Raw genomic sequence first — 129,433 nt, 5'->3', positions numbered from 1 at the left:
AAATTAAACTTTAAGATGGTGGGGTCATTTGGTGATAAGTTAAGTCAGCTTTTGTTTCTTTCTTCTAAGGATTGATAGACACACCAATCAGTAGAGAAAGGCAAATTCGAATCTACCTTCCTAAAGTAAACCTAAGATATGCTTTTACATTTAATATTATAAATAATTCTGACATATTAAAAATTAAATTTAAATTTAATTCGACTTATAATTTATAAAATAAGATTTTTTTATTTATATAATATAAAATAATATTATTTTTTATTGATATGAATATTCAGCACTCTACACTGCTTTGGAAAAAATTAAAATAGGGACTATGGAAATTGAACTCAAGTCATAACTAGTGAAAAGAAATTAGTCCAGGAAATTTGCAAGATCTGTCACAAATGTAAAATACAGTTCAAGATAACGTATCCGAACAAATTATTCAAAAAAGTGCATAAAAACAAAGAAAAAATATATATATTTGTGTCCCTATTGGAGAATTTGGACGGTGGCCCTGCTCTTGTACTCTCACCAAAATGCATCAAATAGAAAAGGATATTAGAAAACCATTTAAAGGCAAGAAAAATAACCCAAACTCAAAATGTAGATAAAAATAACCTTATATCAAGTATTTTACCAATAAAATTTTAACCACAGAATCAAACTATTGTGTATATGCCTCCAACTAGAAGGAGTAAATTATTGATCTCAGTCAAATAATAATGTGATTGGTAGGCCAAAAGTTACATTATCTTTTAATCAATAACTTAAACGTGATTCTTAATCAATTTATCACAAATTAGTTATAATTATAAATTTTATACAAATTAATTTTTAGAATTAATGTGTTCTTGAACGGGATTTGAAACCAAAAGAACGATTCAGACTACTCATCTATCTCTTCGATCGGTATTTCTATTTCTCTTAAAGCAATCTCCTTACGCTCCTTCTTTCAATCTGTCTCTCGGTCTCCAGACTCGGATGGTAACCGCAAAAGTCATTTCGATGCTCAAGTTATAATTGAGTCTTCGTTATTCTTAGCACTATTTAATGATGTACATTGTTCTTCGGTTTTGTGTATATTTATATGGTTATTATGAGTCTTTTCTTATTGAACCAGATTATGAAGTTGGGTCATGTTTAAAAGTGTATTACCTAACTCTTGATTGTTAATTAGTCTCATTGATCTGCTTAAGCATAATGGTCTTTATGATATCGATTGGTGTAGTGGCTGAGTTTCAAGACATCATCTCAATCGTACGAACCCTACCAATACATAATGTATAATTTAAAATTTAAAATAATATCAATTATACGGAAGTGTAGTTTAAAACTTAAAAATGTAAATATTTTATTATTGTTGTCGTCACATGATGCCATTTTGAAAAAATGGTTTATACAACAATTTTTTATTAAAACATTTTTTAAGTTAAATTGATTAAAGATGCGTTTAAATTTTAAATAATTTGTGAAAAAATAAACTTTTTTTAAAATTGACGTGTCAAATTCTGACTTGTCAGAACTATGTATAAGAAATAACTCCTAAACTGTGTAGCTATAATTCATGATAACTATGGGTTATAAATAGATATGGTTTAAATATTATTGCTATTCACTTTTAATTTATATTTATATTGTATAATATTTATTCATCTTATATCCACCCCATTTAATACTAGTTAAAAAATGCAATACTCAAGCCCACGTTAAACCACACAAGTTTATTAATGCAAGCAATGTTAAAAAAATAATTGTTATTATAATAAACTATTAGAAGAGACACAATTAGAACCTACTATCATTATTTTTTAAGTTTAATAATTCCACGTTTATCTCAACCAATCTATGTTGAATATTGATGGAGAATATTAGAAGAGTATTTTGTGTCATTTTCATCTCAACTCTAATGTTTTGATGGAAACTTCTATAATATAATTAATTTCACATGCAAAATAATTTGTAATAGAATACAACAAAATATATTATGATTAATTAAACACTATATATGACTAACTATTGAATCCATGTAATATCACACTTCAAGAATTTTATAAATTACTCGTGTGGTCAATAGAAAAAATAATTGTGACCACCGTTTCCATCATTATTATTATTATTTTTTGCTTAAAACTTTTCTTCATGGTTTTCATGTATAAAGGATTAAGCCGGTGTGGTTATTGCGTGCTATTGCATAAATACTTTATTCTACAATTATATGAGAAAAATAACTTTGTGATGACTTTAATTAATTTTATATAAAATTTTTAATATAAATATTTTTTTGAGAAGAAATCGTGAATTTATAAATATACCTAGAAGAAATTCATTAAATAGTAATTAAAATAAAAAATAAAAAATAATTAATCAATATATTAGTTAAATTAGATATTATTTTAGAGATTAAAAATTATTTGTATTTAAAGTGGTTTCTATTATTAATAAAAATTTATAAAATGGTTTCTAAAAGATTAATTTAGAATCTAAAATATTAGTAGCCAAAATCCTGGTAGTTAATGGTTAGATACCAATTTAAAAATATTTTTATAAATTTTTATTAATAATAGAAATTATTTTAGATACTAATAATTTTGTAGGCTTTAAGATGGTATCTAATTTAGTCCAATAATAACTAATTATCTTGGTATGTAAAATTAGTTACAAATTGATGATTTTTTCATATCAAATAAATTAAGAGGAAAAAAATAAAATAAAAAATACTTCAAGAGTTCTTACAAAAAAATTCTTGTTCTTTTATGAAAATTAAATCATTTTAATATTTAAAAATATTATTAAGTAGTAAACTTTAAGCTTAACTAAATTTTAAAAGATCAGTTTATAAGGTGATGTTTATATTCACTTATATATTATAAAATGTTCTTATTGATATGGTATCTCCAACACATATCCTCACACCGAGATATCAACTTGTGCATGAGACTGTATTATGACTGGTTTGATAGCAGGTGACTCGATAATGTCAACAAACTCTCAATATAATAAATTCTAAATGATTCTAATATCATATTAAGTAGTTAACTTTAAACCTAATTCAAAAACCTGACTTATAAGAAAATATTTGCACTAATTAATATAGTATTAAATGTAAGATGTATTTAATATTTATCATAAAAATAAAAATAAAGTAGTAAAAGGACGTGGATGAGTACTTAAAAGCTATTATATTTAAATTATTGTGGCTTGTTGAACATTTGTTGATGGAAACCTAACTTGTACTTTTCACACCATTACCCACTAACACTCATTATATTGATTTCTTCCAATGACTGAGACTTGTGTGGACAAATGACAATGCACAATTTTATTTTATTTTTGCTAACACTAATATATTAAATAAGGGTCACATGCATATTATTGATTATGAACCATATTATTGATATTGAGAAAATAACGTCATTTTGAATTATAATAAATTGTATTCTTTTTACAAAGGCAAAGGCATGAAACTAATTGTTTTTTATTTAAAAACAATGATCATTGCACATCTAGTTAGGAACACGTAAACTTACTTGTTTGTCTCCATCAAAATACACTAACTGTTATATTATATTGTTCATTATTTTCGTGTATATATATATATATGTATATATGATTAAGAAGCTCAATAATTACTTTTTTTATCTTGATTTTTCATTTTCAATAATCAATTTTTTTGGACAAAATAAAGCAGTAAACATCTTTGTCTTTAATCATAATATCATTAATTAGAAAATGATTTGTTTGTTCTAACAAAATGGCATTATCATCAAAATATTAAAAGCTGACCTGGTGAAAAGAACATCTAATTAATTATCCTCTTTCAGAGCTTCAAACATGTGAACAAAAGAATTCCTCATCAACAAAATATCTACCAATCGTTCTCATTTTTTTATTTATTTATAGCCAGGCATTTTTTATAGAATAGAATCTAATTCAAGTAAGTTATGATTATTATAATTGGTAAAAAATTTAAAAATTTAACACATGTATAAGATTTGAATACAAAATTAAACATATATTTTAAATTAACTAAGAGAGATTGAGGAAGGAAAAATAAATCAATTGAATTTTTTGTTTGATTTTATAAACTGTAGTTCAAACTATTATAAATTTTAAAAGTTAAATTAATATGATTGTTCAGTTTATATATATATTATTTTTTTTACAATTTAAATGTGAATTTATTAATTCCCATGGAAGAATATAGGCACCAAGGTAGCAGTGATGTCATTTTATATGCTTAAGAAAACACCACGTTGGCATATCAGAAAAAATAAAAGGCAAATTCATGTTACCTATTTGGTCATGTTTTTATGGTCCACACTTAATTGTTCCCTCTAGTGGATGGACCCCACACACGTGAACACAACACCAATATTGCACCAAAATTTAACAACAAAACCAAATAATTTACGTTGTTTATATGTTGGAGAAAAACATCACTGCCTTACAAAATACATGGAAACCTCTAAGATTAGGGTTTATTTTTTAAGTTCAAATATTGAGTTTTTGGTTCAAAAAATATTGAGTTTTTGAAGCTTATACATGTTACTGGCTTCTGGAAAATAATGTGCACGGACAAGGGATCAAGACGAAACCAGAGAACACTGGCAAAGGGTAGAGAAAAGATAAGCTCAGATTTTAATCAAAATATTTTTCTATCAAATTGAGTGTGTAATACATTAGAAGGGTACATGATAAATACATCATTAAGATATAATTGAACTTGGCCCATATAAAATATAAAAGGCTGAAGATAACACCCTCCTAAAGTTAGTGGGTGAATGTTCTGCACACCAAGTTTGCTAAGAAGTTTATGAAAAACTTCACTATGAAGCGGTTTTGTGAGAAGATTTGCAGGATGGCTTTTGGTGCTTATATGAAGCAAGTGAAATAAACCTTGTTTTGCAACTTCTCCCTCATCACATGATAGTCAATATCTAGGTGTTTTGTCCTCTCATGAAAATTGCTATTATGTGCAATGCACCTCGCATATTGATTATCTCAGTAGAAGCTCGTTGTTTTGTTGGTGTTGATATCTAGGTCTTTAAGCAAATATTTAAGCCATTGAATTTCACATCTAGACGCTAGCGCTCGATATTGTGCTTCGAAGGAAGACACTGATATAATGCTCTGCTTCTTCGTTTTCAATTATACAAGAGATTCTCCAAGAAAGATGCAGTATCCCGTAGTTGACTATTGAGTAGAAACACAAGAGGCCCAATCAGAATCACTAAATGTTTGTATCTTTGGGATAGAATATACCTTGTGTTGGAGAAGATTTCACATATATTATAATTCTCTAAGCAGCTTGATGATGTAGCTTTATTGGTGCTTGAATGAATTGGTTGAGGAAATGCACAGAGAAACCGATGTCTGGTCGAATGTTCACCAAATACAACAACCTTTCGATAATTCTTCAATATGCAGTAATGTCTTGCACAGAGGAGTTCTGTTCGAAGAGCTTTTCATTCTTTTTAACCATAGGTGTTGTTGCTGGCTTAACATTTAACATACTTGCATCTGCCAAAATATCAAGTGCATATTTCCTTTGACATATATCGATACCTTTCTTAGTCCTCGTTACTTCTAATCCTAAGAAGAACTTAAGATTACAAAAATCCTTGATTTCAAAAGAAGCATTTAGAGAACTTTTCACTTTATTGATCTCATTCATACGATTTCTAGCAATAAGAATATCATTAACATATATGAACAGAGCCATAAAGGAGGTTTCAATTTTTTTTATAAACATTGAACTATCAACTTTTGAATGAACAAAATTAATGGTAAGAAGAAAGGAAGTGAGTTTATCGTACCACTGTTTACTAGCTTATTTCAAGCCATATAAAGACTTGGTTAGCCGACAAACCTGATGAGATTTCTCAATGATGACTCCAAAAGGTAATTCTATATATACTTCTTCTTTTAGATCACTGTGTAAGAAGGCATTTTTTACATACAATTGTTCTAGATGCCAATCCATGATAGATGAAAGAGCTAAAATACTTCTTATGGTAGTAAGTCTAGCTACAGGTGAGTATGTTTCCATATAATCAGTACCTTCATGTTGCGTATATCCTTTTGCTACAAACCTTGCCTTGTATCTCTTGATGTCTCCATTAGCTCTTCGTTTGATTTTATATACCCACTTGCAAGCGATGGGCATTTTATTAGGAGGAAGATCCATTATTTCTTAGGTCTTGTTGACTTCTAGAGCCTTAATTCCCATCTCCATAACTTTCATCCATTCAGGGAATTCTTTAGCTTCTTCATAGCATCGTGACTCAGTTTGTGTTGAAATAGATAAAGTATACTTTAGTTACCTTTCTAACAGTTTTTTTATAAGAAATAACAGAATTGGCTAAAGTACCTTGTTATTGAGAGTCTCATTGCATGATGATGCCATGATTTAATGATGGTAATCTTCTAAATATGCATGTTTTTTTCTTTCTCCCATAGATTGTCTCAAAATCTCATGTTCAGCTTGTTCTTGGCTTTGTCTCTATTCTTCTTGTTCTACTAAGTTCTATTCGATTGCAATTTGCTCAAGAACATCACAGTTATACCTCATTGGATCATTGCTATCTCGTTCAATGATCTGCTCATCCTTTTCTTTTAAATCATAAAAGTAAGTCTCATAAAAAAAATCAAATTTCTGGATATAAAGGTTTCTCTAGAATGCACATTCATGACAATATAACCTTTTGTTCCTTATTTGTAACCGAGAAAGATGCACTTCCATGCTCTAGGATCAAGTTTACTTCTGTTTTTTTTAAGTTGAAACAAAACACAAACAACCCAAACACTTTAATATCAGAAAGATTAGGCATACAATTATGTAGAAGCAACGAGTAACATTAAGAACATGTTGGTGTTTTCTTTCAACAGTAGACTTTTGTTGCAGTGTTTCATTACATGAAGGTTGATGCATTATCGCATGCTTGTCATAGAAATCCTTCCAGCAAAATTCTTTTCCGTTATCAGTATAGTTTTAATATCTTTATTAAATTAATTTTTAGCATAAATGACAAAGTGTTGCACGTGTTCTCTAGTTTTACTTTTATTTTTCATTAGCTGTATCCACATATATCTGCTAAAATCATCTACTATAGTTAAGAAGTATCTATTGTGTATGGAGGAAACACCTAGAGGACCCCATATGACCATGTGCACAAGATAAAGAACACATTGACTATCAATTTCGCTAAAAGGAAAAGGAAGCTTACGTTGTTTTGCAAGATGACAAGGAGTACAAAAAATTATATCATTAACATGTATGCTAGCATGATTCTTGGCTAAATTTTCTAAAACTTTAATCAATGGGTGGCCCATTCTGCAATGCCAAACGTCCAAGTTTTCAACAGCTTTAAAAGTATTATCATTATGAAAGAAAAGACAAGACTATCTTCCTTATTTGCACATAGTTAATAAAGACCATTCTTGATCTCAGCTCAACCAATCATCTTTAAGGTAGTATTTTCCTGTATCTGACAAGCATTTTGAGAGAAAACAAGTTGACATCTTAAAGAATTTGTCAGTCGTTGAATAAAGATAATGTTTAACATAAATTCTGGTATATATAGAACGTTATATAAAATTATATTTTTAGCCAAGATAACAGTTTCAACACATGCAACAATAACATTTCGATTATTTGGAAGCCCAACTTTTACAGGTTTAATTTTGTAATAGCTTATGAAAGAAGAGAGGAAGCAAGCTACGTGATTTGTAGCTCTAGTGTCAAGAATCCAAGAGTGCATACCTTTCTTACTTGTATTGTTATTGATAGCAAACGAATCTCCCTTATTTATCACCTTATCTTTGTTATTTGAATCTTGAATCATGTTTATTAGTTGTTGAAGTTGCTCAGGTCCAAATTTTTTAAAAATATGCTCATTGAGAGTTTCATTGTGTGTTGATTTTTCCATCTCAGTCACCAAGTCTCCTTCCTTCTTAAGAGCATTTGTAGTGTATAGGGGGTGGTCATGGATTGGATTTTTCAAAATCCAATCTAGATCCAATTCAAATCCAAATAAATGGTTTGGATTTAAAATCCATATCCATTTTAACTAAATCAAATTTATTTGGATATTTTGAAAATCCATTTAAAGTGAATTCAATCTAGATTAAATCCACTTTCTTAATTAGATTAAATCCACTTTGTCAAATACATTAAATCCATTTTGATATGGACACAAACTAACTTGGCTCGGGACCGAACAATTCGACATCAGTCCGGGCCCGTACGACTCAACATCGGTACAGGCTCGTACAACTTAACATCGTCCTGGGCCCGTCAACTCGAAATCAGCCCGGGCCCGTACGACTCGACATCGGCCCGGGCCCGTACGACTCGACCTCGGCCCGGGCCCGTACGACTCGACATCGGCCCCTGCCCGTACGACTCGACCTCAGCCCGGGCCCGTACGACTCGACATCGGTCCGGGCCCGTACGACTCGACATCGACCCGGGCCCGTACGACTCGACATCGACCCGGGCCCGTACGACTCGACATCGATCAGGGCCCGTACGACTCGACATCGGCCCTGACCCGTACGACTCGACATCGGCTCGGGCCCGTACGACTCGACATCGGTCTGGGCCCGTACGACTCGACATCGGCTCAGGCCCCTACGACTCGACTTCAGCTCGGGGCCCGTAAGACTCGACATCGGCCCGGGCCCGTACGACTCGACATCGGCCCGGGCGCGTACGACTCGACATCGGCCCGGGCCCGTACGACTCGACATCGGCCCGGGCCCGCTCGGCTTAACATCAGTCTGGGTCCGTGACAACGACCTGAGCCCGCTGGACTCGACAACGACCCAACCCCACTTAACTCGAGATCATCGGCCCGGGCCCGTACGACTCGACATCGGCCCGGGCCCGCTCGGCTTAACATCAGTCTGGGTCCGTGACAACGGCCTGAGCCCGCTGGACTCGACAACGACCCAACCCCACTTGACTCGAGATCAGCCTGGGCCCACTCGGCTCAATATCGGCCTTGGCTCGCTCAGCTCGAAATCGGCCTCGGCCCGAACGACTCGACATCGGTTCGGGCCTGCTCTGCTCGACATCAGCATGAATTGTCTTGGCTCAACTTGGATTGTGCCAAGTCAAAACCCCACCAAAAATACAATTTGGATAATCCAAAAATGTATCCAATCCATATCGAATCCATATCCAATTAAATGGATTGGATTTAAAATCCAAAAATATGGATTTGGATTTAAGATAAATCCATTTAAATGGATTAAAACTAATATGGATTTGGATCATTATGGATTGGATTTTGTAATTTGGATTTTTTGCCCACCCTTAGTAGTGTAATTCATTTTCTGCTTCATCCAAGGTGGAAACCTGTGTTTTAAATAACATTCGTCAGCAATGTGATTTATCTTGTGGCAGTAAGAGCATTGCTTTCCATAATTTTTTCCTCTTCCTCTTCCATAACTACACCAACCTTGACTGATGTTGTTGGTCTTGTTGTTGATTCTTTGATTAGCACTGTTGATCATTATCTTTGTATCCATCCCCATGCCTTCATTCAAGTGTCTTTCTTGTTGAAGAACCAAAGAGAAGACATGGTCGATTCCTGATAGAGGTTTTGTCAAAAGAATTTGTGTTTTAACAACATTATACATTTCTCCCAATCCTTTCAAGAAGTACATTACCCGTTCAGAGTCCCTGTAGCTGGATATGGTTTACATCATGTTACAATTGCACTTTTCTTTACAAATACAAGTAGGCAAAGGCCACAACGCGTCAAGTTCTTCCCACAGCGTCTTAGAGTCAGTATAATATTCCGTAATGCTTCTCCCCCCTTGTTTAATAGAATTTACTTCTTGTAGAAGATCTGGAACACGAAAGTGGTTGCTTTTTGAAAATCTTTCTTTGAGATCGTCCCATAGCTCTCTTGCATTGTCTATATACACTGTGTTTTATGCGATTTCCATCGTGATGCTTCGTGTGATCCAAGAGATGACCATGACGTTGCATCTCTCCCACGCTTCATATTGGTTGTCACTACGTAATGGCTCTGGTAGATCTCCATTGACAAACTTGAATTTAATCTTCGAGAGCAAAGCCCTCTTCACCACTCTGCTCAAGGAGAGGTAATTTAAACCATCCAATTGTGGCGTGACCAAAACCGTCCCTGAGTTTTCTCCCAAATGTAGATAATACGCGCTAGCTGGATTTTGTTGTTCATTCTTGGAAGAACTTTTTTGGGTTTCAACCATGGAAATAGATGCAAGAAAAAAGAAGAGAAAAAGAAAAGAAAGATAAGCAAGGAAAGGGAAACAAAATTGTTGGCAGCGGAGAGTAGAGCGGGTATAACTCGCTCTGATACCACCTTTAGTTTTTGAAGCTTATACATGTTACTGGCTTGTGGAAAATGATGTGCGGTATCAAGGGATGAAGACAGAAACAGAGAACGGTAACAAAGGTCAAAGAGAAGATAAACTCATATTTTAATCAAAATATATTTCTATCAAATTAAGTGTGTAATATATTAGAAAGAGTACATGATAAATACACCATGAAGATCCAATAGGGCTTGACCCATACAAAATAACATATAAAACATGTGAAGACAATGTAAGAAAAAAATTATGCATAAATGTTTTTGTTTCAGAAATTTGTAAATGATATTCCAAATTTGTAAGAGACACCTCTTATTTATATAATATAAGATATAACAACACTTTCTAGACATTCACTATATATAATGTTGTGAATGTGCATATTAGAATCAATAAGTTTTCATTAAATAAAAGAAATATCTTAAATACTTTTATCAATTAAAGGAAACTTAAAAATAAATATGTACTTACAAAAAGGTTGGAAAGTTTTGGGTCCTCCCTTTATAAACTATATGAAGTGACGCTGATTCCAATTAAAAATATCGTGTGATCTTTGGTCGGTGTAGGTAGTGTACCTGCAAAAGGTGCTTTGATATCTAAGTTAGTATTCGGTTTAAGATATTTGAGTGTAATAAATATTGTTTAATGCATACAATTATCTTGATTAGTGTGTCTATTTATAGGATTGTGATGAACCTCTGACATTGGGCCGAGATTAAGGTAGATTTTCATATTAACCTTTGGATTCTAGGTGAGTTTCCATACAACAATTAAGTTAATCTTTAGGTTAAGAAATACATTTCAAGACCATGTCTAAGGAGTAATCGGTTAACAAGTTTGATCGAAACCCTCCCAAAATCGTCCAGAACAGAAAATAAATGAAAAAGATAAATAAACACATTCTACATAATTAAAGAAAATTAATTTAAATTCCTTTTTATTAAACACACTTAGATAATAAGTTCCTAAGTAAATTAAAGATGAAAAATTATTGAAAAAGAAAAAGAGTGCCAGTAGTTTTCGATAAAAGAAAGAACCAAACTTAAATGATTTTATCAATTAAAATAAAATTTAAATATGCTAAAATTGTAAATTTAAATATAATAGATGAAAAGCGTAAATAGGCATATTTTAAAGGATAACTGTCTCTCTCTTTTTTGTCTTTGTAATCTTTTTTTCAATTTTTTTCTTTAATCTTTGTAATTTTAAATCGGTGAATTCATTTCACCAACTTATAAAATATGTAAATTTAATTAATTTTTATACATAAATTTGATATTTAGGAGTGGTTTTTACACTGACAAAGTTGACAGGAGAATTAAACTCATATAATATTAGTCACAATTTTTTACTTTCAAGAAATTTAATAAAAGATTCATATTTTTTTAAAGTTTGAAAACTAATTAATAAATTTTTAAAATACAGGAACTAAAACCAGATAAAAGAACATGAAGTAAAAAACATATTCAATAACTTGATACGTAGGTGATGGTATGTTATGGGTGAATTGGTCCTTTACATGGCTGATTACTTATGGATCAAGTTTAGGAAAATAATTGTTCTACAGAATTATTCTGCATCTTCAACTGTTTATAGAGACAGATTAAGAAAACATTATTTAACTTAATCATTCTTATATTTAACTAGTTAAGGTGTATCCAATGTCTTGCGCATATATTAATTAATTAATCTCAATTATTAGGGTTATATTATTCATATTTTTTTTCGCATCCAAAACATAAAGCAAAACAAAACAACAAAAGAAACTAGACCACAATGAGTCACTTTCACTGTACGAGATTTAATTTCTAACCCACCAACTTAGAAAATTAAGACTCTAAAAAAACTATTTAAATAGTTTTCAATCATCTTTGTATTTTCATAGTTAGAAATGATAAAGTTTAGAGGTAAACATGTTTTTTATTTTTATTCAAAATTTAAAATACATCGTTTTTTATTGTGCAATTTGATATCTCAATTAGGTTGATAAGTCAAATAACAATAATCATCTCATCTCATAAAAATTATTATTAAAAAAATACAAAAAATATGAAATAATAGACTAAAACTTATATATTAACAAAAATATATATAAATAAATAAATAACTCTAAAAATAGACTATATAAAAATTTATTATATCAATAAAATAATCTCAAAATAATACTTTACAAATAAATAAATATGTTTACATGTCACTTGAAATACTAAAAATTTGTACAATTCAAAACTAAACCGACGACAAAATAAACCTGCTTTAAAAAAAACTAAACACCGAATTTTAAATTTTAAAAGAATAAAAAACATATTTTATTCCAATTAGATCCGTGATTAATTTATCATAATCTTTATTTGACTTTAAGAGAATCGAGAACTGTGCTGAATAGTAAAAAGAGTGCGAGACAGAAAAGGATGAAGGAATGTTTATTAGAATAATAACACGTAAATATAGTAAAAAAATATTAATCATTTATTAAAATTAAAATTATAAAAGTTAATTAATGGATATATTTTGAAGTGAATATAAGGTAGTGAGTTTATTGGGTCCCTTAATATGGTTAGTATAAATAACAATGTATTTAGTTGAGTAATTAAATAATTATTAAACATTTAAAAATCAAAACTATTTTAAGTATGAGAAAATTCGTGCGTATACTCTAATCTTTGTATGTCATACTGAAAGATTGATATTACGCATGTAAGAACAAATATAATTTAAATATTCAGAATATCATTTTTCTATAAACACTATATATAACTAAAATCTTAATTAGGTTTGACAATTAAAATCAAACTCATCGGTATTATCATGTATTAAAATTCCATTACAGATATACGTATTTTAAAAAAATCATTACATATTTTGCAAGTTTAATACGATTTAAAATACTAACTAATAAACATTTTAGTTATACAAGGTAACACTCCAAATACTAATATACTATCTATAATATATACATATATACTATTTTAAGATTTTTTTCATAAGAACTTACACACATTACTATAAATTTAATCAAAATATATAATATAAAATATCATTATATTGTATAATAAATTAAAAGGATAATAAATTTTATAAAATACAATTTAAATAAGAATTTCTAAATTGTTCAATGATAATACATTTTTTTACTGTTGTAAAATTATATTATAATGATTGATATATGATTATTTTTATTCTAAGTTTAGCTTGTCCACTTTTATTTACATTTCTATATGAGATTTGTTTTTTTTAAATGCACTTTAAACCTAATTCAACAGGTGCAACACAAACACTTACTAGGATAGACTCGAAATGACTTGATATCATATTAAGAAGTGGACTTTAAGCCTAACTCAACTCTATAAAACCAACTCATGCTCGACGTGAAATCTTTTCCAAACTTTTGGAATACAATAATATTTTAATCAATTAACTCGATTCTATTAGGGAAACTAATACAATCTTAATTAAATGGTTTGTGTAAAATAATATTTTATTTGATTGGACCACTACATCATTACTTCAGTGGGACCATTGCTGATTAAAAAGATGTGCATGCATAACTAAAAACAAAAACAATGTTCCTACATTTTTCTTCAACCATTATCTGTTTCTTCATGAAAGGGAATTTCATTTTGAATTGTTTTTATAATATTATTATTAAAACCAATTTTTTATACTTTGAGAATATTCTTTTTCCCAAGCATATTCTCTACCTCCTGACAATAAACAAAAACAATTCAATTTTCAAATATTTGTAACTCCTATGGCACAAATTCAGTACCTCCATAGATTCTTGTATAAACTAGGTTAATAACTAATTAACACAGTTAGCTTGTATTAATTAATTGAATATTTTATATTTTGTTTTTTTTAATAAATTATATATTTTTTTGTTAGTTCTTGATTTACTAGTTTATTTTCCTTACTTTTTCTCCCTGACTTTAGTGTCTATATTTTTTAATAAATTAGGAAAAAATATACATTGGCATCTATAGTATATTTACTATTTTTAATTAGTTGTTTATAAAATAAAAATCATTAAATTAAATGATAATCAGTAATATTCATTCACATTCAAATTTCTGCATTGAGGTGTGCAAATTAATTTGAACATGCCTTGAAAATTTTACTATTCAAGTTTTGTGTATTGATTTGTCAACATGCTCTCACAATTTTTTTTTTTCTATACTCCTTTTACATTATACTATGTCTTCCACTTTTTTTCTTACTTAAAAATTAAATAAGTGAGCATTTTGATTCGTGGATGTGTAAATTACTGAGCATTTAATCATTGCAAAAACAATCAATTATACTTAATTTTCAAATTAAAAAAATAATATTGCAATTTTTATTATATAACTTAATGATAGATTAGTGATAAGGCCCAAACATAGCACTTCATATAAGGCCCATAGTGCTGATAAAAAAACGGTGTTTCTTCCTACCCTATCAATATTCTTCATGCAACCATAATTTTCAAAAAGATTGATTTTACCTTTTTTTCAATGATTTTCGGATTATTCTTTTTGGAAGTTTTGTCCTTAACATACTTTCTAGAATTCATGAAATATATTATGAAAAAATATATCCATACGCTAATATAGGCCATACATGTTCTAAATATCCAAAATCCTTTTAAGAAAAATTCACACTCCAAAGTAGCAGAAAATGAATTTAATCTAGGCAGTTTCTTCCTGCACCCCACTCACAATGTTGTACAAAGATAAAATCATCCATATATAAAAACCGTACATTTATTTTTTTTCATTTTGGAATACAAAATCCAGTAAATTTTCAGATTGACGCTTCTGGTAAAATTTTGGATTGACACGTCCGGTAACTTTTCAGATTGGTACTTCCGGTAGTACATGAATAACAGTGTTAATCTAAAATTAAAAAAAATGTAGAACATCTATAATTAAAAAACCATTCCAAATCCCTAAATCCGTAATTCAAAATGTGCATTCCAGATTCAGAAATGCATAATTGAAAAAATCATTCGAAATCCACCAATCCGTAATAGAAATTAGGCTTCCAGATTCAGCAATCTGAAAATCAACAATTTATGCAAACTTTACTTCGAAATACCCCTTCCAAAAAACTATATAATTAACTTTTAGATTGATAAATTCGTAGCACACTTCCAGACCCCGATTTCAAAATAAAAGGTGAAAGTCAATTTCAGAATTTATAATATTACGGGGATCCAGGAAGAAAAATGTACTGTGTAAGAAAGAGCTGCCTTTAATCTAATAGATCAGAAAAGTATGCAAAGCAGTCAGACAGATGAAAAAATATATGGCCTAAATTAAATTAGGTAAGTTTTTGCCTGGTTTATTTAGGGTGAGGCCTAAGTGAATTTATGTAAGACCTTTTCATTTTATAAAATAATAATTATATTTAAAATAAAATAAAAGTATGAAAAAAATAATTCATTTAAAAATTATATATACACACACATTATATTTAAATTTAAATTAGTTTTATTATATTATTTAAATTAAAAAATATATTATTGTGTTCCAAAGCGTTGTTATTGACGTATTTGAAGGGTAGGTGCTTGTTGGCCTTTATTTTTTCTAAGAGGAAATTAACTTGAATTTTTCTATGAGGAAATTAATGGATTGGTCAAGAACAGATAAGTGTTGTTGATTAGGTAAAACAAATATAGCCAGCAATATATTATATATTATTTTCCTTTTTAAACCCTTTTCTAATACTACAACTACATTTATTTCTTATATCCATCTTCTTTTATCATTAAATTGTCATTTATAGAAACTTTAACAATAGTATAATATTTTTTGTCCTCTTAAGATTAATGATATATAAAGTGTGCAATTGATTTCTGCATCCAATAAATTTATACCTGCACTAAATTACTGACAGATCAAAATATCTCAAAATGTATTATGAATTTAAGTTTCTAGAATAATTTTTGAATTTGAATTTTTAGAACATTGTTCTAAAATTCCCTTTATGAAAAATGTCTGTGTATTTTGTTTTTTAATTTTTTTAAATATATATTTTTTATTCTGGAATTGCTTTTTCAGAATAAAATTTTGGTTTTTCAATATTAAATTTCTTTTTCCCATGCACAAATTTTATTTCAGATTTTTTTTCCAAAATATATTTTTTAATTTCAAATTTTCAATTCTGAAATAAGGAGTATTTTTGAAGTTGAGTGGGTATATGTCTAAATCATTGGAAACAATTTCCTATAACGTGTGAATCTAAAAGAATTAATGGACCGTGTTTTTAAATTTAGTCCTTTCAAATTATTCAAATTTTTTTCTCTTGGCTTTATAGCAGGAAGATTATTTGCTTTTTAGTCCCTACCAAATATTTTTCAAAGATACTAAGTTAAAATTAAAATATTATCAAATTTAACAAGGGTTTTTTGTCTTTTGCAAAGTCATGTGTAAGTACTAAAAGCAAATATTTTTTCAGTAGTTAAATATTTGTCACAGGATATTTAAATGTCACTTTTTTCTTTAATTTTCAAAAGTATGTTATTTTTTTTTTAGTTTTATAAGTATGCTATTTTTTTTTATTGTAGTTCTTTAAATCTATACAACTGTATATTTTTTTAATCTCTACAAAATACTATTATTTTAATTTTAATTCTTTTAAGTATTTCACTTTTATTTTTTAGTTTTTCACGACGCTGTATAATAATGTGTCGAGATATCAGTTATTTGTTTATTTTTATAAAATTATACAGGACAATGCTATGATAATATTATGATTGTTATACTTAATTGGAGAAAATTAACGATAATAAAATATTTTTGAGACCAATAAAAAAGTTAATAAAACCAAAAGTAAGAATATCTTTAGTTTAAAAAGACACAAATTTTTATTGAAGTAAAAAATATTTAACATTTATATATATAGTTTCACATTTGAATTTTGATCTATATCTCGAATAGTGCGAATAATATAATTATTTAAAATAAATTTGACTTGATCAGAAACAAAATTAACTATCTACCAATAGTATTCCTTCACTCTTATTATATAATTACGTCTCTCTCAGATCATGCTTGGTTCTAGATAAATTTTAAACTTTTTAAAATAATTTTTTTAAAAATATGCAATTTTCATAGTAATGTTTTACATGATAACTTTCACTTAAAAAAAACTATACTAGTAGTGACTCTAGCATAAAAATAATACCTTCTTTACTCTCCAACTGTGTATGAAAAAGTCCAAAATCAATTATAGTAAAGAGAAGCACTCTCATCTAATTTTGTTTAAGTTCTTATTTTTAACTTAACGAAAAAGTTAATTTTTTCATGTATTTTTCTCTCTCTTAGGACTAATATTAATGAAGTTTGTTTACATAATTTAATGTTTATTTTCAATTTGTAGACTAGTTCAACCTAGCAAACACTTTCTTTTTCAATTCTTAAATGAGAAACCTAAAAGGGTTGGTTTGGCACATTTATCGTTTTGTATAAGCTTCTATTCAGATAGAGTTGAAGTCAAAGTATGACAGAGTCTTCAAAGCTACCCTTTTTACCATTTTCAACATCTTTAGGTTATCACATTAGGCATTACATAAACTGTTCATGCATTTTTTGTCTTCTTTTTCCCCTTGGTGTTGATGATTAAGAACAATTCTTTTTCAAATATTAAAATCTATTTAAGGAATTGGTTCTTCTTCATAGATTCTTTTTAGTATGTTTTCTAAACACATTTTTAATGCATAAGATTATCAGTGAATTGTGTTCATAATTTATTTTGAATATAAGTTATGAAAGTTGTAAAAATTGTTTCTTCATTGAATGAACAACGTACAGAGACAAAAAGTTACTGCTATGAAAATGCATGCAATCTTGAAATTCACCAACTTGCACGTTCGTTCTTTTTGTTAGAATAAAATGCTTTGAATATGCAACTAGTTAATATGGCTTTATGACACTTTGAAACTGGAAAAACTACATGTGAAATCCTTCATCCATGTTAGATGGCACATGATCATCACATGTTATGGTCACCAAAAGACACAGTACAATAACGAATTGAGACATATTTGATCAATAAACAAAATCACGACTAGAAAGCACACACATACACATATTATATATATATATATATATATATATATATATATATATATATATATATATATATATATATATATATATATATATATATATATATATATATATATATATATATATATATACACACACACGCACACATGTCTGTGCAGAAACAGAGAAATATGGATGAAACACTACATGATAAGGTTTATTTAGATGATTTGAAATGGTTATCAAACAAAATATAAAAAATGAAAGTCACAGAATATGAAAAAATAGGCAAAAACATACTAGTTTTTGTTTTAACAGAATAAAATAACCTGGTACTATAGGCAAAAGTTGAATATACAGTGTGTTGGTAAGACAAGAAGTAAAGCCTTTGAAGTTTTCAGCAATAATAATAACAGTGCTTTGGCAGGTCAGGTCGTTGGGAAGATGGTAATTAAATAGAGTCCCTACAATCAATCTTGTCATGTTCTTTTCAACAATTTTTTATTCAGAAACTATAAAATTGTAAGCAGAGATTTATCAAACTATAAATTATTAAACTATGTTGCTCTGAAATGTAACATAGAAGACATTTAAGGTGTGTAGAGATTAAGACTATACCATTATTGCTCTGAAATGTAACAGTTGACATCCTTTTTTCAACTTTGATGTCACCTTGGCAATTTAGATTTTTAAGGAAGCTGTCGTCTGCATGAACATAAGAGTCAAATGTTGGCTTTAATTATTAAAAAACAGGTGAGGTGTAGAGCCTGTTTTCGCGTGCTTAGCCCTTACCACACTTCAATCTTTGAAGAGTCAAAATGAGCAAACAAGTTATGTTTACATCGGTTCAACGATTAACATATTTCCTCTCATTGACTACGCTGTTTCCTCAGGTACCCTTTGCTTCCACTTCTTTATCTAAGCCCATACAGTGCACATTTTCTTCTTACTTCTTCTTGCCCCCCACCCAACTTGGAGATCTTTTCATTCACACCCTGTTCACCTTTGGTGTTGTTGTTCTCTCCTCAGAAACAAAAGGAACAAAAACTTTCAACATGGGAAACTGCTGCAGAAAACCAGTGGCTCATGTGTCTTCCACGAGTTTCTTTGGTAGGTTTTAATTTGGTTGTTTTAATCGTTTGTATATGTGTTTGCCCTCACTTTTCTTTATTACAAAATATAAATAAGCCTTGAGTTATTTTTCTTCAGCTTTGATGTTATCATCACTTGGCACTAGTCGTGTCACTAGGATGATGCATGATGATGCTTTGAATTTTAATATTTGTTTGTCATGGTGGATGGTTCCATTTTTGTGTCTTCGGTTTCCACGGTGAGGAGAAGAAGGCCATGGTTTCCAAAGGGTGAGTTAAAACAATAGTTCATAGGCCGTAACCTGGAAGATTATAGGATCTAGCTATTTTTGAATTAACCTTCTTTTGTTCTCTTGTTTTTTAGTGTTCTCAAATCCTTGGTTTCCTAGAATTGGATGGAATTTTTGTATTTCTGTTAACTAAAATATAAGCCTCCAGATTGTGTTGGTATTGGTATGAAAATGATGGAGAGTATGAGGCTTTCCATGTGTATATTCTAATATGGCTTTGTCTTTCATTGATATAAAATATTTCTTGAATTTGACTATTATACTGAAATGAATCCTCTCTCTTTGGCACCTCATAACTAGTAATCAACTTCTAGCTGTAACTCATAATAGTGCAATCTTCTGGACAAGATTATAGAAGTTACTCTAGTGGCTGATTATAACTTGCATTTCATCTACTCTCAGGAAGCTCAAAGTCTCGAAGTAAGACAAAACAGAACTCAAATTCTACTAAAGGAAAAGCTCCTTTAAGAGCTTCAGCATCAAATGTTGACAAACCCATCTCCAACAACCTTAAGTCCTTCACCTTCAATGAACTAAAAGAGGCGACTAAGAACTTCAGGCAAGAAAACTTAATTGGAGAAGGAGGGTTTGGGTTTGTGTACAAGGGATGGATAGATAAGAACACTTATGCTCCCACAAGACCAGGGACTGGAATTGTAGTGGCAATCAAGAAACTTAAACCAGAAAGTTTTCAAGGTCACAGAGAATGGTTGGTATGTCCAAGTCCTACACAAACTCTTAAACTGGTTTATAACTGCTTGGTGTTGCTAGGCCTTGACTGATTTTCTGCCCATTATGTTTGCAGGCAGAAGTCAATTATCTAAGCCAGCTTCACCATGAAAATCTGGTGAAACTTATTGGTTACTGCTCAGATGGTAAAAACAGGCTTCTAGTTTATGAGTTTATGCATAAAGGAAGTTTGGAAAATCATTTATTCAGAAGTAAGTACTACATTTACTCTTCAACATATTTAGTCTCAAATGATCCATCCGTAACAATGTACAAAGAAGGGGTAGCAAATAGGCAAGACTCAGCTTTGATGGTAGTCCAGAACCTAGCCTGTTCTAGTTTGAGTTTATGCTGAAAGCAAGTTTGGAAAATCATTTATTCAGAAGTAGTACATTCACTCCTTAATATATTATTTAGTCTTCATTAATCCGTTGAGTACTGACCTGCAAAGGGGTTAGAAAGAGATTAGGCCTCAAAACCTACTTACATGACCTGTTTTATAGAAGGCCTGTAAGTCTTGATAGGCCTTCTGTTGGTTATTATTTTTAATATTAGTATATTGTTGCATGTATATATCCTATATTATTTATATAATGCAATAATATAATATCATATCATACATATATATAACCAGACCAACCGATCAAGTCTAATAGACATTTTTTGAAGTCTTAAGAAACTTAGTCTTTCTACATAAACAAGTTTTTTAAAAAGTCTAAACCTTGATTTTTAATAAACAGTTCAGCTCTAAGGCCCGAATAAAACTTCTGAACTATTTAGTATTTACACCCTTATGTTATGTGCAACATTTTGTTTTTGAACTGAACCATAATTTTCTCTTGATTCATAATACCTTAAATTTTGTTTTCTATTTCTGCAGAAGGTGTTCAGCCTATTCCCTGGACTATCCGGATAAACATTGCAGTTGCTGTTGCAAGAGGATTAACATTTTTACATACCCTAGATGCAAATGTTATTTATCGTGATTTAAAGGCAGCCAACATCCTACTTGATTCGGTATTTAACACTGAAAGTCTGGCTTATGAATTTGTGAAGAAAACAACACCTGTTGTTTGCATGTAAGTCTCCATTCTGAAAGAGTAGCACTGTGATATATGCAGGATTTCAACCCAAAGCTTTCGGATTTTGGCTTGGCAAGAGATGGTCCTACAGGAGACAACACCCATGTTTCTACCAGAGTTATTGGATCTCATGGTTATGCTGCACCAGAGTATGTAGCTACAGGTAAATTTGCCTTTCCATTTTTCTATACCCTTTTCTCAAAAGTGCTAGGTTCTTGGCTTTTGGATGTTGAGATTGACAATACCAAAATGAAAAAAGAAAAAAAAAACAAGGACATAATTGAGACACAAAAAGATGCAATAGTACACTGTTATATTATACTATCAAGGAACACTTGAGACTTTCTTTTATTAAAAAAGTGATACCAATTTGAATGCATACTATACCAGTTTACTACACTAATGTGTGTTGGTACTTGGTACAAGAAAGAGACCAAGTACCTAGCCTAGGTAATTTGTCTGTCACTTCTTCCTACACGATCACAGCTCAAAATGAAGAAGCAAATTTGGCTAAAATAGATGCCATTACACATAATAAAAAAATAAGGCAAAACAGTTTATAATATTTCTTAAAAACTCTAGAGAGCCTTTATTAGTGTTCCATTTACTGTGATGTTATTATGTTCATGATTTGTAAAGTTGATGAGCCTATCTTCTGCTAATTATAATAAGTTGGCCTTCTGACTAAACAAACAGGTCATTTGACCCCAAGCAGTGATGTATACAGCTTTGGAGTTGTGTTGTTAGAGTTACTAACAGGAAGGCGTGTAGTTGAAGATGAGAGAAGTGGATTTTCAGAAGAAACACTGGTGGATTGGGCAAGGCCATTCCTGAGTGATATCAGAAGAATTTTGAGAATCATGGACACAAGGTTAGGTGGTCAATACTCCAAGAAAGGAGCACAAGCAGCAGCAACACTTGCACTGCAATGTCTAAATACAGATCCCAAATGCAGACCAACTATGGTAAATGTTCTAGCTGCATTGGAAGCACTAAATTCCTCAAATTCATTCCCAAGGACCCCAAAATCTGGAACAGAGAATCATACACCAAAGCATTCTAGTCATTCCCAAAAATCAGCTACAAATAATAACAGACTATGATCTGTCTTTCTCTGTATGTGTTAATAATGCTTCTGCATCCCAAAAAATGTTTTGTTCTTTCAAATTTTGGTGGTAATTGTGTGTTTAAATAGAATTTGTTAGAAACACTATGAGAAAAAAATGTATAAAGGAAAAAAATTAATATAAAATGTTTTTTACAACTTTGTTTATGCATAAGTTAGTTTTATTTTGTGAAAAAATTATTATTATTATTTAATTTCCCATAAATTCATCCCAACATGTTTATTGGAAAGCATTACCAAGCTTAAGCAGCCATATAATGATCATAAAATTGTTTCAGAAAAAAAATTGAAGAGTTTAAAAGGGTATACAGTTAGAAAAAACAAAAGTTGGAACCTTTGCTCGGTTTTGTATATTCCTTAACTTTATCTATGTAGAAACGCATAATCTCTTTAAAAGTCTTGGCAAAACATTTTGTTAAAGTAAATAACATATCTCAAAATTAAAAGAATGATTTCTTAATTCACGTATTCTTTTAGATTTATTAGTCTCCTAATTTTAAAAAGAATTGAAGTGACCAGAAAAACTCTATAATCGCATAGTTTACATGCAATAAGTTTGATAGTATGTAAGCTGCCTTTTTGAATTTTGAGTCTTTATTTCTTATGTAGTTTAGTGACACTTCATACTTTTTTTAAATACTAAAAATATCTTTTATTTTATTGATGTTTTTCATTTTGGAACGAGTGATCTAGAAAAACTCTAGAGTTTATAATCTAGAATAGGTTTCTTTAAAAAAAACATATTTAAAATTATGAAATCCTGAAAGTATTTTCATATTATAGAATTTGAAAGGTATTTATGGATTTGAAAATACCTTTCCAAATCCAAAAGGTGTAAATAGAAAAAAAAAACATTTTCAGATTATAAAATTCAGAATGTTAAAAAAAAAAGCTATGGAGGTGCAGGAAGAAACTTCCTAATTAATGTCCTTAGGATAGTGGTTAATGAGTAAAAAAATTCTATAAATAAATATTAGAGATGTATTGAAAATCATATTACAGTGTTTGAAACATATCATACTATTTTTCCCCCTTGAATAAGTAATATCTATCATTTACCTTGAATAAATGTGAAAAAAAGTATTATATCAACAGTGTAATATGATTTTTATGCTTGAAAGAATCTCTAATTTGATTTAGACACTGCAATATCTATCATTGTTGATATAATCAATTATATATAATGAGTTTTACGCTTAGATATGTTATTTAAAAATGATTTTACGCTTATAGTAACGAAGAGAAAAGAAATACTTTTTGAATTTCTTTGTATTAGTTTGTTCCGCATTGGAAATAATCAACTAATGCAAGGTTAATATAAAAGACAAAATTTAGTATATGGATGCTTTATAAGTAACAACAATAACTTTAGGTTGGAGCAATAGTTGATACACTACGCTTATATTATAGAAAGCAAAACGTGTGACACTGTGAATTCCAACTATCCATGATTAAAAATAAGATAAAACATGTCTTAATCGATAGTTTCAGTTAAACCAAAGGTTTCTTTATTGTTTATGAAACAAAGCAAAATACAACGTTTGAACTTAGTGCATTCTCGAGTGGGTGGGTGGGTGGAGTGAACTAAGTGTATTATAATTATTTGAAAAAAAAATCAATTATAATTGGTTCACTTTTATAAGTGAGTTTTGAAAAAAAAATCAATTGTTCTAATGTTTTAAATTCACTCAGACATGAAATGGTATATAAGTTATAAAGCAGAATGTACTATGCCGAGTAACATTGATACTGGATTAGAATTATATCAGAGGTGTAAATCTCTATTACAATGCTGCAATTCAAGAAAATAAAATAAAATAATGGCAACAATTAGAAAGTAGAAAATAGCTCTCCTTACAAGATGAACAATAGAAAACAAATGACAGAAATTAGAGAATTAATTTCTTACCACACTCATCATATGATCCTCTCTCTCCCTTCGCCACCTGTCATTTTTCTGTAATTTTCTCTCTACTTCAGCCACATCCACATGTTTCACTCTTCCCCACTTCTGCCTCCTTTGAAATTTGTTTATTTCTTCTTCCACAATCTCTCGTAATTCATTAATTTCAGTTCACTACCCTACCACTGCCATAACCATCCATATTGAGCCTATTTATTTGTTACTACATATTGTGCCTGTCATAGTAGAGTATAAAACTAACGAAAAAAAGTTGTACAAGGAAGTATCCTGAAAATAATATCAGTAAGCAGCTGTTTGTATTGTAACACATTTTGAAGTATGCTGCTATTATCCATACATAATGCACAGGATTCAATGAGTATAGAGAAAAGAAAAGTACAAAATCGGAGGTTCACTCTTCTTTTGTGGTGCCTTATGATTAGGAGCACCAAACATTACCGAAGGTGCATGCATGCATCACAAAGGTTTCCAGGTACTTCAAGTAATGAGAATAGTATATCTCAATAGTATACAAACCATAGAGGTCAGATCTCATATCTTCTTCTAAATAACTTGATCCATTAATAGTCCGATCTTTCTCAAATTTATCAGGGTATAGCCAAATCATAGTGCTAATACTGATCATCGTAAGAAAGTATATTTACTGCTGCCAACCATACTGTTGTTGATTGCGGTTTCCACCCATCATGTTTGAGCCACGACCAGCTGCTGAACCCCCATATGGACCACCTTGTTGGGGATAATTCGGAGCTCCAACTCCATAGCCGCTGCCACCACCACCACCACCACCACGAGGACCACCACCAGGCATGCTATTGGACCCATAAGGTGCCCCCCGCCCTTGAGGAGGATAAGGTCCAGTACCATAACCACCACCACCTTGACCTCCTCGATTTGGGTGATTGTATCCTCCACCTTGGTTCCCATTGGGAGGATATCTTCCTGGTCCACCAGATGGACCTCGAGGCTTCCCATAATGATGAGTAGGTCCTGCAGCAACTGGGGGTTGAGAGCCATGAATTTGTTGATTTGATCCTGACCGCATTTGGGAATGTTGTCCAGGCTGCTGAATGGGGGGAAGACGAGTGTGCTGCTGTGGGTGCTGCATTTTCTGACGCTTAGCCATTTCTTCATTTTGCCGTTGTTGTTGGCGCTTTTTCTTTGTCTGAAACTCATGTGATGACTCGTACTTGGGTAAACTAAGCCATACAGAGGAGTAGGAAATTAGAAAGTATCGACCAGAAAACGATTAGTCGAGTAGAAACAATAAAGCAAAAAGGAAAAGGAAGGGAGTGAAATGAGAAAGATATTTATTCCTATTAAGATGACAGTTTCACGGAAAAGTAGCATTCTGAAAATAAATAAGTAAATAAAGTACATGGAAGGTCTTACCTCTTGGGGTCACATGGTAATGGATCTGTCCAGAAATACTCAGCATCAAGTGCATCTTTCGCAGTAATTCTCTGTAGAAATCAAATTGACAAACAAATTTTAGGATACGGATCACAACGAACAAAATTCATTGTCATAAAATCACGTAAACAGGTGGCAAAAATTATTTTGCTTACATCTTACGATAAATTTTCAGATTACGCCAAGAAAAACACATCTTCATATTCATAAATTACAGCACATAGATAATTAATTTACAAAATTCGTCTCAACTAGCAAGCACTATGCCATCAATGCTTTTTTGTTTTTCACAAAGGAAAAAAGGATGTATAGCGCTTTTCTCTAAAGGTTATTGAGATTTTTGTCAACGTACATGATATAATATAATAACAAAACAGCAATTGTAGATACAGTTAACCATGTCAAAATAAAATAGATTTAGTGAATAAGACTGGAAAAAACAGGTATTTGAACCCCTTAAGATAGAAATTCAAGATCAGTTAACAGTTAATACCTGTGATGGATCAAGTGTCAACATCTTCTCCAACAACTCCAGAGCATGATGATCAAAACTGTAAGTCATAGGGAAACAAGCTATTTAGATATAAAAAATCCTAGAAAATGAAACACGTGTTTGCATTTCTGGTGGATAAAAAAGCCTGTATACTTTCTGATACTTACTGCCGGAAAACTTCCCTCAAACGTCTTTTCATTGGCCTTGTTGGCATAAATTTATTATAATAAGGTATCTTAGAAACCCCAGGCCAGTTGATTTCAGTTGGTGCTCCACACAGCTCATATATTTTATTTAATTGTTCTGGCTACAATGGTTACAAACAAAGCCAGCATTACATTTATGCTGTAAAAGTATATAGAGAGTAATATCATGTATCTTAAAAGAAAGATCAGGAGTGAATGTAATGACTACATTTCCAAAAAGTATTGAGCAGGCTAGTTCCAGTAATGTACCTAAACATCATCATTAGCATTCATCTTTTCTTGACGATCAAAATATAAATTACGTTTAAAATAAAAATTTAAACTCTAGTCCTAACACTTGTCCATTTTAGTTTCTGCGCGGAAAACTCTACATTTTGGTCCCTACTTGAAAAATGTTTACAAATGAATCCTGATACATTAAATTTGTAATCTGTACTAGATACATTATTTCTTTTAATTCTTATACAAAAAATACACTTTGTTTTGGTACCTATAAGAGAAAAAAAAAATCTAAGTATTGATATCTACACCCGACAGAGACCATTTTATGTTGTTGTCCCCCAAAAAGCAAATGTCTAACACTTGTATTAACTTTAGCAAACTGCAGAGACCAATTAATGTATGGAATGTGGAACAAAATGTTGAGTTTTTACATACAGGGACTGTGTCACACAGGTGAGGACAAAATTTTTAATTTAACCTATAATTAACTTACAGAGAAATGCTTATAAAAGAAATAAATCAGTGTCTATTTTAATAAAAACAGAAAGGTGGTTATGCTCGTGGCAAGTGTTAAGACAATGAATATGATGAGCTAGAATGTAAAGAATCTCTTCTTGATGCCATTTATGCATAAGCTTGTTGATTAATAACATACAAGTCAAACCATAACTAGTCCGTTGTACTCAATATCAAATCAACAAATCATCAATTTAGCTCTAATTTCTCTCAACTATCATACATAGAATATTACTAACCTCATCTTTTCCAGGAAAGATAGGCTTCCCCTGAAGAAGCTCAGCAAAAATGCACCCAACTGACCACATATCAACAGCAGGCCCATACTTTGTTGTCCCGAGCAGCAACTCAGGTGGTCTACATATATAACAAAAATATTCAATATGTGCATTGGCCAATCTCACAACTCATGACAAACAATGACAGTAATTACCTGTACCATAATGTAATGACACGATTTGTAAGATTAGCATTTTGGTCATTAGAAAATGATCGTGCCAGTCCAAAATCTGCAAGCTTAAGATTTCCCTCATTGTCTATAAGAAGATTGGAGCCTGCAACAGAACAAAATACATAAAATAAGAATAATAGATTCTATATTCTAATCTAAAACAAAACCTTCTCAATATAACAGACCTTTGATATCACGATGAAGTACTTGATTTACATGACAATAGTGAAGCCCCGTCAAAAGTTGTCTCATGTAACACTTAAGAAAGTAAGGGAAACACAATTCAGACAACAATAAAACAAAAAGCTATTAATATATGAAATAAAACTCGGTATTAACAGTAATACCTTTATTTGGGGAACTGTAAATCTCATCCCAGGTCGGTCAGCAAGACCTGTTAAATCGTGGTCCATGTATTCAAAGACCATATAGATGCCACCTTTATATTTGTTACCATCTGCAATCCCCAAAACAAGTATGAAAAGCAAACAAACTAGGTTTAGTATGCTAACCCCAAAGAAAATTGATGGAAATATTCACACCACTGGAATTATAACGCATATTGTGTGCTACTGTCCAGAAGTTGCACTAATAAAACAAGAATGAATAACTTGCCTGGCCTCCCCTGTTCATCTTTCTCAGGACCTGAAAGAAAAAAACATAAATTTTATGCATATAAATAAAACAAATTTTTAAATTCATTTTGATTCAATAACAAAGCTAATTTAGATCTCGAAAAGGGGTACCTGGAGAAGTCACAATTTCTTTCAGCTTGATCACATTTTCATGATGTAGTTTCTTAAGAATTTTGATTTCTCGTATAGCAGTTATAGGAAACTGCAAAGGAAAAATTAACAATACAGTTCAGGGGAAATATTGTAGCAACAGAATGTGACTGTAACTTCTGATTTAGGTCCACTGAATAGAATGTACAATTGAAAAAAGTTGTAAAAACAGAGGAGACAAATACAAATAAAATACACTTGCACCCTTAATGTGATAAATTATGAATTTTTTTAATCAAAGATATACCCCCTCTCTCTCATTGTCCATACGTATTTTCTTCAGAGCAACAATTTCACCAGTTTTGATCTCTTTAGCCATGTAAACCTGACTGCAAGCATAAATATATGAAGGTATAGATCAGTTCACTTCAGAATGCATCAGAAATGAGGCGGATGACATTGATATGAACAAAGCTAGAACTAGATAACGTTTTATGTGGGATGAAGTTGGAAGCTAAAACCAATGTGGCAAAAAGCACTACTTCAGAAGCAGAAAAGAGGGCAGGGAACATAAGACAAGAAATTGCACAAGCGTAACAGCCAACTAAACCATAGACAACAGATCGAGGTTTTATCAAAAACTTCTGAAACCGTGATCGTAGTCACAGCATCAAGGTTCTTGGGCCCTTGCAACCACATTGCAACTGCAATGCGCCCCCATCAGCCACATTTTTAATTTCCCACAACATCAAGGATTGCCAACAAAACTGTAACGGTGATCACAATTTTAAACCATGGAACCAATAAATAAACTTAAAAAAAAAACAGGATATATAACAATTAAACCTTAAAGCACAAAAAAATAAATAACTATAACGATTTCTTCACTCTAAAATCTTCTGATTGATAAGAGCTACGCGCTCAGGTTCAAGACCTCTAAAGTTTAAAGGTTTAAGTTGCTTTCAATTTCAGCCCAGCTCAACAGAATCTATCGGATTATTCGAATACAGTGTTGCATAGTAAACACGCATTGTTATAATTGAGAACATACATTTTCAACTTCCATGTTCAAACAGACAACCCAAAAAAATGTAAAGCTTAAGCAGTACACAAATTGAAACAAACCCATATGTGCCTTCGCCAATTTGCTCCAATTTCTCGAAGCAATCAACACTTCTAGATCCACAAGTGGGCGATTCATTCACGTTCAATTGCCCTGGAGCTGCAATAGCCATTGCTCCCTAATCTTCCGAGTTCCAAATTCGAATCCAACAGCGAATCGAACGAATCAGGGTTACGCTTAGGGTTTCTCGCGCGCAAAAATTTCCTGAAAATATCCCACAAATCAAATAATAAAGCCTTTAAACAGAAAATTCTTATTTAAGAGTTGTGAAGATAAAACAAATATTCAAAAGAATGTGATATCTGTAATTTTGATTTTATTTTTCTACTCTATTTTTCATTTAATAACAAAATCAAACACTATATATTAGTATGACTTTACTAATTACTATTAGTTTGATTATAGCATATATACATTTTTAGACTAGCAAAAAATATAATTGTAATATTTAATACATGTATTTTTTTTATGTATTTTAGTCTTTTTTTTATATCAATATCAATATATTAATAATATGCACACTGAGATTCGATAAGAAAAACATATCAATACAATTTTATTACCCATTATACATATTCATCAAATTTTAAAAATAGTATAACATTTGATTGTAAATTTTTTATTTATTTATAAATTAATCTATGTCTTTTAATTATAATGGAATATATATATATATATATATGCATATGTATTATTTTATATCAATAGTATAATATTTGATTAGAAAAAAATATTTTAGGATTAATTATACGTATTTATTAAATTATTATAAATAGTATGTAATTTAATTATAAAAATTATCCTTTAGAAACTAATTTATGTTCATTTAATAAAGTAGCATACATTAATTTCTAGTCAAATAGCATTGATATGCATTTAAATAAGTAGGATGAGATTTTTTTTATATAAAAAAATAGGATAGAAGACATTTTAGGATGGTAAATAATATACATTAATTTTTTGTTTTTTAAATTTTAAAATATTCTCTAAACTAGTTAATATTATAATTTAAAAAATCTACTTGTTTCAATTTTTAGTTATTTTAAAAAATATATATTTTACGACGGTAAAGAAGCATAAATTAAGTTATATTCATTAATTTCTAAAGAATAATTCCTATACTGGTTAACATTATTTTATTAAAGTAATGAAATTTGATTAGAAAGGTAAAAATGAGAACAAAAATATCTTTAGCTGCAATTTCCCCAAGTCACTTCCTTTTGAAACTTAATCATTCTTAAACGAACTTCTGAAAATTTGTTTCAATTTTTTTCCAAAATAAGATATTATTTTAAATATTTTGTCAATAGTTATTTCTTTTAAAAGAAGATATATTATGATTGTTGACGAACATAAATTAATTTCTAGTTTTTATTTTCAAAAATATAATCCCTAAATTATTCTGTTATTTTATTAAAGCAAGGAAAATCTTTTGAAAAAAATAAAATAACAACATGATGTTTAAATGTTTAAAGTAATAAAATTAAATGACATGAATGTTGAAAAATATTATAATTTTTTTGAAAGAGGATAATATATCATTATTTTACCATTTAATTGCATTTTACCATTTATTTAAAAAAGAATTTAATGATAAAAATATTAAAATCAAAGGCTTATGCTTTTCTTGATATTTCATAAATGAAATTAATACCAAAATATCAATCTTTCATATAAAAATTTAACATCAAACTTTTAAGTTTCTATCGTTTTTCTTGTTATTACGGTGGACACCAAGATCATAAAAAAGTTGTTTTTGTCTTTTATTATCTATTATTAACAGATTCAAAGTTCTTGGTCTCGATTAAGGATGAGTTTCATACAAAAGATATTTTGACATTAAAGTTAGAATCAAAATACATATATTGACATGATACTAGTGAATCTATTTATAGGAACAAATTTTAAGTTAAATTTTAAATTAATATTATATTAATACTTTTTCATGATTAATTCTCATATTAGTATGATATTATTATATATGAATTCTTATAATTTTTCTCTTAATTTATTTTTGGATGTCGAAATGTATTTATTCAACTATTTAGTTACCTAGATGGATGAGATATCGTTAACGTGTAGTACATATTTAAATTTGATGCAGCACATTAAAAAAATACTTTTGATTGATACTAATAATCAAATTAATAATTATATTTTATCTTTAATTTCAATTATTTCATTAACAAAATTTTAATATCAAAACTAAATATATTTTTTTAGTTGTTAAAAACTTAATTTTATTATTTTTAAATGGTTTAGGATAAAATATGAAATATTTGAGATTAGATTCCGCTAATAAGTATAAAACAATTGATAATCAAACATTTAAATAACTTATAAGTAAATTTCTTAAACTTGATGAGAATATTTGGTCTTTGTAATCATAAGATCAAATTAAAGATTGAAATATTGATAATGCTGTTAAGAAATTTAGATCAATTTCAATTTACTACAAATGTTACTGTGCTAAATTATTCATATGTTTTTTTATATACAATTTTGAACATAAAATTAACATTACGATATGCTCTTATTTGTAAGGAGCAAGTATTTTTTTTAAAGCAATTGAAAAAGTGAATTTTTTTAATACTACTCAAATTTTGGATGTTATTTCCCTTTTTTGAGAAATAATATCTCAAATATTTTTTCCATCTATTAGTCCATATACTTTAATTATCAAAATATTTTATTGAATGATATCATGCAATTAAAATTTTAATTGAACTTCATTTTACTTATCATTTTATGATTAAGTTTAAATAAATTTTTCAAATATAAATATATATTATTTTTAGTGCACCAAAATTACAAAATAGAAAAAAAGAAACTTATAAACCCCTAAATATACTCAAATCACTTAATAACAACATAATGGAGGATTACTATTTGTAATAATTTAATTGTTGATAAATAATTGTGACATGGTTGGATTTTAATGGTAAAAGTAGTTGTGAGACAATCTAATTTGTTCTTAATAGATCTCATTCTAATAATGGAGTAGCACCTAAAGCTACTCTTATATGCCTACATTTAAACAAATTGTAGAAGAGAATGACTTCATTTGGTCTAACATGCATTATATTAAGAATTCTTGGATTAATATAAGATACACACTTTTATTTTTTATCATCTATATTAAAGTTTTAGTTACACATTTTTCATCTTCTTCTCCATTTCTCAAAGTTATTTTTCTATTGATTTGACCACCTTCTTCATCACTACCACAAATTTCATCATCACCCACCAACCCACTACAAACTTTTCTTTTATCAATTATAAGTTCATGTATGATACACAAAGCAATGTCCACTTGAAGGGACAATGAATAAAATTATGTCAATGTACTATATACTACCTCTATATAAACGTTTTTTAAACTACCAATTGTATCCTTTTTATATTTATATTATGAAAGTTTATTATTTTGAATAAATTTGCTAATTATATATATATATATATATATATTAAAACAATTTGAGAGTTAATATAAAAACATACTAATCATAATTACCTTAATTAATATAATTATGCATTTTTATTTATTAAGAATGAAACTTCATATAATAATGCATTAAGAATTTTATAAATTATACTTTTAATTACAAAAATTATCGATCTTGGTGCCTGACAGCCTCTCCATTTTTATCCCTAAATAAAAAATCATGTTTGGCAAAGAAGATATCAGTAACGAGTTCGATAGAAACCTCGTACAAGGTTTAGTGCCGAGCAAATTCAATAATTGGCAAAGGCTATTTACACGCTCAACAATAACGATAAAAGTGACATGTTTGTTAGCTCTATGCTTGCCCATAACTCCTCTTCTAATTCTGCTTTTACGAAACCATGGATTTTGGATAGAGGAGCAACCGATCACATTGCATCTAATTCACAATTTTTCACACACACTTCATCATCATTTATTCCAAATGTTAATCTGCCCACATGCTCAACTGCGCTCATCTCATCTACGGGCACAATTAAATTTAATGACAAAATCACTCTCAAAGATGTTCTTTGTGTTCCTTCTTTTAATTTAAATCTTATGTCCGTTAGTAAGATAATCAGTTCACTAAATTGTTGTGTCATTTTTACTCCACATGGTTGCGTTTTGTAGGACTTGACTACGGATCCAGGCTTATACTACATGTCCCCTCTCCCAAACCAAGCCCACACATCTCAAATATCGATGGACCCTGATTTATGACACAAACGCCTCGGACATCCTTATCCGGCGTGTCTACAACTTGTATCTTTCTTACTACCTATTCCTATCAGTAAAAATCTCTTTCCCATTCATAATAATTGTAGTATTTGTCCCAAAGCTAAACAAACAAGGCTACCCTTTCCTTTAAGCACAATAAAATCTCATTCTTCATTTAATCTATTGCATTGTGACATTTGGGGTCCTCATAAAACCCCAACTCATTTTGGAAAACATTTTTTTCTCACTATAGTTGATGACTATACTAGATGTACTTAGCTATTTCTTATGAATCACAAATCTGAAACCCAGCATCTCTTAGAGTCATTCATTACATTTGCACAAAATCAATTTCAGGCATCTATTAAAACCATCCGCGTTGACAATGGACTGGAATTTATTTTAATGTATGATTTTTTTCTCAAAAAAGTATTGAATGTCAACGCACTTGCGTCTACACTCCTCAACAAAATGGAGTAGTAGAACGCAAACATAGACACGTTTTAAACACAACACGAGCCCTCCTATTTCAGTCCAATTTACCATTATAATTTTGGGGAAAATGTGTTTTAACCGTCACATATATCATTAATCGCTTGTCATCACCTTTACTAAAAATAAATCACCTCTTGAACTACTATATAATCAACCACCTTCACTTTCTCACCTGAAAACTTTTGGTTGTCTCTGTTACGCAACTGTTTTTTCACCTAAGCAGAAATTTGATTCGTGCGCCCGAAAATGCATCTTCATTGGTTATCCTCACAGTAAAAAAAACATACAAATTATTTGATATAGATGCAGACACTTTTCCTCACCTTCATTACAAGGTATTTTGCCCACTATTGACATTGACTTACCCACTCCTGTCCAACATTCACTCGATCAACCTTCTTCTCTTACTCATCACAATGCACCTGAACCTCCATCAAACCAACCTTCTTCTCCTAGTCGTCACAATACACCTGAACCTCCATCAAACCAACCCTCTTCTCCTACTTGTCACAATGCACCTGAACCTCCATCAAACCAACCTTATTCTCCTACTCGTCATAATACACCTGGACCCCAGTAGACCAACCTTCTTCTCCCATGCCAATAAGTCTAGCACCCATTACCAAACCTTCTCCAACCAACCTTACTGTTCGACGATCTAGTCACACATCACCCCACCTTCCTGGCTTCAAGACTACGTAACGGGATCCCAAGTCAATCATTTGATCACTGCCAAAGACCGACCGAATGGAACCAGATATCCTATGCATCATTTTCTTTCTAATTCACGATTTTCTTCTACACATAGTGCATATCTTGCTAACATAACAGCCACCAAAGAACCTCACACTTATGTTCAAGCTATCCTTGATCCAAATTGGAAAAAAGCAATGGACGAAGAGCTTTCCACCTTGCAGCTAAATCAAACGTGGACCTTGACATCGTTACCCGCTGGGCAGAAACCCATTGGATGCAAATGAGTCTATAAAATAAAGTATAACTCAGATGGTAGCGTCGACAGATATAAGGCGCGCCTTGTCGCAAAGGGTACACTCAGATTGAAGGTGTCAACTATTCTTAAACTTTTTCACCAACAACAAAATTAACAACTTTGAGGTGTCTCCTCACCATTGCAGCAACCAACAATTGGTTTACTCACCAACTAGATGTGCAAAATGCCTTCTTACATGGCACATTGCATGAAATTATTTACATGGACTTGCCACCCGGGCATCATCGACAGGGGAGAACATTGTATGTCGACTCAAACAATCCCTTTATGGTCTCAAACAAGCATCTCGGACATGGTTTTCAACATTTTCTCATGTGATTAAATCTGTAGGATTTCAACAGTCCAAGACAGATTACTCTCTATTCACAAGACAGAATAACTCATTATTTACTGTCCTTTTGATTTATGTGGATGATATTCTTTTGACAGGAAATGATTTGACAGAAATTCAGTGTGTTAAAGATTGTCTATTACAACAATTTCGCATTAAAGATCTTGGAGACCTAAAATATTTTATAGGGATTGAATTTTCCTGTTCCAAAGCTGGTATTTACATGTCCCAAATAAAATATGCGCTTGATATTTTGCAGGATACGAGACTCACAGGTGCTCGTCCAGACAAATTTATTTCCAATAGAACAACACCTAAAACTCACACCAGACGATGGAGAGTTATTAAAGGATCCAATCAAATACAGACGACTCGTGGGACGACTGATATACCTCACGGTTACTCGGACTGACATTACATTTTCAGTTTGGACCTTAAGTCAATATATACAGGATCCACGAAAATCTCATTGGGATGTCGCAATTCGAGTCCTAAAGTACATCAAAGGATCACCAAGACAAGGATTGCTATTGCCATTCGAAAAAATCTGACATTGACAGCTTATTGCGACTCAGACTAGGGAGGTTGTCAGACAACTCGTAGATCAATATCTGGGTATTGCATTTTTCTTGGTTCTTCTATTATCTCATCAAAAAAATAGACAAACGTATCAAGATCATTAGCATACCGCGCGATGACCAATACTTGTTTGGAGATAGTTTGGTTGCGATATCTGTTGCAGGATTTAAAGGTGCCATGCAACTTGCCAGCTCAACTTTTCTGTGACAATCAAGCGACATTACATATAGCAGCAAACCCAGTATTTCATGAACTCACAAAACACATTGAGATAGACTGCCACATGGGATAATCAGTCCTTCATATGTACCGACATAGTATCATCTCACAGATATTTTTACGAAGGCACTGGGCAAGGAACGTTTTTTGACGCTACGACACAAGTTGGGGTTCATGATCTTCAGCTACCAACTTGAAGGGAGTATTAAGGAAATAATAATTATCAAATTATATGAAATATTGTACGATATTGTACCCAATTATATGCAATTAATTTAATAATGATAGAATCTCATGAATAGTATCCTACCTAATTAGATTGTAATTTTGGGAGAGAAACTCCCTATATATTTTCTATACATGAAGTGATGTAACATACACATAAGAGAATAAGAAACATCTCTTCTTCTTACCATTTTTTATTATTTTCTTATATAAAATAATTATAGTATTATATAATATAAAAATATATACAACATTTAATCAAAACATACTAATAATTATTTAATTAGTATAATTATTATTTGTAAACTAAAATAAACGGTGACATCTCAACTTAAAAGAATAAACATGATTGTTTTTTTTTTTTTTGGAAATGAGTTGGAACCGTTTGATATGGATTGGGAAAAGCTTTGAGGAAGTTGAGCTTTGGCCAAGTTGAATTCTCTTTAGAATGACTGTTGAGGTTTGTCAATGAAACACTTAGTGGAAGTTCATCGGTAGAAGATTCTTAGTTAGTAAGTAAGTACAAGAAATTGAGTACTCCTAGGAGAGTCAAACTATATTTATAAGCATTTAGGCTTAGGTAAATATCCAAATATAAGTCGTTACTAGGTTTCAGATGATTCAGTTTGTTGTAATGAAATTAGTTTTTGTTATTCCAAGTTTAGGATTTACCAGTGGTTTTATTCACGATTCTTGAAAGTTGGTAGTCGTATCTTCGAATATCTTGGAGTAGGGTGGTACATAAGTCCCCTAACCTCAGAATCTACGAATGAGATGCAAGTGACTCAATGTGATAGGTGAATGAGCTTTAATATTCATTGAGCTTGATTTAAGTGAAAACTTTCAAGGTTTCATTTTCACAACCTTAAAGGTTAAAACTTTGCAACCTTAACCAGGACCGAGGTTTTCCTTTTAACTGAGGTGTACGACATATTAACAAGTATTAATGGTAGGGTTGTTCCCCATGCATGTTTATGAGGGATTTTTGTTCATAAGATCAATTATTGCATTTTACGAAATATTATGTCACTTGGACCACTATAGTTTCACTTTTTCATGCCATGTGGTCCTAGGACGTGACATTTGAGTGTCTTTATGTTTTGTGTGGAATATGAAACATTTGAAATGCTTAATATGTTTAATATTTGGTTGTACTTGCCTTCATTGCTTCATCTTCCCCTTGTTGTGTTGCCTTCTTTAGACCTTTCCTCCATTTCGTAGTCATCTATATTTCTATTTGCGTCACCTTTTAGGTACATTTTCAATGGCTTCTTCTTCTTCGTTTTCTGATACTTCTAACAAAAATAGACCTTTAGTTAGTAAAAAATTTGCTCTCACAAGGGATGAATCGTCTATGACTCGTACTAACTCTTTCTCACTGGAGGTAAATACTGAATAAGAGATTATTTCTCTTCCATCCTCCAGTCGACGATCCCCATTATGTCGTCGGTCACCATGGTTATAGTCAAACCCTCGAGAGTGGGCAAAAGAAAGCTTCCTCTCAAGGTTCTGAGCCAAATGTGCCCAAAAAGAAAATGAAGGAAAATTTTTCTCAAAAGCTTTTCAAAACCTAGTTAGCTTCACCTAAATAGTTGATTTTTCCTCAAAGCTTTTCAAAAAAATTTCCTATCTCCAAATTGTTCCGACCATAAATATATTCATGTACTTTTATCAGTTGTAACACGATTTAGAGGTCAGTTGGGTATCTTTGACTAGTGTTAATCTTTTATCTATTTACATTTCCTCCTTTAAAAGCTTTAAAAGCTTTAAAAGCGAATTCTTTTAGTTGAAGTATTTCTCTGACAATCCTAGCAAGAGACTATTCTTTTACCTCGAGAACAATAGGCTAGTGATATCCGACATGTCCACCAGGCTCCATGTCGAGAACAAAACCTCATTCTACTTCGTTTATCAACAATTGGTTGATTGTGTTTGCCCACCCTGGTGAATTGAGTGCGTTAAGAGCCAAGTTAGACTTTTATCGCGAGCTCATCAAAAAAAGGTTTGTTTTCTTCGAACTTGACTTTGAGGTAAAAGTCCACTTCCTCTTCCATGGAGAAATTTGGGAGTACTTCTTTGATATTATGACATTGTTAAGTTGAGTCATGTTCTTCATGCAACTCTAATACTTGGTCTGTCTAAGTGGTATTGTCGATCAAAGGAGCTTTGATCAAATATGGGATTACTTTTGAACTTTGAGCATAACACTCAATGGTTTCCCTAAGGTCGACTTTTACTGTAATGATTGTACCACCCTCGATAGGGAATTTCATAGCTATATCTGGCGTAGAAATAATGACTATGAGTTGATTGATTGTTCGACAACCAATAAGGGCATTCTAAGAGGTGTCAACTTCAAGTAAAATATATCAAACTGTCAACGTTCGATATGTTTTGCTTGTACCAAACGTCGTGAACAAGTTGAATCCTCTTTAAAATGGTTGACGAGCTTTGTTGATGAAACACCGAGTGGAGTTCCACTTGCAGAAGATTCTTCAACGCTTAAGTTGGTAAAAGCTAGAGAAATAATTTAAATATATTTAGTAACTAAGTAAAAAAGATTGAGTAATTATTTCCTCAATAATCAAGTTATATTTATAGATCTTAAATATATGTTGTTACAAGGACTAGTGTTTTGTAATGAAATCAGTTTTCATGTTATTTCGAGTTGTAGTAATTTTATCCGAATTTTTGAAAGACGATTACAATAACTCAAACTATCTTATACGAAGATATACTATAGATGATTATCAAAGTTGTTAATATAACTATGATGTATAAAAAAACAATACATAACAATAAAATTGGATTTCAAAAACTTATAAGAATAACCATATTAACGCAATGTTAATTATGCATATAATTAATATAACTTTTAATTATACATTTCACGAATTAAAGTTGTGATTAACATCAATTTTATCTACGTGGTTATTACTAGAAAACCTAAAAGTGTATTTAAGTTTGGGGAGGTAAAGACATTATGAATATTTTTAAGGACATATTTAGTTTTTAGTATTCTTGAAATTTTAAAGAGATGCAAAACACATTTTATCCTATTGTTTATAACAAAGTTATAATAAATAAATAAAATTATTATAAAAGTTAATCTTTGTACATAATAAATTATTATAAATGAAAAATGAAATAAAAATTCTGATAATATTTAATTACAAAGTCTAAAATTGCTTCATTAAAAAAAGTTTCTCTCTGGAGTGAAAATAATTCAAGATATAAAATTTTCAATAGTATTACAAAACTCAAATACGATAAAGTACTTTTGAACCCCTTTTCCGACAAACACTTGTGTTGAGAGGAGGTTTGGTTCTCAAGATTTTCCATTTAGAAAAACAATATTTTGATATTTTTTTTACCTCCCATTTTTGTACGATGATTTGTTTTAATCTAAGCCCCACCAATATTGATGATACTCACTCAAAATGTGGTGTTTAGTGAAGATAATTGACTTTGACTCTTGAAACTGAATTCCCATTTGTTTTAAGGTGATTATATATACCACTAATCTAATTTGCATAGAAAGATAATGGAAGAAAAGCCATCATTGTTGTCTCTATTGATGAGTTTAAAGTAAAACATAATTGAAAAAGTTGAAAGACTAAAATAATGGTGATGTAGTTTCTTGAGGCACTATGAATTGAGTGCAATCCTATAAAGTCACATGGGCCAGTGGAAGAAAGAAGATAATGTAGATAAATGTTCAATATTTTATTTCATTGCCATTATAAAGTCATTTCACTTTCTTGCCTACAAAAACTAAGGTATTTCCCTCACTTGTGGTGATAATGTTGCCACAAAATATATTTTAATTTAATCACTATTGTATAATCCATCACCTTCGGTCAACCACTTTTCTCTTCTCAATTCATCTAGAATAATATAGCTTATTGTTAGGTTTATTTTAACATCAATGAATCAATTATTATATATCTTATATGTTACATGTTTCAAATTAAGAAAATAAGTTGTATTTAAATTGTATTTAATCTTGATTTCAAGAAATACAAAAAGGGTAGCAAAACAGGTCAGTACAACCTATTTTAACCCAATTTATAACTGGTCTGTCAAAAGCGAAGTTAGACAGATCAGGTCAATATGGGTTGGTCGGTTCAAAAGGTTGACTTACTCCACCTAAATGATGATAAATTAATGGGTCGTGTCTGTACATATACTCACTTTGTCATCTTTAAATATAAGATTCTTGAGTATACTTAAATAAATCTACTAACCGAGGTATAAAAATAATCATGAATATAAATATAATGTTTTGACTTTAAGTTTATTAAGATAACATCGTTACATATAAGTCAATTGTTGTATCTCATATACTATTCATTTTAAAACTTAGAACTTTATTACAGTTTTATCTTTAAAAGTTGTTTAAAAAAATTAAAAGAAAATGTATATTTTGATCTCTTAAATAATAATTAAAAGAATATTAAATATATAATGACTCTTTTATAAAAGCTATCATTTTATTTGTTGATCATTCTCGAATAATAAACAATTTTAAAAAATCAAGGCAAATGAAAGTGGATTGATGAGAAGATATTAACGAGGGTTCATTTCGTATTGTTGGTAATTTCTGTTGCCACGAAAACTATAGTTGAATACTCTTTTAGATAAGGCACAGAGAAATAACTCAAAGTTAGGAAATCAATATTTTAAAGAACATTTAATTTAAGAATACCTTTCATAATTATTTTGTGGGTTAAAATTTGTAGCTTCCATTCACTTGCAAAAAAGATGAGACGTGAATTGTTTATGACATTATTCTCGAATTGTCATTTTTATTTGTTGTGACAGCTTGTTTTATTAGCACCCTAAAAACTTTTGAATTCTAGTGTTTAACTTTTGAGAATAATATTTTAGTGCAATCTTCTTTCTCTCGTAAATGATTATAATGTTCATCATAGTTGTTTTGATTCTTATCCAAAAACAGTTAGCTTTTGTGTTAATCCCCTATAATTGAGTCATTCAAAACATTCAATCATGATTCACAAAGAACATACCTTGTTTAACAATTTGTATGATCACCATTTTTTTTCAAAATCTCACATTATCTTAGATAATGATATTTTTTAGTTATAAGTTTGTTTTTTAATTTGGAATTAACTAACTTTTGGGATTGTTGATTGGATCAATTCCATCCACTAAAATTTCATGGCTAATTGTTATGATTAAAAATTCAACCCATGTATTGGTTTGACATTGCAAATGGAATTCCTATATACAAATATCTGGTTCAAAGGAATTATACATGGAATGCAAAAAAAAAAAGGAAAATCCCTTTGTTTGAGTTAAAAGATTTTAAGACATTGGAACATTTTCAAGAATTTTGATCCAATAATTTATTTCTTACCATACAACATAGCATCAAAATTTAAGCATTTATCATGTTTTTCTTTGATTAAAATGTGTGGTAATTTCCAAAAAAAAATCGCATTAATAATCAAGTTACTTATCGAGTTAAAACTTCAATTTTAATTAAAAAAAATTGGCAACACATAGAAAAGGTGTCATCTCAAAGTTTTATCCAAAACCATGGATGATGGAACACACATAAACGAGACCCACAAAAATGAAATAGGAAATTTTGTAAGAATAAAAAAAAAACAAAAATAGAAACTGGTGCTTATCCAAGGAACCAGTGCTATGACATGGCAATATCCTTACTTGCTCCCCAATGCGATAAACTTGCTGCTAAAAGCACTTCCTTCTTCAGTTGTTCTTCCGTGACCAACTTCTAAATTTTTAACTTATTCCTAAAGCAGTAAAAATGACGTTGCATTATAAACAAGAACGAAAAATTGCAACTCGTTGGATTTGCTTCATCGTAAAAGATATGCATTGCATGCATGCATCTAAATATTTCTCTTTATATTTATATATCATGAATTATAAATAAGTTTAACCTTCACTTGAGGACTCAAACTCCATGTTTTTAAATATTTTTAAGATGGTATATGAGTATATTCTAGCAAAGTTTAATAAATTTACATTACTATTTGTAAGAAATTATGTAAATTAATTTGTATAAAATGATTTATATGACATAAAGTTTAGACTTTAAACTCGAATATAATTTAATAATAATAATAGAATTAAAGATTTGTCATGAGAATATATACCTGATGATACTTCATGAAAATCCATATCTGGTGGAGATTGGGAATTAAGAGCAATAGGGTTTTGTCTCTGCAAATCAACGTTGTCGCATGATTAGTCATCAAAAAAGTGTGTAACAATAACGTAATTGCGAAGAGATAGATTGAGACAAAGGAGATAAAGTAACTGTTCAAGTAGGATCACTCTCAAGTAGGATCACTCATGGATTAATGTAAGTGTTTATTCCTTCTTGATTGTATGAATATGTGTGAGAATCATGATGTGATAAGATCTGAATGTGAACATGAATGTTTGCGTTTATAATCATGTTTTAATTTACAATTAAATCAACTATAAATATCTAAATTACATTAGAGTCTATAGATTTATAGTTTATAAGTAGGTGCAAACCTCATCTTATAAATCAATTCTACAAGATTGAGTTAATTTCATAATAGATTCACACACGAGATAACTATGTAGTTTAGAGATATTACTTCAACTAAACCCTAAAAATAAAACCAATTTAAAAAAATTCTTACATTTCAAATTCATGTATCAAGCCAAAGAAATACACTGTTAACTAAAGGATAATTGAGAGAGTAAAAGGAATTGAGTTTTTATTAAAACCTTGAAGAAAAAAAGATTCTCCTTTGTAAAAGAAAAACTTTCTTCTTTGGGAATTAGAAACTCGAAATGCAGTAATAGTGGGAGGTTTAGGTGAATGTGGAGTGTGGTCCTGTTAGGCAATGAGGGTTGGTCCATGATGAAGGAGTTGAAGGAAATTAAGTCAATGGAATAAGCTAAGAGGAATGAAAGTGAGAGAGGGAGTAATTAACATCACTACAAATAAATGGAAGGTTGGTGGCAGTGTCAACTTTAGCTGGACTGCGTTTTTAGTATAATCATGTACTACCCTTATGGCTGTGATGAGTTGACTTGTTGTAGATGGTCGTGGATCATGCAAGTCCACATTTTTTTACAAATCCAACTATTGATTCAACAAATAAAGTATGAGGAAATAAGAATGAACAGCTTGATTAGATGTTCATGATTTAGTTTTTGCACAGTACTTATCGTATCTTGGACTAAATACCTCTTGTTTGCAGTAGTCAAACTCTCATGACTCACACAGCATTACTTCAAATGAGTCAAGTTTCAAACACTAGATAACTAAGAAGGCATGATAATTATTTTGCTTAATCATAATCCAAATCCAATTGCTAATTGATCTGTGATGAAGGTTAATCAAGTGTGCAAATTTATCTTCACAGTGGTTTTTCCAGGAGTTGATGAGTCTTCTTTAGTGGAGGTATAGTACTGATTGACATACCCCCCCACATGGGTCTGCATCACATTTTGGCACCGGTATATTGACTCTTGATTTGTGGGGAACCCAAAAACTTTGCATTATTCTGATCAATTGCTGTTCTAATCCTTGTACAAAGATGAGCCATGGATGGTTAAGATTCTCTGCTGAGGTTTCTAACCCAATGATTGATACCACCCTACCAGTTCTGTCCAAAGCTTCATGTGTGTGTTAGTGTTAGGGACCCTTCATATTGTAGACAAATGAACTGTAAAGTGTAAAAGCTATACCCTAAAAATTCCTTCTTTGTATTTTGGTAAAACCTGTAATGTGTAACTGGTGCATGCACAAGGACAACTAAGCAAAAAGTAAACCCAAAGTTTGATGGTAAAAAGACTCTTCAAGAGACTTTTTGTAAATTAGGCAGCTTTGTCTGCAAGTTGGGCAAAAGACCCCACCTTTGATTAATGGGAGATAAATGGTACTTAATATGGTATTTTTTTTGGATAAACTTTTTCAAATAAACATTTTGGATGAATTGGGTGTTTTAAGTATTTTTGAGAAATGAAATGAATGAATAAATTGTTTGAATAGACATTTTTTTTCTGTGTATATATAGAGAGAGCAGAGAATTTGAAGTTCTCACTGCAGGTTTAGGAGATAAAATTATCTACCAATCATTTCACAGCAATGGCACTTTTATGATAGACACAAGCACTAGGTAACAGCACCACCTAAATACCATTATTAAAAGTCTTGTACAAGAGTTGGGCCTTCCAACTACTCTTTGTTTTTCTCTGCAGGGTTCATAGTCCCCAATATTCTGTCTTACTCCAACCATTTCAGAACTATATATATACATATACAATACTAAATCTGTGCACTAGGTAGCTCAAGTAAACAGCAGAAAACAGAAGATGTGGCGTCTTCTAGCTGCAGTGAGAAGAAACTTTCAGAACACAAGAAAGAGTTCCAAGGTGGCAGATGAGAGCATGTTTGAAGCAGGAAACGGTGTTGAGCTATTTGGAGATGACAGGGGCAGAAGGCAACATGGTTGGGGGCTTGTGTGCAGCATTCTTCAAGCCCCCATATCAATACTCTCATGTGTTTCTCACCCTCAGGTTAATGGCTCTGATGGGGTTTGGGTAACTGGGGAATTCTCACAGGTCTCTGAAATGAACCATCTCATGGTAAGTGACAGCATGAGATATGCAATTTTGATGTAGTAAATATTGTGAATACCAATTGTTGCTCCTGCTTTCCAAGGACAACATCACACACCTCCCTCCCTCTTCTGTCATCATTTTTCTTTTCTCTTTTCTGTTCACAGTTTGGATCATATATGTAACACACTAGGTGATTTAATGGACCAGCCAGAGTTATTATGACCTACTTTTTGGTGTTGATCAATGTTTTATTTGTGTTTCACCATTTTCCCATTGCTAATAAACAGATGTACATATATGGCTCTGTAAACAGTTGATACCTTTTCTCCATTTTTATTTTTCTGTCTCTCTTAATTAGAGCACACATATGCTTAAAATAAGAACAAGAAACATATTTTGTCAGCATAGAACATAGGACTAGGTTCATGTCCTGCAAAGAAACAGAAACTATTGAAATACAGTTGATGCCTTTTTCCTTTTGGTCATGACCAAATGTTGATGTAAAAAAAAGCACAAAAGACAGTTTGTATAGTTAATTTGGTCACTGTTCTTTGTTGTTAAAGCAAAGCTCCTAAGATCTAAGCAGCAGTTTACATACATATGCTGGTATTATAATTTTAGCATTTGATTTGATGAAGATAATTATGAAAAGTGGAACTGTGAGAGTTTTGTCTGGTACAATGATGTCAGGTTGAGGATAAGTCTCAAGGGATGCCTTAAAGAAAAAGAATATAAAAAGCAAAATTTCTTAGTTTTCACTTTGATTAACTAGTTTCACTGTTTTTTTGGTGCCATTCACCATTTTAATTACGAATAAGCAGAAGTTAAAGATCCTCTCTGACATTTAGACTTAGCTTTAATCTGATTCCAATGGCTTATTCTTACACATAATGTATTGTACTTTAGCAAACCTATTTGTTCCCAAACTATTTTCTCTTCTGCCAAATTCTACACAATTCTCTGAACAGTATTAAAACTACTTTCTAATATTCTTGTTAATTAATTAAAATTTATTAAAGATGAAAAATATGAATGGGATTTATTGAATAAGGAGTGAAACTATATAATTTTATGATTACAGCAAATTTCAAGCAATAATAGAAATTTTTTCTTTCTTTAATTTCCACCAACAAAGCATATCTCTTCCAAAAAAATAAAACAAAAAAAGAAATATTAGGGCACATTTTTTAACATATTCATTTTCAAAGTATTTTTTTTATTATTGTTTCAAATTAATTGAAAATCACATTGTTTTTAGAGCTCGTCTCATATTTAATTAGTCTTACTTTTAATGGGATAACTTATAATTGCAATAATATATTACACAAAAAAATTATCATTTTGTTTAAGTGATGGTGATAGTGAGGCGGTGCAAGAAGCAACATATAGAATAATAATAATATGATATAGAATAATAATAATAATAATAATTCATAGAAAGACACGTTTAAAATTTAATTTTTTATTGACAATAAATTATTTAAATATATTTGAGAATCTAAACTAATGTTCGACGTTGATACAAAAAATCAACAAAAAAAAATCTAGAAGAGAACATTAACCAAACCTTACACGATACCTCTTATCATGAAAAAAATATTCAAAGTGTTATTATTAAAATTTATAAAATAATTAAATTATATTTAAATTAATTATTAATATTTTATATTATAAATTAGTTTCTAAAATATTAATAAAAACTAACTTAAAATACAAAATAATTATATCTTTTTAAATATTAATTTAGAAACTATTTTATAAAATTATTTTAATAATAAAACCTATTTTAGAATCCAATAATTTTTTAGTATCTAATTTAGTCAAATAATAACTAATTATTTTATGTTTTAATAATTATTTTAATTTTTAAAATTAAATTTTATTTAATAATTCTTTTTAGTGTATACCATACCCAAAAACAACATAAAATCAAAAGATCACTTCCAAAATCATATAACTAACCTAACATTGAGATTGAGACTATTATCATAACAAAAGATACACCTACTCCATCCAACTTTAAACATTTAAGTCTTTCACTATTTATCAGGTGATGAACTGGTGTAACACCAATACCAGCAGAAAACTAAAAACTAAAATTAGTGTTCTTCTAATTTTTTCGAGGTGCCCTGCTAGATAAATTTAATATTAAAACTTCTCATGCTAAAGAAACTAATCGTTAATTGTATAACTATACACTAAATTTGAAAACAAGTTTTCTTAAATCTATTTTTTACCATATATTTTTATTATATGATAAAAAAATTTATTTTCCTTGTCATGTTATATGTGTATGTGACATTTTTCATTCTCATTTAAAAAACGTGTGATCTACTCATTTCTCCACTATTGAAACTACCTAAGTTCAAACTAGGTGTACCTTTATTTTCAATAGTGCAAGATTGCACTTTTTACTGAATTTTCAAGAAACAAAAATTCTTAGTGTACAATGTATTTTTGTAATTGTCCACATGCGACTCACTAATTAATGCAAGACAATGAAAATCCATGTTGTTGATTTAGTTACTTGAATAGACATTACTAAACAAATATGTAGGATACTTTAGTTTAATCACTAATATTAAGTTTAAAATTCTAAATATATTAATCGTGTTGTCTTGATCATACTTAACCAGTGAAGACTACATTTGCTTTATAAAAAATGGGGGTAGGATTCAAGTTTCTTAACCATGTAATTTTAGGGTTTTATTGAAATTTTTCCTTATGAAACTATTTTTGTTTGAAAAATATATATTCTTATCATCAATATCTTAGAAAGTAACCGCATGTTATATATTAAGAAGTGCATTTTAAACTCAATTTAATCTTATAAAACTAACTTATAGAGTAAAGTTTGTCGTCATTTATATCATATGAATTGTTCTTATGTCTAGTCGGTCAGATGGCCTGATAAATCAAACAAATTATCACTAAGCTAGGCTCTAAATATATCTTATACCATATTAGGAAATGAACTTTAAGTCTAACTCAATCTTATAAGACTGTCTTATAAGGTGAGGTTTACATCCACTTATATAATATGAATTAGTTGTTGGTCCAATGACACGATGAGCCAGACAAACTATCACTGGGATAGACTCTAAATGACTCTTATATCATATTAGGATATAGACTTTAAACCTAACTCAATCTTGTAAAATGATCTTGTAAAATGGACTTATAAGGTAGGTTTGTACCCACTTATATAATATGAAGTTTTTTTTTTTTTAGTTGATATGAGATCTTCAACATGTTTATTATTAAACAATTGACTTTTTTTAAATATAATTAAGGTTAAAATACATATTAAAAAAAGAATGCATAAAAGAAGTCTTACATTGAATTGAACATTGATAGATTATCCTATAATGCAAGCTAAGGCACATTTGCAAAGGTCTCCCACGTTTTTGAATAGTTATGAAAAGCACTATGATTTGTTGACACACATATCTACATAGTCACATTGTTGATCTCCACTTTGTTGGTAATGAGTGGTAATGACTACTATGAAGTGATGAAGGACTTTGATTTTACATATTCACCATTAATAGTAGAAGCTTTGCTGGACTTGGTTTTGTGGTCTTTACTCTTTCCTCTCATGAGTTATTCAAATTAAAATTTGTATTTGTGGCATATGTTCATCATAGCAAAAGAAGAAGAAGATGTATTACCCAAACAATTTTGGCCACTTATATTTTCCATCAATACTTGTTAATAGTTTGGCCAATAATGAGGTTAGAGAAAAATGAAGCAATAGAGAAAAAGAGGAAGATGAGATGGGTTGGTAATTTTCTTGTTTACATTAAGTGCCACACAATGAAAAATAGTCAACCATTATGGTTTTTTTCCTTCTCATCTTTTGTCTTAATTTTAATTTCATGTCAAACTGCATTTTGGAATTATATATCTATGTCGCACTATATTATATATTTTATACTATTAACAATTAAAACTAGTTACTTGTGATTTTAAAATAGTTACTAAAGAAAGTTATTAATTTTTTTTAAGGGTTAAATATATTTTTCCGTGAAATTGATTTTCGTTTTTAATTTGAAATTTATACTGATTATTTGCAATAATTTGAAATAAATTATTGTCCGATTAACGATTAACATAAAATTGATTTTTTTTTTCTAATTTAAACAGTCCATTAACGTAAAATTTATTTTTGTTTTTAATTTAAACTTTGTACTTTCTGATTATTTGTAATAATTTAAAATAAATTATTGTTAATTATAGGACAAATAAATTTTTAATATGGATTCAATTTAATAATTTATTTACTACAAATATTAGAAAGGTTGAAAAAACATATCTAACATTTAAAAAATAAATATAAATAGAATTTAATTTAATTTTGAAACGTAATTAAATTTACACTGATAAATTTCATATATTTTGTTTACCTTTTAAATTAAGAAAGAAAAGTCATTTTATTGTCACGGTTTATAGTACTCTTTACCGTGGTTAACTTTTTTATATGATTTTTTCTTATGAAAGCATTGAGTTATTTTATATTTTTCATTTTAAAAAAATAGTTTTTTTATTTATATTTTAGAGAACTAAATCCTTAATTTTATTTTTCCTATTTATTTTAAGATTTTAATATCAACATTTTAAAATAATCTACAATTTTAATCAAATCCTTAATTTTATATATGATTTTTTTTTTATTTTAATCCAATTGAACTCTATATCTACTATATGTATTTACGGTACCGTTGATAAATAATTTAAATAATTCAAATATAAATAAATATATTAAAAAATGTAAATTAGACTAAAAATTACACATTTTTTAGAAAGTGACTACTAAAATCCAGAAAAAAATTGAGACTATAATCTCAGATAAAAAAAATTAAATAAAAACTAGACCTATAAATTAGATATTTCTCCTTTTTCTTTCTCTCGGTTGCATAAAAAACACAAATAATATATAAATATACCAAAGTAAAATAAAAAATAAAAAATTATGTTTTCTATTTCCTTCTTCATCCATTCATCTAGAAATTATGAGGAATAAATATAAATCTAAATAAAAATAAATAAATTTATTGATGTACTTAGTTGGTACTTACTGATTATCTGTAATAACTGAGTACCGACCTTAATTGGTTTAATTTTTTAAATTTTCAAATGATTGAAATTCTTATAAAGTCCATTGGTTAACATAAACCTTATTTGTTTTTATTTCTGTTCCATGTGTCATGCATATAATAAGAAGTTTCACTATGACTGAGTGAAAAATTAATGGTTATGTTATCTCACATAGAAGGCTATTTTTCTTTTAAGAATATTATAGAGTTATATAAATTTTTAAATTTAATTTTGCTTATGATATTTTTATAACTAAATTGAAATTATTATTTTAATTCATGTATTTAAAATAAATAAATAAAGTATGCAGAATTTAAAATTATTATTAACCTCTTAGTGGTTAGTTTTTACTTATATATTTTAAATTTATAAATTCAAACTGAATGAATCTTGACATAACTTATTTACGATAATATATTTAAATTATTTATTTTTTATCATGATAAAAATATACATAACACAATTAAATTATAATAAAATAAACTAAGTTAGATACTAATATATGTAAATTATAATATTAAATAACTAAAACTGAGTCATTTTTTAAAATTTATGATTTTTTTATATGTTTTTAAAATTTTAAAAACCAGAATTTATAATTACTCAATATCAATATAACACTTAAATATGATTTTTAAATATATAACTTTTTATTCTACTCTTTCATAAATACGCTATTTTTTGTTTTTCTTTATAAATGTTACTTTTTTATTGTTTACGCATTTTGTAAAAAACAAATCATTTAAGTTCAGCTAATAACATTTTTTGTCTTTATAAATATATCACCTTTTTATTTTAATAAAAAGTGACATTATATACTAACATTAGAGTTTTCCATTTTGCACGATAGAATTAACAAAGAGAATTTGACAACAAAATTAAAAGAAAAAACAAGGATGAAACCAAACAAAAAACAAATAGAAATCAAGTCATATTATCAAGATAAAAGAGAATGTAAAATATAGAATAGTTTAATATATTTATTGCACATAAAAAAATAAAGTTAAAATCAAATTTCAGTAACTTTATCTTTGGTAAAGTCTTGAAACTGATTAGAAAAAAAAAATTAAAATATTTTAAGTGAAAAACTAAGTTATTGTTTGATCTCAATTTGATGGCAAAATTACACAATCACAGTTCAAACCAGTACATTTTGGTAGATTTGGATTAGTACATTTCCGTACCAATATACATTTCCAAGATTCTGTATTGATCTCATACAATTTTGAAATCTATCTCTCTGAAATTTAAAATTTAATCAATCTGTTTGGAGTATTCTCAGATTTTGTGGCATACGTCATGATCTGTGTTCTACAGTTTGAGAGTAGTTAACCTGTGATTCTGATTCTTGGGAGGGTCTTGTACAATTTCCTGTAATAAGATACCTAGTGGTACCTGTCAGCTTTCTTCATATTCACAAGATCCAAACATCTCAATTAATACCTCTAATCTATGATGCATAGACATTCCAAACCAGGAATTGTTGCCAAAAGGAAGTTATAAAAAATGCAACTCTTTAGACCCTTATGGTACAACTAGAATTTAAATTTGATGCGCTTTCCAGGTTAAGCCATGCTTCACTGCTAGTTTCATCCTCTCCACTCTGACACTTACTCGAAAAAAGATCGTTCTTTTACTTAATCACAGCTTGAGTTCTTCGGACCTCTCCTCACGTAATGGCCTAATGGCTTTCTTAACCACATCAGTTCTTTGATTGTCTTCTTCCTCTCTTTTTTGCATAGCCTTTTTCCTCTCCTTTGTTTCTTTCTACAAGACCAGTTTTCCATTTCAGCTTTCCACTAGATTCTGCCAGCTAAGACAAGAGCTTACACCGGGACGAAGTACCATTGCTATGCAAATCCAATCAATACCTCACCAATGACATACAATTTTTCAACCTAACTTGTGAATGGAGGGATCATTAATGGGGCTAGAAAACGTTTGACTAGAAGTCAAATAATGCATCGTGTGTATATCATGCTTCAAAAATAATAGAAACCCGAGCTATCCTAACTATTACTAGGTTGAAACTAGAAAGCATATAAATAATTAAAAAAAGTCTGGGATAAACAAATCTGGTATCTTAATTTTGAAGAATCTGACATAATATATAACAGAACATGAGACTATGGATGATGGCACGGAAGGTACAAAAAAGGTACAAAAAAACATAACGTCAAGTGCAAGTTTTGAACAAGGAGTCAAGCACAATGCGAGTTAAAAAATCAAAGCAAAAGGCACCAATTGATATTTTTTCAGAAGAAAATAATAGTACAAAAAAAATATTGGCAAAAGAAACCACAACAAATAATACCTTTTACAAGAAAGAATGCGTAGGAGATAGCTCACAGGGCAAATTGGTAGGTAGATGTATGTAGCAAATTCAATCTCTTCAAATCCCGATAGCTGTACTGTTTGTTGCAATGACTAATTCCCAAGGTCAATATGGTACCGGCATGAAACCCACAGGCCCTCATGGAAATCAGTAATTAGTGATAATAACCACAACTACTTTATTGAGACTCAGAATTAGCAAAATTTGTGTCCTGAATCAAGAATTATGATTTTATTTTTCAATGTGTGGTGATAAACTAGCGGTAAAAGAGGGTAAGAATCAACAGTCTAACTTCATCAATAAAGTATGGAGAATAAGATGATGTATTAAAGCTATGTAAAATATCATAGCCAATGTCAATCCAAGTGTGATAAATAATACAAGGTGGAAACATATTTTATTTTCCAATGCTTCCACAAGAAAAAAGGGGGAGGGGAATAAAAGATACAAGGATTGTTTAAGAATAACAATTTAACAGAAAAACTAAAACCAATGTAGCTCATTTTCCAATAAATGGTTAAAAATCATAATATCCTTACCAAAATTGGGTAAACCATGTTACATCTTCAACACATTGATTGGACACTGACCAATTGTCCTTAAATGAATATCTATTGCTTTCTATGATCAAATCCATAAAATCCTTTTCGGAGCATTTCTTCAAGCCATTGCTTAGCCTCATCTTTCCTCCCATGGTTTGAGAAACCACGTACCATGATATCATATGTCCAATCATCAGGTTTATAACCCTTTTGACATATCCGAGCAAACAACAAACGAGCTTTGTCCATATCACTCTTGGATAATTCTTTCAGCAACAGATTGTAGGTGAAAATATCAGGTGGAAAGCACTTCTCTATTAATTGTTCCAAGTCCGAAATATAATGGCTCACTCTGAGACAACCGGAAAATGCACCAATCACCAAGCTAAGTGCTGAATTACCAGAAAATCCCCCCTCTTCCACTCCTTTTAAATGAACACATGTATTGTAGAGTTGTGGTGAAATCAAAGAATGATAAAGAAGTACGTTGCCAATAAAAGAACTTACTGGGCGTCCCATTTTCTCATATGCGTTAACAATATGGATTGCTTCATGATATCTTCGCAATGAGCAAAGCTTCTGCACAAGAAGCTCAAAGCATTCAAGACCTGGATACAATCCAACTCTGAACATGGTGAAAAAGAATTCAAGTGACATGTCTATCCTATTGGACTTGCAAAGACCAGAAACCAAGGTAGTATATAACGCCTTGCGTGCCAAACCCTGGTTGCGGACAACATTAAAAAAATTCAGAGCATCAGCAATTCTCCCACTGAACAAATAACCTCGCAACACAAAAATACGAGAAAGCAAATTGGGCTCAACACCACTTCTTTGCATCAATTCAAATACTTCCCTGCCCAACTCAGGCTTCTGAGCATGTCCAGCTCCATCGATGAAAAAGTTATAAGTGAGACATGAATGTTCACAACGAGTGAGCATCTCAAGTAAATTGTAAAAGCGCCCTCTTGAATTATCCATTTCAAGTAAGCAGCAAATTACACTTCTACATAATGGATTGGTCAGCTTATTTCCCTTCATTTTCATTTCAACAAGAAGCCGAGCAGCAATATCTCCCCTACCCGACTTAACAAAACCCTTAATCATAGTAACATACGAAGCCCTGGCAGCAACAGTCTGAAGTTCCCCATGTACCAAATAGCCATCTTCCACTCTCCCAGCCTGGCACAGAGCAGATATGAACTGGTTATACACTGAGGCAGGAGGCACAATATTCCGCCCCACAGAAAGATGTATCAACTCTTTCATCTCATCAATCTTGCACTCCCTACACAATGCACTTGCAAGCGTGTAAAATGTCCGCCCATCAGGAAAATAACTCTGGTCAACCAAGCTTCTGACAACGTTATACGCCTCCACAACACCCCCATCCCAGCACAAAGTAAGTATCAAATACTTGCAAGCCAAGTGATTGAGAGACAAACCAAACTCAGACCGTGAATTGTACAACTCCCGCGCAACATCAGCCATCCCCACTTTGCAAAAAAAGCACAAAACAGCATTCATGGTAAAAACATCAGGGGGAACGCAACTCTCATTCATATCCACCAACAAATCATAAACCTGGCGTAGCCGATTCTGCCGCAAAAGCCTATAAATCAATATATTATACCTAACAGTGGACGGAGAATACCCTTCAGAACCCTTCTTCTGAGAGAAAAACTCCAATGCCTCATCCACCCTACCACCTTTAACAAGACCTTTTACCCAAGCCCCATAAGCATGATCCAATGGAACCAACCCCGAGCTCCCAAATTGCTGAACCAACTCAACCGCACGCTCAAACCTAAAACTCTCACACAAAGCATCAACCAAAAAACTCACTTCAGGCCCTTTTAACCCCTCCCCACGACACATCAAACCGTTGAGAAAACCCTCAGCCTCCTCCAATCTTCTCTCTTTGCACAAATGCTTAACAACAATGATATTGGTGGTGTGACTCTCGAAACCCCTGGCACGAATTTGCCTCAAAATGATGTCAAAAGCGTTGAAGTAGTTTTTCTCAACGAGGGAGTCTAAAAGGACGTGATAAGCGAAGGAGTCGAGGTCCAAGCCGATGAAGCGCATTCTGGCGTACGCGCGGAGCGCATTTTGGGGCTTCCCGGCGATCGCGTAGCCGACGACGAGGATGTCGTGGAAACGGACGTGGTGGAGGAAGATGCGGCGGCGGAAGTCCTCGAGGAACTCGAGGACGAGGGGTTTGTGGTCGGCGCGTACGAGGATATGGAAGATGGAGACGAAGGTGGCGCGCGTGTGGTGGAAGTTTGGTTGGCGGCCGGCCCAGTCGAAGAACTTGAGGCAAGGGAGGATGGCGCGGTGGGCGGCGGTGTAGCTGAGGACGCGGAGGACGAGGCACTCGGAGAGCGGTAGGGACAACGCGGAGAGCGCGGCCGATAAGTCGTCGTCGGTCCCGGAGGCGGTGAGGATTTGGTAGATGCGGTTGACGAAGGGGTCCAGCTGGAACTTCCGCGTCGCGAACCACGTCTTGAAGGAGGATGCAACGTCGTTTTGCGTTAGCAGAGAGGAGTTTGAGGTTGATGGCGTTGATGGAGAAGGTGATGATGCGAGAGAAGCGCATGCAGTATGGAAAGTGCAAGGATTGATAATGGAGGAGACGAAGGATTTGGATCTGAGACGGTGTTTGGTTACATGTTTGATTGGTAGCATCGTGGACATGGATCAATGGAGTTTGATTCTTCTTCTTCTTCTCTCAGGATTCCATTGCACTCCAAGTGTTTGTGTATATGTCTCTGTGACACTCCCCTAACACAAAAAACCTCCACTTCCTAGTTCTGGGTTTAGTGGGGGTTTCACCTTCTCTCAGTAAACAAAATTAACTCACCAAACTTTTAGAATTTCCTCACTCTTCTTTTCACTCACTCCACATTCCAATATTGGTTTCGAATTTGAACAGTCCCTAATATTGGCGGAACAAATTAGTCCTAAGGAGATTAAATCTGTTGACTTTAGCAAATATTATTAAGTAAAAAAAAATCATATGCAAGATGTTAATATTTTTGTTATTAATTAACCACCCATTATGAATTATTTTTATCTTATACAATATATTTTTTTACGGTTAAATATGCTTTTGATAAAAAAAAAATCAAGCCCATAAATTTTAAAACAATGAGACTAAGATTAAGTAGAAGCTCATAACACCTTTGATCTTATGTTGTTATTATCTTTTGAAATTATTAATTTATTATAATAATGAACTTATATTGTAATTTTAGTCTAATTTATTTCATATTTAAAGTAATACAATGAAAACTAATTTAATTTTTTCAAGTTATAATTATATTTGTTTTATAAATAAAGTGTTATTATTATCATGGATTCTTTTATGACTACTTAACTAAGAAATTTTGGTTGATAATGCTCATAAAGTATGCACAAGTACATAGCTTAATTTTTTAAATATGAAAGAATAAAGTTGTATTTATAGAAAAGAAAAAGATTGTTTAAATTTATTCATTTTTTTTCGTTCATATTATACATCCACTATGCTGTGTTGGCAGGAACATCTCAAATCGAAACCCATTTCCATTTCTCTCGTTTTTGGACTTCACCTGGTAAAATTCGCATACCCTACTTTTTCATTTCCAAATTTTTGTATTTTTTTTCTTCAATATGTTCGTATTCCTTTCTGGGTTTTGTAGCTCAGTCATGTTTATCCTCATCTGGGTTGTACCCATCAGAGGTTTCGTTCCCTTATCCCTTCTTCGCAATCTTTGATCAAATAACTGTTATCTTGAATTTTGCAAGGCATGAATTGAGGGATAGGAACAACTACGAATAAGTTTTTTGCCTTGTTAGCATAAAAGTTTAAATTTTGTAAATTTAAGCGGGCCTGGGTCTGTTAACATCGATTTTTCACCAATAGGTGGCATTTGTTTTCCCTGTAATTAGGATAATTTTCATTAGGGTTTCAGTGTTTGGTAATGGATGATGCTCCATTTTGGTGAGTTAATAAGAGTAATGGAAACATTCAGTATATTATATTGGAAGAGGCGGCATGCTTAAATGTCACAGTGCTCAGAGGCAATTGTCCTAATCTTGTTCATGAATTACTGATCAGGGATCACTGTGTTTGTTGGAAGTCCACAGTAAGTAGGTACCCTCGTTTGTTTCAGATTTCATTGGTGAAAGTGGAGTGAGTAGGCACTGGAATTTTGCTGGCATTGATGGGTTTTGGGACACTGAGTTTATCTACGGTTGTCCGATTTGAGGCCACGAATTTCAATGGTTTGCCCCCATCTCGGTCGTCCAAGCCGCTGCCTCATCTATCACTCACAAAGCCATGTTGGGTTGTGAGAACAGAGTCGAATGTTCAGAGGAAAAGGAGGAAGAAGCCGGATCCGCATTGTGTGGTATGTGAGGGGAGTGGAAGAGTTGATTGCCACCAGTGTTGTGGAAGGGGGAGGACAAACCAGACTCATTTGGAAATGCTCCCGAAAGGTGAATGGCCAGTATGGTGTAGGACTTGTGGTGGAAGCGGTCTTGGTTACTGCTCCCGCTGCCTTGGGACTGGAGAGTACAGGTATATCATGGGCTTCCAGGTCATGTATCAGGGCGATAATCAATCCCAAGAAAACAAGTCTTAGCCTTTTTTTTTGTCTCGGTTGATGGTATTAGAGAATGTCTAGGTGCAGCAGCTTTACTTGTAATTGCTGAATGACTAGTTTCAATCACAGTATGAAAAAACTTAATATATAGATTGTTCCAAGTCTCACATCCCAGTGCAATTTGATCTTGACTTGCAGGTTTGTCTGTTGTAACCTGAGTAGGTAATAATATCATTTAAAGTATTTTCTTCTTGCTTCTAAGTTTCAGGAGAGCTTTCAAGGATGTCTCTAACCTTAGTCCACATTTAATGCTACTGTTACTTCTCCTATCCTACTTTTTATTTGTGTACTATCGAGTAACTAAAAATGGATTTAATATGCATCTTCAAAATTTAGGATGTTCCTACCATTTAATTCAACCTACTAAGGTAACCAGTGTACTACTGTGTTTGGTGGAGATATTGACCTGCCAGGCAAGTTAAGAACTTGTCAATTTTCGCTATTTCTTCAAATTTTGTTGAGAGAAGTTTCTGTCCTCTATTAAATACGTTTCTTTGATTTTGGTTATTATAGAATTGAAGCTTCTTTCATCTTAACTTTGGCATGTTTTTATGGTTCCCCTGAGAGTTGTCTGGGTTTTGAAATAATAGAAGTATTTTTTTTGACAAAGTCACATCTTAATTTTTTTCTTTCACAAGGTTGTTGTCATACTAGATCTGCAGACTGCATCTTCAGTAGAAATATACTGATGCATATCATCTATCTTCTGTGAGCTTATTGCATTTGGTAGTGATAAGTTCATGAACCCTTTTGGAAATTCAATTTTGGTCAGATTGAATTTCCCAAAAGGTTTATCTCTTACGAATATGGTTTGTTTTCAAAATATCTAATAATGAAATATTTTTAGATTCTTTTACAAGATTGAATGCATAAACCTGGTTTATTGCTCTGGGCATTTGTAGTAATCAGACAATTGTGGTCAGCGCTGGAATCATATGATTAGCAATGCAAATAAATGAAGGACACAACAAATCTTGCTCTGCAGACTCATTTTCACAGTGGAGTCAATGGCAGTTGCTTGATTCTCTTCTACCTACTGGTGGATTTGCTCATTCGCTTGGCCTTGAAGCAGCCGTTCAGACCCACTTAGTTTCTGATTCCAATGATCTTAAGACATATGTTATCCATATATTGGAGAATACAGGAAGCTTACTGCTTCCTTTTGTGTACTCAGCTTCCATGTTGCCTAATTTGGAAAACTGGCATAAGCTTGACAAAATATTGGATGCTACCCTAACCAATGAAGTGGGTCGGAAGGCATCAATCTCGCAAGGATCCGCACTAATGAGGGTGGCTTCATCTGTGTTTTCTGAGGCACCCTCCCTCAAAACCATGAGAGATGCTTCTTTGGGTTTAGGTACCGTGTCTTTTCATCATGCTCCTGTCTTTGGACTTGTATGCGGAGCACTGGGATTTGATAGTGCTAGTTCTCAGAGAGCTTACATGTTCATCACAATTAGAGATGTGATATCTGCTGCCACCCGACTAAATTTGATAGGACCCCTTGGTGCAGCACTGTTGCAGCATCAGGTTGCTTCTATTGCGGAAGTAATATTAGAAAAATGGATGAATCGTGCGGCTGAAGAAGCATGCCAAACAATGCCTCTGCTAGATACTGTGCAGGGTTGCCATGGTTACTTGTTTTCAAGACTGTTTTCATCTTAGAAGACAAATTGTGAATATTGCATTTCATATTTTGATGAAGTATGTATGTATCAGTTATGTCATGTGCTTAAGGTTTCCTGTTTTTTCTAACTTCAGTGTTACCCTCGCCTCACTTTGCTGCGGATTATGTGATATCTCTTTATGAACTATTTGTCAGTTAATAGTTATCATGTATGCGTGACGCAAGGGTGCATTCTTTTTGCTTCATTACTTAGAGCATTCAGCAAGAAAACATGTGGCCATGTTACAATTATCTAATTAACAAATCCTGATCCTATATGAGAGATCTTATGTGACTTGAATAAACTATTTTACAAATAATTTTAGGAATATTGAGTTGAGTTTGGGAGATCTTATGTGACTTTAATAAACTATTTTGCAAATAAGTTTAGGAACCATCGAGTTGAGTTTGTGCACGAGAGATTCAAACCTATATTTTGGAGAAGTAAGTTTTTCACACCTTGGATGGTGAACTGTTGGAAAATTTGTCTTATGTTTCCATGACTCCTTCATCTGGATATTTTTCTTATGCTTCCATCACTTCTAACTTACTTTTATTTTTCTATTTAGCATTATTTTATTTTTATTTTTTTATCTAGCATCATTTTAAAAGTAAAAAAATAAAATAAAATTAATTTTAAATGTATTAAAAAAATATTTTTAATATTTAAAATAAAAAATGAGTTTTTACAAAATAAAAATAAAAATAAAAAAGTAATAGATTAAAAATGTTTAGTTTAATTTTTTTTAAGAATGAAGAAAAAAAAATTAAATCCTACAAGAACATCAAAATTGAACCTATAAACATAAATTAATATATATATTTATTATTATTGATGATGTAATCATGTTAATTTAAAGTAAAAAGTGCAGAATATAATTATAAAAAAAGTCAAAATCAATTAATATTAATTAGTAGTGAACACATAGATAATATTGAAGTGTCTACCCTAAATACAAAATCCTAAAAAAAAATTAATGCAAATGTTAGTTACACTTGATGCTTAAAAATGAGAAGAAAAAAATGTAAAAATAAATAAATATAAATAATAAAAACAACAACAATAAAAATAAAAACAGAAACATAAATAAATAAAAAATAACAGAAAAAATAATAATAACTAAACACAGAAAAGATATAAAATAAAAACAAAACAAAATAAGATAAAGATAAAAAATATAAAAAAAATAAAAACAAATCTAAACAAGATGATAAGAGATAAAAGGCAATAATAAAATTTTCATGTTTTGTTTTTTTTAAATAAAAGCTTTCATGTTAGGTATCACTATGTCACTTAAGATCTCAGCTAGGCTGACACCTCAAGTAACAACAATCATTTACCATTTTCATGTTTTGCTTATATGCTTTATATCTATAAAAATTTAAGTGTGAGTTTGAGTTTTAAATTAAGTAGAAATAAAAATATTCAACTACTTATTTGAAAAAGACTTACAATTTTATTAGTACCAAGTACCTCAAATGAATCTCACTTTTAAACAAACAAGTATTATGATGAATGAACACGAAAAAAATTGATTGTTTTCATTTAAAAAATTAAATGTTTTTTTATGAAAAAATTGATGATTAAAACAGGACACTATAATTTCTCCGCCTAATATATTTTCTAACTTCCTCACTTAATATACATTTTTTAAAACTTACATTTTTTTTAACATTGTATTATTTAAACTAAAACTGTGGATAAAAAAGAGTTAGATCCTCCTTTAAAGAACTTGAAGAATATAACAGATCTTAACAACCAATAATTTGAATATTCTCTTGCCAAAATTTTATAATAAATCTTTACAGTTTTTTAGTAAACTAACTAACCTAACCCACAAGTCCATTAGGTAGTTTTTATTTTAAAGATATATTAAACCACGAAACATAATGATATATCATTATTTATTTTAAAATATTAAAAAATTCAATTATTTAGTTTCATATTTTTCATTAAATTTTTTGAAAAAGATATAAAAGTTTTTATACATTATGTTACAACCATTTCAAAATATAACTAGTTTAAAGTTTAAAATTTAATTTTTTTCTCTATTATACTTAAACTTAATTATCATATTCACTTATTATTATATTATATTATTATAGATAACAGTTATATTACGAATCTTGAAGTGATATTACTCCTTTAAATACAACATCTACCAGTTCTCCACACAATAGAAGTTCTCCACACAGTTCTGAAAGAGTGAAAACGAATCTACAAAGATGATCTTCATTATTCTTATTATGATGGCAGCAACTTTGCCCTTCTTCCTCAGAGGTACGTAATTAATGGTTATATTTCTTTCTTGACTTCATTTATTCTTTCTTGATTTATAACTATGTCTGTTATATACATGTTCCTGTTGAAACTGTTCATAAGATATCTATGTGATTAGTATAAAGAATAAAGACTTAATATTATGTTAGTTCTTTTTGTTGTTGCATGTAAACATGAGTCTGATTCAAAGTTTCATCATGCACCGCCATGCAAATGTAGTTCTTGAAGGTTGCTATGATTTCTTTAAAAAGCTGTGAGTTCTGGAATGTACTGAACAGGTTTCTGTTACTGTCTAAGACTGTAGGATTTCAAACAGTATTCAAAAACCAGTGTGAGTGATGAACTACTTGATGAGAATACATTGCAGAACTAGTGTGCAGTGTGCATGCACACACAAGAGAGATGATTAAGAAGAAAAGTGTTTTTTCAAACCAAATCTCTTAAATTTTTCTTAAAATGCATTAGGGTTTATCTTGGTTAATTTTTTTTAATCTAAAAGTTGATATTGATTAGACTATAGTTTCATATATATGTTTATGATGTAAACAAATTACTACTGAATTATTACTATAAATTAACTGCTAAACACTTAAATAAGTTACTGTTTTATTATAATATGATATTTTGTTTTTAAAAGTGGTTGTAGACTGATTAATTTTATAAGCAAACTTTATTCTATTGCGCACTATATATATTAGTATATATGTATGTTTGAGTTTAATTTGTATTTTTTTTTCCACTCACAATCCATTGTGATACATTTTTATTATGAAAATAGTCTCTCACTAGTTGTCAATGGTACCTAATTGTTGAAATATATATATATATATATATATATTTATTTTTTTTGTTTTTTTTTTTGTTTTTTTTTGTTTTTTCATTTATTTATTTTATTTCTAAAGAATATTAATTATTATTATAATAAAATTGAAATAATATGAAGAATTACGAGTTCAATAATAGCTCAAAATATTAATTGTAATATTATTGAAATAGTTTTTTTTATAATATTTTGACTTTATTATGATAGTTATTATAAATATGAATATTATAAGATAAAAAAGTAAAAGGTTTTCTAATATCCTAACACATTAGGTCAAGTATTAGCCGAATAATAGTGATTTGAGGAAGAATTGATACGTTGAGAACTCTCATCATATTATAATTGAAAAGAAAAATATTTTTTTAAATGAATTAATTTTAAAATTACATCAGTCAAATTATAATTATAAAATAATGTTTTCCAATTTGTAATTTTCAAAATAACATTTTCTAAATATTTATATGAAAAAAAAGTTTATTTCACACTAGTTTTTTTTCTTTCATTTACCATTTTACAACCCTTTTAATAATAAAATATTCTATTTTCTTAATAAAAATTAATATAAGCAAAATTTTATAATAATAATACCATGTATCAAATAATAATAGCATGTACCATATCATTGTTAATTTATATCTTACAATTTATTACTGACTAAGTTTTATATCTCTACTTTATAGTTACTCTGTCGTTATCAGGTGAGGATAGAAGTAGTGATGAAAATAATCTAAAGAAGGGGCCATGGACAGCAGCAGAAGATGATATATTGGCAGCATATGTGAGGAGACATGGATCAGGAAATTGGAACGTAGTGCATAAAAACACTGGACTAGCTCGTTGTGGGAAAAGTTGTCGTTTAAGGTGGACAAATCATCTAAGACCAGATTTGAAAAGGGGTGCATTCACCGATGAAGAACAACGCAAAGTCGTTGAGTTACATGCTTTGATGGGAAATAAATGGGCTAAAATGGCACAGGAGGTCTCAATTTCTTCTTCTTTTACTTCTCACATTTTCTATCAAAACAACTATATACACTTATTTTCAACAGTACTTACCCTTTCATGTGTTGGTTTAGTTGCCTGGACGAACCGACAATGAAATAAAGAACTTTTGGAACACTAGACTCAAGAAAAGGAAGCGAATTGGCTTAGGAATCTACCCAGATAACATAAAACCTGTGTTTAATGCTCACTGTGTCAATGACTCGGAAGTAGGCGCATCATCTTGTGTACCACAAGAGGTCTTCAACAATTTCAACACTCCAAATCAACCACTCTCTGTACCACCAATTTCTGAGGTACCTGCAGACATGCAACTGCCTGAGGTACCCGAAGAGATGATGCAACTCGAGGTACCCGAAGAGATGATGCAACTCGAGGTACCTCAAGAGATGATTCAATTGTCTAGGGTACCTGAGGAGATGATGCAAATGTCCGAGGTACCTGAGGAGATTCTACTTCAAGAGTAGTAAGTTGTAATATTTTTTTACTAGAATTGCAATCTCTTTGTTACCTTCTTGCATTAGACTCACTCCTTCATCTCAAAATAACATAGTTTTAATAATTGATCAATAAATGCAGTGATGAGTTCTTGGAGGATTTCGTGAATGGTGGTAACTATGAATATTCAGGTGACCCTTCTTCGATATCAGAGCTGCCTCCATTGCCATCATCACTTGATGCTTTACAATTTGATGAGCCAATGGTAGTAGTGAGGCAGGTTCCTGAGGCTGTGACTAACCAACACTATATACCACAATCTCCACGCAGCAATGGATATTTGGAGTCCATATTTTATCCACCAAAGGTTTCTCAAGAACCAGAGAATTACTCCAACATGCAAGGGGACTTAAATGCGGGAAATAGAGAAAATCCTTCTGAGCAAATAAAGCATGAAAATGAAGATATTTCAAGTGACTTTATTTGGGTAGAGGAAAATGGTAGTGATGCAATGAAGGATACTTTATACAGCATTATCCATCCTTTTTTCCAAAGTTAAAAATTAGACTTCTTTTACAAATTTTATTTTATATACTTTATATATATGTTATTCTTCTTTTACTTATATATCATGGCCTTCTACGTCATGTATCAGGGCGATAATCAATCCCAAGAAAACAAGTCTTAGCCCTTTTTACTTGTAATTGCTGAATGACAGGTTTCAATCACAGGATGAACTACTTATTAGAAAAAGACTTACAATTTTATTAGTATCAAATACCTCAAATGAATCTCACTTTCAAACAAACAACTGTTATATATGATGAACGAATGAACATGAAAAAATTGATTGTTTTCACTTAAAAAAATTAATATTTTTTTTATGAAAAATTTGATGATTAAAACAGGACACTAATTTCTCCATCTAATATATTTTCTAACTTCCTCACTTAATATACATTTTTTTTTAAATATATTTTAAACATATTTTTATTTTAATCATTGTATTATTCAAACTAAAAAATTGTGTATACACAACGAGTTAGATCCCTCCTTTAAAGAATTTGAATAATATAACAGATCTTAACCACCAATAATTTGAATATTCTCTCGAGAAAATTTTATCAATAAATCAATCTTTATAGTTTTTTTTAGTAAACTAACTAACCCAAAACTCCACATATTTAGTTAGTTTTTATTTTAAATATATATTAAATCACGAAACATAATAATATATCATTATTTATTTTAAAATATTAAAAAAAAAAATTAGTTTTATATTTTTCATTAAATTTTTTGAAAAAGATATAGAAGTTTCTTGCTACACCATTTCAAATCTCCTTAAACTAGATATTTTTCTTATGTTCCATGACTTTTAACTTCTTTTTTTATTGATTTAAATGTAGCTATACGACTCAATCTTTCGTATAGTATTACTTATACTTTTATTTTTTTATCTATCACTTTTTTTACCTTTTTATTTTTATTTTTCTATCTAACACCATTTTAAAAGTAAAAAAAAATAAAAATAAATAAATTTAATTTTGAATGCATTAAAAAAATATTTTTAATGTTTAAAATAGTTATTAATGAAAAAAGAAATGATTTTTTCAAAATAAAAATGTTTAGTTTAATTTTGTTTTAAGAATGAAGAAAATAAAAAATTAAACCCTATAACAACATAAAAGTTGAATCTATAAACATAAATTAGTATTTATTTTTATTACTATATTGATGATGTAATCATGTTAATTTCAAGTGAAACATATAGGATATAATTATAAAAAAACAAAGTCAATTAGTATTAATTAGTAGTAGACACACAGATAATATTAATAATTTTAATTTTGAATGCATTAAAAAAATATTTTTAATGTTTAAAATAGTTATTAATGAAAAAAGAAATGATTTTTTACAAAATAAAAAAATAATAATAAATTAAAAATGTTTAGTTTGATTTTGTTTTAAGAATGAAGAAAATAAAAAATTAAACCCTCCAACAACATAAAAGTTGAATCTATAAACATAAATTAGTATTTATTTTTATTATTATTGATGATGTATCATGTTAATTTCAAGTAAAACATATAGAATATAATTATAAAAAAACAAAGTCAATTAGTATTAATTAGTAGTGGACACACAAATAATATTGAAGTATCTACCCTGAACTAATGCAAATGTTACACTTAATGCTTAAAAATAAGAAAATAAATGTAAAATAAATAAATATAGAAAATAAAAACAACAGCAATAAAAATAAAAATAAAAACAGAAAAGATATAAGATAAAAACCAAACAAAATAAAATAAAGATAAAAAATTAAAAAAAAAAAAAAAACCAATTTAAACAAGATAAAAATAAAAGATAAAGATAAGATAAGAGATAATATATATTACAAATTTAGAAGTGATATTACTCCTTTAAATACAACATCTACGAGTTCTCCACACAATAGAAGTTCTCCACATAATAGATTGAAAGAGTGAAAACGAATCTATAAAGACGATCTTCATTATTGCAATTATAATGGCAGCGACATTGCCCTTCTTCCTCAGAGGTACGTAATTAATGGTTAGGTTTTCTTCCTTAACTTCATTTATTCTTTCTTCATTTATAGGAACTAAGTCAGTTTATATACAAATTCCTATTGAAACTGATCATAAAATAAGATTTATGTGATTACTATTAAGAATAATAAAGACTTAATATTATGCTAGTTCTTTCTGTTCTTACGTGTAAACATAAAAGTCACATCATGCACCACCATGCAAATGCAGTTCTTGAAGGTTGCTATGATATCTTTAAAAAGCTGTGAGTTCTGGAATGTAAATGTTGATATTGATTAGACTATAGTTTCATATATCTTGAAAATAAAATATAATGTTGTATTTGGAGATACAAATTACTACTGCATTGTTACTATAAATGAATCAGTTGTTAAACACTTAAATAATCTATTATTTTATTATAATATAATATTTTATTTTAAAAAGTTATTGTAGACTGATTATATTTATGAACAAACTTTATTCTATTACATATTATATATATTACTATATATGTATGTTTGAGTTCCTTATATTATTTTTGGTATCGAACTTCAAAACTATTTTACAATGTTTTAATTTGTATTGCTTTTTTTCACTCACAATCCATTGTGATACACTTTTATCATGGAAATAATCTCTCACTAGTTGCCAATGGTACCTAATTGTTGAAATATATTTTTTCTTTGTTTTTTTGTTCTTTTTTAATTTATTTATTACTAATACTATTAATTATTATTATAATAATAAAAGTGGAATAATATGAAGAATTACGAATTCAATAATAGCTCAAAAATTAATTATAATATTATTAAAATAGTTTTTTTATAGCATTCTCATTTTATTATAATAGTATTATTATAGATGTGAATATTATAAAATAAAAAAGTAAAAGCCTTTTCTAATATCCTAACACAGGTCAAGGATTAGCCTAATAATAGTGATTCGAGGGATTATATGTTGAGAACTCTCCATCCTTAATATTTTTTTGAAATGAATAATTTTGAAATTGCACCGATTAAATTACAATTCTAAAGTGATATTTTTTAAGTGTACTTGTAAAAAATAACATTTACCAATTATTTATATGAAAAAAGGTTTCTCAGACACTAGTTTTTTTTTCTCGTTTCCATTTTACAACCCTTTTAATAATAAAATATTATATTTTCTTAATAAAAATTAATATAAACAAAATTTTAAAATAATAATACCATGTATCATTGTTTATTTATATCTTACCATGTAGTATTGACTAAGTTTTATATCCCTACTTTATAACTATTATGTCCTCATTCTCAGGTGAGGATAAAAGTAGTGATAAAAATAATCTAAAGAAGGGGCCATGGACAACAGCAGAAGATGATATATTGGCAGCATATGTCAGAAGACATGGATCGGGAAATTGGAACGTAGTGCAGAAAAATACTGGACTAGCTCGTTGTGGGAAAAGTTGTCGTTTAAGGTGGACAAATCATCTAAGACCAGACTTGAAAACAGGTGCATTCAGCAACGAAGAACAACGCAAAGTGATTGAGTTACATGCTTTGATGGGAAATAAATGGGCTAAAATGGCACAGGAGGTCTCAATATCTTCTTCTCTTACTTCTCATTTTTTGGCATAACAACTGCATGCACTTATTTTCATCAATACTTACTTTTTCGTGTGTTGGTTTAGTTGCCTGGACGAACAGATAATGAAATAAAGAACTTTTGGAACACTAGACTCAAAAAAAGGAAACGAAATGGCTTAGGAATCTACCCAGATGATATAAAACATGTGTTTAATGCTCACAACTCAGAAACTACTCTACCTACTTACACTCACTATGTCAATGACTCGGGAGTAGGCTCATCATCATGTGTACCACGTGAGGTGTTCAACAATTTCAGCACTCCAAATCAACCACTCCTTGTACCACCAATTTCTGAGGTACCTGTAGACATGCAACTGTTTGAGGTACCTAAAGAGATGATGCAACTAGAGGTACCTGAGGAGATGATGCAATTGTTCCATATACCTAAGGAGTTCCTACTTCAAGAGTAGTAAGTTGTAATATTTTCTTACTAGAATTGCAATCTCTTACCTCTATATTGACAACTTGCTTCACCATACAATCTTTAATTGATGATATAAAAAAATGATATTTTTGTCATTTCATACAAAACTTGAAATTTTAGAAAAAGAAAGAGAGTTGTATATCGTAGCAAGATTGTCAATGTATCATTTTTCTGGTTACCTTCTTGCATCAGATTCACTCCTTCGTCTCAAAATAACATAGTTCTTATAACTGATCAATAAATGCAGTGTTGAGTTCTTGGAAGATTTCATGAATGGTGGTAACTATGAATGTTCAGGTGGCCCTTCTTCGATATCATCAAAGATGCCTCCATTGCCATCATCATGTGATGCATTACAATTTGATGAGCCAATGGTAGTAGTGAGGCAGGTTCATGAGGTTGGGACTAACCAACATTATAGGCCACGTTCTCCACGCAGCAATGGATATTTGGAGTCCATATTTTATCCACCAAACGTTTCTCAAGAACCAAAGAATTACTCGAATATGCAAGGGGAGTTAAATGCCCAAAATAGAGAAAAAATTTCTTAGCAAAGAAAACATGAAAATGAAGATATTTGAAGTGATTTTATTTGGGTGGAAAAAAATGGTAGTGATCCAATCAAGGATACTTTATACAGCATTATCCATCCTTTTTTCCCACGTTAAAAATTAGTCTTCTTTAACAAATTTTATTTTATATACTTATATATCTATTCTTCTTTTACATATTTTATACTACAAAAAGCCACCTTTTATGTAAATTTTATAGATTTTATTTTCTTTTGTATGATTATATATTTTTCTACGTATTTTATATTAGTTTAGTTTAAATATATGTTCTTATTATTTTGTTTCAAGTTGTTTAATTCTTTTATTTTATTTTTGTTTATCATCACTTCATGTAGGCAATATTATTCGAACTAAGCATCAACATTTTTATTTTTATTTCTCTTATAGAAATATAGAATAGTTATATTTGATTAATTTATTTTAAATAGTTAGTTTTTACAGTGATTAATATTGAGTTGTAATATTGCACTAGTTAATAGTTAATTTGTTTGAGTGTTTTTTTCTGCACCCATCAAAGTTCTTCATGCACCCATCAATATATGAAAAGACGATTTTACTCTTTTTTTTAAAATAACTTTCAGAATATCAGTTTTGGAATCTTATTGGACATTCCCTTCCATAATTTATAAATATATTCTAAAAAATATATTTTGGCGAAGAAGTAAATTTTTCACACCTTGGATAGTGAACAATTGAAAAAAATTTCTTATGTTTCCATAACTTCCTTTTTTGTTAGTTTAAATGTAGTTATACTACACTTTCTTGTTTTGTTTATATGCTTTGATATTTATTAAAAATTTAAGTGTGAGTTTGGGTTTTAAATTGGGTAGAAATAAAAGGTTTAATGATTTATTAGAAAAGAAAACTTACAATTTTATTAGTACCAAATATCTCTAAATCTCACTTTCAAACAAATAAGTATTATGATGAACGAATGAACATGAAATTTTTTTTTGTTTTCACTTTAATGAAAAATTTGATGATTAAAACAGGACACTAATTTCTCCCCCTAATATATTTTCTAACTTCCTCACTTAATATACATTTTTTAAAATAATTTTTAAACTTATATTTTTAAAAAAATATTGTATTATATAAACTAAAAATGTGATACACAACGAGTTAGATCCTCCTTTAAAGAAATTGAATAATATAACATATCTTAACAACCAATAATTTGAATATTCTGTTGAGAAAAATTTATCAATAAATCTTTACAGTTTTTTAGTAAACTAACTAACCTACAATTCCATACATTTAGGTAGTTTTATTTTAAAAATATATTAAATCACGAAACATAATGATATCATTATTTATTTTAAAATATTAAAAAAATCAATAATTTAGTTTTATATTTTTCATTAATTTTTTGGAAAAAAATATAAAAGTTTCTATACATTATATGTTACACCATTTCAAATATAACTATTTTAAAATTTTAAATTTTAAATCTTTCTGTATTATTATACTTAAACTTCATTATCATATTAACTTATTATTTTATTATAATACTGATATTGAAAATATCTATAGATATAAACAGTTATTCTCGCTATTATAATATTGATTGATAACAAATACATTTCAAATTTAGAAGTCTTTTAAATGTAACATCTACCACCAGTTCTTCCCACAATAAATCTGAAGAGTAAAAACGAATCTATAAAGATGATTTGCATTATTGTTATTGTGATGGCAGTAACCTTGCCCTCCTTCTTCAGAGGTACGTAATTAATGGTTAGGTTTTCTTTCTTAACTTCATTTATTCTTTCTTCATTTATAACTAGGTCAGTTCTATACACATGTTCCTGTTGAAACTGTTTATAAGATATCTATGTGATTAGTGTATAAAGAATAAAGACTTAATATTATGTTAGTTCTTTTTGTTGTTACATGTAAACATGAGTCTGATTCAAAGTTTCATCATGCACCACCATGCAAATGTAGTAGTTCTTGAAGGTTGCTATGATATCTTTAAGAAGCTGTGAGTTTTGGAATGTACTGAACAGGTTTTGTTATTGTTCAAGACTGTAGAATTTCAAACAGTATTCAAAAACCAGTGTGAGTGATCATATAGGTTGAACTACTTTATGAGAATACATTGTAGAACTAGTGTGCAGTGTGCATGCACACACAAGAGAGGATTAATGAGAAAATCAGTTTTTTTTCACATCAAATATCTTATTTTTTTCTAAGATTGCATTAGTGTTTATCTGGGTTAGTTTTCTTAATCTAACAGTTGATAAAAAAAATCGTGGAAAAAATATTGTTTTAATATAACGATTATTAACAAATTTTAATAATACGTCATCCGACTAACCACCACAATTATTTTTCAAAATGTCGTCACAATTCATTATTTCCAATTATTTTTGAAAATATTTTTATAATTGAAATCAGTTTATTTTCAATTATTTATGAAAACTTTTTCTAAAACTTTTTTTTTTCACCCAAAACTTTTAAAAAATTCCAAAACTTATTGATTAGACTATAGTTTCATATATTTTGTAAATAAAATATAATGTTGCATTTGGAGATACAAATTAGTACTTATTGTGTATTATTACTATAAATCAATTATATGTTATTTAAATAAATTATTATTTTATTATAATATTTTATTTTAAAAAAAATTGGTTGTAGAAGGATTAATTTTATAAACAAACTTTATTCTATTGCGTACTATTTTTGAGTTTCTTTTGTCTCCTTATATTATTTTTGGTATCGAACTTCAAAACTATTTTACAATGTTTTGATTTGTATTATTTTTTTTTTACACTCACAATCCATTGTGATACATTTTTATTATGAAGTTGTCAATGGTAACTAATTGTTGAATTATATTTTTTCTTTATTTTTTTCATTTATTTATTTATTACTAATAGTATTAATTAATATTATAATAAAATTAGAATAATATGAAGAATTACGAATTCAATAATAGCCCAAAATATTAATTATAATATTATTGAAATAGTATTTTTTTAATATTTTAATTGTTATAATAGTATTAATATAGATATGAATAATATAAAATAAAAAAGTAAAAGTTTTTTCTAATATCCTAATTAGGTCAAGTTTTAGCCTCATATTAGTGATTCAAGGGAGGATTGATGTTGAGAACTCCCATCATGTTATAATTAGAAAAAAAAATAGAACAAATAATTTTAAAATTGTAGTGATCAAATCATAATTATGATGTGTTTTTATGTTTAGTTCTCAAATTAATATTTTTCTAATCATTTATAAAAAAAAATATTTGACACTAGTTTTTTATATAAATTAATTATGATACATGGTATTATTATTTTATTTTAAAATTTTGTTTATATTAATTTTTATTAAGAAAATATAATATTTTATTATTAAAATGGTTGTAAAATGAAAACAAAAAATTAACGTATTACTGACTAAGTTTTATTTCTCTATTTTATAGTTACTTTGTCCTCGTTATCAGGTGAGGATAAAAGTAATGATGAAAATAATCTAAAGAAAGGGCCATGGACAGCAGCAGAAGATGATATATTGGCAGCATATGTGAGAAGACATGGAACAGGAAATTGGAACGTAGTGCAGAAAAACACTGGACTAGCTCGTTGTGGGAAAAGCTGTCGTTTCAGGTGGACAAATTATCTAAGACCAGATTTGAGAAGAGGTGCATTCAGCAATGAAGAACAATGCAAAGTGATTGAGTTACATGCTTTGATGGGAAATAAATGGGCTAAAATGGCACAGGAGGTCTCAATATCTTCTTCTTTTACTTCTCATTTTTTCTATCAAAACAACTAGATCATGCACTTATTTTCATCAATACTTTTTTTTCCTTGTGTTGGTTTAGTTGCCTGGACGAACAGATAATGAAATAAAGAACTTTTGGAACAATAGACTCAAGAAAATGAAACGAGTTGGCTCTGGAATCTACCCAGATGACATAAAACATGTGTTTAATGCTCACAACTCAGAAACTAATCTACTTACTTACACTCATTGTGCCAATGACTCGGGAGTAGGCACATCATCTTGTGTACCACGTGAGGTCTTCAACAATTTCAACACTCCAAATCAACCACTCTTTGTACCACCAATTTCTGAGGTACCTATAGACATGCAACTCTCTGAGGTACCTGGAGAGATGATGCAACTCGAGGTACCTCAAGAGATGATGCAACTGTCTGAGGTACCTGAGGAGATGCTACTTCAAGAGTAGTAAGTTGTAATATTTCCTTACTAGAATTGCAATTCTTTGTTACCTTCTTGCATCAGATTCATTCCTTCATCTCAAAATAACATAGTTTTAATAACTGATCAATAAATGCAGTGATGAGTTCTTAGAAGACTTCATGTATGGTGGTGACTATGAATATTTAGGTGGCCCTTCTTCGATATCAGAGATGCCTCCATTGCCATCACCACGTGATGCATTACCATTTGATGAGTCAATGGTGGTAGTGAGGCAGGTTCCTGAGGCTGAGACTAACCAGCACTATAGACCACGTTCTCCACGCAGCAATGGATATTTGGAGTCCATATTTTATCCACCAAAGGTTTCTCAAAAACCAGAGAATTACTCAAACATGCAAGAAGAGTTAAATGCGGGAAATAGAGAAAATTATTCTGAAGAGAGAAAACATGAAAATAAGATATTTTAAGTGACTTTATTTGAGTAGAGAAAGATGGTAGTGATCCAATTAAGGATACTTTATACAGCATTATCTGTCCTTTTTGCCACGTTGAAAATTAGTCTTCTTTTACAAATTTTATTTTATATGCTTATACATGTATTCTTCTTTCACATATTTTATTTTATCAAAAACCACCTATTTATGTAAATTTTATAGATTTTATTTTCTTGTGTGATTACATATTTTTCTTCTACATATTTTTTATTAGTTTAGTTTAAATATATGTTCTTATTATTTTGTTTCAAGTTGTTTCATTCTTTTCTTTTATTTTTGTTTATCATCACTTCATGTAGGCAATATTATTCGAACTAAGCATCAACATTTTATTTTTATTTCTCTTATAGAAATATAGAATAGTTATATTTAATTAATTTATGTTAAATTAGTTAGTTTTTATAGTGATTAATATTAAGTTGTAATATTGCCCTTTTTTTTTTTTGATCGGCAAGTAATTTGGGATGTTTCTTTTTCATCCATCAAAGTTCTTCCTGCACAATGGAAAGACGATTTTACTTTTTTTTTAAATGACTTCTGAATTATTATTTTTGGGATTTTCTTGGATCTTTCTTTTAAAAATTTATAAATATATTTTGAAATTTTTGGAAAGTAGTTTTTGGAAAAAATTTCGAGAATAAAATTTTCAAAATGTATAATACATTTCGGAATGTGTTTTCTAGAATATTTTTTTCTTAAATGAATTTTCGAAAGAGTCTTTTAGAATGAGATGAAATTAGATAGCGCATTTTTAATATTTTATTTATTTAATGGGGGTGCGGGAAGAACTTTGAGAGGGTGCAGAAAGAAATAGCTACCCTTTTTTTTCATGAAATGAGACGGACCAATTAAACAAATTTAGATGGGTCATATAAGGTAGTAGAGTCTATTGAGATTTTTTTAAGTGATGAAAAAGAAATTCAAGGGGCCAATATATAATTTATAATATATAAATTAAATAAACCTTGATTGTAATATTTTTATAGTGATTTTAAACATGTGTTCATGTTATTATTTTTTAGACCTTTCGCAATGGTTGCTAAACCAAAATTGGGTTTTGACATTATAGTTTTCTTCTACATGTTTATGAAAACAGCCTTAATTAAATATTTTATTAATAAAAAACATTTTCAAACTAATAATAAATACAAAAAAAATTAAGTTTATTACTCATTAATTATTTTTTTATCAGCAAAGACTCACTAGTGAATATATATATATATATATAAAGATCTATAAATAAGTAGTTTATTAGAAGTTATGGAATATTACCACTTTAATAAACCACTGGTTACTTTATTTTTCACTTCTTATTTCAATCTCATATCTCATCTATACTAATTATATTTTTTTGGTAAATAATAAATTTGCCATATGCAATGACAAAAATAATGTAAAAAACTAAAATTATTGACATGTTTTTCCATTTGTGCCAAATAAAGGGCCTATTTGATTTAAATGCTACTTGAGAAAGACTTATCTCTTACTTCTCCATGTGTCATTCTAAGACATGTGCCCTTATCCCAACAAAATTTTGTCATTAGACAAGTACTTTGAAGAAATTGAATATGAATTTTTTTTATAATTAAACTAAAATTAATGTATATAAAAGTTAATTTGTACGAGTCTGTATTAATTAGTTTTTTAAATGAATTTTAATATATATTGATTATAATTTATAGAAAGTGTTTTTTTATTTCCTTTTTTGAAAAGGCTTACACAAATTGTGTTTTGTTTGATCATTGAAGACATTTCTAATGATAGGGTAAAAAATTATATAAGTAAAGGTATTGAAGAAGAATACTAATAAAAATTATGTAACAACTAAAAATGTATCAATATTTTTCAAATATAATGTGAAATTATATTATTTCTGAATTAGTTAAATATTTTTTCTTTTTTAAAAATATTATAAGACCTACTATTAAAAAGGTTAAAACAAGTTTTATAAAAATTAAAAAATTAAAATAAATAAATAAAATTGATTAAAAAAATATAAGGATTGACTAAGGAAGATATAATCATAGTTCAAAAATATCTTGCTTGTAATTATTCTCTGCATTAGTCATGTACCTTGCTAGTAACTATTCTTTATTACAGATGTATATTGGTAGTAATAATAGGAGGATTATATATTTAAAAACAATTCCATAATATGAGGAAATCATACTATGACAGATACAAATTCGTTACAAATTGGTTAATCTAACAATCACATTTTAGAGGTCACTAGAGAAGAATAAGATACGTTGACACAAATGTATGATGCATATTATAGGCATAAATTTGAAACTAGTTTCTTACATGAAAATTACTCAGACTAAAATATTGTTCACTCACTGTGTACTCTTCAGAGCTTCCAAGAAAGAAGTTTTTAGCTCCACCAAGAGGTTGCCAACTTTCTTCTTTCTGATACATGGTGTATGAGTTTTCCTTGTTGCTACCACCACAAGTTATGTTGTAATTTTCTTCTTTTAACTTGTGTTCAGATTCTAGGTCCTTCTCCTTATTACCATGGTTTCTGCTTGCATTTTGTTCTCCATCCTTCCGGTGTTGGCCTCCTTGTGTTTGATTAACCATTTGCTTACTGTTCTTTTTTTCTGTGCTCAGTTGATCAGGAGTTGAGTTCCATACTTCATCATGGTGGCTCTTTTGTTCCTGTTGTTGTTTGTGGTTCATTGAATAATCTGTTACTGTACCTGCACAGATAGTTAGAATATGTAAACTATAATAACTTTGTTAGTTGCTAGGAAAACATTTGCTAATGTTAACCCTCATGTGAATTGCAGAAATGAAATGTGTAGAAGCTGATAAGGATCACAATTAATGCAACGAGATGAAATCTTGAAGTGTTGGAGTATTTACTGTTGGGAGAAGTCTCAGTGCTGAAGAGGTAAAGAAGATGGTCTGCTGAAATGTCTGGTAGTGGTATGCTGTCAGTGTATGTTTCATGGGTGCTGCTAGTGCTGGGGCGTGATTCATGGGGGAGGTGTAGTGGTCCTCTTAAACGTATAATTTTATTGAAACGCCTTACTCTTAATATACCACACGAAAGCTTCTGAAGGAAAAACTCCTCTTCATTCTTCATCTTCCTGTGACCAGGTTGTAGTAAGATGATTCACTAAAGAAAGATTAGATTATACAAACTATATATCAGAATTATGTTGTGATTTTGTTGTTAGAAACAGAATACTTGAACTTGTAAAGGGTGATTAATTTCTAAGTGATGCTCAAATCTATGTGTTCATTTGGTAGGAAGGTATGATTTGCAGAAATTATGCTTTAATGGATTTGATAACAGATAATCAATGTATAATTTCACATATAGCTCATGAGAATTGGATAATTCTGATAGTTAATTTAAATTCATCTTACCTGTCTAGTATAAGCCAAGTTGCCTTTAACTTCAGGGCTGATTTGAGTGCAACAGCCTTTAATGATGATCCTATAGCCATTTCTATCTTAAATCCAACCTGAAAATATGGTGTGCAAAGTTAACAAGATTAAAAGCTAGTGGGTTTATAGTTTTGTTCTCTAGTTAACTCTTGATAATCTCGTCTCAACATAATCATGTGTATAGATGAGTACTAAAAGAACAGATGAAATCATAGAATGATCTTTGTCATTTGTTCTGTTTATTGAATAGTGTTAAAAGGAATATTGGTCATGTTTTGAATTTAGAAGAAGCTAATGGTCACAAAACCTGGTGAAATTCAGAAGGAAAACAAAATAGAGAAAGATGTTGTTTACTAGTGTTTATAAATTATATGACCTTTTCTGATTTGTATAGCTGAAAAGTTTGAGCAATGTTTTTATTCTTCATATACTCTTCCTTCTTTCTGGCAGCTTGTTCCTCTACCATCTTCTGGTTTGCTCCAAACATTAACCTGCTATCCACACTGCTTTTGTACCCCACTACCAAAAAATTGATGCAAAGAGAATCAATAAAAACGATTAACATGCTTTGGAAAAGATAGTCAGATTACTCAACACAACATTTATAAATTACTGTCTTTGATTTTCCATTTTCTTTCTTCCAAAAACTACTTTAAGGGGTGAATAAAACAATATCATAAGAAGCACCCTGCAATCTGTGGAATGATTACTCACTAGGAGTCATAACTTGATGCATGACTACAATCAGTGTGAGCATATCTCCTGGCACAAGTGACAAGCTTCTTAGAGACCATTCCAAAATTCTGCCATTGATTTCTCTAGATGCATCATGGATCACTACTACACTTTGCCCTTCCATAGCCCTACCCTTATAGGGGAACTCCACCTTTTGTAATTTTTATTGCAGAATAAGTGTTGTTGTATAGCACAGTAAGTCCTAAGGGGCCAAGACTAGCAGCAACTTAATAAAGGACTAGGTGTTGGAGACAGCTTGTGTCCAAAGTGATAATATCTTAAGATAGCATTTCTTGTTCTTATCCAGTATCCTAAGTAACCCCTTAAAAGTTAATTATTATTCATTATTGGCCTTAATGGCTCAGCTTTGGTAAAACCTAAGCCAATTCCCCTAATCATTGTCCCTCAAGGATTGCCACATTAGTAGGACAAGATATTTGACCAAACTTTCGATGAGAACGAATGGTTTCTTTGTGAGGTAACGAAATTACCAAGCCTCTCATCCTTCTGCATGCCTAATGCTCTGCACTTGTAGAATTTTCATGTTATTTTCAGGAAAAAATACCAGTTTATGATTATGAAAATTGTTCTATGATGCAGGTTTTCAGCATATAACTATTTTGAATACGTTAATAACAACAAAGTAAAAGTAAGTTGTATCTATAAAGTACAGATTTGTGTCTTTGCCGTACATGTTATGTGGGGAATCGTAAAGAGGGTAGAACCAAAACTTGACTTAAATTTGGGGCATCTGATTGGATTCAGCAAAATTTGATTCTAGAGCCAGCAGCATAGCTAGGGATATTGTTTATTACTAAGGATGATTTATATTAACTATGCGGTAAAAATATTTATATTAGAGCTTTAATATAAGGTTAAAATGTTAAATATAAACTAGTTCATGCATTTCAACTTGCAACTCTAGTCCAACACAATCGCATTAATTCATTGTTTTAAGAAAAAATATATATTGACAATCTTGCTTCAGAATACAACCTTTTTCTTTGCTTAAAAATTCAATTTTTATATAAAATAAAAAAGGTTCATTTTTTAATATCATCAATTAAAGATTATATAGTAGAGCAAGTTATATATCATTCCTCTTGTTTTAATTTCATTCACAGGATTTTCATTATTATATTAATTAACATCTCAATAAAAATAAATGAATACTTATTGAGTAAATTATCCAGAAAATCATGATATTTTCTTAAATTATTACACTTATATTTTATAGTTTTTTCACCATTAGATATGTGTAAGCTTTGAAAACTTAAGAAGGTACTAAAAAAGAAAACAATAATTTTTTAAAAATAATGGACAAATTTATGTATTTTTTTTATAAGGAAACTAGTGTATTAATGTTTTTTAAAAAAATACAAAGGGTGTGTTTGTTCAAACTTAATTCATGTATTATGCACAACAAAAATGTCAATTTTAGACTTTGTATGCTTCAAGGAGTGTTGAATGTAAATGGTTTGGATCAAAAGGGTGTATAAGAAAGGGAGAAAATATATTCGTGTGAGTATTGATTTTTCTTTCCTCCTCCTCAGATGCAAAGATTGAAGCCTTGTTTAATATTTCATATATTTTATTTTATATATATTTTTTTCTTTATAAATAAATTTGTTGTGCAATTCACTCTACATATAACATTTTTATTATAAAATGTCCTCTAAAATATCTATATGGTTATGCATTTACATACAATATAATTCAAAGGATAAAAAAAACTTTCAAAATGTATAAATAAATATAACGGTAAATAAATTTGTATATATGTAGATAATAATAATAATTATTATTTAAAGTTATCAAAATAACTTATTCAGTACCAAAAATAATTTACAATATTTTAATTAATTAAAAAAAATCTCATATTATTATTTAAATATTATTAAATATAAAGATAAATTTATAAATTTACATTTTACACCTTTTAAAAATATTAAAATATTTGTCACAATCATTGTATAGTTTACCAACTTCAATAATTTTTTTTTACAAAATCAAAATACAAACATGTTCCTAAATATTCATACATTCATTTCCTCAAATTCCCACGTGTACTCTCCCAAACCACAACCACGCATAAACTTAAAAAACCACACATAAACTTAAAAAGGAGCTAGAATTAGTAAAATCAAAATATTATTATCTTAAAGGTAGAATTAGTAAAAAAAAAAAAAATCATGATCCACGACTTTATCTTTGAGAATTTTTTTGAACAAAGAAATTGTGTTTTATATACACAATTTGACTTCATATAATTTTTTTACTAAAATTATATTTGGTAAATACAACTTTAATAGAAAAAATATTAAAAGAAAAAAATAAGAATCGTACTTGATAAGCACGATCTTAGAGTAAAAAAAAATAAAAGTCACACTTATCAAACATAATTTTAATAAAATAAAATAAAATTTGTACGAAACAAAATCTTATACGTCAAACACAATGACTGATATTATAAAAAAATAAAAGAAAATTAAAATTATGTTGATGAAGCACAACTTCTTCCAAATCATTATCTACAACTTAATCTGAAAGTACAAGTTAAGTAAGTTTTGTCTATTTTAAATAAATTAAAAGATTTTGGTAATGTTTGATAAATCAAGACATCAAAATATTATTTTGATTCCATTTAAAATAAAATAAAACAAAAAAAAACAATATTAAATTTAAAAGAAAATACTTATTTTTTAAAATTAAGCCACACAAGTAAAACTAATCTTAATTTTGAGATGCAGTAACTTGACATATAAACTTTAATAAGTGTATATGTTTGATAAAATAATATATATATATATATATATATATTTAAATATATTAGTTCATAAACTTAGAAATTGGTTTTATTTAACAAAACTAAAATTGATTTATTTAAATTTACATAACTATGTTTTTCAACTTGATTCGACCTATTTTATTGAAGAACACGCACAACAAAGTCTATAACAAATATCCTTTTGGGTGAAAAAAATTAATTTTTTGAAATGGCATATAATACTATTGAAGTGAAATGAAACAACTTTATGAGTTGCTTTTGAATTTTCATTTTAACAAGAGAGATATTTATTTGAAAATAACTAATTTTTGTTTATAAAATTTATCTTTAAAAAACATCTAATTTAGTGCCTTTTTTAAAGACTTAAAAATTTAGAAATGATAATTACAAGAATTAAAAAGGATTAAACAAGTAATTAAAATAAGGTTTTTAGGTGAATTTCAGTTCAGAAGTATAAGGTTGGGACGGATTAGGGTTTGTGAGTATGCAGACTATAAATATCAATTATTGAACGCAGACAGAGGCTTTTACTATTCTCCTCACTCTTCTTCACTCTGCACTGCCACTCTTCAATTCAATCACACCAATGGCTGTCACCTTCTCAGATCTACACACCGAAGAGGGTATCAAATCCCTCGATCAATTCCTTTCTGGGAAAACCTATATTTCTGGGTAATAATTATACCATTCACTCAATTTCTATTAAAAATTCAATCTTTCACTGTTTCTGATGTTTGGGTGATTGAATCTGTATGTGGCTTGTTTTTTGTTTGAGTTCAGGGATCTATTTACAAAGGATGATATCAAGGTGTATGCAGCTGTTGTGGAAAAGCCTGGGGACTCTTTCCCCAATGCTTCCAAGTGGTACGATGTTGTCTCTTCTCATGTTGCCTCAAGGTTTGTTCCTCTCTCATTTCTTTTCCTCTTATCTATGCTGCAAATTTTGTTTTTTTTTTCTTCGTAAGATTTTGCCATTTTTTGTTAATATCAAATTTTGTTTGAGTAGCTTCCCTGGGAAGGCTGAAGGGGTTAGATTCAGTGCCGTAGCTGCTCCAGCTGCACCTGCCAAAGCGGTATGTGTTTTCTTTAATTGTACATTTGTTGTCTTGTGTTATTTTCTTTTAAAAAATCGTTTTTATATTGAAAATGTATGAATAATTTTGTCTTAAATCGTGAATTTTGTTGTTGATAGGAAATTAATGGGAAAGCCTTATGTAAATAAGAGCGTGAGGGTTGTTGATTGCCATGCATATTGTCGTATGTTATGATTCTAATTTTTATAGTTGTTTTGTGGAATATGTTTGATGAGGGAGGTATGAGAATGAGAGGCACGGTGGAAATGCAGGATGGACAACTTCAATTAGATGTTCAACACAGTTTTTATAACACTGATCCCACAATTCATTTTTTCATAACTTCATTTTACTTTGTGAAATTTGGAAAACAACATAAACAGTAAAGATTCGACTTTCACTCTCTCTCTATATGATTTGTTTTCTCGTCAATCAATTGTAAATTGTAATATGCGTGCGTGCACAGAAGATTATCTGACCAACTATACCACTTCTTTGCTTATTCATAATGAACTATGAAGATATTGACTTAATGCATGCAAAACATTCTGCCATTTTTTATCCATCCCAAACGTTTTTTTTTGTTTTAAAATTTCTTACTCGCCAGCTTTACCTTTCAATATTTTAACCTTGTAGCATCTCAAATTTAAAACTATCTTTTTAATGGAAAGTGATTATTTTAAAAATTATTGTGGAAATCTTAGATAAGTGCTTAAAATAGATGACAGCAATTGTATTATTATTTTCTTTTAAAGAATATACTTCCATTCAGGTAAACACCTGGATGAAATTACTTTAAAAAGATAGTTATTAGCCATACTAATGTGAAAAGAGCAGAGTTTGATTTTTTTAACCATACTAAGTGAAATGTTTAATCCTGAATGAGATAGTTATTAGCTAAGATAGCAACGTTGGAGGCACATTGTAGAGTTGAACAGTATTATAATTTACTATTTCTTAGAAAGTGGATTAAGTCTAATTTAACTTCACAAAATTATTTAATAAAGGAAAGGTTTATATATACTTATATGTTATAATTTGGCCATATTCTAATTCGATATAAGATCTTCAACACACTCTCTGATTGGATTCATCAAGATATGTTTACTAAGTGAACTCGTTATCTAGTATAACAAATATTAGAGCAGTACACGTATTGTAGAATATAAACTTTTGGCTTTTATAGTATACAGATACTTATTGTGAAGTGTTAGATATTATTGTAGTTGTTCTGAAGCTGCTAAGTGAACTTATTCAACTGATTTAACCATTGGGATTTATTTGAATTTGTCAGGCTGCTACTGCTGAAGAAGATGATGATGATCTAGATCTCTTTGGTGATGAGACAGAGGAGGATAAGAAGGTAGCAGAGGAAAGGGAGGCTGCTAAAAAGTCTACCAAGAAAAAAGAGAGTAAGCCTTCTTAAGAGCATTGCGACAGTAATTTGTGGTCCACGAAACATTTCCCATAAATACAATATTGATAGAAGCTGTCCTTGACTTTGTTTAATTCACGTAAACTTGCTTTTCTATTTGGGGAAGGTAGGTACTAGGCATGTTGTTATATGGTAGAATAATATGTTGAAATTTATGATGACTTCTCACATACAGAGACCTTTTCTTATCTCTAGATTTTACTTTCTTGCTGAAATTGTTTGAAACTGTCACTAAATGACGTTGTATATAGGTGGCAAGTCTTCTGTCCTACTCGATGTTAAGCCTTGGGATGATGAGACCGACATGAAGAAGCTGGAAGAGGCTGTCCGCAGTATTGAGATGCCTGGTTTATTGTGGGGAGCATGTATGTTCAAATTTTCATAAACTTTTCTCCTGCAAATTTGATGCATTCACTATAATGGCTATGCATTGTCTGTAAATTTTGTTATCCTATCAGTCAATCAGTCAGAAATCAGTGTTAACATGATTTTTAAGACAATTAAGTCCAAAACAGCTACTATACATAGTAGTTTGTGGCTGCATGACATCATGGTAAGTGTATCTAAAATGGTTTGTTCTAATTGATACAGCCAAACTGGTGCCAGTGGGATATGGAATCAAGAAGTTGCAGATCATGATGACAATTGTGGATGACCTTGTTTCTGTGGACACCCTTGTCGAGGAACAACTGACAGTTGAGCCACGCAACGAGTATATCCAAAGTTGTGACATTGTTGCATTCAACAAAATTTAAATTTTCTTGTTGGACTTTGAGTTTGGCCATTTTCAAGCGGCTGATCAGTCTGTGAGTCTGATTGATACTCCCTCCCTTTCATCCTTCATGTTTGGTCTGTTTCAGTAGTGGTTTTGTTGCAAGAATTGTGAGAAGGAAAAGAGACATAGATATATCAAGTATCCATGTTATCATGTAACTTTGAATATTACTTCTTAATTTAGTTATAAATGAATGATATTCTTGCATTTAATTGTTTATAGGTTCTCAACTCTAATTTCATTGAATGTGCTTCAAGGGTGTGTTGCATAAACAATTTTGGTTCCTGACTCGTTGTAACAATTATATCTATATTCTTTTCAAGCTGTTTATCGGTGCTTAGTCGTTCTTGGAACCAACCAAGAATATTCTTCACCAAAGCCAAATTTGCTGACCTTGGCTTTATCAACATCACCCATCAATCATTACTGCCACCACAGCTACTGCAACAAAACCCCTTATATAAAATTTGTGATTTCATTCTTCTATATTACACACTAGTATATTTTTAAAAAACACCATACTTAAGTATTATTCTTTAGTTTTTACCCTTTACTATCATTTTCTATGCTTTTGGTTGGAAAATACAAAAAAAAACTTTTCTTCTATAGTTTGTGAAGAAGTGTTAAAGTTGACTTTCAAAAGAAGCTAATGTGTTGACCCTCAAATTTTTGAAGGTAATATATATTTGAAAGAGTGACATGAAAGAATATGATATCATAATTAATTCTACTACAATGACCCCTTTTATAAACAACTCAAATTTTGTTTAAGACTTTTTTTTTTTCATTTCAACTTTTATATCATCTTAGCCTGGAGCCATTAGTTTATCTGTTCAAATCCATTTGGGCATATGGACACATTCACATAATTTCTACAAGTATTATAAACTGATCATACTAAACTCTCTTTATCACTTTTTTTAGAAGTTTATTTGTAGTATTTAATAACTGAAATTTTGAAAAGGTGTAAGATGATATTGACACCCCATAACTTTTTAGAAACATGATGTTACTTGACTAAAACCACCTTTTACTTATATTCTCATTCCATTTAGTGGAGGCAAACTTAAAAAAGAAAATAATACATTATTTTTTAAATAACAAATGAACTATTTTTTCTTCTTTACAATAATGTTTAATATAAATGTAATATCAACAACAGTTATATATAATATTTAAATTTAGACCTAAATTTTACGTTCTTTTAAGATAATATTAGAGTGAAGTGGTATGTTAAAAAATCTACATTGTTCATTTTGTAAATTCAAGTTAAAGTTAACTTTCATTTCTTAAATATTCTATTATATACATTATCTACTACCACCAGAAAATGCATACTTAAATATTCAATTATGAGTGACATAATGCTTAAACAAATGGGGTTAATGCATTAATTAGCCACCATCACCTTGTCTATATATATATATATATATATATATATATATATATATATATATATATATATATATATATATATATATATATATATATATATACTCATGGTCCTTCATTAGTTGTTGGATCCATTCATAATTGATGTAGGTCACTTCTGTATTGTATTATCTGTCTCTCCTACATAACTTTTTGCAAATTTTTTAATAAAATAAATTGTTGAGTTTAAGACAAATAATATGCTCTCTTTTAATCAATCCTTAAAATATTTTAAAATTCTCTATAGGTTTCTACATTTGTTTTCTATAATGTATATTATTAACACATGTTTTGATTGACACGAGAATAGTAAGATTGTGTGCATGTAATAGAAAGAACTTAGGTCAAATATTTAATTTATTAACCACCAAATCTTGAAAGAAAAAAATATTAGGAACTTAAATTGGTTTATGCTCTATTATTGTCATATATATTAGAGATTTGAAACTTATTTAAAAAGAAACTGGGTTGAAAATATATAATTTTGTAAGAAATTAAACCATATCATATTATATTGTATAAACTTAAATATATTTTAATTTATGCTATTCTATTTTATTATAGTTTCTAAAACAAATTAAATTTTGTTAGCACAATATTTTTTCTTAATGTTTCTTGTTAATCCTTACTCTATAATCAGTATTCAAAAGAAAATATTAATTAAAATAAAGAAGTTAAATAAAAAATAATTATATTATATTATTTCTATAAATAAGATAATTACACAAATTTTAATTTTCTAAAATTTAAATATATTATAAAAAAAAGATTGGATTAATTTATCAATTTTTATAAAATATTATTTAAATAAAATAATTAATTTAAATTTATTTTATATTTAATTATAATTATTTAATCTACATAAACAATAAAAACATTATTTAGTTGAATTATGAATACTAAAACAATCTAATTATTTTTTTAATTAATATTTTTTTAATGTTAAATTAACTATCATTGAGGATAGAAACTAAAAATATTTTAAGAAGATAACAGGTATTCAAAACTAAAAAAGCTTTCTAGAGATTAAAACTAAACAAGACCATATTTATATATTTAAGTTGATTATATATATTAAAAATATTATATAGAATGTTAAAAAAAATTGTTACAAATTCTATATATTTTACCAAAATATAATTTTGTAAAACAGGTAAACTAAAATAAATTATATTTAATAAAATATATTTATAGAAGATAAAAAAAGACACAATAATGATGATTATAGTTGTACATTTATATAAACTTATTTTTAAAGGTTTTAATTCAACTCACTCACCATATAATACAAAAGAAATTAATGTAAAATTATTATAAGGTAACTAATATTTTCATATTTAAATATAGGATTTACAATTATGTTAGTTATATCTAAGATAACTAACATATTTCCCTCAATTTAGGATAGAATCACAGAATGAACTTACAATGCAATTGATTAATTAATGTTCCAAAATTATATTAACAATAAAAAAAGTTAATAAATTCATAACAAAATCACACCAAAACACACAAAATAATAACTCCGTGTTCTGTTTAAATTTGATTCAAACAGTTTTAGAAGTTAACTCAAGTAACCGCAATTCTGCAACAAACACGGTAAAAAAAATGGCTGTGTTTCGTTAGTTATTCAATGGAAACTGCTTATAGATTGTGTTGGAAATTTCACACTGTTTTCTTTTCTCCCACTAAGAATTTTACTTTTATTTATTGCATAAAGGAAAGAGTCACAACAAAAATTCTGAAGTGGTAAAAACAAGACTTTTTAATCAGTGGAACAATTCAGAAGCAGAAAAGGTCTTCTTCTCTCTCCTCTCGCTCTACTTTCTCTTTCTTTTCTCAAACTCAGAATCTTGAGGTACTAACCTTTGAGTTCTTACTTCTTCTTTTTTCCTTTGATAAGTTCACTCTGATGAATCCTGAACCTTTCTTAGCAGATGCAATTTTTTTTGAGTTTATAGCCCTTTTTTTTGCGGTTGATTGTGCATGATTTTGAGCTTATTTTGGCCATTGGAGTAACTGGGTATTGATAAATTGAATCCCCATTTGAAAAAAACCTCTTCTTTATTGACAAGTTTGTTGCTGTCTTCTTAATTTTAACTTGGGGTTTAGGTATGCTTTCTTTCCACTGTTGCTGCTCCAAGGTTATGTATGATTCAGGATAAGTGTTCTTTGCATCATGGATGAGTTTTGTTATTCCTTTATTCATATTTAATAAATTTGTAAATCCTTTTAGGAAAAACTTGATTTCATTTCAATTTTTCTATTATGATGGATATGCAAGCATTTCCCCCTTTTTGTTACTGTTGGACCTTTCTTTGTTGTGTTGATGTATGGAAATTTGGCTTCTGTATGAGAACAGATTGTTGTTGCAATTGTTGTTTTGTGTAATTTACACTGATATCTAACATCTGCTTTTGATGATTGTACTTTGTGATTTGTAAATTGTTTTGAAATTTAGGTGCACTTGCAACGCAATTTCTGTTACATTATATACTTACGGTTAAAATTTATTGAAAATCTCCACATTATGAGAGAAAGTCATTAAAAAGGTGTGACAAGCATCCTTTCTTGAGCCCATTAAATTTCAGTTGATTACAAAAACAATAAAAGAATATGTAGTTAGCTTTTCTGTCATCAAATTTGTTCTTTTGTTTCATAGATCCGAAGATATAACTCTGGATCAACAGCTTCTTTGTTCATAGTAGTCTTGACTCTTGACTTTTGACTCTTGACTTGTCCTTGGATCAAGTTTTAGTGACAGGGTGGTTTACTGTGCTTTTATGTACTGTATGGTTGATTTGCCCTTGACTACCTTGTTCATTTGAGTTACTAAGTTATTCTGTTTAGACCTACATATTAATACTAGCATTGTAGATTGGCTTATTGAATCTTATGTATTGATTTCAACTTTATAATTATTGTTTTGATTAATCAATTGTTAATCATTTCTGAATAAGTGGGTGTCTTTCACACAGAACGTTGAATTTTGGTGCAGATTTTATAAATTAAAAAATCCTGTTAGAAAGAAAGATGTCAAGTGGAGCAACGCACTGGTGTCATGCATGCAGACAACCAATTGTGCTTGATGGGGGAGACACTCTATGCCCTTACTGTGATGGAGGATTTATAGAAGAACTTGATGAGTTGCGAGGAGCTGCACCCCATCATACATATTCATCACAGTCGGGAGAGTTTAATCAAATGCCTGACCTTGTTGATGCTATACGTGCTTTTATGGGGCAGAGAGGTTCTGACCAGAGATTCGGGCTTATGGATGCTGTTGATAATTTCATGAGGCATAGAATGGCTGGAAGGAACTCAAATTTTGATGTTAGAGGGAGGTCAGGGTCTTTCCCAGCTCCTGAACAGAGTTGGGGTGTTTTTAGTTCTGGTCCTTATTTAATATTTCATGGTCAAGTTCCTGGATTCACCTTGGCAACTGGCAGCCCTAGAGGTGGTCCTAGGCGTGTTGATTTTGGTGATTACTTTATGGGTCCTGGACTGGAAGAACTTATTGAGCAACTCACTATGAATGATCGCCGAGGCCCACCGCCAGCCGCACGATCTTTGATCGATGCTATGCCTACTATTAGGATAACACAGGCACATATTCGCTTAGATTCACACTGTCCAGTTTGTAAAGATAAATTTGAACTGGGCACTGAAGCCAGAGAGATGCCATGCAACCATATTTACCATTCTGACTGTATTGTTCCTTGGTTGGTTCAGCATAACTCATGTCCTGTTTGCCGTGTTGAGTTGCCACCTCAAGGACAGACTAATTCCCGCAGTACAAGTTTGGGAGGAAGGAATGCCGGCACCAGCAGCAGTGGCGGAAATGATAGTAGCTCCAGGGGCAGGGAGAACAACAGCCCTCAGAACCATGGAAGGAGAAATCCATTATCATTTTTGTGGCCATTCCGCTCCTCCTCTAGCTCAAACAATAATCATTATTCTGAGACTGGGGGAAGCAGTTCTTCCACCACTCCTGACCAGAATAATGGAACAAGTTATAGTGGTTGGCCTTTTGATCACTAAATGTACCATTTCTTCTCCTTGATAAGTATATTTTCCTGTCTAATAATGCTTGTAATTTAAAATGCCAAGAGTTTATTTAGATTGTATTTCAAACTTAAGCTCATGTAAGGAAGATCAGTTAGAGGCTTCTTAAAATCTTTGTACATGAAATTGCCTTGTCAGTTGAATCTCTTTGCAACTTCAACGTTTCACCTGTCATTATTCAATTTGATTGTTTCTTGCTGCTTAGTTGGTTTGTTTGGTTTCTTTAGGGTCTAGGCAGCAAGCACAAAATGCCAAAGATAATTTGTTTTTCAGATGAAACTTTTAGCCACATCAGGTTTCCTTCATGAAATGTCTGCATCATCAAGTTTATGAAGTGCACTCTTGAGAATGTTGTCAAGCATGGTTCTTGCAAAACTCGCTTGTGTGGTCTAACAATGGAAGAAGCCCTTAGGAAATAATTTGGTTTAGTTGGCAAAAAAGCGTGGTATTTTGATAAGTTTGGTTTGAGTTATAGCCAAAATAGTATGGGAAATTTGTTGGAATTCTGCCTACAATTTTTACATGTCAATGAATGTGTTAGTCCTTGCTTGCAGCATGCCATGATGAATTGGTTTCTGTTTGGTTTATTGTTGTTTCGTGTCAAATAATGGTTGAGAAAAAAGTAAGCAAACATTGCATCCATTGACATGATTCTGATGTAAATCCAAATCAGTCAGTAAGAGATTTACATTAGAATGCGTCTCACAATGACTCAAAGAACACAAACAAACACTTAATTGTTCTTTGTTAGAGTCTTAGTTTGCTAACCCACCCATCAACAGCCTAAATAGGTTGCAAAATTCGAATGTAGGATATCAACAAATTTTGCTACCATCTTTTGGGTCAAACTTAGCAGCATGAAGAGATTCAAAACCCTTGACACTTTCAAAGCTTAAATTAATGAAAAAATTAAGGAAAATGTAAGAGGGCATAGTTTTTTAGTTTAGGAATTGAAACTATAACATTGTTATTAAGTGATTTTGTTAAATTTTGAAAAGGTTAAAGGTAAAAACTGATTACTTTTACATGTGCTAAAATTTTCACTCTAAGTATCTGTAATTCGAATTCTCCTTCCATGTAGAAAAATGTAATATGTACTGCATTGAAATTTCATTTAGCTTTGCTATATGAAAATGAGGATAAGTCACTATACTGAGTCACTGTATGAAACATTATCACATAGATAAAGAAAAAGAACACATATCACATAGTGGGGACCAACTTCTAAAGGGGTTTGGAACTTTGTGATGCTTATTCATATATGTTTATCTTTATCTTTAATAAATTTTGTTTTACTTTACCTTTTCTTTCAAGTTTCAAATACAAGTTAAAATCACTGTTATCCACAATCACTGTTAAAATACACGTTAATTAAAATGGTTCACATAATTCAAACAGTTTCATAAAAATAGAAATTATTTATTTAATAAAAACAAAAGCCAAATGTATATTTTTAGGTTTTAGTCCACTGTTACTATTCATGAAATGAACAGAGGAAGTAAGCAAGCTTAAATAAATTTTAAAAGGTATTAAAAATAGTATTTATTTGTTTAGAACTCAAATAAAATAAAAGCAAAAGTTTAGCCAAAGTAAGCATAAATAAAGTAAACAAAATTATAAGCATCTTCAAACTTTCTTTCTTCATTTCATTTCCACTTTAATTTTTATCACACCATTTATTTCTCAATTAGTATTTGTCCTACTTTTTTTTTTCACTCTAATCAACTTCATTTTTTGGTTTAGGAACACTATCACTCTTTTAGAAATGATTAAACTATGGTTTTGTGATTTGGTGATGTACACAGAAAGACAAAAAGGTGGGACTGTGTTTGTATGCATACATTAATTACTATGCCTAGGAGTCACAAACACCATCATTCTCTCCCTCCACACCTTTCTATGCTCTATCTGTCAAAAAATATACAAACAAAACATCAAGACTCACATTTCAAAACCAAATCTGCAAACTACACTCAATTTTTATACTAAAAATATGAATCCAAATTGGTCACCAATATCCCTTTAACTCCACAAAACAGTTCTTTTTCTCTCTTTTAAATGAAAAATCTGAACAAAACATAGATTACTATATATACTGCAGAGTTTACTGTGAAAGTTATATGTGATCTTGATATTAGTTTTTGAACTAGCCATTGAATAAAGTAGGTATTCTTATACTGTCATAGAATGAAGCTGTGGCAGACTAAACAGAAGAAGGATATGGAGGCTCCATCAAACCACTACTTTTTTATTGTATGAGATATTTGTAGCACTTTTGGCTTTGCAAAATTATTGAAAGGAAAATGGACAGTTCACAATCTCTACACATTCTTGTATGCTTTAATAATGGAAAATAGAGAAAATGGTTGAAGAATTCACCTTGCAAACAAAATAGAGCCAACTGTGATGCTGCCAACTTGGACAAAACTTTGTGAGTAGTTATCAATGAAACCAACACCTAGCCGCAAAATGCATATAGAAAAACCAAAATATCTTGTCACATTAATTTGTGTCTTCATTCATTCATTATTATTATTATTGCTATGTTCTTCCTTTTCCTTTTTAGTGTTTGATCTCTAATCAATTTGACAGCTAGCAGCAGACTCACTACCACCATTTATGGCATCTATACTATGGTGGAATTTCAAACTAAAATCTTGATTTTGGCAGTGAAAAAGTGCTAATGGATGGGAAATTAGGAAGTGACAGAAAGATTTTGATCCCACTTATTTGGTGCTTACAGATAAGGTAAAAGTGATGACAGATTATCTTTTCACAGCAACTCCTTCAATAAAATTTTAATTAAAAAGAAAACAAGAGAAAAAAAAGATATTATATAATAAACAATACAATAGAAATAAATAAACATAGAAAATGATATTGTATAAAATATTTATAAATTGTTGTATAATAAATGAGCTAACATCCATGCAGACAAGCTTTGTCCCAAAGTTTCTTCCCACATGGCTGTTTTAATTTTATTTTTTTTAAAAAAATAATTTTAATTTAGAAAAAAAAAATCTTTCTTAGAAGTGTTTATGCAAGAATTTGATAAAAGAACTTACATAATAACTAAAAGCATTTAAATGCTAAAGAAAACTGCTGCTGTTTAATTTGACCGTTATAAAAACACTACTGTTCTAAACAAATTGAAAATTTTGTTTGTGATATGAAAATTAAAGAAATTTTTCAATTTGACTGTCCAAATTGTAGTCGTTTGTACTATTTGATTTGAATATCCTAATATGCATGCATCATCTTACATATATAGTATGATTACTGAAGATGTAAGACACGTATAATGATAATTATTAATAATATGAAGATGATGATAACTCAATATTCGAAGTATTTAATGATCATCATCCCATATTTTATTTCATTTTACTTACAAAGAAGTTTTCATAGTAGACAAATTCACTCTCAACTTCAGACATATTTGATCAAGCATTTGACCTCAACAATAATTAAAACTATATTCTATTTAAAGTAATATATTTATCAACATTATGTAATTGTTTTATTTTAATATTATGTCATGTATTTCCACTCCTTTTATGATATAATATTGTAAGTTTGTCATATTTTTAACTTATTTTTATAAAACATTAAAAGAGTCTAATTTATATGAATTAATTAAAATGATTGAATTACTATTTTAATTTCATATCAAATTAAATGAAAATTTAAAAATATAAAAATATGATTACGTTTGAATTGTTTAACCATTAGAGAAAAAATGAATTACTTAAATGAAACAGGGCATTGATGACCCCAAAGTAAAATAAGATATTCATGTTAAGTAATCTTAATATTTGCAAATTTGGATTATTTTCTCAACAAGTAATAGCCATTGCAGATAAGCTTCAAATTAGTAATTGAAATTGCGTAATGGGAATTTTACTCTAAAGAAAATTGATGATAATGCTAAAACGGAGGGAGAGTAAAATGAATAGAAAATAAATTATAAGTACAAAGTAGAAAAGGAAATAGGAGAATTGAAACGAAAACAAACTTGTATTGTAGAAACTATGATTCTTTAAATGTTATATTAATAAGGATCATAACAGGCACAATTAAATTTGATTTTTTAATACTTGTTAAATTTAATGTGATTTGATTTGAGAGTTTGATTAAAAAAATGCGATGTGTGTTTAGAAAGTAATTAGAGAGTAAAATAAGGAGTAATTTAAAGAATAGTTAAAGAGTAAAATAGTGGGCAACTTAGAAAATGATTAAAAAGTGAATATTAAAAGAAGATATAGCAAATGTTATTATTATAGTTAAAGATTATAGATAAAAACAAATAACCGTTGAAAAGCTTCAATTGAATCCATTTAGATAATTTAGTAATGATGGGAGAAAAGATTTTCACAATAAGAAAAACCATTGTTCCGAATGGTTGGAAACTGTCCGTAATTCGTGCCAAAACAATTTCTGTAAGAAAGTTGACATGAATCTTTTGGTTAGAAACATGAATTCATTGTCTTTTTTTCCCATAGAAATAATTCATCAGTCTCAAAATTTCATAATAATTCATCACTATCTCAAAATTTCATCTTTAATTAATCTAGTTTGGTCGAAAAGTAAATAAAATCTAACTAAATATTACTTTCATTAAAAAATAAATTTAGAAACAGCGTCAGAAAGATTCAACTCGAGTTCAGAACCTGTGCCAATCTCTTGTAATTGTGTATCCAATTCCACTCTGGGATCGTGATTTTTCACAGTTAAGAATAAGCAAGTGGTAATAATTTCAACCCTTTTTAACGAAATTGATGTAAGTTTTAATCAACTACTAGTACGGTTGTCACATTTGGTTAACTTAAAACGGTCTCCAGTTTAGATATTTGGTTAGCTTTAAATATTATTCATGACCACTAATTTTTCTCCATTATTGTCAGCTTGGTAATGTTTTTGTGACTGAATTTGTGGTTTAGAAGGTGTAATTGGCATGTGAGCGCAAAAGCATGCAAAATATTCTTGGATGTTCACCCACTGAAAGCTTACCATCAACAATCGTCAACTGTAGAATCATAAGAGCCAACATCAAATCACACATTTTTGGGTCTTTTTTTTTTTCTTTTTATTCATTAAACTTTCTCCCCTCATTTTACAGAGTAGGAGAAGAAACAAACTGTCTCGGTAAACTAAAAAGATCTTTCCCTTCAAAGGGAGAACCCCAGTCCCGGGAACCAGTAGATGTCTCAGCAGAAGCTACTCCACCATCTTGCAGTCCAGGCATGGGAACAATACTCCTATTTGAGGGAACGGGTCTCGATGATGATTGAGCAACGACTCCTGAAGCATTTGAGTCATACATCTGAGAATTACTCTTTGAAAATGGTGAAAATCCTAGCCATAAACCGTTTGACCTTGGTGAAGCTAAACTTCTATCCAAGGACCAGTCTATGTTAGTATAATCAAACTGCATTGACCCTCCAGTGCTCCAGTCAACTGGAGAGGTTTCCCCTGATTGGCCGGCTGATCCTAGTCTGGAAAAGAGGCCTAGAGAAGTAGCAGCAGCAAGAGTTGGAGCTGCACCTGCTCTATTCCAATTGCTATTCCCTTGGCAGGTTGCTTGGTGATCTACTGAATTGCTACTGCCACCCACAAACTGTTGTTGAGGTTGATACTGAAGTTGGTGGTACCTTTGATTAGAACTGAGGTAGTTTGGACTGGGGCTTCTAGTGTTCGGAGCATGAGATAAAAAACCATTAGATCTCACAGCATCTGGACCGTTAGTTGGATACCAACTAGCAGCTATTCCAGGAGGCGATGAACTCATACTTGTGGCTGGGACTTGCTTTGCATTTACAGTTTGGGGCCGCTGCATCATGATTAACGGTTCCCTAGATGCTACAGGTTGAAGGTTCTTAAACTCACCTCCAACAGGCACATATCGTGCTTCAGACTTAGCAGGTGGGGCTAACATTTGCAACGGTGATGCCAGGGAATAAGAAACAGAAGAATTAGATCCTGAACTTGACCACTTTTTATCAGCTGATACAGTAGCCTGTTGGGGCTTTGCCCATTCCGACTTTGGTTGGATTCTCTTTAGAGGTTGCATATTTCTATTACTGGAATCTGAAGGTACTCCAATCGTTATTGCAGCCTTTGTATAGTTAAATTCCTTATCATCTTTTTTGGGTTGATTTGGTAAAGGTACAGGTTTTGTTTGTGGCCTTGAGCTCTGATTTGCAACTCCTGACTGCTTAGCATTGTTATTGATAGGAGGATCACCTGTTTCCTCAGGCTTTGGTGGTGGATCAAGTTTCAACTCTCTCAAGGTTTCAGCAGCCTTATCAAGATCACCGTCACAGTTAACAACTGCTCTTTCAACCTCCTGTTTCGAGCAATCATACCTGGTTACCATGTCTGTAATCTGAACCAGCTCATCTGATATGTCAATTTTCAAATTGCTCCTATATATGTTTGTATCCTTGTTACCATCTGCTTCTTCACCACCTTCAAACAGCCATGCTACTGATTCCTCAACCCTACCTTCGTTCAATATCAGTGCCATTGTTGCTCTTTCATGAGAAAAGCCCATAGCAACAAGCTGCTGAGAAAGTGCCTCAAGTTTCCTCGACATAAGATAACCAGTACACCGCTCATGCAATTCCTGTGCTCTCCTTTCTTTCTGCCGCTGATGCTTCCTCTCATTTTTCTGGCGGATTTTCTCTCGCTTGTCATTGTCAGCTCCTGGTACTGATGATTCTGATCGAGCAGGGGCATTAGAACTTTTCTCTTTATGTTCTTCGGACTCACCAGACCAACTACCATTGTTAGAAACAGAATCATACTCGGCACCAGCAACCACTGAGTTGACAGGATGCTCATCTGTCTCATCTATGTTCCGAAAACGACCATTAGCATGTATAGGTGAGGTAGGTGTTGGTGAAATGTCCAGTGTATGGAATGTTCCCAATAAGGGGTTATATGCACTGGCTGGAACACCAGCCACTGCATTACCAGATCCTGTAGGCTTTGCAGCAGCTTTCTGGGCTTCCTTGCTAGCTTTTTTGTCTTTAGACTTGGATCGAGATGCAGGAGACATCGTTGTGAGACAATAGCCCTGTAACATTTAAGAAAAAGTTATTGTGCATTGCTTTACAACTGACTACCAAATCAATACAGGATAACATGCACCAACAAAGACAAACAAAAACTCTCATTCCCCCCCAAACTAAAAATCTCTTCATATAAGGCACATCTTGTGTATAGATCCTTTGACAAATGAGTAGCCACTTACAAGTAAAACACTAGACACTACTAAGGGGAAAACAAAACATATGAACAGAGGCAAAAAGAGAAAGTGAAGAAGCCAAAACAATAAGGGCATGTTTTAGAAAAAAAACTTTAAGGAATATGGAGAGAGGGCGGGGAAGGATTTCCTGTTCGTAAAATATGTATTTTGTGAACAGAATATAATCAACAATAGTTTCTTTCACCAACTGTTCCTAACTTCATCTATGTGAGTACACCAACAGAAATTTATACATTACACCTCTGAGAAAACAGCTAGATCTCTCTGCACAGGCATTACTAGTTTTTCACACATGTATTGGAAAGACAATACCGAGACTACACAGCCATGTATCATTTTCCCCAGAGTTCAGCCATTCAATCACGCCCAAAATTTTAAACAATTAACTGTAAGGCAAAACACCACAATTCTATGTTCTCCTGTCTTCCATTTCAGCATTAATCAACACAGCAAACAAAAAAAATCTTCTAAGAATACACTCAGACGCAAGTACACACCAAAGCTTGTAGTCTAACTGAAACAAAACCCTCAAGACTCTCCTAAATTTCCACAGATCATCCCACCCCTAACAAGAATTCAAATTCGGAGAAGCAACCATGACCCTACAATTCCCTATTAAACTGATATGTAATACCTATCCAAACACCAAAAAATTTCCATTTCCTGGCAAAACCAAACATGTTGCCAAGAGTTGGGCACTCAACACGAAGAAACGTATAATCACAGCAAACTCAAAATAAAAAAAACTGCAACCAAGGTCAAACGAACAAGTATCAGCATGAGTCTCACGCTATTCCCTTTCGAGGATCCACTGTATCCACACTTCACAATCCAAACAGACGAGAAATTCCCAAATCCCGCGGACGCAAAAATGCGGAATCTGAATTACCCAATTCCGTGATTGCACGAAGCTCGAAACTAAAACGCGGCTACTCGCCCACGACAAACAAGGCAGCAGAGGATCGCAGCTGCAGTTCGATATTGAAAGAGAGAAAAGTGAAGAAAAAAAAAAGTATACGAAGAGAAAGAAGAACCAACCTAGGGTTTCGGAGGTGAGAGCGTTGCTGTTAATGGTAACGATAACGACGAGGAAGATGGAAGATCAACGTTGAATGGCGAAATGGTTAGAGAGAGGATGGAGACAGAGAAAAGGGAGATAGGTTTTTCGAGGCTCAAACTGAATTTGGCAGAATTAGGGTTTTGAAGAAACAGAGATCTGAAAATTGATAAAACGAACAAAATTATTTTAAAAAAACTAAATAAGAGGGGAATAAAATAAATAAACATGAACTGTATTTATAATTATTACCTAAATTCTACATTTTTTAACTCCTTGTAATAATAGATCTCTTAACTACCTTGTAACAAGTTTGACAAGTTGAATTTAGACACTTATTTATTTATTTTTAAATTCAAACTCTAACTTAACCTATACAAGACTTAGTAGTTTACTCTATTTATTCTATTGAAAAAAGACAAATTAAAAAATTGTATATTAGAATTTAAGTAATTAAATATTTTTCGACACAATAACCATATAATAATGATTGGACAGAAATTTTTGCTCACAAGATTAATTATAAAAGTATTATTAATTTTATTACCCTTAATGTCTTTTAACTAAAAAAACCAAATCATTAGTAATAATATTTTTTTAAAATACTTACACAATAAACTAAATAAGTTAGTTATTTTATTTATTTATTTATTGAGAAATTGCGAAACACGCATGTAATAAGGTTGCGTGTATTTATTTTTGTATAATATTATTTTATTTTTACAATTTATTTTTATATATATATTATTTCTTTATTGTTGTAAAGTAATATGTTTTATATGTACAACGAATGAAAACAAAATAATAATTTTAAGGAATTAAAAATTTAAAATGATTTAAGGATAAAATATAAATATAAAATATTCATATAAATATTAATAAGTGATTTTGCAATTTAAATACTAAAATTTTAACATAAACAATAATAACTAATGTTAAATTCCAATGTTGTGTTTTACCCAACTATGTTTGGTAGGTGAAGTCAATGCATGAGAGGTTCTCTATAGAATAAGTTAATACATGAGAAGTCTTCAAAGAGAAACAAATTGGAGATTAGTTTGAGATTAACATAAGTTAGAGAATTTTTATGACTTAGTATTAGATGGACTTTTTAACTAATAAAAGTTTTTTCCACCTTTTTGGCCTATGTGGGTTTCTTCCTAACCTAAACAATTCCTTACACTTTTTTTCCAATTTTTTTAATGAAGAATTATGCAAATTGCTTTTAGAATGAGAAATTTTAAAAATAACACCCTCATCTCTCACTAATATATAAGGTGGAATCAATCCTTTATATGAAAAAATCATGATGATTGGTTACTATGTGTCATGTAAAACATTTGGTGATAAAAAAAACACTTTATATTAGCCTCTACCAAGACAAGTTTTTAGTCAATAGAAGAAATATTAACTACATTATATTGATATGAAAAGAAATGGGAATTTGATGCCAATCAAGATTGACATGAAAAGGAATATGACTTATACTTTGTGCAAGAAATGGGAATGGATATTGGTTTGGGAACATATATCATCCACTTATATAAAGGTGAGGCTTTTGATGAATTTATGCCTTTCTAGAAATCAAATTTTCCTTACTCTTTGTCTTTTGAAACATTTCATCATCTAATAAATCATATAAATGGAGTATACAAATTTTTCAAAGAGTATATAAATGGAGTATAATAGGCTTCTATCTGGTATGTTTTTAGAATTCTTTATGAATAAGTATGTTGTTACTTGAAGTATCAGCCTAGATCAAATGTTAAGTTGTATAATGATACCTAAGATGAAAACTTTTATTTTAAAAAAATATTGTCAAAGATCCACTTATTTAAAAATATTATGTGAATTATTGTAACTTTTTTTAATATATTCTGTTTAATTTATAAAAGTAAAAAAAATGTATCTTACATATTTTCTCTTCCACCCAACTTTAAGAGGTTTAAAACATCTTTTTTATAATTTATTATAGATTAATTTTAAAGGTTAAAATTATAGATCATATGAAATTACATGTAAAACTCCTAATTTTATGTGAAAAAGTGTGAAGCAAGTTGATCATTTAAATTGATCAATTCACATAGTCCATATGAATAAAAAATGTGACAGACCTATGAATTGTTAAATATGTTTAAATATTTTTATTTATTATTTTACTAATATTATATGTTTACAACTACAACTTTAAATTCTATTTAATACTTTGCATTACTATAGGTATATTTTAGTATATTTTTTAATAAATAATAAATTATTAGTCTTTAATTTTTTTAATTGTTACATCTATCAATTTTTTTATAAAATATTTAAATTTAGTATTAAAAAATTATAAAATATTTTAAGATTTTTTTTTAAATTTTTTAATTATTTTATGGGCAAGTTTTGCAGTGGGACTCATATTTAAAAGATCAATGCAAAATGAGTCAAGAGCTTAATAGTCATTATTTTCAAGCCTAATTAAAATAAATATTTGGTCATTATTTAAAATTTAATAAACTTAAATAGTATAGCGTTATAAAGTATCTAGATCAAGCGGGAATTTGAAGAGCCAAAGACATTTTAATCTAAAAAAAAAATGATAAAATAAAAATTAGCGAATTAAATTGAAAGGTCCATGACAGAATTTATTTGCAAATCATTGACAATGTAAAAAGAAAAAGGATTGCAAGAAAGTCAATCCTTAACAAAAAAGGTCACGGTATTTTACAGACATAAATTTTAATATAAACAAATCAAAAAAATTTAACAGTAATATGAGAAAAATAAATAAATAAAAATCTAATTATGCATGTTATTATGCTATTTACTGGAAAATATTAATTATTGGCTTAATATTCCCATATCTAACATAAAAAATGCATGTAAAGGGTACTAAACATTTTTTAATATAAATTATATTATAATAAAAATCTAATTGGTTATTTTTTCCCATTATTTAATTATTTTATTCAATTTTTTCTCTCTACTAATAAACAGTTTACTGGAAATTTTCAATTTTTAAAATACTATAACGTGATCTTTTCAAGATTTAATTAAAATTATAGTTTAAAATTATAATAAATATTTTACATTGTAAAGCGAAGTTATTTGAAATTCTTGATAATTTATAAAAGATATTATAATTCTGTTTAGGAATAAAAAAGGAAATAGTAGATTTAAAAAAGACCAATAAAAACGTTCTGTGTGAGAAAACATCTGTTTAAAATAAATATTAAAAATACATTAAAAAATATTAAGATAAGTATTCTAATTTAAATCTATAGAAAGTTAGGTAAAGGTTGAGATTAGAAAGAAAATAAAATTAGTTTTTTAGAATAGAAAGGAACGGTGAATATTAGAAGTTTGAAACAGTGTGAACCGTAGAAGACTCCTCAATTAGCGCTTCGTGGGAGGGGGGAACACTCCAAACACAAACATACGACAAAACAACAATAAAAATATAGTGTTTTTCCCACTTTGTTTCTTCGTCTTCTTCAACGTTAATTTTGTTTTCCTTCCACTTTGTAAAATGTAAAGTGGGGTTTGGTCTTTTTCTCCAACCGTTTTTTTTTTTTCACAACATGAGGAAGAAACTGGACACTCGTTTCCCTGCGGTGAGTTATCTCTTTCCCTTTGTTTCTCCATTTTGAAAAGTTGTTTTCATTTTATGTTTGCTATTTTTATGTTGTCTTTAGGCTGGTTTTGTTGTGGTTGGTTTTTGGGTAACATGGGAGATGTGTTTCTCTTGGTTTTGATGTTCTGTGGTTTATGTTTTGATGTGGCTACATGTTTTGTATTGTCACGCAGGCTTTGGAATTGTTTTGGCCTTGAATTGTTATTATGTTAATGAATTATTTTTTAAAGAGAATGTTTTGCTGGTGAATATTGTTTTAGGAACTGTGCCCATTGGACGTTAGTTATTTTGGATGAAATAAGTTTTCTGACCGAAAGACAGATAAACACAAGCACCTATCGTGCAAGTTTGTCCTTTCAACCATATTTTTTCTATCTGAAAGTCTCGATTCCGAGACATCTTAAGGAATCCAAGCCTAGTTCTACTAGAGGCAACTATTTGGTGAATTTTGATGTAGTGCAATGTATTCAATGAGAAAGAAAAAATTGCTTTGAAGGTGTGATTGCTGCACATCTTAATTCTTCTTTATTATTACTGTCTTAACTGAGATTTCCTGGTGTAGTTTCTTTTTCGTTTTATTGGCTACCTACTTTGGAAATGGTTGTTGCCCTTGTAAAACATGATTTGGTTGTGGAATATCGTTTACCGATTTTGGGATGTAAAACTTTATCTTTATTTTGGCACTGCTTTAGGTCATATTTTGTGTATTGGAAACTAGGACAGAATGTTGGCAGTAGTACTTATTCCCTTCTAACCTATTTCCAAATTTGGTATTATGTCGATTTAGAAAAATTCCCTGAATTTGGTCCCCCTCAAGCAATGGTATTTTTTTGAAGGGATTGTTTATTCCTTTGTTAAAATCACTGCTTCTAAGTATTCTCCATACCACTATAAATTTTGAGGATTGCATAAATATCACATATCAGTATCACACATTCTTAAACAGACAACATCGTCATCAATAACAACAGAAGGCTTTTCCCACTAGTTGTGGTGGAATATATGAATCAAACATAGCTACAATGTCCTATTATAAGTCGTCATGTCCATATTAAATCATTTAAATACAAATATAGTGTTTCTTGATCTCTCCCTTTTTCCACCTATGGGACTACCCTCCATCTTATGTGCTTTATTTATTTCGATTCTATAGCTTTGCTTCACACATACCTAAACCTTATTCATGTGGGAGACAGACACGAGGGTCTTCTGTGGCCCACCTTGTGTTCTTACACTACTTTTGACCCCGTTGTACGTATTTTTGACTGATCAATTATATGCAATACTTGCTTAACTTTTGTACTATTACTCTTTTCTTCTTTTAGGAAGGTAGTGGTGGAATTTGAGCATTGGTTACTTCTGGTGGGGTAGGACAAACAGTTTTTTTTTTTCCGTTAAACAACTTATTTATTTAATTTCTTTTAGTTGAAAATTTTGCTCTTCATTCGTAGTGGTGGAATTTCCTTAATTGTATTAAACTGAATTCTCTTCTATCTTCCAGTCATTTTAGTAATAACTGTGTTATCTTATAGAATTGGTATTTGACAGGCCAGGATTAAGAAAATTATGCAAGCTGATGAGGATGTAGGGAAGATTGCAATGGCTGTGCCACTTTTAGTTTGTAAGGATTTTTTCATGCATATTCTATTTTTTTTGTCTCCCTCAATCATGATTTATTTTCGTGCTTTTGGGAGTTTTTAATGAATAATCTCTGATTTATGATGATTCATGTTTATGCGTTGCAGCTAAAGCACTAGAGTTATTTCTACAAGATTTATGTGATCGAACATATGAGATAACTTTGAGGAGGGGAGCAAAGACTATGAATGCTTTTCATTTGTAAGTGAAATTCCTATTTCGTCTTTATTTGTTTAAATTTGTCTTTGTCATTTCTTTACTAAGTAGTTACACCTTTTATTCAAGCCTGCACGTTTCTTTGATTTGGAAGGAGGGTGTGGGAGGGTTGATGTACTTATAAGAACATCACATCATATCTACAATAATAATGATAATATGCTCTGTCTCATTATTATTTCTTAGGATTCTTCTACGTATTTCATATTCCATTATGTTTGACCTTAAATTCCTTTCTTCTGTCTAAGATAATTAGGCATATTAATGACATTTGCTGAAGAAAATTTTGGGATGGTCTTGCTTTTGGAAGCCGTGAGTGTAGTGTTGACCTTCTCTTTCTGTTTTTTAAAAGGTCAAGTTACTTGCATCCTTTGCCTTTGCAGAAAACAGTGTGTGCAGACTTTTAATGTCTTTGACTTTCTGAAAGATATTGTCAGTAAGGTTCCTGATTTAGGTGGTTCTGTTGCAAATGGTGATGATCATACTGTCAAGAGGAGGTGTGCTCTGGTCAATACTCTTGTTAGTTGGAACTAGTTTCAGTATGCTGAATTTTTTCTATTTTATATTAGGAAAGTTGCTGAAGATGATAATGATAGCCACGAGGAGCCCAAGAGAAGTAACAGGGTAATATATCAATCAACTGTATTCTATTACTTCATCAGATGTTAGCATAAATTTTTCTTGGGTGATTAGTTTTTGCTGAGTAATTATATATTGTTCCTCATACTGTGAACCTTTTGCTGGTTACAAAAGAATTTACTAATTAGGCAAGTTTACTAGTGGCTTTTGAATGCAATTATGAATGAATTATGCTACTACCTTTAGTCTTTAAAACTATTTGGAAAGTTATGGTGAAAAGTGTTGTTGTAATTCTGCAAACTATAGAATTGGCGCTAGCACCTTATGTGGAAGTTCTAGCTAAGAGACGCAGCATTCTAAAGAACAGCTGTTTGATGTTAAATGTTATCTGAATAATGATTTTTTTTCATGATTTGAGCAGGCAGAGCCTGGACATACCGGTGGCAGAGGAAGGGGAAGGGGCAGAGGTAGGGGTCGTGGCCGTGGAATTAGAAATGTAGATCAAGAGATGAGTTCACATGCCAAGTGTGAGGAAGATTCTGATGCATTGAAGCAAAATGAAAAGCAGACTCAAAGCAATGAAAGCATGGAGCATGTGTCATCACCTGAAGAAGTTAAGCAGACTCTTCCGGTGAGCAAGCCGGCTCAAGTGTCCATTCGAAATTTTGACTTAAACATGGACCCAGATGAGAATATGGATTTGGTAGCATCACCAACTCCTGTCCCATCTAGTTCATCTGCAAAATCAATATCAGAAGAGAAGCATGATGAATACCCTGGGTGGTCCTTGTCTGATATGGAAAAAATGACCATTGATCCCATTCAACTAGCTAACATAAATGGAAGGATTGATGAAGATGAAGAGGATTATGATGAAGAATTGTAAATACTCCTGTATTGGTTTAATGATGATTTCTCATATAGGCCAGTCACTAGAAAGCTCTAATGGGTAACTAGAGTAGATTTTTTAGAAGTAGTGTTAGGCAGATACTTAGTAGTTAGGAAGATTAGGAGGGATGATAGGGCATTGATTACTCTCCATACAATCTTTGTTTAGACCAAAAGTGGAGATATAGATTCTTACAATTAGAAATAGTCAAGGTATTGTAATTTGAGAAATTTTAATCTAGTGTAGGTATTGCCTGTGGTAGGCACCACATTAAGATTTTTGATGTATCACGGCTTATAATAAGGAGTGCCTCTCTTAGGCAGTGCCTTCTTAAAGTATTTTATTTTTTATGATTTTGTTCTCTTAATCTCATCGTAGCATAAGTCAAGGATCTATAAAGAGTTATTATTATGTACATAAGAACATAATCGGGGAGTGACTTGTTGATGGAAAACGGTGACATTTCTGTAACGTAGTGTTGTAATTACTTGAATATAATTAGAACCTGCGAAACACGAGAAAAGTGGAGTTGATGCAATAATGGTTTTGCTTACAAGTAAATGGTCCTACAAAATACATGGAGATGCATCGTGCACATTTCAATTTGAATGGGAAGTCTGTGATCCTAAAGGACTTGAATCTGCAGTTTTGTAGCAAACAAACCGGCAAAGCTTTGAGGTAAGATAAGCATTTTTAATAATCTCAATTTTAAACACAAACTTTATTTTTTCACAAATGTATTATACAATGTGGTGGAGACAACCACCATCCAATAATTAAGACAGACAAAAATAGGAAAACACACCAAATGGTAGGTGCATAAGTAATAAGTTACTCCAGTTTGACACGATAGTATCTAGACCAAATGAAGTCGAAGACGCTAAATTGAAAGAGAAGAAACAAAAGTAATGGGAAAACCCCCATTGAAGCCACTACATAAGAAACCCACTTGGTTTTTTGATGAAAAATCAGAAAGGATGCTGCAGTAAAAGCTACAACCATAGCAGCAACGGAGATGATTAGTAACACACGTCCCAAAGTCAAGCTGGGATGTATTGATATGACAAATTCACTTTGTGAGAATCTTGAAGAAGTGAAATTTGACAAGAAAGAGAGTATGGACGCTGAAGAAGTGAATAATGCGACTGCATTTGTTAAGATGAAGACAATGAACCAGGCATTGTTCTTGTCACCTGGAACAGTGAGAACAGCAGCAAATGCTACGGTAGCAACAAGTATTGCCACAAGCATCCCATAGTTCGCCATATCTTTGGCTTCACCTTTAATCTCTTCAGATAACTGCTTGTGTTCATCATAAAATACATCAATTGGTCTCTTCCCCTCCTTGTTTCTCACACTCCTTAATTCACGAGGAACGTTTCTCTCCACTTTCTGTTTATCAACAAAAAGTAGGTGTAAAGATTTCTCAACTGATGTCATACAATACTACATATTTATATAGTGATAAAGAGGTAGGGCGCAGAGAGTGATGACAAAGAATTCACCTTGAACCATGCAAGCTCTCTTTGCATTTGCAAGTTTGCTCTTAAACCAGAGAATGATCGGAATTGAGGTGGGTGATGAGCAGCCATGTGTAGAACGTTGTTAGCTTCATTGTCCACTGCTCTTACCAAATGCTCTTTCCCACAATTTAAACAGTGAAGAAAGCTATCAAAATGTCTATATAGAACAAGCAAATGCAGTAGATTCCGTCCAGTTTTGGGTTCCTTTATGGTCATGACAGGTTCACGACTCTTATCAAGAAGGTATTTCGTACCCTTAACGTTTCCTGATTTTATTGAATCAAACAACACTGCCGAGGGTTCAGTAATCAACTTCACAAACTTGTCGTTTTTCAATTTTCTAACTTCAAGCCATAGCTTCTTCAACAATTCCATACCCATTGATATTGATCCTCCTGCATCATTTTCGCCCTCTATTTTCAATTCTGGATTAAGTTCAAACCACAGCTTCTTTAACAATTCCTGACTCACTGATGTTGATCCTCCAGTATAAAGGTCGCTCCCTAATTTCATGTTCCAAGAAATTATCCACACGAAAAGAAAGAAAAAAGTTCAATTAAAAACTGATAACTTATGAAAACAACATCTAATTATAACACTAATATTAACGATGTGTTAAACGCAGAGGAGAGAGAGAAAGAAGAGATGTGGAAACATGCAAATATACGTAATAGTATCCTAACTGTCTAACATCCCCCTTTAAACTTATGGAGGTGGAGATCTAACCATAAGTTTAGTTCTGAAAGCAGTGAACGAAGATTTGGAGATGAGTTTTGTCAGAATATCAGCTACTTGAAACCGTGCCGGTAGATGAACGAGACTAACGTGCTGCTGTTGAACATGATCCCTGACAAAGTGGAGATCAAGTTCAAAATGCTTTGTGCGTGAGTGCATAACAGGATTTGCATTGAGCAGGACAACACCGAGATTATCTGAAAAGAGCTGGGGTTTAGTATAGGGTATGTGGAGTTCATGGAGTAAGGATTGTAACCAGAGAACCTCAGTAAGCACATCAGCAATGCTTCTATATTCGGCTTCCGTACTGCTTCGAGAAACTACATGTTGCTTATGAGAGGACCAAGCAACCAGGTTGGAGCCAAGATATACACAATATCCTGTGGTAGATTTCCGATCATCCATATCACTTCCCCAATCAGCATCACTAAACGCAAGGATGGTGGAAGAAGAGTTGTGTTTAATGAGGAGCCCATGCGAGGATATTCCCGCAAGATATCTGAGTATTCGTTTCACAGCTTTCCAATGGTGGTCTTGAGGATTGTGCATGAACTGGCAGACTTCGTTGACGGCGAATGCAAGTTCGGGACGAGTGATAAGGATGTATTGCAGAGTGCCGACAACGGAGCGGTATAAGGTTGGGTCAGTCATTGCAGAGGACGCGTCCTGTTGAAGCTGAAGAGTGGACTGCATGGGTGTTGGAAGAGGATTAGCCGAGAGCATATTTGTACGCCGAAGAAGGTCAATAATGTATTTGCTTTGACACAACAATAGATCTCCATTTTGGGAGCGAGTTACTTCAATGCCCAGAAAGTAGTGGATAGGGCCGAGGTCCTTCAACGCAAAGCATTCACTGAGTTGGGAGATGAGGGTGGTGACTTCGTGTTTTGATGATCCTGTGATGATGATATCGTCAACATAGATTAAAACATATATTGTATATGAAGGCATAAATTTGACAAATAAAGATGTATCACTTTTGGTTGCATGAAAATCCAAAGATTGGAGAGTGGAACTTAGCTTTTGGAACCAGGATCGTGGAGCTTGCTTTAACCCATAAAGAGCTTTTTGAAGTTTGCGCACACAAGGTTAGGAGATGCGGACTCAAAACCTGGTGGTTGCTTCATGTAGACATCTTCTTGAAGATCACCACTTAGAAATGCATTATTCACATCTATTTGATGAATGGGCCAAGCAGAGGTGACAGCATGTGAGAGAACAACCCGGATAGTGGATGGCTTGACAACGGGACTGTATGTTTCATTATAATCATACCCTGCAATTTGAGTAAAACCTTGTGCAACCAGACGTGCTTTATGACGTTGTAGAGAGCCATCAGCATTGTATTTATTCTTAAAAAGGCATTTGCATCCAACTGGTTTGGCATCAGGAGGAAGAGATGTGAGGGTCCAAGTTTTATTGCGTAAGAGGACATTATATTCATCATGCATGGCTTGTAACCAAGGGGGGGAAGAGAGGGCCTCATGAACAGTGGTAGGAATGGAGGAATGAATATTAGTGTGAAAAAGTTTTGGTTTGAATATGCCAGCTTTAGATCTAGTTACCATAGGATGATTATTGATGGGATTGGTGGCAGGGGTAGAAGGAGAAGTAGGTGAAAAAGTAGAAGGAGAAGAAGGATGGGTAGGGGACAAAGGAAAAGTAGGTAAGGTGTGAGGTGGATGAACAGGAGAGGGTGCAGGTGGCTGAAAAATGGTTGGCGAAGGGGTATTAGGGGTAGTATTTGGAGAATGAGTTATATCAGAAGTAGGTAAGGTGTGAGGTGGATGAACAAGAGAGGGTGCAGATGGTTGAAGAATGGTTAGCGCAGGGGTATTAGAGGTGGTATTCGTAGGATGGGTTATAGCAAGGGTAGTGAAATTGTACTCAGAAAGAGTGTAAGGAAACAATTGTTCATTAAAAATAACATGTCGAGATACGTAAGTCTTACCATTTGATGAAAGACACAAATAACCTTTATTGTGTAAGCTGTATCCAAGGAATAAGCAGCATTCAGATCGAAAATCAAGTTTATGCTTATGGTACGGGCGAAGAAGAGGGAAGCAAGCACAACCAAACATTTTAAGAAAAGAATAATCAGGTTTATTTTTAAAAAAGCATTTCATGTGGTGATTTGTTTGAAAGAACATAAGAGGGGAGGGCATTGATAATGTGCATGGCAGTAGTAAAAGCTTCTCCCCAAAACTGAATTGGAAGAGTAGCAGCCGCAAGTAAAGTTAAACCCATTTCAGTGATATGACGATGTTTTCGTTCAATGGTTCCATTTTGTTCATGTGTGTGTGTGGACAAATGAGACGGTGATGAATACCAAGAGTATGTGTGATGTTCTTAAAACAGAGGAATTCTTTGGCATTATCAGTTTGGATGGCTTTGAGTGTGTGACCAGTTTGTGTTTCAGCAAAGTTTTTAAACCGTGTAAAAGCAGTAAGAGCTTGAGACTTATGATGTAGAAGAAAAAGCCAAGTATATTTGGTATATGCATCCATAAAAGATATGTAGTACCTTGTACCATTTTATGCACACACTGGGGAAGGACCCCAAATATCAATGTATACAAGAGCAAGAGGTACAGTGTAGGGAGTGGTAGATTTAGAAAAAGGCAGTTGATGAGCTTTACCACACATGCAAGCATTACAAAACTGTGTTTGAGGTTTATAAGCAACATTACATGTTCGTAAGATATGTTTAACAACATCAAAATTGCAGTGACCTAATCTATTGTGCCAGAGTTGCAAAGTAGGAAGCGTAGGTTTATAAGCAGCATGATTAACAGTATAAGCGTGAGTGTCATGTGAGGGAGGGAACACATAGAGACCTTCCTTAACAGTGCCTTGGAGTAAAGTCTGATATGTGTCCTGGTGTTTAACATAGCAAGCATTAGCAGAAAATTCAAAATAGACATTGTTATCTTTTGCGAATTGAGCTACACTGATAAGGTTTTTAGTTATATGGGGAACATGCAGGAGATTGCGAGAACAAACATGGTATTTGTGTGAGGAACAATATAATGTGCAGAACCTGTATGCATAATTTTCATACCTTGATTATTACCTAGTTTGAGAGTTTCAGGTCCATGATGGCTTTGTTTGGTTGTGAAAAGGTTGGAATCATGCGTGACGTGGTGCGTGGCACCACTGTCAGGGTACCATAATGGATCTTCAAGAGTGGAGGGAGCTCCAAGAATGGAAGGAGCAGGATCGGAATGAATCGGAGGTGTATATGCAGTGATATTGGCATTGAAAGAGCTTGAGGAAGAAGGTTCATACCTGTGCCAACACATATCTGCTGTATGGCCAGATTTATGACAGATTTGACAATGCTGTTTTTGCGATTGCCAAGAACCAGATTGAGATGAAACAGGACGCGCAAATGTGCGAGATCCTGCAAACCGATGATGAGAACGACCACCACGGATGACTGCATGAGTGGGCTTTTGTTTGAAAGACTTATTGGGAGACCACGTAGTGACAGTGTGATTGGCTTAGACAATCAAGGATAGAGCTAGCCGATGTTTGTCGAAACGTTCTTCTTGGGCAAGGAGAAGAGCTTCAATCTCATCCACATTGTAAGGATCATTGCGGGAAATAATAGAGGTAATGAACCCATCATAATCTTCAAGAAGGCCATCAAGAATAGCATCCACATGTTCTGTGGTAGATACAGGTGCACCAACAGCTGCTAATGAGTCCACCGTCTTTTTGATATCAAGAATGTATTTAGAAACGGAGCGATCTTTTTTTGACATCGAAGAGTTGCAGACATCGAAGCGAGAAGCCAGGAAACCACAAGTTGATCTTGTTGTTGATGATGGAGATAAGCGGGGTTGGGAATCTGTTTTTGTTCCGCATTGAGAAGATATCGAGAAGGGACAGACTCACCTGTTAAGAAATGCATGAAGTTCAGACCGCGTAGCATAGCGAGCACTTGGTGTTTCCAAACAAGAAAATTGTCATCGTCGAGCTTCAATGATATGGGAGTGTGGAAATGATGGAGTTGAAGCAATGACGGGACAATGGTAGAGGATGAGGATGAAGAAGAAGAGGAGGCACTCGAGGCCATGAGAGATAGAAAAAAAAATTGGCTCTGATACCATGTTAAACGCAGAGGAGAGAGAGAAAGAAGAGATGTGGAAACATGAGAGAGAAACTAATTCATGTATTAAAACTGCCTGCATTTACAGAGTGTTATGCATATATATAACAAATATACGTTACAGTATCCTAATTGTCTAACACGATGTGAAAATATAGATGCATAAATTTCCAAATAAGAATCCAAAGGATATGCTATCAGATATAAAGATAAAAACTCGTTTAACAAAAAAAGAAGAAGAAGCTGAACCCTTGAAAGCTTACGTAGAATTTCTGAAGGCTTTCGCGCCAGCATATGCAATGCTGTTAGCTTCTCTTCATCTCTAGCAGTGGTCAATTGAAGGGGATATTTTTTAAATAATTTCATGGCCACATCTGAAATGCACAAGTCAAATAGCGATGGTGAACAAGACATATGTACAAAGAAGAGTAGAAGACTCCAACAACAACATATATATCAGTAATATCTAAAAATAGAAGCATTTTGAAAATCATTAGATTGGTTGAATTAGTTTGTAAAAGATGATAACATAACAAGTAATGAAAGAGAAGTAGATGATGTTACCAAACATGTTGTTGCTAACGGTGGTAAAGAAGAGTTTTTGAATATCCTGGTAATCCATGTTGTCAAGCTGAATCTGAGAGGTGAAATCATGCACCATTTTGTGTTGGCCAGTTAAAGCAGCCAAGTGAACTGGGAGCATCCCATCTGATTTTCTTATTAGCTGGTCTTGTGGGCTCAAAAGCTGAACACATTTTTCCACAAAAGTAGTGCTCCTTGAAACTACTGCTATATGAAGAAGTGTGTCGCCTCTATCAGTCAATGGCTTGCGTACAATATTAAGATCACTTTGAAACTTGTCCGAGACCCACCAATCCGCGCGTGCACACATTTGGAAATAATCTGCAATCCTTTCAAACTTAATTTAATCATTCTAATTAATTCTCACCATTACCAAATAACCCATCAAGATTTGTAACTTACCGTCATCTTCCTCTCCGGAGTTCATCAAGTCATCTGGTATCGTAACGGTATACTCATGTGAAGAATCTTCCACATCGCCATCGCTCATCTTCTAACCAAAATCACCCAATTAATTACACATACAACATATTAAGGACACAACTTAGTAAAGAACCATAAGTTTCTTCACGTTGCTTTCTTATTATATATATTTACATTCAGTCTAATATAATTTAACAGATTTCTTTCTTACATATATTATTAAGGTGAAGCTTTAATTTTGACGGGAGAATAAAAAAACTTATTTCTACGAGGAACACATTTTTTTGCTATATTTTATTTAGAATGCCCATCAAAATAATTATACTTAATGTAAAACAATTTACTATATTTTTAGAGTTCTTTTCATAAAAAATAACATTTTTAACATGGAGAGCATTTTTTTTTTGTATGTTTTTGGATTATTTTAAAAAGCATGTGATTAATTATAATATATTCTATGAAATTTAATGCTTATATGTTAAATTGCTCATTTAGTTCTTGTAATCTCAAAACCAATCTTAACACTAAAAAAAAAACATTAAATATAAATAATTTTAGAGAAAAAAAATAATTAGTTAATTGACTATTTTAGAGACTAAAAGAATTTTTAATTTTTTAATTAATTTTTAAATTGATATCTAATTAGCTATCAAGATTTTCACTACTAAATTTAAAGTCACATAATTGGTAATTAAAACTTTGATAATTAGATTCCAATTTAGAAACTATTTAAGAATAAAAGAAACTAATTTAGAAACCAATTTTTTTTAGTTTCTAAAATGATTTCTAACAACTAATTATTTTTTGTCTATACAATTGGTTCTATTTAATAATTTTCTTTTAGTGTAATTTCTAATGTCTACACTTTAAATTATTCATTTTAATTTTGATTTATGGACAAAAAACATAATTATTATGTTAGAAAATTAAAAAGATAGATTTTTTTTAAATCATTTTTTTAATATTTTATAATTTTAATTTCTAAAACAAAAAATAGTTTAGTTAATAAACATGAAATGTTTTAAAGTTTGTAGGGGGAAGGTGATGACAGAGGCCTATAAGAGGAGGCATAATAGTAGAAGGTAAAGAGTAGAGAGAATAAAGAAGAAGAAGTGAAAGTGATGAGAAGTTTACGAGTGGTGATCCTTGAAGGAAGATAGATGTGTACTGTTGATAAGAGAGACCTCTTTCTACTCACAAAACTTTTCTACCACTGTTATAAGGGAAAGGCATAGAGGGTTTAAACAGAAGGCATAGCAGAAGCTAAAAAATATATAGAGAAGAAAGTGAGAATTGAATTTACCTGGGAAAATGAAGTGGCAAGTAGAGTGTGGTGACTGTTGTAGGCGATGACAGAAGCTAATAACGCAGTTGAAGCTAAAAATATATATAGAATCAAGAAGATAACTGTGGGAAGCCAATGGTGATTATGGTAGCAACTTATTGATGCTTCAGTTCTGATATGATGGAGAATGAAGAGTGAACACCACTCTTATATTCTCTTCTATTTAGAGATCTCTTTCTACTCACAAAACTTCTGTTCTTGTTTCAACTTTTGCCTTTCTTTCTATTTTTGCACAAATACTTTTTTTTCTGTATTTTGGTGGGCCATAGGGTTATTTTCTGGAATAAAAATGATCTTTTCAAAATATATCAAAGTTGAAAAATTAATAATAAGATGTTTGGAAAAGAAAATGAGTGGTAAAACAAGTAGGAAATTTAACTGTATGTGTTAATTCCTTTATATTTTTATTTTTCTGATATGAAAGGTGCTGTGTTAATTTTTGTGATTCAAAAGTAAAGGGAAGAAAAGCGAAGGAGAATTAGATTCCAAAGAACATAATGAACTGGAACTTTCCCAACGTTTATGACCATCTATTTCTCATGTGGGTGTGAATTAATGAAAGTTGATTATTTATTTGCAACATTTTATATAAGGGTTGGGAGACTCAAAAAAAAGTGTATTTCTTTATTTATTGTTCATAAAATAAGATTTACAATGCTACCGTAATCTTCTTGAAAAAAGGTTTTGTTAAATCTCATTAAATAAACCTCTTGTTATTTGTTCTTGTAGAGATGACTTCAACTTGATGTAATGACTAAAACAAATGTATGTATCGAGTGAGGCGTTTTTTTTATGTATAGAGGAAGGGTATATGTTGTTTTACTTGGAAACAATTATATAATTTCTGAATATTTTTCTGCATAAGAGTTAAAGATTTTGATTCAACTTTGATATTATGGATTAAAAGGAGAATATAAGCCGAGAAAGGAAGAATGTTGATAGAAATTACAAATACTCACTTTCATCTTTAACTTATATGTTTTTAATTGGGTTTCTAGGTCTCATTAAAGTCATATTATATTCATAATTTCTTTGAAAATTGTAAAATTAGAGTTTAAGTTTAAAGCCTATTTAAATATAAGGTCTAATTCGGTTGAAAATAAGGCCAAAGATCATTTCACAACTTTTAGTTTATCTTTTTTTTAATTTATTTTTATTTTTTTTTATTCTTCTATTATGCAATACAAGAAAAATAAATTTTAAGGAAAGTTATTTAGCTGGAGATTGATGAATTGATTTAATTAATTGAAGTTTTTTTTAATTAATGGAGGTTCATGTACTAAACTTTAAGTTTAAAAATAAATTAGTTTAAAAATTTCCATCTGTTAAAAATTAGTTTAATATATGTTTTGTATGATTGTGACAATAAAAAAATACAACAATATTAGTAACTGATTGTGACAATAAGCAATGTTGAAACTCGCAATGACAATAATAGTAGTGGTAGTGGTCTCTCTTGTTGCTACCATAATGATTGAGGAAATTGTAAATAAATATGTTTTATTAGTATTAGTATTATTTTTAATTTATATTAATATAAAGTTTCATACTCTCTTTTGATTTGTTTTAGGATTCTCTTGTTCACTAGAGAACTTAGGATTATTTACATTGTGTGGTTGAGATTGTTGCTAATATTGGATAATTTGGACACCTTGGACGTGTTTGTACTATTGGATATAATGTGAACATTTGTTCAATTTTTGAAGTCTCATCTTAACACAATTCCCATTCCTTCGCTACACTTAGTCAGGAGTATCTATATCAACTAAGGCAACAAATAAAGGAGGTATAACTCAAGAGCTTACACAAAACTTAATGCAGGAGTTTGACAAGCAATTGGAGACCTTACAACTCTCGCAACAACCAACTTCTATAATACAACATGACTTGAATCTCGTTCTCAAAATCAACACTAAAGAGAGTTATGCAGTTATAAATCCATTGAAGGATGACGTTGGCTCAACTATCCAACATGGGTTGTACACCGATTGTGATTCTTCCCTTCGATTGATGACTCTCGGGAGGTGCTATGAAGGGGCCACCATCTTACCCATTGTGCCTTTCCCCTCTCATATGGTAAAGGTTTTGGTGGAGAAGGTTATGGTGATGTTGCAGTTTATGTGCCAATATCAGAGGTTGTTATTGTAGCACATACACTACGGACCTTCATTGCCTAGCCTAGACATCTCGTTAGACTTACATCAAAGCCTTTAGTATATCTCTGCACTAATATCCTTACATTTATATGAAATATGTGATATACTAGAAAATGTAAATTGATAGAGGTTGAGATTATGTAATATGCTATAACTCACCAATACACTGATAAATTGTATTATTAATTATGGACTTATGTTAACTAGATTTCAAATGTTGCACATAATCATTAGACTAAGAAAGAATGAAATATGTCATAAAAACGTGGACCAAGTATTTTGTTAGCATATATAACACTTAGGTAGATAAGATACTACTATAGACTTTTGTACATTAGATTTTTACTAAACTTTTTGTTTTTTTGAAACTTTGTTCAAATTTAGTAAGTATATTTTATATACACTTGTACTTCTTGATTAATTAATCTATTACAACAACGAAATACTTAAGTTTTTGTTCCAATGTATGAGATTGTATCATGTGCATGTTTGTTTATTATGCATAAAAAAATAAGTTTAAATAAAAACACATATGACGATGGTTTGTCCAAATCATCATCATTTTCCATTTTAATGATGTTTATTTATACCAACCGTTGTATTTTTAGGTTTTTAGTGACAGTTCTTATTAGCAATTGTTGTTGTTTCATGATTTTTTTTTATAAATATTGACGACAACTTGTCTATGTTTGTTGTTATTGAGTCCACTTATGATGACAATTCATAGTAAAATCCTCGTTAAAAGGATTTTAAATGGACAGTCCAATACATTCAAGAAAACTTGATAACTTTAATTATAACATTTCCATAACTATTTTTAAAAGGCTTTTACTGAAGATGAGGAAGAAAGAACACTTTGACTCAAGCTTTTAAAAATAAGAGTTAACAATAAAAAAACTGAATGAGTGAGTGTTTGCGGGTGTGTGTGAGAGTGCTTGTACATGATAAAAGAAGAGTAGAAGACTCCAACAACAACATATATATCACTAATATCTTAAAATGCAAGTAGTTTGAAAATCATTAGAATGGTTGAATTAGTTTGTAAAAGATGATAATATAACAAGTAATGAAAGAGAAGTAGATTAAGAAAAGGAATAAATAACAAGGTTGTTTAATTGGTTGTAGATGATGTTACCAAACATGTTGTTGCGAATGGTGGCAAAGAAGAATTTTTCAATATCCTGGTAATCCATGTTGTCAAGCTGAATCTGAGAGGTGAAATCATGCACCATTTTGTGTTGGCCAGTTAATTAATTCTCACCATTACCAAATAACCCATTTATGAAATACCATTTTCTCAAAATCTTAACCTAACATAAAAAAAATTATTAAATAAAAATTAATTTTAAAAATAAAATGTAATTAATTATTATATTGATTAAATTAGATATTATTTTATAGATTAAAATAATTATTGATATCTTTAAAATATTTTCTATTATTAATAAAAATGTATAAACTAATTTCTAAATTGGTATCTAATTAACTACCAACTATTTTAAATTTTAAAATTATAGTTAATTAGATATTAATTAATTAATTAAAAATTAATTTAAATATTAATAATTTTTCAATCTATAAATTAATATATAATTTAATTAATATAATAATTAATTATTTTTTAATTTTTAAAATTAGTTACTATTTAATAATTATTTTAGAATTTACAACTTGCCGTCTTCTTATTCGGAGTTCATTATCGAATAATGTAAAAATAGAAATAGAAATAGTAGTATTTGAGAAAATAGTTATATATGAAGAGTCTTCCTTCCCTCATCTTTTAACCAAAATCAACCAATTAGTTATACATAAAACATATGAAGGATACAACTTAGTAAAGAACCGTAAGTTTCATCACGTTGCTTTCTTATTATATTTTACATTGAGTCTAATATAATTTAACAGATTTCTTTCTTACATATATTATTAAGGTGAAGCTTTAATTTTGAGGGGAGAATAAAAAAAGTTTATTTATACGAGGAACACATTTTTTTGGTATACTTTATTTAGAATGGCGATAAAAATAATTATACTTAATATAAAACAATTTACTATATTTTTAGAGTTGTTTTCATAGAAAATAACATTTTTAGCATACATACCATTTTTTGTATTTTATGTTTTTGGATTATTTTAAAAAGCATGTGATTGATTATAATATATTCTATGAAATTTAATGCTTATATGTTAAATTGCTCATTTAGTACCTGTACTCTCGAAACCAATCTTAATTTTTAATGTCTACACTTTAAATTATTCATTTTAATTTTGATCTATGAAAAAAAAACATAATTATTATGTTAGAAAATTAAAAAGATATATTTTTTTTAGAATATTTTTTTATATTTTATAATTTTAATTTCTAAAACAAAAAATAGTTTCACAAACAAAAATGAGGTAGAGACAACAACCATGAAGTAATTAAAACATAGAAAAATAGGATAAAAAACACTTTATCCTATTTGGATCTAGGGGTGCACTGTTCACGCAGACGGATGTGAGAGTGCACTACCTGTTTGTTTGTTTGTTTTTATCAACACAAAATAAATAAAATAAAATGAGACACTTCAAGAGTGTCCCAACCCTTATACAGAAAAACCCAGATCAACTTCTTAACACCCAACCAGTTGAAAATCCAACAAACACTACAACCCATCAACTAGATTGACATCGACCAAGCAAGAGACATGAACACAACATAATACAAATACCCTCCAGAGGAATCAAATTCTCACGAAAGAAGACAAAATATTTCAACAACTAAATAGGTTCTTTGTCAGCAAGTAGAAGTAAGCCAAACACCCAAAAGTCATAAACATCAAACCATGAGAGAGATATGAAGACTATGAAACCTGCACAGAAACTATTACGAAGTGGACTTTAAACCTAACTCAACCCCATAAAACCGGCTCATGGGGTGAGGTTTGCACCCACTTATATACAATGAAATATTATCATCTCTAGTCGATGTGAGATCCCCAAAACACCCCCCTCATGCCGAGAGTGACAACTCGTGCGTGGGACAACATATTATGGGTGGTCCGATAACGACCCGATAGCGGGTGACACGATATACCCGACAAACACTCTCTAGGACAGGCTTTAACCTGGCTTTGATACCATATTACGAAGTGGACTTTAAGCCTAACTCAACCCCATAAAACCGACTCATGGGGTGAGATATGCACTCACTTATATACAATGAAATATTCTCATCTCTAGTCGATGTGAGATCTCCAACAGAAACACACCATAATTTCCAACGTGGACAAAATGTTAAACATGAATCACCAAACATCAATTTCACAAATACCTTATACAACTGATGCTTAAGAGTGGGGGCGCGCGGAAAGAGAAACAAACCTCATTTTCTTTGCCTTACACCATTGCAGAGAAACATAAACAAAGAGAAAACCACGTAGGATATGTGATTTTACTTAGGTTCCCTTTCAGTATATGCATTTCTTTTCGTGAATTGATCACTCAGTCCTAGTCAATGCCAATGTCATTGCCATGCATAACTACAAACCTTCTTTATTCATGCATGGAGAGATTCCTTATTTTTCAGAGAATCTCGTTGACTGAATGTGTGTTGAATGCATTGACTATTACGTTAATATCATAAATACATCAATAAATACACTCATTCACGCCCAGGTTAGACATTTTCAAATTTTTTCACAGTGCCTAATCGATTATGCATGAAAAAATGTTAGAATTGATGAATCAATTCTAACCAAAAACACATAGGACTTAATCGATTATGTCCTAAAAACCGTTGATAATCGATTAAGCATACAACACAATCGATTAGCTTCTATTTTAGGAGGGTAATCAATTATGTGGTGTGTGTTAAAACTAACCTAATTGATTATGCTATTTAGATATTCTACATAATTGATTAGGTTTATTTTTTAAGTGAAGACATAATTTGATTAGGGTCCTAAAAACAATGGATAATCGGTTATGTTCATATTTTTTTTTACAAATTTTCCATTTTTATTTTTTATGATATTTTCTTTGGTTTTTCACGTGTTTTTTTTGTGTTTTTTTATGTCGTAATTTAATATTTTATTTGTATTTATTTTTAGAAATATAATTTTTTTTCTTATTAATAAGAATTAATAAAATACATTATTTGAAATTATAGACTATTATTTTAGTAATTTTAATTATATTATATTATTCCAAATTCAATTGATATATTATAGTAATTTAGATTTATATTTATTAATGAGAATAGAAAATCCATTTAAATATTTAAATTCTAAAAATGTAAATAATAAAATTCAATTGATATATTAATGTATTAATTTAAATTTAATTTATTAACGAAACTAGAGAATTTATTTAAATATTTAAATTCTAAAAATATAAATAATAAAATTTAATTGATATATTGTAGTAATTCATATTTTTTATTTATTAATAAGAATAAAAAATTCATTTGAATATTTAAATTCTAAAAATAGAAATAATAATATAATTATTTTATTAATGTAATTATTATTTTTTTGTTTTATTAATGAGTATCCATTTTAATTTTAAATTAATTATATCATTCTTAATAAAATAAAATAAAATAAATAATAATATAATCATATTTAAATATTTAATTTATTTATTTAAATTTTACATTATTATTTTTATTTATAATTGTAAGTTTACATTATTCTAATTCATTAAAATGTGCATAAAATTAATTAATATTTTATTTTTATATTTTTTATATACAAAGATAAATTTATAATTTAACAATTTATATCATTAAAAATAATTAAAAATATATTTATAATCTTCACATTTAAATAAATTTTCCAAACACTTCCATCCCTTTAACGTATCTTAATTCAAACAATTTATTAAAGAAGTAACGTAGGTGCCTAAGTAACAAGTTAGTCAAGTTTGGGACGATAGTATCTGGACCAAAAGAAGTCGTCGCAGAACTTAGATTGAAAGAGAATAAACAAAAGTAATGCGAAAACCCCCATTGGAGCCACTGTATAAGAAACCCACTTGGTTGTGTGAGCAAATATCAGAAAGGATGCTGCAATGAAAGACAGAACCATAGCAGCAACGGAAATGATGAGTAACACAGGTCCAAAAGTCAAGCTGGGATGTAGTGATATGACAAATTCACTTTGTGCGAATCTTGAAGAAGTGAAATTTGACAAGAAAGAGAGTATGGACGCCGAAGAAGTGAATAATGCGACTGCGTTTGTGAAGATGAAGACAATGAACCAGTTATTGTTCTTGTCACCAGGAACAGTGAGAGCAGCTGCAAATGCTACGGTAGCAACAAGCGTTGCCACAATCATCCCAGAATCGGCTATTCCTTTGGCTGCTTCTTTGATATCTTTAGATAACTGATTGTGTGCATCATAAAATACATCAATTGGTCTCATCCCCTTCTTGTTTCTCACACTCCTTAATTCACGAGGAACGCTTTCCTCAGCTTTCTATTTATCAACAAAAAGTATTGTGAAGATTTGTGGAACTGATGTCTTAGAATACAATAGTAATAAAGAATGATTGAATAAGAATAGGGAAATGAATGAATTGACCTTGAACCATTTGAGCTCTCTTTGCATTTGAATGTATGGACTTAAACCTGAGAATGATTGGAATTGATTTGGAAAAAGCGCAGCAAAGTGTAGAACGTTGTTACCTTCATTGTCCACTGCTCGTAGTAACTGCTCTTTACTATTACGTACAAGCGTAATAAAGATTTGATAACGTCGATGTAGAAAAAGCAAGTGCAGTGCGTTCCGTCCATTAGGGTCCTTTACGGTCGTGAGTATTTCAGTACACTCCAAGAAAGTGTTTATTACTTCCTTATCGCTTTCTGAATTTATTGCATCAAACAACGCTACCGAGGGTTCAGTAGTCATTTTAATCAAAAGTAGTGTTGACAATTTTCGAAGTTCAGCCCATATCCTTCTCAGCAATACAATACCCGATCCTCTACTATCTTTGTCGTCCTCTGATTCGATGCCTAAAGAAAGAAAAAAGTTAAATTAAAAACCATTTTTTTGTATTTCTATTTGGAAACTTCTATATTTTACTCCTCACTTCAAATTAAAAGTGTAAATATTTGCTCATAAGTTGCTATACGTTTGTATTTATGAGACTAATAATTTAATAAATATCTAATCCATTACCATTATAACACTGAATATCGACAATTAAGGAGTAATTCTTGCTTCTTTATGCATAAATTTCTAAATGAATTAAGAACCAAAATGGAAATGAAGCTTACGTAGTAGAACTGTTGAAGGCTTCCGCGCCAGCATATGCAATGCTGTTAGCTTCTCTTCATTTCTTGAAAAGCAGAAGTCACTGGGACGGGTTTCAAATATTTTCATGGCCGCATCTGTCAAATGCACAAATTTAATAGCGATGATGAACATGTAAAAGGCTGTCATGTCAGAAATAGTAATTACAAAATGATGGTTACGAGAAAATGAAAAGATGAGATCAAGGGTATTTTACTTTGTGAGATACTTTACTTTGTTACCTAATGAATGAGAAAGAGAGTTTACCAAACATGTCGTTGCCAATGGTCATGTAAAAGAGTTTGTCAAGAATATCGGAATTCATTTTCTTAAGCAGATGCTGCTGAGAGCAGAAATGTTACACTATTCTGTGGTGGTCAGATAAAGCAGCCAAGTGAACTGGAAGCATCCCTTGGAAGTTTCGTATTAGCTGGTCTTCTGGCTTCATAAGCTTAGTCAACTCTTCAACAAAACTAGTATTCCCTGCACGTGCTGCTACATGAAGAGCTGTATCGCCTGTTTCAGCCACTGTAAAGCGTACACTATCTGGATTATTTCTAACAATGGCTTCCATTTCGCTCCAGTCACCCCGTAGTGCACACCGGTAGATATCTGCAATCCTTTCAAACTTAATTTTAGTCATTGTAATTTTAATCACTCTATATATATGTATATATATATATATATATATATATATATATATACAAATATTATTGTATGAAAAAACCTGGTCGTGTGAAATCATGTGAAGTAGCAACAGGGGGATGAGTTTGGTCATGGCTCAGATAATCTCGTGATATCATAATCTCAATGTTCGACTCATCAGAAACTTTCACATCAGGATTCATCATTTTCTAACCCAAAAGAAAGACTCAAACTTTAATTTACATCAGAGAATAGCACAAGTAATAGTAGAAGCTAAAGAGTAGAGAGAATAAAGAAGATGAAGGGAAAGTGATGAGAAGTATACGAGTGGTGATCGTTGAAGGAAGATAGATGTGTGTTGATGGAGAAGAAAATATTATTGTTGCAGTGCAAGAGACCCCTCTTTCTACCACTATTCTATTCTTTTCTGTTCTTCAAACTTCCTCTTGCTGTTTAAACATTGCTCCTGCATGCTCTTTTATTGTTGCACAAAATTGGTTATTTTTATGTATTTTGTTTGGCCTTAGGATTCTTTTCTTTTCTGTAAGTAAAAAAGTTTTTTTTTTTTGAAATATATTAAAACTGAAATTTTGAATGGTTAAATGTACCGAAAAAATTAGTGATAATATAAATGGAAGTTAGAAATTTAATGGTGAAGTAAAAAAATAAAAAAATGTAAAATAATAATAATTGATTGGTTAATTAATAATGTATAAACTTTTTTTCTGATATCAAAGGACCTATAATATTATATATATTTTTTCTCATTTATTGGAACCAAAAGTAACAAGGGAAAAGCAAGAGAATGGTATTCCAAAATTAAAACCGAAGGACTGTTAAATTCCTAAAGTAAAGGAGAGGGAGAGGTAGTTCCAAATGTAAAGGTACACAATTCTCTCAAAATTCTTAAATTCATCTATTTCCATATCTAGAAGCTGCTGGAAGGTAACAACAACAAAAGTACAACAAGGGTCAATTACAAGCATTTGAGAAAGAAACAACTTTCTTAAATTAACACAATAAATATATATCACTTGTTAAAATAAATTTAATTACAATCATATCATTATCTTAATAAATACAATATTTTATCTGTGGTAATACAATTGTTGTAATATATTTGGGAAAACTAAAGATATTAATCTTTTGTTGAATACATCAATTTTTTTAAAGACTAAATAAAATTCTAATAATTTAGAATAGGGAAAATATAATTTTGAGACATATTTAACGTTACCAACTGAAATAACCGTTTTTTTAAAAAATCTTAATGATTAGTTGATCAGGTTTTATAAAAGGGATCGCAGATGAGTATTTTGAAAATATATTGTTTTAACGACTGACTCTAGGAAATTATAGTTTTATGTTTTGATGTATTATTTGAATTGTTTAAAATATTTTTAACAATAAAAACTATAACAAATATATGAAATTATTGGTAAGGGTTGGTTTATATTCAATTAAAATGACAAAGAAAAAGTCATCTAGAAAAATGAAATGCCAACCTATAATTATAAATTAAAAACATTTTCCTTATTTTGAAATGGATTCAAAATCTTTTACAACTTACTTAAGTTTATATACTAGTGAGAATGAGGTTGTTTTAATAAATAACATATATATATATATATATATATATATATATATTAAACTATCATTATTTTATATAAAACACACGTAAATAATCAATAATTAAATAATTCTCATGATCACATTATTATTTTTGTAGGAACAAACTTTGAAGTATATAATACTTCATATAAAACGCATGCAAATATACAATACTTTTTAGAATACCTCTCTTAATCCGGTTAAAATCTTTACAGTGACACAACTAAAATTTATTTTTTTTATCAAAAAAAATAATAAAACCAAAAGGAAACATTTTTCAACCCTTATACAAATACAACGTCCACCTAACCCTAATTTAGAAACGTCCACCTAACTTACATTCCTCTAGGACTAATATAGAGAAAAAAGCCTAGGCTTCCCATCAAAATATTACAACAAATCAAGCATGAACTCTGCAGAGGTACCTCACCACCACACCTTATAAAACTCAACTAAGCAGTTGCTACACTACACTAGATGCTTAACCCTTCTCATACATCAGCACCAGCCACTTAATTAAGATTTCTGCATTGGTTATTCTGCATAATACCATGCCAGTATCTGCTCTATACCTTCCCAGCATCATCAGAATTGTTCTTTTTCCTTGGTTTGCTCCCTCCCGCTTGTACATTTTCTTCACTGGGCTTTTTACCGATTCAAACTTCTTACCAACTCAGCCATCTAACTGATCCCAACACTCTGAACCCAAACTCCAATGCCTAGGCACCACAATTATGCTTCCTTTATGTAGCAAATAGTTTATGCATCAATAATATCTGGAATTACATACTGTCAAAATCTGTATGTAACTTTCTGGTGTATTATATACGGAAAAATTCGTATGTAACTTTCTGATGTATTATAAATTTAATTTAAAAAACACTCAACTTTACTAGAGTGAACTCGCTTAAACAAGCCTTGGACAAGTTTTTATGGAGTGATCTTGCTTGGACGAGGTTGGGTGAGCTTTCAATGCTCCAATTTTGTCTTTTCATCTTGTCTTTAACTTGTATATTCTCCTTTAACCCTTTTATCTCCATCTTTCCCTAAATTTATGAAATTAACACAAATTTGAGAATAAATTGTTTTTATTCATCTCTTAATCCAAAAATATGTAAAAATGTTCAAATTCCTAAATTAGGGGTTGAATTATAACTTTATTAAAAATTAAAGTCCATAAGTGCCTATCATATTTTAATGAAATGTTACTGAATTATGAAACTTATCAACTCCCTCAACCTAGAATCTAATCGTTCTTATTCATCTCATAATCCAAAAATATGTAAAAAATTTCAAATTCATAAATTAGAGGTTGAATTATAACTTTATTAAAAATTAAAGCCCATAAGTGCCTATCCTTTATTCTTTGCTGATAAAAAGAAAGTGTCTTGTTACAAAGTGAACTTTAAGCCTAACTCAACTCCATAAAACCGGCTTATGAGACGAGGTTTGCACCCACTTATATACAATGAAAGGCTCTAATCTCTAGTCGATGTGGAATCTCCAACATGCCTATCCTTTTTTCATGAAATGTTACTTGATTATGACATCAACTCCCCCAACATAGAATCTAAAAATAAAATAAAATTAGAAAATTATGGTGCTTTCAACTTCAAATACAACAAGATATAGATACAACCCATTTCCAGAATAACAACCGAGACAAAGAAATGATAATTTATCAAGTAATATCTTCGCACACTCTCATAGGTAAGTGTTTTTCTCAATTTCCATTGAATCCTAACAACTCATAGTTCATTTTCATTTCACCTTCATATCAATCACATTAGAAACATGAATCTTAAGGTCTTTTTCAGGTTTATAATGAGGTTAAGTCTCCAAAAAAAATATTGGTTTTTCAGATAACAAAATGCACACTTAAAAGAAGAAAAACATACCTACAATCGAAATACAATACATATGTGCTATCTAATCGCCAATTTTTTTCACTTATTCATGATTTCAACATGAACTTTTTTATTTTCTTTTCTTCTCTTCTTTCTTTTTCAATAAAAAATAAAAGAAATAGATTTTTCCTATTTCCAACTAAATAAATTATTTAAACTTAATTTATTCAAACAACTCAAATCAACCATTCCTTTTTTCTATGTATAAATTGAATTTATGTTCTCCTTCCTTAAACATACCAACAGGTAGGAAAATATATTAGTTAAGGTTTAGGGTGCAATAATTGTATTCATAATTTCTTCAAAATTTGTAAAATTAGAGTTTAAGTTTAAAGCCTATTTAAATATAAGGTCTAATTCGGTTGAAAATAAGGAAAAAAAATCATTTCACAACTTTTTAGTATTTTAGTTTCTCTTATTTTTTAATCTATTTTTATTTTTTTCTATTTTTTTATTCTTCTATTATGCACTACAAGAAAAATAAGTTTTAACGGAGGTTATTTAACGGATGTTGATGTAACTCTAAGAATTGATTTAATTAATGAAGGTTTTTTTAACCTTCGTTAAGTTCCAAAGGTTATTCAAAAACTTCAACAAAATAGCGGAGATGTTTTTAACCTTCGTTAAATTCAAAGGTTTATTTAAAAATCTCAGCAAAATAACGGAGGATTTTTAACTTTCGTTAAATTACGAAGATTTATCGTAAAACCTCAGCAAAATAACAGAGTTTTTTTAACCTTCGTTAAATTTCAAAGGTTTATTATAAAATCTTATCAAAATAATGGATGTTTTTTTAACCTTCATTAAATTTCAAAGGTTTTTTTCTTTTTTCTAAAAGATCAACAAAATAACAGAGTTTTTTTAAAGTTTGTTAAATTCCAAAGATTTATGGTAGAACCTCAATAAAACACTCCAAATTTTTTAAACTTCAATAAATAAATATAATTAAATCTATTTATAAATAAATAACTAAAAACTAAACAATTTAATATATTTTATAACTAAATTCTCTAAAATTTTAAAAGTATAACTTTATATTACAAATAAGTTTTCTAAAGTTTCAAAAATTTATTTTAAAAACTCAGCAAAATAACCTTGGATAATAAGTATTTCAACAACTAATCTTGGATAATAAGTATTTCAACAATATTTGCGTATTTTTTTATGATTGATGGTAGTTGGTTTATATAATTCCTAGTTTTTTTGTTATGAGCTCATACTTAAAAAAAAACTTGACTTATTTTGTTTTAACATGTACGTATATTTTATGTGCAATTTTAGTTATAATTGTTAATATTTAATTCTCATAATTTTGAAATATTTTAAATTAAGATATTTATTTTAAAATACATCTAATAATTAATTCACTGTGAAAGTGAGAAGTGATAAAGTTAATTTCTCCTCGCAATATGTTCTTCCAATCTTTAGCCAAGAACAATTGAAGCCCACATCTAAGAGATAATACAATTATTTAGGATATATAAAGCAGTGATAAACACTAGTTGTTGTTGAGTTAGGTAAGAGTGGTTTGTGACCCAAGTTGGGGCAGTAAGGTGATAAAAGAAGCAAGTAAGAAGAAGATAATGTCATATTTAGTGTTTCTTCTCTCTAGATATAATAGACATAAGTGTGGCTGAATTGCGATTTCTTGCTAGGACTGTCGTCGGCGGCTATTGAGCCTGTGCCGGAGAACAATGTGTCTACTCTTAATGAGAGAATGTATTATACGGAAGTTAATAATCGGGTTGAAGGTTATTTTGAAACTCATGGTATTTTCCAGAGGTTTTTAAACCCATGATATTTAACAGGGGTTCTGAAAGACTTTTCCTGAAAACCCCAAAAATGGTTTAGCGGGAAAAACTACAACCCTGAATAAATGACTTAATAGAAATTTTAATCCTAAATAATCTAAAAATAAATTCCGTTAAAATCATTTTTTCCTATAATAATTTATGTTATTTTTTAATAGAAAATTAAATATCCAACGATCATGTTATTGAATCAACATCAAGCAATACAGATTGAGTATTGTATTGATAGTTTGTTAAATTTTTTTTCTTCTCTAATTTTGGTTTTATTTTTAATATGAATTAAATTATAATTTAAATTAAAAATCGATTGAATTTTAATTTAATAATTAAATACAGATTAAATTAAATGATATTAATATTTAATTTGTATAAATGAGTTTTGTTGATTAATTGAATCGGTTAACTATTTAAATTTGAATATAATCTTTAGATAATTATATTTTTGGATTGTTTGATTGTTGAATACGGGAATTGATTTTTTTTTAATATCCTAATTTTTTGTTTTGATATTTATTTATTTTTACTATGTTTTGTGGTTTTAAATCCCTTAACCTTTAATTTCTATTTCACTCTATACATTCAATCCAATATTTGAAGATGCTATAAATATTCAACTCAATCTATCATGTCTTGTCTAAAAATCGACTTAGATAGTGTGAAATTTAGAAAAATCTCATATTTTTTCACCTAGTACATTAGAAATCAAATAGTCACACGTATAATTGTTCAAGTTCTTCCCTATTTTTCTTTTAGTTTTAATTTTATTTTATACTAAAATAAAAAAATTATTTAATTCAAAAATATTCATTCTTACAAGAAATACAAATTTTGAATTTGAAAAAAAATAAAAAAATAAAATTAATTTCGGTTTTAGTTTGAATTCTGTTTTTAGTTTTATAAATTTGAAAAAAACAGAATTCCAAAAAATATATAATATTATCATATCCTATTTTATTTCATTTCTTTATCTTATTTAATCGTTTTTTGATTAATCATATCTTATCTTCTTTTATTTAGTTTCTGTTTTAACTGATGATTCTGTTTTTTCAATTTTGCTATTTCTCTTTACAAATTTTTAATTTTGCTGTTTCTCTTTACTTTAAGTCATTAGGGAAGTTTACTAGTGGCTTATGAATGCAACTACATTTAGTCTTTAAAACCATCTGGAAAGTTATGGTGAAAAGTGTTGTTGTAATTGTGCAAACTATAGAATTGG

At 30.3% G+C, this 129,433-nt stretch overlaps 13 protein-coding genes across 35 annotated transcripts; 7 read left to right on the top strand and 6 right to left on the bottom strand.

Annotated features, from left to right (window-relative positions):
* The first annotated feature begins 19,129 nt into the window (after positions 1-19,129).
* Positions 19,130-22,848, top strand: LOC137823994 (probable serine/threonine-protein kinase PBL2). Of its 3 annotated transcripts, XM_068629401.1 has the most exons (7): positions 19,130-19,276; positions 19,413-19,493; positions 20,167-20,477; positions 20,570-20,705; positions 21,374-21,510; positions 21,615-21,738; positions 22,272-22,848. In XM_068629401.1, the coding sequence occupies exons 2-7, from the start codon at positions 19,439-19,441 to the stop codon at positions 22,676-22,678; spliced, it is 1,170 nt and encodes a 389-aa protein (XP_068485502.1). In that variant the 5' UTR covers positions 19,130-19,276; positions 19,413-19,438; the 3' UTR covers positions 22,679-22,848. The 3 variants fall into 3 exon arrangements, with proteins under 3 accessions (XP_068485502.1, XP_068485499.1, XP_068485501.1); XM_068629398.1 differs by having other exon boundaries at positions 19,198-19,493; XM_068629400.1 differs by lacking the exons at positions 19,130-19,276; positions 19,413-19,493 and adding an exon at positions 19,534-19,744.
* Positions 22,849-24,888: 2,040 nt separating this feature from the next.
* Positions 24,889-30,156, bottom strand: LOC137823993 (cyclin-dependent kinase C-2-like). Its single transcript, XM_068629397.1, has 12 exons — positions 29,777-30,156; positions 28,959-29,040; positions 28,673-28,763; positions 28,542-28,571; positions 28,274-28,383; positions 28,112-28,184; positions 27,909-28,029; positions 27,715-27,832; positions 26,699-26,838; positions 26,532-26,589; positions 26,018-26,088; positions 24,889-25,824 (listed from the first exon to the last, which is right to left on the bottom strand). The coding sequence occupies exons 1-12, from the start codon at positions 29,884-29,886 to the stop codon at positions 25,266-25,268; spliced, it is 1,563 nt and encodes a 520-aa protein (XP_068485498.1). The 5' UTR covers positions 29,887-30,156; the 3' UTR covers positions 24,889-25,265.
* A 14,786-nt stretch (positions 30,157-44,942) lies between these two features.
* LOC137823469 (uncharacterized) lies at positions 44,943-45,666 on the top strand. The gene has a single exon (XM_068628623.1). It carries the CDS (start codon positions 45,192-45,194, stop codon positions 45,498-45,500), a length of 309 nt encoding a protein of 102 aa, XP_068484724.1. The 5' UTR covers positions 44,943-45,191; the 3' UTR covers positions 45,501-45,666.
* A 6,008-nt stretch (positions 45,667-51,674) lies between these two features.
* LOC137823468 (pentatricopeptide repeat-containing protein At1g71210, mitochondrial) lies at positions 51,675-56,341 on the bottom strand. 8 transcript variants are annotated; one of them, XM_068628621.1, is made up of 3 exons: positions 53,412-56,341; positions 52,852-53,083; positions 51,675-52,435 (listed from the first exon to the last, which is right to left on the bottom strand). In XM_068628621.1, exon 1 carries the CDS (start codon positions 56,109-56,111, stop codon positions 53,484-53,486), a length of 2,628 nt encoding a protein of 875 aa, XP_068484722.1. In that variant the 5' UTR covers positions 56,112-56,341; the 3' UTR covers positions 51,675-52,435; positions 52,852-53,083; positions 53,412-53,483. The 8 variants fall into 8 exon arrangements, with proteins under 8 accessions (XP_068484722.1, XP_068484715.1, XP_068484719.1 ...); XM_068628614.1 differs by having other exon boundaries at positions 51,675-52,304; positions 53,412-56,339; XM_068628618.1 differs by having other exon boundaries at positions 51,675-51,922; positions 53,412-56,339.
* Positions 56,342-57,622: 1,281 nt separating this feature from the next.
* LOC137824165 (uncharacterized) lies at positions 57,623-59,909 on the top strand. The gene has a single exon (XM_068629644.1). It carries the CDS (start codon positions 57,623-57,625, stop codon positions 58,040-58,042), a length of 420 nt encoding a protein of 139 aa, XP_068485745.1. The 3' UTR covers positions 58,043-59,909.
* LOC137824164 (urease accessory protein F) lies at positions 59,009-59,909 on the top strand. The gene has a single exon (XM_068629643.1). The coding sequence runs from the start codon at positions 59,009-59,011 to the stop codon at positions 59,726-59,728; it is 720 nt and encodes a 239-aa protein (XP_068485744.1). The 3' UTR covers positions 59,729-59,909.
* Positions 59,910-76,235: 16,326 nt separating this feature from the next.
* LOC137823821 (uncharacterized) lies at positions 76,236-78,493 on the bottom strand. Its single transcript, XM_068629106.1, has 5 exons — positions 78,239-78,493; positions 77,901-78,043; positions 77,504-77,601; positions 76,994-77,220; positions 76,236-76,827 (listed from the first exon to the last, which is right to left on the bottom strand). Exons 1-5 carry the CDS (start codon positions 78,381-78,383, stop codon positions 76,421-76,423), a joined length of 1,020 nt encoding a protein of 339 aa, XP_068485207.1. The 5' UTR covers positions 78,384-78,493; the 3' UTR covers positions 76,236-76,420.
* Positions 78,494-81,469: 2,976 nt separating this feature from the next.
* Positions 81,470-84,547, top strand: LOC137823820 (elongation factor 1-beta 2-like). Its single transcript, XM_068629105.1, has 6 exons — positions 81,470-81,719; positions 81,828-81,944; positions 82,054-82,120; positions 83,415-83,532; positions 83,807-83,920; positions 84,147-84,547. The coding sequence occupies exons 1-6, from the start codon at positions 81,634-81,636 to the stop codon at positions 84,308-84,310; spliced, it is 666 nt and encodes a 221-aa protein (XP_068485206.1). The 5' UTR covers positions 81,470-81,633; the 3' UTR covers positions 84,311-84,547.
* Positions 84,548-87,425: 2,878 nt separating this feature from the next.
* Positions 87,426-89,986, top strand: LOC137823819 (probable E3 ubiquitin-protein ligase RHC1A). 5 transcript variants are annotated; one of them, XM_068629102.1, is made up of 2 exons: positions 87,426-87,558; positions 88,760-89,986. In XM_068629102.1, exon 2 carries the CDS (start codon positions 88,795-88,797, stop codon positions 89,800-89,802), a length of 1,008 nt encoding a protein of 335 aa, XP_068485203.1. In that variant the 5' UTR covers positions 87,426-87,558; positions 88,760-88,794; the 3' UTR covers positions 89,803-89,986. The 5 variants fall into 5 exon arrangements, with proteins under 5 accessions (XP_068485203.1, XP_068485202.1, XP_068485200.1 ...); XM_068629101.1 differs by having other exon boundaries at positions 87,449-87,558; positions 88,740-89,986; XM_068629099.1 differs by having other exon boundaries at positions 87,504-87,619.
* Positions 89,987-94,832: 4,846 nt separating this feature from the next.
* LOC137823817 (uncharacterized) lies at positions 94,833-98,360 on the bottom strand. Of its 3 annotated transcripts, none has more exons than XM_068629097.1 (2): positions 97,886-98,360; positions 94,833-96,904 (listed from the first exon to the last, which is right to left on the bottom strand). In XM_068629097.1, exon 2 carries the CDS (start codon positions 96,884-96,886, stop codon positions 94,940-94,942), a length of 1,947 nt encoding a protein of 648 aa, XP_068485198.1. In that variant the 5' UTR covers positions 96,887-96,904; positions 97,886-98,360; the 3' UTR covers positions 94,833-94,939. The 3 variants fall into 3 exon arrangements, with proteins under 3 accessions (XP_068485198.1, XP_068485199.1, XP_068485197.1); XM_068629098.1 differs by having other exon boundaries at positions 98,135-98,344; XM_068629096.1 differs by having other exon boundaries at positions 97,865-98,324.
* A 3,139-nt stretch (positions 98,361-101,499) lies between these two features.
* Positions 101,500-105,426, top strand: LOC137826264 (uncharacterized). Of its 6 annotated transcripts, none has more exons than XM_068632167.1 (6): positions 101,500-101,749; positions 103,302-103,390; positions 103,515-103,608; positions 103,872-104,120; positions 104,193-104,247; positions 104,624-105,426. In XM_068632167.1, the coding sequence occupies exons 4-6, from the start codon at positions 103,888-103,890 to the stop codon at positions 105,086-105,088; spliced, it is 753 nt and encodes a 250-aa protein (XP_068488268.1). In that variant the 5' UTR covers positions 101,500-101,749; positions 103,302-103,390; positions 103,515-103,608; positions 103,872-103,887; the 3' UTR covers positions 105,089-105,426. The 6 variants fall into 6 exon arrangements, with proteins under 6 accessions (XP_068488268.1, XP_068488265.1, XP_068488267.1 ...); XM_068632164.1 differs by having other exon boundaries at positions 101,501-101,749; positions 103,318-103,390; positions 104,007-104,120; XM_068632166.1 differs by having other exon boundaries at positions 101,502-101,749; positions 104,007-104,120.
* Positions 105,427-105,797: 371 nt separating this feature from the next.
* LOC137826749 (ankyrin repeat-containing protein NPR4-like) lies at positions 105,798-114,039 on the bottom strand. 3 transcript variants are annotated; one of them, XM_068632885.1, is made up of 7 exons: positions 113,771-113,930; positions 113,602-113,680; positions 112,447-112,537; positions 112,027-112,365; positions 111,726-111,836; positions 106,597-107,117; positions 105,798-106,483 (listed from the first exon to the last, which is right to left on the bottom strand). In XM_068632885.1, the coding sequence occupies exons 3-7, from the start codon at positions 112,532-112,534 to the stop codon at positions 105,923-105,925; spliced, it is 1,620 nt and encodes a 539-aa protein (XP_068488986.1). In that variant the 5' UTR covers positions 112,535-112,537; positions 113,602-113,680; positions 113,771-113,930; the 3' UTR covers positions 105,798-105,922. The 3 variants fall into 3 exon arrangements, with proteins under 3 accessions (XP_068488986.1, XP_068488983.1, XP_068488987.1); XM_068632882.1 differs by having other exon boundaries at positions 112,447-112,534; XM_068632886.1 differs by lacking the exon at positions 113,602-113,680 and having other exon boundaries at positions 112,447-112,534; positions 113,886-114,039.
* A 6,754-nt stretch (positions 114,040-120,793) lies between these two features.
* On the bottom strand, positions 120,794-123,352 carry LOC137826263 (ankyrin repeat-containing protein NPR4-like). The gene is made up of 6 exons (XM_068632161.1): positions 123,214-123,352; positions 122,971-123,097; positions 122,511-122,855; positions 122,228-122,341; positions 121,533-121,963; positions 120,794-121,427 (listed from the first exon to the last, which is right to left on the bottom strand). Exons 3-6 carry the CDS (start codon positions 122,566-122,568, stop codon positions 120,864-120,866), a joined length of 1,167 nt encoding a protein of 388 aa, XP_068488262.1. The 5' UTR covers positions 122,569-122,855; positions 122,971-123,097; positions 123,214-123,352; the 3' UTR covers positions 120,794-120,863.
* Between the last annotated feature and the right edge of the window lie 6,081 nt (positions 123,353-129,433).

The sequence above is a fragment of the Phaseolus vulgaris genome, chromosome 8 (assembly GCF_000499845.2).
Source record: "Phaseolus vulgaris cultivar G19833 chromosome 8, P. vulgaris v2.0, whole genome shotgun sequence".
In the NCBI taxonomy this organism is placed as follows: Eukaryota; Viridiplantae; Streptophyta; class Magnoliopsida; order Fabales; family Fabaceae; genus Phaseolus; species Phaseolus vulgaris.
The sequence above is the reverse complement of the archived record's forward strand: the minus strand, read 5'-3'. Positions and strand labels throughout refer to the sequence as shown.

Excerpts from the sequence above, each read along its gene's own strand:
- LOC137824165 (XM_068629644.1), top strand. The coding sequence starts at position 57,623 with ATGGGTTTTGGGACACTGAGTTTATCTACGGTTGTCCGATTTGAGGCC.
- LOC137826749 (XM_068632886.1), bottom strand. The coding sequence starts at position 112,534 with ATGAGCGATGGCGATGTGGAAGATTCTTCACATGAGTATACCGTTACG. Across the intron at positions 111,837-112,026 it reads CGTTAGCAACAACATGTTTG|ATGTGGCCATGAAATTATTT; the intron begins GTAACATCATCT and ends TGTGCATTTCAG. Across the intron at positions 107,118-111,725 it reads AAAGCCTTCAGAAATTCTAC|GGAGCGACCTTTATACTGGA; the intron begins GTAAGCTTTCAA and ends ACATGAAATTAG.
- LOC137823994 (XM_068629398.1), top strand. The coding sequence starts at position 19,202 with ATGAGCAAACAAGTTATGTTTACATCGGTTCAACGATTAACATATTTC. Across the intron at positions 19,494-20,166 it reads GTCTTCCACGAGTTTCTTTG|GAAGCTCAAAGTCTCGAAGT; the intron begins GTAGGTTTTAAT and ends ATCTACTCTCAG. Across the intron at positions 21,739-22,271 it reads ACCAGAGTATGTAGCTACAG|GTCATTTGACCCCAAGCAGT; the intron begins GTAAATTTGCCT and ends CTAAACAAACAG.
- LOC137823819 (XM_068629102.1), top strand. The coding sequence starts at position 88,795 with ATGTCAAGTGGAGCAACGCACTGGTGTCATGCATGCAGACAACCAATT.
- LOC137823820 (XM_068629105.1), top strand. The coding sequence starts at position 81,634 with ATGGCTGTCACCTTCTCAGATCTACACACCGAAGAGGGTATCAAATCC. Across the intron at positions 81,945-82,053 it reads TCTTCTCATGTTGCCTCAAG|CTTCCCTGGGAAGGCTGAAG; the intron begins GTTTGTTCCTCT and ends TTGTTTGAGTAG. Across the intron at positions 82,121-83,414 it reads CAGCTGCACCTGCCAAAGCG|GCTGCTACTGCTGAAGAAGA; the intron begins GTATGTGTTTTC and ends TGAATTTGTCAG.
- LOC137823993 (XM_068629397.1), bottom strand. The coding sequence starts at position 29,886 with ATGGCTATTGCAGCTCCAGGGCAATTGAACGTGAATGAATCGCCCACT. Across the intron at positions 29,041-29,776 it reads ATTGGCGAAGGCACATATGG|TCAGGTTTACATGGCTAAAG; the intron begins GTTTGTTTCAAT and ends TTATGCTTGCAG. Across the intron at positions 27,833-27,908 it reads GTCATTACATTATGGTACAG|ACCACCTGAGTTGCTGCTCG; the intron begins GTAATTACTGTC and ends TTATATATGTAG.
- LOC137824164 (XM_068629643.1), top strand. The coding sequence starts at position 59,009 with ATGCAAATAAATGAAGGACACAACAAATCTTGCTCTGCAGACTCATTT.
- LOC137823468 (XM_068628620.1), bottom strand. The coding sequence starts at position 56,111 with ATGTCCACGATGCTACCAATCAAACATGTAACCAAACACCGTCTCAGA.
- LOC137826263 (XM_068632161.1), bottom strand. The coding sequence starts at position 122,568 with ATGAATTCCGATATTCTTGACAAACTCTTTTACATGACCATTGGCAAC. Across the intron at positions 121,964-122,227 it reads GCCTTCAACAGTTCTACTAC|GCATCGAATCAGAGGACGAC; the intron begins GTAAGCTTCATT and ends TTCTTTCTTTAG. Across the intron at positions 121,428-121,532 it reads GAGAGCTCAAATGGTTCAAG|AAAGCTGAGGAAAGCGTTCC; the intron begins GTCAATTCATTC and ends GTTGATAAATAG.
- LOC137823821 (XM_068629106.1), bottom strand. The coding sequence starts at position 78,383 with ATGGAAGGGCAAAGTGTAGTAGTGATCCATGATGCATCTAGAGAAATC. Across the intron at positions 77,221-77,503 it reads ACTTGGCTTATACTAGACAG|GAAGATGAAGAATGAAGAGG; the intron begins GTAAGATGAATT and ends ACCTGGTCACAG. Across the intron at positions 76,828-76,993 it reads CACTGAGACTTCTCCCAACA|GTACAGTAACAGATTATTCA; the intron begins GTAAATACTCCA and ends CTATCTGTGCAG.
- LOC137826264 (XM_068632162.1), top strand. The coding sequence starts at position 102,895 with ATGTGCTTTATTTATTTCGATTCTATAGCTTTGCTTCACACATACCTA. Across the intron at positions 103,391-103,514 it reads GGCTGTGCCACTTTTAGTTT|CTAAAGCACTAGAGTTATTT; the intron begins GTAAGGATTTTT and ends TATGCGTTGCAG. Across the intron at positions 104,248-104,623 it reads AGCCCAAGAGAAGTAACAGG|GCAGAGCCTGGACATACCGG; the intron begins GTAATATATCAA and ends TGATTTGAGCAG.
- LOC137823469 (XM_068628623.1), top strand. The coding sequence starts at position 45,192 with ATGTGGCGTCTTCTAGCTGCAGTGAGAAGAAACTTTCAGAACACAAGA.